The sequence below is a fragment of the Pristiophorus japonicus genome, chromosome 22, assembly GCF_044704955.1.
Source record: "Pristiophorus japonicus isolate sPriJap1 chromosome 22, sPriJap1.hap1, whole genome shotgun sequence".
NCBI classification, from domain to species: domain Eukaryota; kingdom Metazoa; phylum Chordata; class Chondrichthyes; family Pristiophoridae; genus Pristiophorus; species Pristiophorus japonicus.
The window spans coordinates 14,201,178-14,332,166 of record NC_091998.1 but is presented as its reverse complement, the minus strand read 5'-3'; the positions used below and the strand labels follow the sequence as shown (position 1 = coordinate 14,332,166).

At 42.0% G+C, this 130,989-nt stretch overlaps 1 protein-coding gene across 3 annotated transcripts; it reads right to left on the bottom strand.

The window, feature by feature from the left end:
* Positions 1-14,848: 14,848 nt before the first annotated feature.
* LOC139234868 (2-oxoglutarate dehydrogenase-like, mitochondrial) lies at positions 14,849-130,253 on the bottom strand. 3 transcript variants are annotated; one of them, XM_070865665.1, is made up of 23 exons: positions 130,074-130,253; positions 108,096-108,322; positions 94,048-94,233; positions 91,032-91,134; positions 68,689-68,804; positions 67,400-67,554; positions 63,344-63,490; positions 61,255-61,345; positions 59,131-59,310; positions 55,754-55,882; positions 55,437-55,616; positions 54,324-54,476; positions 53,539-53,641; positions 52,939-53,067; positions 46,336-46,486; positions 45,084-45,211; positions 37,865-38,043; positions 33,677-33,748; positions 29,322-29,447; positions 29,025-29,097; positions 20,735-20,898; positions 19,467-19,621; positions 14,849-17,229 (listed from the first exon to the last, which is right to left on the bottom strand). In XM_070865665.1, the coding sequence occupies exons 2-23, from the start codon at positions 108,303-108,305 to the stop codon at positions 17,106-17,108; spliced, it is 3,054 nt and encodes a 1,017-aa protein (XP_070721766.1). In that variant the 5' UTR covers positions 108,306-108,322; positions 130,074-130,253; the 3' UTR covers positions 14,849-17,105. The 3 variants fall into 3 exon arrangements, with proteins under 3 accessions (XP_070721766.1, XP_070721765.1, XP_070721764.1); XM_070865664.1 differs by lacking the exon at positions 130,074-130,253 and adding an exon at positions 111,615-111,697; XM_070865663.1 differs by lacking the exon at positions 130,074-130,253 and adding an exon at positions 111,467-111,569.
* Between the last annotated feature and the right edge of the window lie 736 nt (positions 130,254-130,989).

Sequence of the window (130,989 nt, the reverse complement as noted above, 5' to 3'; positions counted from 1 at the left end):
TGCTCCAGTCCTTGGAAAATAACGATAGAAGTTAGGGTTGCAAAGTTCTTAGCTTTCAGTGTGCTTCACCTGGGTCCCATGGCTCTCGACCATCCATCAAGCTGCTTCAAGTCATTACCCCTGTGTATATGATCTGAGGCAGAAAACATCCCTGTGCTATTCACTTCCATCGTTGCTTTGGTGATGCTTTGAAATCTTACCCTTTAAACATCATAAAAGTGCTGAGCAAAAGAAAAATATACATTTTAGTTTCAGCTTCTTTGCATCTAACCTTAGAGTATGAGAAAACCATTGGTAGCCAGATTTCAGGAGCCATCATTCAATCCATGTATATAACACTTTGATGAGATATTTACTGCTGTGGGGATGATCTGCAGGGACTTTCAACATCAGTTGAAGAACTCACATCAATATGAAATAATCTAGGCTATCTTGCTACCAATCCCTTGTTGTTTGAACTGCCCATCAGTTACACAACTAACCACGTGCTGTGGCTTGAGTACAAAACTTAGACCGACACTCCAGTGCAATACTGAGGGAGTGCTGCACTGTTGGAGGTGCCGTCTTTTGGATGAGACGTTAAACCGAGGCCCCGTCTGCCTTCAGGGTGAACGTAAACGATCCAATGGCAATATTTTGAAGAGCAGCAGGGGAGCTTTCCCTGGTGTCCTGATCAATATTTATCCTTCAATCAACATAATTAAAAACAGGATTATCTGGTCATTAACACATTGCTGTTTGTGGGAGCTTGCTGTGCGCAAATTACATGCGTACATTAATGTGAAGACTTTCCCGGCCTCAGGACATCACGGGGCACTTTACAGCCAATGAAGTGCTTTGAAATTCCTCACTCACTGCACCATTGATCCCTAAAACGAATCTGAATACAAAAAAATGGTCCTCGTAAACATCCCCAACCTCAGACACACCCTCTCCTGACACCACACCCATCACATCACCCAACTTAGGCAACTGTCAAAAAACAGCTCTGCCCTCCAGCTATTTTTCCCTCCTCACACACTGTGGAAGTTCACTAAAGAAAAATAATGAAACAAAATGGGGTGCACATTGCAGCTACAGCCTTAATTATTTTTTGAACCGTGTGGTTCTAGAATCATAGAAAGGTTACAGTACGGAAGGCAGCCATTTGGCCCGTCCTAGTTCTCTGCCTCCACCTCCCCCGCCCTTTCCCTATACTGCTGCAATTTTTTTTCCTTCAGGTACTTATCCAACTCCCTTTTGAAAGCCCTGATTGAGTCTGCCTCCACGACGTTTTCAGGCCGTGCATTCCACAGCCTAACCACTCGCTGCGTAAAAAAAGTTTTTATGTTGCCTTTGGTTCTTTTGTCCATCACCTTAAATCTGTGTCCTCTGATTTGCAACCCTTCCGCCAATGGGAACAGTTTTTCACTATCTGCTCTGTCTAGACCCCTCATGATTTTCAACACTTCTAGCAAATCTCTCAATCTTCTCTTCTCTAAGGAGAACAACCCCAGCTTCTCCAGTCTATCCACATAACTGAAGTCCCTCATCCCTGGAATCATTCTAGTAAATCTTTTCTGCAACTTCTCGAAGGCCTTTACATCCTTCCTAAAGTGCGGTTCCCAGAATTGGACACAATGGTTGAGGGAAAGAAACAGAAGGCAGAGCAGATACCAGGTGCAAATACAGGACACAAGCCATAACAGAGCAGTGGAGTGGGGATGAGGAATTATGAACTAAAATGCGAGAGAAAGACATTAAATTCACAGAAGGAGAAAAAGGGTTTTGAGGCTATGAAAACAAGGATGAGACGGTGAAGCACTGAGCAGACCCATGAGAGGGAATGGAAAAGATGGGAACTCAATCCATATAAACTAGCGAGAAAGAGAGATCAATTAGTAATGCACTGTTTTTAATGCATTCTAACAAACAGATCAACCTGGCAGTTTTTCTTCTCAAAGAATCCCTTTTCTCAAAGAAGGACTTTTAATGAAAAGAATTGTATTCACAGAATATACGAGTTGGGGTTCAGATGAAACAAAGTCTGTGGCAAAACTCTGAATTTTAAGAGTTTCTTGAGCACCCTTTATAATAGGGTGAGATCAAATTTACAAAGCAATCCACAGGGATACCTTAGTCACTGCTGTTTTGCCTTGACAACTAGTTTAACAGCAGTTTTGATTAATGTTAACAGGTGGTTTGCTTATTTTTGTCTCGAGTTCAAGGAGCATTAGACGATAAAAGTTGAGGCGTTCATATTCTTTCCGCCTCACTGTGTGTTTACAGTTTAATAAACATTTTATTTCATCTTAAATGCTCTTCAACATTGGATAATATAAACATTGAAACTTAACAATCATGTACTCAGCATGTCAATCTTCATGGCAAAAAGCAATCTTTCTCTTCCAGTTCTTAAAAGTTTTAATGGGTGTGGACTTTAAAAAAAAATTCAAACAAATATCCCATCTACATTTTAAATTGTCCTAAAGTATTAGCATTCATAGCACAGAAAACCTGGTGTACAATCTTTTTTCCTCAGTGATTGGAATATGGAACAACTTTTCCTCTGATTATATTCATTGTTTTTCTGCATTAAGGGCAAAGAGGTAACAGATTTATTCATTAAATTACCCATTCTCTTTCATGGCTCTATTCAACAAAATATGGATCTTGAATATTTAATCTTCATCCGTTTAATTGCAACATGATATATTTAATACATGGAGAATGACAGATGGTTAGGAGTTTATTACAAGGTTGCTGCATGCTTGTGGGGATATAATGGCATTAAAAGGACATCAAAACTAGCACAGTTTACAGTCACTTGAATCAGTGTTTATTGCGGATTGGGTGGACCTTCAGCCATTTTATACAAGTAAATAGGATTATCCTTCGCCCCATCACCTTAATTTTCAATGTCAGTACTTGTGCTAATATTTTCTCGCCAGGTTCATGTTACATAGCAGGGAAAGATGTACATTATTTACAAGGATTATGATGCTAGACCATGGTGGGTTGTAACTGCATTAATAGAAAGTGTTTCACTGAAATGAATATATTGCTTTACTCTCACATGCATTATACAGGTACTTGATCCACAATCTCGTTACACATTCAACAGATTGCATCATTCAGCTATATAAAAACAATATTACTGGATATTGTCGTAAACAACATAATAACAGAATCCAAGTCAACAGGGATACACAATCTACCAATAGATTAAAAAGTGCCAAAGTTTAATTTTAATATTTTTGAGGCAGCAAAATTTGACATTCTTTCTGAATGAATTTCATCTAATACCATTTTGACCACACGATCATTGTGCAAAGCATTAAACTGGGTCGATGAAAATAACTGTCTAGACAGTCCTGTCAAAACTTACAAGACACAAAAGACAACCAACAGCCTCTTTCATTCTTCTCATGGATTTTTACCACTTCTGTCATCCTCTTTCAACTAGAAAGATGCAAGTAATCGAATTTCTTCTATGTACTATGGTGCATTAAGATGGGCATTTCTGAGCCCTTCCTCTCCCACATCACATGGAACACACTATAGGTTATATTGAAAATCACTAATTTCTCCCTTCAACAGAATTTCACTCCATTTACTCCTCAAAACTAGCAAAAACAATTTTACAAATCCTCCCAGACAGTTCTTTAAAAAAAACTAGGTGGAGCAAACTTCAACTTGAAAAAAATTGCAAGAAACCTTACGTGTTCATATAGATTGGGGGCTTATGCCTATCCCAATTGCTAAAAGAGTGCCTTTTGCTCCATAATTAGGAATTCATTACTTAACTGGATAACTGAACAGCTGCAAAAAAACCTGGCTCCCCCTCTTTGCATTAAAATAAAAATGAAAAGCAGAGTGTTGAATTTTATTGCATGCAGCAGGATTTTCCGCAGACTTGCTCCAAGTTTATAATTTCTGTGGCCTGGAGGAGTCAGTGTTCCATGTATACGTTGAGTGTGACCAGCCCCTCTTCCTCTATTTGAAGGGGCTGCTCCTCAATTTTTGGCTGATCTTCAGTCCCTCGCTCCTGATCATTGGTCACCCGGTACCGGCGTAGGGGAGCAAAAGATTGGAGGACCTTCTCATAGGGTCATCCTGGGTTTGGCCAAGGTGGCCATTAACAGAACCAGGCAGGGTGCAGTCGAGGGGGTCATTCGGTCCAATTGCCTACCTCTCTTCCATGGCTACGTTCAGGTTCGAGTGTCCCTGGAGAATGCGAGGCCTTCTGTGACCGGTGGGCACCGAAAGGACTGGAGTGCTTCATCATCTCCCTGGTATACAATTTTAATTTGTGATGTTTACTTTAGAAGTTTTTTGTTTAAAAGGGGGCACCTGTTTCCTTTTAAAAAAAATTGGTAATGGCACAAGCCATCAAGCACCAAAATTAACCAACAAGAGGTTGCTCCAAGTTGATTCCATATGGTTTGCTATGATTTAGATTTCAAAGACATTTAAAAACAGGGATTTTGCTTTTGGCCAAGTGTAAATGGAAAAGGCTAACCCTCTGTACATTTCCATTGCTTGGTTTCAATCATTTTCTTGTCAATCATTTTTCTATTCATTTAATAGTTAAACAACTTGTACTTGTGTCATAATAGAAGAGCTCTAGATTAACTCTATAATTAGTCACTTTGCAAATTATTCATGTCTCTTTGGTTGCAGATCATCCATTGTTGTTAATAGTTCTGTGTGTTGTTAGTAAATTTACGCTTGGTATTTCCCATCTAGTAAGGGGCACCATTGTCTGGAGATTAGAAAAGGTGATCTCATTGAAACATAGATTCTGTGGAGGATTGACAGGGTAGATCCTGAGAAGTTGTTTCCCCTGGCTGGAGAGTCTAGAACTCGGGGGCATAGTCTCAGGATAAGGGGTTGGCCATTTAATACGGGGATGAGGAGGAGGAATTTCTTCACTCAGAGGGTTGTGAATCTTTGGAATTCTCCACCTGAAAGGGCTGCGGATGCTGAGTCGTTGTGTATATTCAAGGCTGAGATTAATAGATTTTGAGACTCTAGGGGAATCAGGGGATATGGCGATCAGGTAGGAAAGTGTAGTTGAAGTCGAAGATCAATCATGATCTTATTGAATGGCGGAGCACACGTGAATGGCCGACTCCTGCTCCTAATTCTTATGTTATGTTCTTATGTAACACTATGTTGTGAGCAACTCTGTTGCATGCTGTTAAACCTCATTTAAACTGAGCCAGTGTTACAATCCATAAATTAACAGTGCTGTCCATTTATACTGCATTTGGACAATATTAGTCATTTGAATAGATACAGAGCATGTTGGCCACAAAATGCACAATGGTAATGCAGGCGAATATGTGAGGTTGAGAAAAATGTTTCCTACACTAACCAGAGGTTGTTTGACATGTCAGCATATACTAAAGCATATCCGGATAACTGTCTGATGCAACTGGCAAATAAATTCCTTGAAAAAACTCTGAATATCTGAAAAAACAATTTTTAAAACAATATTTACTGGCCCAAGAGTACTCAATACCAGAATAACCTTGCACTTACCAAAAAATAAAATCCTTAAAGTGATATACGTTATAAAACTAAAAGGTTAACATTGTAATAAAATACTACATGCGATGAAGCTTTGCTTTAACTCCCATGAAAAAAGATAACTTGCCCAGTTACAACGGGCATTCCCTTCACACATCAAATTCAGGAATGCACCTGATGTAAATATCCTGAGATTTTGAAACAGTTCATTACCTTGCAATACATTTGCATTTCTTTTGAAATAATGTGGTGATGGTGCTGATTGACTTAAGTTTCAAAATGGTTATTTTTGCATTACTCTGTTACAACCATTAACAGATTTGACAGATTACTGGTAGCCTTTATTAAAGATGAAATAGCAGCGCATTTGCAAAGCAGTAACAGGATCGGTCCAAGTCAACATGGATTTATGAAAGGGAAATCATGCTTGATTAATCTTCTAAAAATGTTTGTGGATGTAACTAGTAGACAAGGGAGTACCAGTGGATGTGGTGTATTTGGACTTTCAAAAAGCTTTTGACAAGGTCACACACAAGAGATTGTTGTGCAAATTTAAACCACATGGTATTGGGAGTAATGTATTGACCTGGATATTGAACTGGTTGGCAGACAGGAAGTAGAGAGTCGGGATAAATGGGTCCTTTTCAGAATGGCAGGCAGTGACTAGTGGGGTGCCGCAGGGGGCTCAGTGCTGGGACCCCAGCTATTTACAATATACATTAATGATTTAGATGAAGGAATTGAGTGTGATATCTCCAAGTTTGCAGCTGACAATAAGCTGGGTGGCGGTGTGAGCTGTGAGGAGGATGCTAAGAAGCTGCAGGTGACTTGGACAGATTAGGTGAGTGGGCAAATGCATGGCAGATGCAGTATAATGTGGATAAATGTGAGTTTATCCACTTTGGTGGCAAAATCGTGAAGGCAGAGTATTATCTGAGATGAGGAAAAGGTGAGGTGCAACAAGACTTGGGTGTCTTCGTACATCAGTCATTGAAAATTGGCATGCGGGTACAGCAGGCAGCAAAAACATGAAGGCAAATGGCATGTTGGCCTTCATAGCTAGGGGATTTGAGTATAGGAGCAGGGAGGTCTTACTGCAGTTATACAGGACCTTGTGAGGCCTCACCTGGAATATTGTGTTCAGTTTTTGTCTCCTAATCTGAGGAAGGACGTTCTTGCTATTGAGGGAGTGCAGCGAAGGTTCACCAGACTGATTCCTGGGATGGTAGGACTGACATATGAGGAGAGGCTGGATCGACTGGGCCTGTATTCACTGGAGTTTAGAAGAATGAGAGGGGATCTCATAAAAACATATAAAATTCTGACGGAACTGGACAGGCTAGATGCAGGAAGAATGTTCCTGATGTTGGGGAAGTCCAGAACCAGGGGTCACAGTCTAAGGATAAGGGGTAAGCCATTTAGGACTGAGATGAGGAGAAACTTCTTCACTCAGTTGTGAACCTGTGGAATTCTCTACCACAGAGTTGTTGATGCCAGTTCATTAGATATATTCAAAAGTAAGTTAGATATGGCCCTTATGGATAAAGGGATCAAGGGGTATAGAGAGAAAGCAGGACTGAGGTGAATGATCAGCCATGATCTTATTGAATGGTGGTGCAGGCTCAAATGGCCGAATGGCCTACTCCTACACCTATTTTCTATGTTTTTATAAGGTCATGTCACACTGCTGACTGAAATGCTGTAGATGCCCTAACTGGAGTATTATTTTAAACACGTGCGATAAAGTACTGAGTTGTTAAAAGTTTTTTTCTTCTAAATTCAGTTTGTTGATTAACTTGTGCAACAGCAATATCATCATAGGCAGTCCCTCAAAATTAAGACTTGCTTCCATTCTAAAAGTGAGTTCTCAGGTGGCTGTACAGTCCAATACAGGAAGTACAGTCTCTGTCACAGGTGGGACAGTCGCTGAAGGAAAGGGTGGGTGGGAAGCCTGGTTTGCTGCACGCTCCTTCCGCTGTCTGCGCTTGGTTTCTGCATGCTCTTGGTGACGAGACTTGAAGGTCCTCACCGCCCTCCCAGATGCTCTTCCTCCACTTAGGGCGGTCTGGGGCCAGGGATTCTCAGGTGCTGGTGAGGATGTTCCACTTAATAAAAGGAGGCTTCGAGGGTGTCCGTGAAACGTTTCCTCTGTCCATCTGATGCTCGCTTGCCATGTAGGAGTTCCAAGTAGAGCGCTTGCTTTGGGAGTCTTGTGTTGGGCATGTTTATTGAGTGTAGTCAGTGCTTCGATGCTGGGATGTTGGCCTGATCGAGAACACTGTTGGTGCATCTATCCTCCCAGTGGATTTGCAGGATCTTGCGGAGGTAATAAGAGAAGCTTCGGCAGACATTATAACTTGTCATGATGCTAAAAACATATAAAAATGGTTGATTTCTGATTGGAAATAGACTTTACTCTGGCATTTTAGTATCAGCGATGAGCCTCAATTGTAGCTTACTTATGACCTTTATTTTGCTGTCCTTTTCTTCAATTCACACCCTTGACATTTAAACATATTTCAAAGGAGAGCATTTTGAAGAAGCGATTGTTAGACTATTGCATAAGTGTGCAAATAAGTTAAGCTGAATGCAGAGTCCAAACTCTAGACCTTTCCTTACTGCTACTTTGGTTCACCCACAAGGGGCAAATCTAATCAGATATCAAAATACTTGGGAACATTACTGCTAATTAGTGAGCCTCTGGAGTGCAAGCTATTGACCGCAGTGTTCGGAAATTGTACAAAAGACTGGCTTAATGGTTCACTTACCTTTCTTTTGTAAAGGTCTTCTCTGAATGGTATATGTATTATTCAGCTGCTGGCCTTAAAGCTTTGTTTTAATACAAAACACACAAGTGGACTAAAATTAAGACATTCATATTACTTAAACATCATGAACCACATACAATTTAATTATCTTGCGACTAGAAATATTTAAATGGGGTGGGGGGGGGGCGCGGTGAGTGGGGGATAGTGAATAGTTGATTAAGGTGCAAGTACAAATAGGCAGACATTATGAAGTTTTGCTCAACTATCTTTGCAGACCAGAGAAAAAATGTCCTCAGAATATCAAATTAAGTGGGGTAGAGTCCATGATTGGTCAGATTGTCTGTGGAAGGAATGGGTGTGATGAACTGAATGGCCTATCCTTATTCCATGCTTTTGAATTGTGGAATTTTGAAGGAGGTTTTGGTCAGTGTTGGCCTCTAAAAAAGCTATCCACTTAGTTGCAACACCTTTTCAAATATTTACCCTCTTTCCCTTTTAAGAAGTTTTATGATAGGACATTTCATGTTCAGTGCACAAATTCTCCTAACCACTCCTGTCATTCTTCTAGTGATGATCTTAAATTTATGCCCCATGGTTACCGACCATTGGCCATTGGAAATTGTTTCCCCTTCTTACCTTATCAAAAACCCTTGTACTTCAGAACACCTCTATCAGAGATCTAATCTTCTGCATTAGACGGAAAAGATCCCCAATTTCTATCGTTTCTCAAGGGAAACCCCTCATCCTTGGAATAAATCTCCTCTGTACCATCTACATAGGCTTGCTATATTTTCTAAAGTAGGGTGCCCAAAACATAGAAAATAAGTGCAGGAGTAGGCCATTCAGCCCTTCAAGCCTGCACCACCATTCAATAAGATCATGGCTGATCTTTCACCTCAGTACCCCTTTCCTGCTTTCTCTCTATACTCCTTGATCCTTTTAGCCATAAGGGTCACATCTAACTCCCTCTTGAATATATCCAACGAACTGGCAGCAACAACTCTCTGCGGTAGGGAATTCCACAGGTTAACAACTCTCTGAGTGAAGAAGTTTCTCCTCATCTCAGTCCTAAATGGCTTACCCCTTATCCTCAGACTGCGTCCCCTGGTTCTGGACTTCCCCAACATTGGGAACATTCTTCCTGCATCTAACCTGTCCCGTCCCGTCAAAATTTTATATGGACACAACATTCAATGTGACTTAACCACTAATCATTATCTCTTTGCTTTTGTACTCCATCCACCATTTAGTGTTTTTCCTCTCATTTTCTCTCCCACTCCATCACTACCAGCATCTACTTTTTTGCTAAAATTAGTAGAGAAAAATATATGCTAGTCACTTCATCATCGGTCACTCAAGATTTTTCTGTCCCATCTAACCCATATCCTCCTAAAGTAACTTACGACCCTTTTCAGTTAACTATGTTTCCTATTTTTGTGTCGTCTCAAAAATGTATACAGTGCCTCAAATATCCAAGTCCAGATCATTTACATATATACACTCCTGAACTTGTTTTGATACATGGCAAAATTGAAAGCTAAAGGACCTTGGGAATAATATTCCCAATTGGTTACATTGCCGTACCCATTATATGAATGTGCTAGCCTTTAATATTCAACTCTCTCAATTTGGTTGAAAGTATTTGCTGAAGTAAAAAATTATTAAAAAAAGAATTCCACCCATTATCAGGATTCCTTTTGGCTCTACTAGTTCAAAGTGTAGCCACCAGTAAGTAGCATGCTCCATTTTGCATGTGTTAGCATCTGGATCATGCAGTGACTTTGGCGAACTGCAGGATTTTACATCAGAGGAACTCCCTGCATGTTTTATTTGCGTCAGGCCTCCAAATATGAAGAGTTGGCCAGGCAGGTGGGGAATGAAAAATGTGGGAGGAGAGTGTAATTAAAATCCAGGAAGTGTACTACTTGCAGAAATGGAGAGCAGAGTTGTTATATTTCAAAGTTTCTGTGTAAGCTAATAAAAAAATTGTGCGCTGTGGTGAATTTTATTTTGGAGGGGCAGACGAAAGCATGGATGAGGAACTTTCATGGCGGTTGTACCTCATTTTGTTTGCTGGAATGTTACGCTGAGTCGGGAGTCCGTAAGTTGGCGAGAGGCCTATAAAGGCCGCGAGGTGCCTTGCTGAGTCGGGAGACCGGCGAGAGGCCTATAAAGGCTGCGAGGTCGGGAGGTGCGTCGCTGCGTTGGGAGTCCGTGAGTCGGCGAGAGGCCTATAAAGGCCGCGAGGTGCGTCGCTGAGTCGGGAGTCCGTGAGTCGGCGAGAGGCCTATAAAGGCTAGCTTGTGCAGCGACAGGGAGAAGGCAAAAAAGTAGAAAGAAAGGTGACATCACAGCCAAGGGGGTAAGTGATTGGTAAGTAGTTTTTCTTTTCTATATCAGTGAGTAACTTTTAGCACTGTTGTTGCCAATTTAAGTGTATATAAGGGTTAAGTCATAGCAGGAGAGCTCGGACACGTGTTATGCTCCTCCTGTACTATGTGGGAAATCAGGGACGCCTCCAATGTCCCTGACGACTATGTGTGCGGGAAATGTATCCGCCTCCAGCTCCTGATGAACCCCGTTGCGAAACTGGAGCTGCGGGTGGATTCACTCTGGAGCATGCACGATGCTGAGAATGATGTGAATAGCACGTTTAGTGAGTTGGTCTTACCGCAGGTAAAGGGTACACAGCCAGATAGGGAATGGAAGACCAACATGAAGAGCAGTGCAAGGAAGGTATTGCAGGGATCCCCTGCGGTCATCCCCTGCAAGAGATACACCACTTTGAGTACTGTTGAGGGGGATGACTCATCAGGGGAGAGCAGCAGCAGCCGCCAAGTTCATGACACAGTGGCTATCTCTGCTGCACAGGAGGACAGGAAAAAAAAGAGTGGGAGAATAATAGTGATAGGGGATTCAATTGTAAGGGTAATAGATAAGTGTTTCTGCGGCCACAACCGAGACTCCAGGATGGTATGTTGCCTCCCTGGTGCAAGGGTTAAGGATGTCTCGGAGTGGGTGCAGGACATTCTGAAAAGGGAGGGTGAACAGCCAATTGTTGTGGTGCATATAGGTACTAATGACATAGGTTAAAAAAAAAAAACTGGATGAGGTCCTACGAGGCAAATTTAGGGAGCTAGGAGCTAAATTAAAAAGTAGGACCTCAAAAGTAGTAATCTCAGGATTGCTACCAGTGCCCCGTGCTAGTCAGAGTAGGAATCACAGAATAGCTCAGATGAATTTGTGGCTTGAGGAGTGGTACAGAAGGGAGGGATTCAAATTCCTGGGACATTGGAACAGGTTCTGGGGGAGGTGGGACCAGTACAAACCGGACGGTCTGCACCTGGGCAGGACCGGAACCAATATCCGAAGGGGGGGGGGGGGGGGGGGAGGGAGGGAAAGTGTTTGCTAGTGCTGTTGGGGAGGAGTTAAACTAATATGGCAAGAGGATAGGGACCTATGCAGGGAGACAGAGGGAAATAAAAAGGAGGCAGAAGCAAAATATAGAAAGCAGAATAGTAAAAGTGGAGAGCAGAGAAACCAAGGCAAAAAACAAAAAGGGCCACATTACAGCAAAATTCTAGTGTGTTTAAAAAAAACAAGCCTGTAGGCTCTGTGTCTCAATGCGAGGAGTATTCGGAATAAGGTGGATGAATTAACTGCGCAGATAGCAGTTAACGGATACGATGTGATTGGCATCACGGAGACATGGCTCCAGGGGGGCCAAGCTGGGAACTCAACATCCAGGGGTATTCAGCATTTAGGAAGGATAGATAGAAAGGGAAAGGAGGCGGGATGGCATTGCTGGTTAAAGATGAAATCAATGCAATTGTAAGGAAGGACATTAGCCTGGATGATGTCGAATCGGTATGGGTGGAGCTGCGGAATTCCAAAGGGCAGATAATGCTAGTGGGTGTTGTGTATAGACTACCAAATAGTAGTAGTGAGGTTGGGGACAGCATCAAACAAGAAATAAGGGATGTGTGCAATAAAGGTACAGCAGTAATCATGGGCAACTTTAATCTTCACATTGATTGGGCTAACCCAACTGGTAGCAATGCGGTGAAGGAGGATTTTCTGGAGTGTATTAGGGATGGTTTTCAAGACCAATATGTCAAGGAACCAACCAGGGAGCTGGCCATCCTAGACTGGGTATTGTGTAATGAGAAGGGACTAATTAGCAATCTTGTTGTGCGAGGCCCCTTGGGGAAAAATGACCATAATATGGTAGAATTCCTTATTAAGATGGAGAGTGACAAAGTTAATTCGGAAACTAGGGTCCTAAACTTAAGGAAAGCTAACTTCAACGGTATGAGGCGTGAATTGGCTAGAATAGACTGGCAAACAATACTAAAATGATTGACAGTGGATAAGCAATGGCAAACATTTAAAGATCACATGGATGAACTTCAGCAAATGTACATCCCTGTCTGGAGTAAAAATAAAACTGGGAAGGTTGTTCAACCATGGCTAACAAGGGAAATTAAGAACAGTGTTAAAACGATGAGGCATATAAATTGGCTAGAAAAAGCAACAAACCTGAGGACTGGGAGAAATTTAGAACTCAACAGGAGGACTAAGGGTTTAATTACGAGGGGGAAAATAGGAGAGGAGAAGCTTGCAGGGAATATAAAAACTGACTGCAAAAGCTTCGATAAATATGTGAAGAGAAAAAGATTAGTAAAGACAAACGTAGGTCCCTTGCAGTCGGATTCAGGTGAAATTATAATGGGGAACAAAGAAATGCCAGACCAATTGAACCAATACTTCGGTTCTGTCTTCACGAAGGAAGATACAAATAACCTTCCGAAGGTACTAGGGGACAGTGGGTCTAGTGAGAAGGAGCAACTGAAGGATATCCTTATTAGGCAAGAAATTGAGATAGGGAAATTGTTGGGATTGAAGGGCGATAAATCTCCGGGGCCTGATAGTCTGCATCCCAGAGTGCTCAAGGAAGTGGCCCTAGAAATAGTGGATGCATTGGTGATCATTTTCCAACAGTCTATCGACTCTGGATCAATTTCCATGGACTGGAGGGTAGCTAATTTAACATCACTTTTTTTTTTAAAAGGGAGAGAGAAAACAGGTAATTATAGACCGGTTAGCTTGACATCAGTAGTGGGGAAAAATGTTGGAATCGATCATGAAGGACGAAATAGCAGCGCATTTGAAAAGCAGTGACAGGATTGGACCAAGTCAGCATGGATTTATTAAAGGGAAATCATGCTTGATGAATCTTCTGAAATTTTTTGAGGATGTAACTAGCAGAGACAAGGGAGAACCAGTGGATGTGGTGTATTTGGACTTCCAGAAGGCTTTTGACAAGGTCCTGCACAAGAGATTGTTGTGCAAAATCAAAGCACATAGTATTTGGGGTAATATATTGATGTGGATAGGGAACTGGTTGGCAGACAGGAAGCAGAGAGTCGGGGATAAACGGGCAGAATGGCAGGCAGTGACTAGTGGAGTGCCGCAGGGCTCAGTGCTGGGACCCCAGCTCTTTACAATACGATTTGGATGAAGGAATAGAGTGTAATATCTCCAAGTTTGCAGATGACACTAAACTGGGTGGCGGTGGGAGTTGTGAGGAGGATGCTAAGAGGCTGCAGGGTGACTTGGACAGGTTAGGTGAGTGGTCAAATGCATGGCAGATGCAGTATAATGTGGATAAATGTGAGGTTATTCATTTTGGGGGCAAAAACACGAAGGCAGAATATTATCTGAATGGCGACAGATTAGAAAATGGGTAGGTGCAACGAGACCTGGGGGTCATGGTTCATCAGTCACTGAAGGTGGCCATGCAGATACAGCAAGTGGTAAAGAAGGCAAATGGTATGCTGGCCTTTATAGCTGGAGGATTTGAATATAGAAGCTGGGAGGTCTTTCTGCAGTTGTACATGGCTTAGTGAGGCCTCACCTGGAATAGTGTGTTCAGTTTTGGTCTACTAGTCTGAGGAAGGACATTCTTGCTATTGAGGGAGTGCAGCGAAGGTTCATCAGACTGATTCCAGGGATGGCTGGGCTGTCATATGAGGAGAGACTGGATCAACTGGGCCTTTATTCACTGGAGTTTAGAAGGATGAGAGGGGATCTCATAGAAACATATAAGATTCTGACGGGACTGGACAGGTTAGATGCGGGAAGAATGTTCCCGATGTTGGGGAAGTCCAGATCAGGGGTAGGCCATTTAGGACTGAGATGAGGAGAAACTTCTTCACTCAGAGTTGTTAACCTGTGTAATTCCCTGCCACAGAGAGTTGTTGATGCCAGTTCACTGGATATATTCAAGAGGGAGTTAGATATGGCTCCTTAAGGGGATCAAGGGTTATGGAGAGAAAGCAGGAAAGGGTACTGAAGGAATGATCAACCATGATCTTCTTAAATGGCGGTGCAGGCTCGAAGGGCCGAATGGCCTACTCCTGCACCTATTTTTCTATGTTTCTATGCAGAACTTTTGTGGGGAAGCAAATATTAAGAAAGGTTTGATATAACATGACTGGTACATAATGACATTTAAAAATAATCAGAAATGTGAAAAACATACTTTAATACTTAACCAATGAGGAAGAAAATTGATTGACAGTTCGACATAGACGTGATGGCTCAATGATTACAATAAAACAGGCTCTATATACGCAACAAATCGCAAGAAACATTCAGTTTTTAACATTATCAAAGTCCCTTGATATGGGGGAATTATGTTGCAGTGTGTAGCTTCATCAATATTTTGCTGCAATAATTGCTCTTCTATTAATTCATTGTCTCCTACATATGCAGGTCTTCAGCATTTATGATTTCTACATTGATGTGCCACAATGTGATTCTTATCTATCCCTTTCCCCATACACCCAAAAGTTCCTTTTTTACTCTGTTAACTGCTTTTTACTTGCAGCAACCTTTTTGCTAAAATTAGAAAACAGGAAAATATAACCCAATGTCCTTTTATCATTTTTTATTTTGCATCAAATTCAAGAGGAACAGTATAAACTGTTATGACTTAGTGCTAATCCTCTAAAAGCACCAACTCCATTAAATCAGGGAACATTGCTCCATCTCACTAAAAGGGAGTTGCCCATTAAGGGATTGGATCGCTCTTCATAGTTATTTTCTTGACCTTCCCCATAAGATGATGCACCTCATTGTGGTAAGAGCTCCACAACAGCTTAAACAGAAAACAATTATTTTGCTGTTTGAGATCAGTCAAGGTTAGTCAAGGGTGACATTGGAAGTGGAGACCATTGAAACAAATCTTACTGCAGAGATCCAGAATTCACTGATGAATCCCATCCTTAAGTGCACAGTGGGTTGTGCAAGTGTTCCACTTATAAAATATAGTTTCATGTTGTGACAGATAAAGAAAAAGAATAGCAGCCACTCCCCTTGCAAATATCCTTCCCCTGATTCATGGTAGCCAATTAAACAAAATTTAACAGGAGTAATAAAATGACTATGCACATGCAAGATTCACAGTATTTTCTCCATGTACTTCAATTTGGTTTGGGTCTCAAAACACAAGAGTTTAAGTTTGCTCTTAACAAATTTAGAAATTGGCAGCTTGCCACATTTTACATAATAAATGATTCAACCACGTTTAAATATAAATTCAATGTGTTTTTGTTCAGTAATTAAGGATAACCAGTGCCTTACTGGTAGAACTAGCAGAAACCTTCCCCAAATATGCAGCCATTTTGTGTTATTGTTTTGATGTTTGTGGGCAGGACAGTAGCTCATTCAAACAGATACTTATGCTCATAACGTAAAATATACTTAAATAGAATGCTAAATAGTGAACAATGGAATATAGAATTTCTTCCACAAGCAAAGATGATCTTGAATATTCACTTGTGATTTTATCATTTATCAGGTTCCATCAATACATGCACTCCATTGGTAACGGTTCAATTCTGAAGGCACCTTGCTGGTCCCAGTTTATTTCTTGGGATGGAGGGGTAGTTAAGAAAAACATGCATTGCACTGAATGAATCCTTAAGTTGATGTGGTGTAAATTCTCATTCCTTACTTTTCTGCTAAACTTCCACCTCTCCCAGCAGAAACACGCTTCCTTTGATGGTAGATGTCACTAGCAATCTCAAATAGTAAGATACAAATACCTCCAGTAATAGGTAGAAACCTATATGACTGGACATCAAGTCAGCGCCTGTCAGTATATATTGATGATGACATTAAATTCCAATTCAGTATTTTCCAACCACCATTATATAGAGAAAGTATCCTCTCGTCATGGAGCTTTGAGAGATACTAATCAGTTAATATTCTTTCATCAAGAATCAGCTATATGTGAAGTGTCTATTTTATCTTCTTAACTACCATTTCATTGATAAAGGTGAAATTTTACATGTACAATGATAGGCACCTTCTCAAGAAAGCCGAGTGATGGTATTAAAATTTTTTTTTTTTTATTGTAGCTAGCCCAATATTGTGCCTTTTGAAATTACAAAGGAAAGGAAAACAAACAAAAAGAACAGTTATTTTTAAAAACCTTAACTGAACAAAAATGATTATAATGCATAAAATGACTGGATTATATCCTTCCTTTTTCCTGGTCCTCAACTTGCACGTTCACACCTTACTTAAACAAAAATATAAAAGCAATGTTTAAATTATCCAGCTTACTTGAAAAATAAAAAAAAAAACTGAAAAAAAATCTATAAGACATTATTTATGCATGGAATGAGAGCAATGGGGAAAAAGATAAGAAGTGAACAGCGCTTATTTGTGCGGTATTTCTCAGCAGTTTAAGAAGTGCATTTCCCTGAAACACCACCCAATTATATGCCCACATGAAGACTGGTTTCATTTGATCTAAAACGTCATGCCCTCAAAAGCTTGGAGGTTGAAGGATGTGTCCAAGATGTACTGCAGCTCTGTAAGGTGAGTATTCTTATTACCTGTGGCAGGTGCTGCTGCAGGTTCACGTCCAACATACCTGTAGGAAGATTAATAAATCAGTTTAAACAGAATGACATTTGATGTGAGCTCCAAATAGCTGAACATAAATATAAAAAATATTCCTTGCTTGAAAAATATTCACTATCTGCTATCCTAAAATTTAAAATCTACTCTTGTAATTATTTGCAGATCTGGATAAATTGTTTAACAGATACCACTGATAAAATACTATAATTATTATCTAGATTATAATTTAATTATCAGTAAATTGCTTTAAATTGGAGACAGTTTGGACTGTAGAAGAAAAATTGTCCACACTAAATTTCAAATTCTGACCAAATAAGATTACTAAATATTAACACCTGCAACTGCATTCCAGAGAAAGACCTGAATTCCCTCCTTAAAAAGTGATTAAGCCATGTTATATATTTGCTCTCTGACATTCCATATTTTCACATGCGAGAACTAAATTTTACATTCACACAAGAATACTTAAAACAAATATTTTTTTGAATCTTTACCAGCACATCTGATGTTTGTACATATAAATTGTTAAAATTATTTCATAGCTATTTCTGTGATTCCAGTGCAAGTTAAATAACCTACTCCCTTATTCCTTATTTAGGGAGGGATATACTTGCATTGGAGACAGTTCAGAGAAGGTTCACGAGGTTGATTCTCGAGATGAAGGGGTTGTCTTATGAATTATGGTTGAACAGGTTGGTCTATACTCATTGGAGTTTAGAAGAATGAGAGGGGATCTTATTGAAACATATGATTCTGAAGGGGCTTGACAGGGTAGATGCAGAGATGATGTTTCCCCTCTTGGGGGAATCTAGAACTAGGGGGCATAATTTCAGAATAAGGGGTCACCCATTTTAAACGGAAATGAGGAGGAATTTCTTCTGAGAGTCGTGAATCTTTCTCTTCCCCACAGGGCTGTGGAGGCTAGGTCATTGAATATATTTAAGGTGGAGATACAGATTTTTGAACGACACAGGTGTCAAGAGTTATGGTGAGTGGGCAGGGAAGTAGAGTTGAGGCCAAGATCAGATCAGCCATGATCTTATTGAATGGCGGAGCAGGCTCGAGGGGCCAAATGGCCTACTCCTGCTCCTATTTCTTATGTTCTTATGCCTTCCAGCTTTAAAAAGCCGGATAATAGCCTCTCTCAATCTTCCTGTCTCCAGTGAAAACAATGTCAATTCTGAGAGTCTCTCATTGCAACTTAAGAACTCTCAGTCCTAGAATTATCTTTCCCACTTCTCTCTGAACTCTTCCCCAAATACATCAATGCAGCAGAGTCAAGCTGCACCAAAGACAGCTGTTGCCTCTGGATCACGACAAATTATGTTAAAACTTCACAACAAATAAAGGGAAAAAGCAAGAAACAGAGAAAGTTTGTATTTACAGAACAACTGAGCACATCGTTCAGAACATCCCTTGAATCATTTATTGAAGTTAGGAGAGAAAATACAGCAGTCAAATTGAACATAGCAAGGTTCCAAAACCACTAATGAGATGAATGGCCAATCTATTTTTTGTGGAGCCTCAGTTTAATAGTTCATCCCAAGGTCAGTACACCCTCAGTACTGCACTGAAGTGTTGGCCTAGATTATGTATTGGATGCCCTAGCTGCTCATGTAAAAGACTTGCACTAGTATAAAGACAGACTTGTACTATAAAACACCTTTTACTACCTCAGGAGGTCAAATAAGCATTTTATAGCCAATGAAGTACTTTTGAAGTGTAGTCACTGTTGTAATGTAGGAAACGCAACAACCAATGGGTGGCAAGGCTCCACAAGCAGCAATGGGATGATGACCAGATAATTAAAAAAAAAATAAAAGTGATAATGGTCGAGGGATAAATATTGGCCAGAACTCCCCAGGCGATAACTACCTTGCTCTTCTTTGAAATAGTGTCATGGGATATTTTACATACACTTAAGGGGGTCTAGGTTTAACGTCTCATCAGAAAGACGGCACCTGACTTCCTCAGTACTGCACTGGAGTGTCAGCTCGGATTTTGTGCTCAGAGTAGGACTTGAACCTACAACATTCTGGTAGAGGTAGAAGGGAGAGTGCTACCAACTGAGCCATGGCAAACGTGTAGAATTATGTTTTTACTGTACAAGTTGTGGTACCAAATACGAGTGCGACCTGAACCAATGCCAAGCTCCAGTTTCAATTTCTCTTTGACAATCATTTATCTTTCTTTTCCTACACCAACACAAGTAGAAAATACAATAATAACTTGACTCTAGATACTTACCAAACAGGCTTATCATACTGTAGGAGTGTTCTGAAACGAGGCTTCACATAGTCATAGTAGCCCATGTTTTTGTGCTCTTCTTGGCACCAGATAAGTTCAGCATCAGGACATTTCTCAACTTCCGCTTTTAGAAGATCAAAGGGAAATGGAGATAACTGCAAACAGGTGACATAATAATAGATAAAAATGTGGGGAAAAAATGCAAGTCAGAACCTAAAGAAATTTTATCTTTCTATCCCCAGCGCATCTATCCCCTTCTGAAAAAGGCATAAAACATTTTGGTTATTGCAATTACACATCTGGTTAATCAATTAAATACTTTCTCAAATAATCTAATGGTGGCTCAGGATGATGCTCTTGTGCAATACACAGTTACACAAATACAACGGTACATCACCAATTGTATAAAATCGATTACTGTATGGACATCTTTTTTTACCTGCAATTTATAACTATATAATCTGACCCCAAAAAGGTTTAGCTATTGGTTAAAAAACTAAAGTCCTGTGAGGAATACACATTTCCCAAAAGTCTAAATTTTGATAGAAATGAACACTTTGAAATTGACCAATTGAATTATATTGAAAATCCTCCAGCAAGCTGAAACACACTAATTTTAAAAGGAGTTATAGAATATATTCTTTAGGGTAGAGCTCCTTTCACACAACCAAGCCAAACAACAGAAAAGCACTCAGATAGCTCTGTTGAGATATTTCCATTTCACACACCAGTCAGTCTCAAGGCTTCTGAATAAATCTTACATTGCCAAACAATAGGCTGCTTTGTACAACAGACTTGCAATGACACCAAGAACTGGGTTGACACTCCCACTAATTTCACTCAGAACCATCACAGACAAAGAAACGGTGAGACTTTTTTACTTCATCCCTTCAGACCAGGTTCTAGAAGTGAAAAGAGTGTGTAGATCCAATGTGCCACCTTGTTTTCTTGTATCACAGTATTAAACCTGCAGAGGTTGCAGCCAATGTACAGATTGTTCCTTTTTGCAATTATATTTCAGTAAAAAAACAGATCGGAGTTTTCCGCTTTTGCACTCACCAACGCACAATTGCTTTAATGCATAGAAAATGGTGGACAGGCTAGCACAGGAACCCAGCTATAATATTATAAAGATCAAAAACAATTTTCACTTTTGAATTTGATTATAACTAAGAAAATCACATCCTCCCAAAATGTCATTTTTGGTACATTGAACTCCATAGCCATTTCTGCACAAAATCTTAATTCCTTCTCTGTACTCCATTTACCTGCTCCAACCTAATAATAGCCACCTCCTGCTCCATTTTTCTGTTTATCCTTTCTTTTGCAAGCTCATAATAAACTTTGCCTGTGCAGAAAATCAGTCTTTTCACTTGATTTGGATTTTGAGCTGCAAGCCCTTTGTCAGGAATGATGCGTTGAAACGTTGTACCTATGAAACAATGAAATTGATCATTTTTCATTTGGAATTGCTAGTGTAGCAAACATTGGCTACCTTAGCTTCCTTCGAAACATGCATCACTATACAAGAACACGTGCAATGCATTGAGATTCTTTACTTTTTAAAAAATAAACACAGCATGCCCAATGGGGCTAAAATTCCGGCCTCACCCGGTCCGTACGAAGTGTGGACGGAGCCAGCGAGGACTCACAAAAGCCCGTTTTCAGGGCGCGATGTGCATGCACCGTAAATCGGATTTTCCGATCTGTCAAGATTTGTCCTGACAAATCCTGTGCATCCCCAGAAGGACATTCGCACGGGTGAGATTGCGCTATTTGCCCAATTCATGCCCAGCGTACGTCCTTCAAACTCTTACGCCTGGTGAAAGCAGGAGCATAGCCTACTTTTACCAGTGTAAGAGTTTTAAAATGTATAAAACATATAAAAATTAAATTTAAAAGCACATCGTTTAAAAATCCTGTCCATTAAGGCAAGTTTATTTTAAACCGTATTAAAACACAATAAAAAAAAAAGTCAAAATACATTTTTTCCAAAACATTTAATTAACTTTAATTTCAATTAATTTTAAATATGAGGCATTTTATTTATTATGTTGTGTTTCTTGTCTTAGGGGTTTATTCTCATGATAATAATGGGAACTGGTAAAAACGGAGTTCTCATCATCAATGAGAATAATGCAGTGATTGGTGGTTCAGGCCCATGTGACTCCAGTTTTTTCACATATACGGGGAAAGTCCTCTCCCTGTACGCTGCGCATCAAATGAAGGCCTCCGAACGCAATTGAAGGTGCCTCTGGGACCACCAAGTACTTTCGCAAAAAAATTTCGGGTTGGAGGCGCTCATCCAAAGGAAGCCTCCGACTGGAATTTTAGCCACAATATAAACTCTCCATCTGATGTTATACTTGGATACTGGCACACTGCTGGTCAATCTAAGAACTGCAACTCACATCAGTAAATGTAAACAACTGCATTTATGCATGATTCATGAAGAATTCTATGGTATTAAGTTGATTCCTCATCTTGCACTGCGAGATGACCACCAACCTTTGGAGGTCTCAGATGAAACACGATCAGAAGGACAGTGGCTCAATAGTTGAGTTTCAGGCCAAACTTACAAGTGTACAAGTACAACATTTGAAATACAAAAGGGGACAAGGATCTCTACAGATATTAGAGAGACTTTCAGCGTAATAATCTGAGTTGCATTCAACCTCTGGTCCCAAGGCTGAAAAGAAGAGTGCTGGTATTTATTACCATTTTTACACTGCATCAGTTCCTCTACCCTTCAGGATAACAAAAATGGAGACAGTCTGGCTGACACATTAAATACATGCACCTTAAAACCCGATCGCACCAGATAATGCAAGGGGCGGGACCTATGCTTCACTTGCCTCTTCATGTGACCCTAGGCAGCACGTTAAAGAATGCGTCTATTTGTATTAACTGAAATGCAGCCGTTTCTGTGTTTGGTCCCCTTGGAGGATAAGCCACACCTTGAAGTTCCTTTGGAATGTGTAACTGGAACCGCCCAGCCCAAGTTCTGAGTGAATTTCCAACTTAAAGTTAGCTAGAATCTTTTAAAGGTAAGGTGCACTCTGGCTGCTGGATGGAGTTCCTGGTCCCTGCCCAGGCAACACCTCTGTCACTGGTGGGAAGAGCTTGTAGTGGAGGTCAATTTCAGGAGTTTAGCTCCCAGGACATGGCTGCAATGCTGAAGTTCAATGACATTACCAGAGTTGTCATACTGCTCTCTTACTCTCTGCTCACACCTCCAGCCATACCACTAACAATACTATCTTTCCCCAGTTTCCTTTCACTCTCTCATAATCGCACAAGACTTCATTCCACCTCCTTGTCCTCATACTGACACACTTACTACTATTGCAACCCTCAGTTCCCTACACCTCACATCTTACACACTGCATACCAACTGTGGCACGTTCTCGCAACACCTAACAAGACCGTCACCAATACACTCCTTTCTTACAGAAGGTTGCGCACAACCTGCATGACGAGGCTGCCACTAGTGGAGGGAGAGCCCACCTACATACCCTCTGCCCATTGTTGAGATTAACGTATCTTTGGTCTTTCAAATAATCAGGACCGAGTGCAAACCAATATGGTGGGTACTTAATCAGAGTTTAAGACAGACTATAACACACTAGTTATACAGCAAAAACATGTGACCCTGACAAGCAGCTGGTACCGGTCCTGATCGGGCAGACAGCTGGTGTGCGCAGACAGCTCTTCGGCTTAAGGCCTTTCTCCCTCTCTATCTCTCTATCTCTCTTCTAGAACTGGGTTAGACTAGGGTTAGCATGGGTCCACTCTTAGTGATCACTCTTGGAAGCTCTCCATTTCACCGCTTGTGCTAAGAGCTTTTCGAGTCTTGCTTTCATTCGCTTTTTAGGGGTGGACCTGATGTAGAATATGGACAGCACCCTTTAACCTGCAACGGTTCCTCTTAACCCAAGGTGCCCAATGGTATGTCGAGTTTAGTCTTAATTTTCAGGTGAAAACCCTCCCTCATGCTTTGCTCACATGCCTTCCCGTTTATACATTCAAAATTCCCATCCATCTGATTTCCTCCTATCTCTTCCATCCTTATCCTCTCAAACATGCATTCTCAGCCTTCAGATGGTCGTAGCTGCTGGTTACAAGTTATTTATGTTCATGCTGCTCATGTAGCTTTAGCCAAGTAAAACGAACTGTTTCATTCCATTATCAGACTATTGTACCATGGAATTAATCATTAAATTCCCAAAGATATCCTTTATTCTATTCTCATATACTAGTTAACTTATGCATTTTTAAAGCAGCTTTGTTAAGCAAAGTCAAAATCCTAACTTCGCATTATAATATCGTTATTAGCAATAATGGAAGAAACAGGCATTGGGCCACAGTTGGTCAAATTAAAGATACATTAAACAATCTAGAAATCCTAACTTACAAACAGATAGCTAGCCTGAGAAGCAAGGTCATATGTCACTACCACTAGTCTGAAGAGTCATTTGTCTCAAGTTCTAACACAATTATCTAAACAGTATTATTCCTGTCATGATTTCATTTGCATAACTATACACATTTTAGATACTCCTAATTTCTAACACCGTGGAAGAAACTGTCCTCATCATCATGGCCGTAGTGAGTGGCAACGCTGGAGATGTTACCTTCACACTTTATCCTCTTTTTACTTCTATCTCCCCTTGATAGTTCTATCTCACCCTACACATGCTGCATAGCAAACTGCAGTTGCTTTCACCAGCCACTTCTTCCTCTGCTCTCCCTTCATACTAAAATCTAACCCTTATCCCTCCCTTTCATTTCAGATGCTGAAAATGTGGAGATACCTCTGTCACTTCAGGAAGAGGATGCAGCGTTACCTAATCTGACCCTAGCAAGCACCAGCTCAAAGACGGGCAGCACGCATACTTTAGAGGCGAGGCTAGGATAGAGGAGGGGTCTTTATGTGATGAATCACTAGCCAAGCATAGGACCTTTACTTAAATATTTTAATCAATGTTTAACATACTCAGCCCCAATGAATGTCTAGGCCTCGATTTTTTTCCTTAGTACCAGGTGGTTATTTCAATAATTTTAACAGTGGGGAAAAAAGAGAGTAATGTAACTTGATTCTCCCAAGATAATGGTGCCATTAATCTCAAATCCAAACAATCCGGAAGCTTTTCACACAGAAGCCACAAAACATCATTTTCGTTCAATAGTGGTGTGCCTGGTCCTTAAGACGACCAATTAGTTAGAAGTAAAAATGGATAATTACCTCTTAAGTAAACTGTTCTGGTATACCAGTTAGTTCATGTTGTAACATTAATACTTTTTGCTGACAATTCAAAGTTGGTTATATGGGGTAGAGTTTCCGCTATTCAGCCAAAATTGGCCAAAACCAGCGCAAAAGATCAAAGAATTTCAAGCACAAATTACAGCCAGTGTAAAATGAGTTTCTGTGATCTTGTGCCCCGCCCACAAAACTGGCCACACCCAGATCAAATTAATCATCACAACTTGTTTCCACTAATTGCGCCCATTTGCAGCCCTTTGAGGCGGCTCTTAAAATTAAGCTGTCTTGTTGGCGCAAGGGCACTAATGGGTATCTTTTAAAAGGCTTTTAAAAATTAAAAAATATTTATTTACTAAGAAACTGACTTCTGTATACCCATGAAACTAGTAAATGGTTCTGTAAAATTTTTTTAAAAAAAAGTCATTTTCAGTTATTTAAAATTGGGTCACTCACAGGTGGTGGACTCGACACTGGTTACAGATGCTTATTTTTTGTGATAAAGCAATTTTCAGTTGCAGTAATAAAACTGCACCAGGTTACCACTGGTTCATGGAAGATTTTACATTTGGCGATATGCAAATGAGTTTGAGTGGAAATTTGAGTAAAGAATTCATTTCTGGGGGAGGTGGGACCTGTACAAGCTGGACGAGTTGCACCTCAACAGAGCCGGGACTTCGTGGGAGGTTTTGCTAGTGCTGTTGATGAGTATTTAAACTAGCTTCGCAGGAAGATGGGAACCGCAGAATAGATTCAGTGGGGAGAGAAGCAAAGCTGGAATTGGGCAGCTAAGAAGTAAAAGTAGAAAGTGAATTTGGAAGACAGTGGAAACAGGTCTGGAAAATAGACGAGAGAGTTTGGCAATACTAAATGATATCTACTTCAATGCAAGGAGTATAGGAAATAAGACAGATGAGCTGAAAGCACATATTGACAGTTGGGAGTACGATATTATGGCTGTAAGGAGGGGAGATATGGCAGCTCAACATTCCTGGTTACAGGGCTTTCAAACAGGATAGAGAGGGGGATAAAAAGGAGGGGGGGGTGGTCGCAGTATTGATTAAAGAAACAATTACAGCTATGAGAAGGGTTATGATGTTAGAGGGGTCATCAAACGAGGCCATATGGGTTGAATTAAAGAGCAAAAAAGGGGCGACCACACTACTGGAAGTGTATTACAGACCCCTAAGCAGTCAGAGGGAGATAGGACAACAAATATGTGGGCAAATTGCTGTGAAGTGCAAAAGCTATAGAGCTGTAATAGTGGGGGCTTTCAACTACCCTAATATTAACTGGGAAAAAGGTAGTGTGAATGGTACAGAGGGTGCAGAATTCCTAAAATGCATTCAGGATAACTTCTTTAGCCAGTATGCAACAAGCCCAACAAGGGAGGGGGCAGTTCTGGACTTGGTTTTGTAGAATAAAGAGGCGCAGGTGGAAGGGGCATCAGTGGGAGAGCATTTCAGTGCTAGTGATCATAATTCAGTAAGCTTTAGGGTAGTTATGGAAAAGGACAAAGGGGGGCCAGGAATAAAAGTTCTCAATTGGGGTAAAGCCAATTTTGCTGAGCTGAGATGGGATTTGGCCAAAGTGGATTGGAAACAGCTACTTGATGTTAAATTAGTGTCAAAGCAATGGGAGGCACTAAAGGAGGATATCCTAGGGTACAGAGCAAGTATTTTCCCTTTTAAAAAAAAAGGGTGGGGCTAACAAATCTAGAGGTCCATGGATGTGATGGGACATGCAGGGTAAGATAAAGAAAACAAGGGAAGCTTATGACAGATACCGAAAACTCAACACTGCAGAAACTTTAGAGTATAAGAAGTGCAGGGGTACAATTAAAAAACATACCAGGGAAGCAGAGAGTATGAAAGAATGTTGGCAAGTAAAATCAGGGAAAATCCAAAAAGTTTTATAAATACATTAAGAGTAAGAGGATAACGAGAGAAAGAGTGGGGCCTGTGTGTGTGGAGGCAGAAGATGTGGGTAGGATTCTGAATGAGTACTTTGCATCCGTTTTCACAAAAAAGAGAGGGGTGATGCAGATTTTGCAATGAGGGAGGAGTGTCAAATATTAGACAAGATAAACATAGTGAGAGAGGAAGTATTAAGGGGCTTAGCAGCTTTGAAAGTGGATAAATCTCCAGGCCCAGATGGAGGAAATGTTAAGAGAAACAAACATGGAAATAGCAACGGCTCTGAACATCATTTTCCAATCCTCTCTGGCTACAGGTGCGGTGCCAGAGGACTGCTAATGTTGTACCTTTGTTTAAAATGGGACAAAGGGATAGACAGAGTAATTACAGGCTAGTCAGCCTAACCTCGGTAGTGGGAAAATTATAGGAAAAGATCCTGAAGGCCAGGGTAAATCTTCCCTTAGAAAGACATGGATTAATCAAGGAGTCTGCACAAATTTGTCAAGGGAAGGTTGTGTCTGACATAGAAACATAGAAAATAGGTACAGGAGTAGGCCATTCGGCTCTTCGAGCTTGCAGCGCCATTCAACAAGATCATGGCCGATCACCCACCCCAGCAATCCCCCCCCCCCCACCACACCCACCGACCCCCCCAGCCGCAAGGACCACATTCAACTCCCTCCCGAACACATCCAATGAACTGGCATTAACAACTCTCCGTGGCAAGGAACCCCACAGGCCAACAACTCCCCGAGTGAAGTCGTCTCCCCATCCCAGCCCCAAACAGCCCACCCCCCATCCCAAGACCGTGCCCCCGCCCCCCGGCTCCGAACCCACCCAACACCGGGAACACTCCCCCCGCACCGTCCCTCAGAATCCTTCCCAAATGGCGAACACCCCCGGATGTCGGGCCCCCAGCCCCGGCCACCCCGGAGCCACGTCCGCGCGACGCCAACCACACCACATCCACCAACCGCCACCTGCGCAGTCAACCCGTTCACCCCACTCTGAACACTCCCCGCACCGAGGCACAGAGCCCCCAGGCCCGCCCCTCCAACACACTTCGCCCCCCCAGACCTCCGCTGCAATATGGCCCCTCCCGTCCCCCGCCCTGCACCGCCACCACTCTCCCCTCCATCCCCAGCCCCCGTCTCCCCTCCATTTCCCTCTGCCTCCCCGCACAGGCTCCCATCTTGGGGGCGGTAACATTCTGGGGCCGGGAATTTTAGCCCCCAGCGTGGAAGTCCTGCTTCTGCCGCAGAATTGGCCTTACCACCCCTCAATGGAAGCGGAGTGCAATTTCCCACACTGACGAAGTTGATCGAATTTTGAGAGGAGGTAACCACGAGGGTCAATGAGGGCAGTGCGCATGATGTAGTGTATATGGATTTTAGCAAAGCTTTTGATAAGGTCCCACTTGGCAGACTGGTCACAAAAATAGCCCATGGCATCCAGGGCAAAATGGCAAGTTGGATCCAAAATTAGCTCAGAGGCAGGAAGAAAAGGGTAATGGTTAATGGGTGTTTTTGTGACTGGAAGGCTGTATCCAGTGGGGTATCCAGTGGTACCTTGGAGTGCAGGTCCACAGATCCCTGAAGGTAGCAGGCCAGGTAGATATGTGGTTAAGGCGGCAAATGGGTTACTTGCTTTTATAAGTTGAGGAATGGAATAAGAGCAAGGAGGTTATGCTTGAACTGTATAAAACACTGGTTAGGCCGCAGCTGGAGTACTGTGTGCAGTTCTGGTCACCACATTACAGGAAAGATGTGATTGTACTGAAAAGGGTACAGAGGAGATTTACAAGAATGTTGCCTGGACTGAAGAATTTTGGCTATGAGGAAAGATTGGAGATGCTGGGTCTATTTTCTTTAGAACAGGCTAAAGGGGGCCTGGATGGAGTAGATAGGAAGGACCTGCTTCCCTTGGCAGAGGGGGTAAACAACTAGGGGCCATAGATTTAAAGTAATTGGGGGGGAGGTTTAGAGGAGATATAAGGGGACATTTCTTCAGAGGGTGGCAGGGGTCTGGAACTCACTGCCTGAAAGTGTGGCAGAGGCAGAAACCCCTCACCACATTTAAAAGATACTTGGATGTGCACTTAAAAGTACCATAACCTACAGGGCTACAGACCAAGTGCTGGAAAATGAGATTAGGCTGGACAGCTCTTGGTCGACCGGCACGGACACGATGGGCCAAAATGGCCTCCTTCCGTGCTGTAGATTTCTATGATTCTAGTTTGTGCCTGGATTGCCAATTGCGCCCAAAGTGGAAACTCCGCCCCATAATGTCAGTTTTGAAATTTTTACAATTCTTTCCAAAGCCATTTGTAAAATTGTAGTTGCTTGATTTATACTTTTTTGCTTTTTAATAAGCAAAACTTACCAGTCACCATTTCATCAAAATGCGACCTGGCTTCCGGGTGTCTTAGCAGGGATTTTGGTGTGAAGATAATCAACTGAGAAGGCAAGAGTCAGAAGAAGTTTAAAATTAATATGAAGTGCAGAACATTAATGTTATATGTAAAAATGTATATGTCACAACACAGCAGTGATGTGCGTAGTGAATAATCTACATCTGTTTAATTTAAAATGCAATGCTTAAAGGTTTTCTGAAAAAGCAACATTCTCTGATGAAATGATAAATGACTATGAAGGTAAAATAATAAGGAAGTTTTTCTACCGGCTTCCGAAATGGTAGCAGGATCTGCCTCCTCAACACATGGAAGTAGCTCGCTGGTGTGGAGCAGTTTACTACAATCCAATTGCAGTCAAATAGTTGCTTTACTTCAAATTCTTCAGTATATCCCTGAAGAGAAATTCTTATTATTCATAAAATCAAGACAGAAATCATGTTGCAAAATATTTGAAATTGTTCTCCAGAAATATTAATAAAATCTACTTAAGGCATCCCTAGCCTTTATACACAGATAAAGCTATCACAAACAATGCCATATTGTAATGTACTTAAAAAAGTTTTAGCAGCTCACTGTAGTATTAGTTTACACATTGCTTTCAGTGAGACTGTACCTTACGTTCTTGACCAAAACCTAAACAGGACAACAGAATTTATTTTCACCGAATTGGAAAACCAGGAGACTGACCTTAACCAGTCATCGAAACATTGAATTCATGTGGCATTTTTGTTAAAAGAATTGCCTTTTGAAATTTGTTTTGTTAATTATTCATTTTTTATAATTTAGAGAAACAAATGAAATGCTGCAATCTTGCTGTGACCTTGCATTGGTGGCACAAAAATGCTACAACACAGAAGCAAATTAAACTAAATTCTTGAATCCATCTAGGAAGCGTTTGGGTCGGAACATTGGCCCGGATTTTGCTGTCAGTGGCAACGGGACAGCGCTCGCCGCTAACTTCAAAAAAAGCTGCCCACAAAGATTTAGTGGCCTCTAGAGCGTCAATTTCCTCTATTCCGACGTGATGTTGAATTTGGCGCCATCTGTGAAGCCTAGCAACAATGCAGGCAGCAGGCAGGCTGATTACCAATCAGATTGAAGAATTCTCAGATAGCAAAGTAGGAAGTCAAAAACAGTTTTATAATTCACATTTTAATCATTTTACAGAAAGAGAAATAAAGATTGGGGCATACACATGGAATTAAGGTAGAAGCTGAAATATCAAACAAGCTTAAAAAATATATAATGATTTTAAAAATAATGGAATATCTAAATGTTCCGGAGGGAATGACACTCCACATTTATAAAATTAGTTTTACAGGGCCAGAGAAGTTGTTCAGTAATTATAACTTAGAACGCCATTAAAAAAATTCAGTTAATCCACATTCAACAAGGCTCAACATTGTCAAGTTTTTGCAGTGAGAATATTGCATAAAAAGCTGAAGCTCTCATCAATTCATTGATTCTGTGCTGATTGCATCTGCGAAGACTGCAACAGTACACCCTGTGGAGGAGCAGGGTATCACTGACAACTTCCGGATTTCCACGTTTAATTGGACATGTGCGGACACCAGAAGTTGCTGTCAGTTTCATACAGCAATGAACGGGAGCGCTAACAGTTTTGCTGTCATTACAATCAAAAATTCCGGGCCACTGATTACTACCGCTAAAAATTGTGTGTAATCCAGTCCAATACCTCGTTTTGCTCTACACAAGCTCTGTAAACATATTTATATAGCGCCTTTTAACATAATAAAATGTCCCGTGGCGTTTTGTTCTACACAAGTATAGGAGTTAATTTATCTGGTTTTGAAACAAATGTGTGTGCGCTCGTTGCCACAAAACCAGACTTTGGCTTATTTAATGCAAAACAATAAATTGTAAATGGGATTTGAGATAACTACAAATAAAACCAATACAAGGGATTGCAAGGTACACTTAGGATCATGTCTGATGCAGATTCTACCCCATATAATTAAAAGCAGCCAGGTGAATATCGCTTTCATGTTTTCGTTTGATAATTTCTACTTGTGTTTTACACAGATAATGAAGGTGCATCAAAGTTGGTCAACAATCAGTAGTTCATTGATTTCGACATAAGGATTACTTTATTCTGAATGGGGCCGAAATTCAGTGCTGATGCACTTACCGCCTTTTTCCCACGAGTACCGCTGCTATGGCCTCGCCAGAGTGAACCCTCCCAGCAAGGTGCTGACCAGTCTGCACCCGGGCCCTTCCAGGCCTAAAGGAGGGCATCCTAGAAGGACATCTGCAGCTTCCATAAAGGGAACACAGCAGCCTTCACAGACCCATGAGGCAGCCACATGGGTCTGAGGCGCAGTAGTAGGGTAGGCACACGCAAGAAGGGTTATAAGGAGATGCACAAGGGTGAGAATGATGTATAGATGTTACAACAAAAAACTGTGCAGAAAAGTGTTAGTTGCTTGAAGTGATCTAATTATGTATTACATTTTTATTTTTTGTACCTATATCTGGGCAGGTGTATAATGTGATGTTGAGCAATTATGTATCAAGGCATTCATTGGGATGGCCATGGAAAGTAGAAGCTGAAGGCTCATGTGGGGATGAAGTTATCTGAATCTAGCAGCAATCACACATGTCTGCAGTTCCCTTGCAGGGTTGGGATGGCGACGATGCCTCTTGGGTGACTCACGACATGCATCCTGGTCCTCCTTCTCCTCCTCCTGCATCGACCTCCAGCTGCTGTCCCCTCATGACAGCCAGGTTATGCGGCAGACAACCACAAAGATGGAGACTCGTTCAGGCGAGTACTGCAATGCGCCACCAGAGCAGTCCAGGCAACAGAACCTTTGGTTCAGTATGCCAATGCAGTGCTCAATGATGCACCTGGTGCTAGAATGAGCGATGTTATAGGCATGCTTGGCCTAGGATTGCGAAGTGGAGTGAGGTTTTGTTCCTACGCCGAGAGCTGTCCTCAGTCTTGTGTGAGGCTCCAGATCTGGCCGCAGGACATTGCAGTGCTCGGTCAGGATGTCCTTTGTAAATTGCAGCCTTCTGAGGTTGCAAAGTGGAGTGAGCAGCCAAGTGGACAGGGGATATTACTTATTCCCAAGGAACTACCCACAATCTTGGTTTGGCCCAGTGAAGAGGGCGGGCACACTGCACTGGCGCAGGATGAAGGCATTATGGCTGTTGCCTGGATACCTGGCATCAACTGCTAGGATCCTTGGTTGGTGGTCGCACACCAGCTGCACATTGAGGGAGTGGTATCCCTTTTTGTTGATGAATATTTCTGGATGGTGCTGTGGCACCCTCAGTCAGACATGTGTGCCGTCGATGGCCACCTGGGGAAACCTGCAATCTAGACAAATCTGGCCTGGCGCTCCAACTGTTTCTCCCTGGTCATGGGGAAGGATATATATTGGAGTCTTCTCTTGTGCAGCGCATTGGTGACCTGCCGGTTGGGCGGAGAATTGCGAAATGTTAGAGATGTCTGCACTTGCAGACTGGAACAAGCCGGTAGCGTAAAAGTTCAGAGCTATTGTCAGTTTTGTCTCTACGCTGAGAGCTGTCCTTGAGAGGCTCCAGTTCTGGCCACAGGACATTGCAGAGCTCGGTCAGGATGTCCTTCAAAAATCAAGGCCTTCTCACACATTGCTCATTGCTGAGCTGTAGGAAGGAGAACTGACCCTTGGACAGTAGGGCCTCCTTGCCAGAGATATGCGCTGGTCCCCTCCCATGCCAGCTGGCTGAGCGTCTTCTCCCCCTTCCTGCTGATGTTGCGGAGCCTTTGCAGGCTGCTACTGGCAAGGCTCCTCGCACACAATCTGGGGGGGGGGGGGGGGGGGGGGGTCAGCATACCTGACCCTCCTGCTCACACCATCCCCCTCCTGGCCAGCCTCTTGACATTTAGACCATCTGCAGGCCCTTCTACATGTTGGGCAGCCATGGCTGCTGCCTCCCTTGCCCACTGCCTCAGAACCTGTTGAAGGCGACACCTCCTCCTGTGTGCCATCCTACTTCTGACAATGTACAGACCCTGTCAAAACTGATCCCATTATGGCTGCAGGCTCGACCCTTACTTGGTAGACTCTGGAGCAGAGAATGACTCCCACCGGTCACGACTAATGAGAGAGGGGAAAAGGTTTACTCACTTGGCAGAAGTTCTCAAGGCTGCTGCCGTTTTTCCAAAGTTCCACAAAAATCCATGAACATCTTGCTCAACAACAACCCGATTGCAACATATCAGCTGGTGGCCTCCAACTGTGCACCAACCCAAAAAGCTGGCTAGAGCGCGGTCACTAACCAGCCAGCCCTATTGCTGAAAATAGGTTCAGGGACAGTGCGGCAGTGGTGCACACTTTGATTGCGTCATCACTACTGCAAGTCCCATACCACCACGGAAATCAACAACGTCCCAAAAACCAGAGGTAAATTTTGGTCGTGGCGGCCAGTTTGACGGCAAAGCGGCAGCCATTGGATTCCGCCACAGGCCCGCCGCAAACTGCCGTTAACGGGCCTTATCGGAACCCTGAATTTCAGCCCCAATGTCTTTAGTTATTTTATATGGATACTAGTTCACTGTTACATGTCTTCCGTGGGTACATAATTAGCATAATAGACTGATACTTAAACTCACAGGATATGAATCTGAATCTTCATTGCTCATCTGTAGGAATCGTTCTGGTCTGGCTGAAGAGTGCTCTGGACCCTGGAAATTATAATCAGCAAATTAAGTAATTGGTATAAATGGGAAGTTGACAGAAACTGAACTGGGATGGTGGACTGAGCGGTGGCTTTGATTATGGGTGGAATGTTAGCCAGGACACTAGGAGAACTCGCTGCTCTTCTTCAAAAATTCATGGAATTCTTAAAGTCCACCTGAACTACTGAAATGGGCACACAGGGCTTTATAACTTGGCACTTGGGTTAGCATTAATTGTTGACAGCGCTCAGACTGAAGGATGTAGACTGCAGAACCTGTGACAATTGGGTTAATCTGATATAATTTATAGGTTATTGCTTATGTGAATGCTGTGCTTATATAATTTGAATATGATCAAATTACATAAACCATTTTCAACTGTATAGTTTAAGAATACTAGTTTTAGTCAAGATATTAATGCAACATGCATAATACAACCACTTTTTAAACTGTGGTGAGCTTCAAATATGTTTGTAGTAACTCTTAATGTATATTAGCTTTGTAATACTGTATTAAATGCTGTTGCCTAAACTGGTGCCTACTTTAGCTGAATCAAAGCTATATCATTACAATTTCAATTCAGCTTCTGACATTTGTAATACTAATTACAATGGTCTCATCACAAGATGTTATCGAAGCTTTGATATTAATTATTTCTAAATAAATAAGGAGCATTAATCAAATCAGCAAACCAGAGGATATAAAAAGTGCAAATCAAAGGAATTGTTTTTTCCAGTGGCCACATTAAATGATTGATGATCAGTATTTTTTTTTTTTTTTTTAAATGGGTTTAAAACTTAGTGGAAACAAATTCTCTTTGACAAATAGCTACTTACTGCACCTGACTTTTTAAAATGAGACCTGCCCTTGGTTTTTCTGCATCCCTGCGTTTGTACACAACTCAATAACTTAATCACCAATGCTCATACACAACTTATTTTAATGGCTCTTACTCATTTATATTTTATTTTAAATGAAGAGTCAAAGTTTTAACTCTAGGTTGCAGCAAGTAGCATTAGGTGCACCATGAAACTAACTACCATGATTAGGTTAAAGAACACACATCTATACTGGAATGCGTTTTAAATCCTGAGAAACGAAGATGAAGGCCCAAAGTGCAGGACACCACCACAGTTGTAAAAGAGTATAAAAGATAAGGCAAGTCTGAAAGTAATATTTAGTTGCTACCAGGCTTGGGTTGTAAATGACAGAACATGGAAGGAGTAAGGTGATAAATAGTTCAGCAGGGTCTGGGAAAAAATAGGTTTGAGTGAGAGACTTTACAATGAGTCTCGATTTCAACAGTCTGGGAACTCTAGATAGGAGGAAGATTGCGCAGGATAACATACTTGGGGGCCGAAATTCCCCTATTGTGCGCCTCCAGGGACACGAATGGGGGTGCAAAAGTGTTTTCGCCCGGGGCGGGGTTCCCGCAAAATTGTGCAGCGACCCCTTTTCATCCTGCGACTGCCCCTCTCCGGCCCACGGCGGAAATTGTAAAGCACCCCATGAGGCCACCGCGGCCAATGTCCGTGCCAGCCTCGCAAGTCACAAACCAGGTCGCACACCCATCGCAGGGCGAAAGTTAAAGGGGAGGAGCTCTGCACCGTGCGCTGCCATCTTTTCCTTCCTTGATTCACTGGTCAGGCCACAGTTGAATGATATCACGGGGTCCTGGCAGTTATCGTGCAGCCCGCCAATCCGTTTCAGTGCTGGGCTGCGGCACCCCCCATCCCTGGTGTCCCACTGGAGGCCATCAAAGGGCCTGCAGAGCTTGCAGCATCCCTCCCCATTAATGGAAGGGGCATTGAAATGCGTTAGCGCTCCGAGGAGAGGCCACGTAGCGCTCCGCAATGTGCCAGGGTAGCGGCCCCAATCCCGCCCCGAAAGGAAGTGTAACGTGCAACATTGCATTCCACTTCCTTTGAGGGGCAGTAACCCGAATTTCACTGCCGGGGCGGGTCTTATGCACAAGGCACAGAATTTCCAGCCCCAGAGAGGTTACCGCCCTCAACCGGGGAGATAGCTAATTTCACCCCCTTAGAGCTTAAAAGTCAACAGAAATTCAGGGGAGCACTAACCATAGTAATATTGAAAAGGAAAATCAAGAACGGTTGTGTTAGAGTGATTGGAGGGTAGAGGCGGGAAAGGTTTCAGCTATCAAGACAGGCATTTTCTTGTAACTGGCGCAGGCTGCGAGGAGATACAAGAATGTAAAGTATATTCAAGTCTTGGATGGAGTTGGGCTTTATAAAGAGTTACTGAAAATATATATATATATTTTTTTTTAAGCACGAGAAATGTTAAGCAATGGGGATGTGGAAGTTTGTCAGATGTTGGGGTCAGAGGAGATAGTAAGGCCAAAAATGTTGAAAGATGAAGGACGAAAGGCACAACCATCGGGTGTTAACAGTTGGTTAGAATGGAGACACACACCTGAAGAAATTCATAAAAACAAGATTAGATTGTTCAGTTTCATGTCACTTTATACCTCATCTCTTTTACACTATTCAACCTTAGTGCTGCCATTGTTCTATGGGTTTGGCCCTTCACCTTGATTAATTAAAGAAAATATGTAAAGTTCTAAGCATGAAAGAAACAGGGTAATATAACTTAATCAAATGTCCTTGAAAAGCAATCCGGCACTGGATTTGATTATCGATAGCTTTCCACTAACGAGGCAGTTTCAATAAGCACACCCAATTATTTTCTCTTCCACTTATACAGATGGACATCCATTCATTTTGTACCCATGTTTCTTATTTCCTTTTCCAATGTGCATGGTTACATTTATTTAATATCTATCTGCCTTTTCTTAACTTATCCACTTAATTCCCTGACCAATTAATTTCTTACGATCCCTTTCTCATATCAATTTACCATATGCATTTGCCTACATAATCACAATTACGATAATCGTAATTCATTGCATGTGAAACTCTCAGCCAATTTCTGATAAGTTACGAGGTGTTTCCTAAATGCATCCTTCTTTCCTTTCTGCGTGAGGGAGTTTAGATGCTTAAAATGAAAAGGTATGCCATTATTCAAAACATTTTTAATCAATATGGTGAGAACATTTTGGCTAATCTGTCCATTCAGTAATTTTGTTCATTAATTTTTCCTTTTTTGATTAATACTTAGCTAAGATTCCAATACAATTATCTTAAGTCTAATCCATCTTAAACACACTATCCTTATCCTAAACGATTAATTGAAAGAGCAATATGCTGTACACTTCCCAACACAGTATTAGTATTAATATAGAGGATAATGCAAAGTGAATTTTGAAGAATGTACAAGTGTACTTCTGAAAGTTAATGAATACCAGCAGAAGTTATGATGGACTATTGGCATAGTTTTACTGGGTTATTGAAAACAAACATTCAAATTATGAGTAAACTTGAATTTACTCTGGTTAAACAAACATTATGCCAAGTATTCTTCCAAATTAAAATATTTTACAAGGATCATGGCTATTTATCAAAAATTTCCAATTTCAATCAATATCATTTCAAGCTCCCTAGACATATTATAAAATGTTACATTGTGGTAGATCAAAGACAATGTCACTATGAAAATTAAGCATTACTTTTGCATTGTGTTCTGAGCAATTAATCAGCCTAAAAATGGGTAATATAATCAACTGAAAAAAACACAAAAGCTAAATCTTTGTTTTCTTTACGTGGAAATCTAATCTTTAGTTACAAATGATAATGAGCAAAAATGTACTAATTCTAATCTTCACATTCATACAGGAAAGTTAGTTTATAAGAAAGCAGATGATTTGTTAAAAAGCACCCTGGAACTTGCTCTGACAACATTTTAAATAGTTGATGTTCTGTTGCTTTGGTCATGGGTTAGTCTGGGTTCTGAAGCGTGCTTATGATGTTTAGCTACCAAGCTGGAGCTGTGTTTAACTTGGTCTGTCCCCTGAAGGCCACTGCTCAGGTTCTCCATGTAACAAAGTGGTCTAAACAGGCTCATTGCTGGAGATTGGCGGCTGCTATTAAATCCCTAGCTCCAGACCTCGGGGAAAGGCCAGGCCAAAGAAATAACTAGCTTTTGGCACCTCAACCATATCATTTATCCATATGCACGTAGGCATACATAAACTGACCTTACCATTCCCTCCATTCCATGGGGCAGAAGCAACACAATTCCATTGTTTCGAACCCACTTTGTTTGGCCTGAGCTTATGAACTGATCCAGAATGCACTGTGCGGTGTTGTGGAAGTCACCAAATTGAGCCTCCCAACACACCAAAGCATTGGGGTTAGCCATTGCAAATCCGAGTTCAAAGCCTAGAATCAGAAGACAAGTCTAAATCAACTAAAATAAAAGTAACCAAATTATAAAATACTTATTTTTTTTCAGTCTTATAGCTATCATAAGATTACAAATCATTACATTTGATGGCCTAAATCTTAACTATTGGCTGAGCTTGATATGAAACAATGCATTATAATTTAAATTATGGAATTTAATCAAAACAGAAAATGCACACACAAATCATCCTCCTGGACAGAGAAGTATCATAATATATTTACTGAGTTAAATTATAAATAGGAGCAATATTCTTGACTTTATTTCTAGCAACAATGAAGAGAGCTCCTTGCTGGATCAAATAGAGCTTTTTTCGGGGGTTTATTATTAAACAGGTCTTCAGAACTTGGGTGCAAAACCGGACAGATTCTGATTTCTTCAATCATACATCTTTTGAAACTGCTGGCTGTTGGCAACTTGACAATCCTTCAACTCCATCCCCCATTTCGGTAATTTACAATTTTTGTTTGCTTAAACAGAAGTGCTGATTACATCAGTCAGTTGCTTGGAGCAATTACTGAGCCGAACAGTGTGACAAAGCTGAGTAACCATCAACAGGGAGACAGTCATTAACCCACAGTATTTCAGCTTCATCTACGCATTAGTTCAGCTTCATCACTTTGCTGTGCTTGATGATGACAACAGCTGTACTTAAACATCATTAAAAAAAAAATCAACTGGAACAACAAAGATGTTGAAATTCAGGACAATTCTCGTTAAAAAAAAAAAAAATTTCTTAAAAAAAGGCAGTGAATATAAAACATACTTTAATTTTAATTAATACTTGCAATTACTTTCCAGCAGCATATTATTTTGAGCAACTTGTGTAAAGCTTTGGTGTATACGATATAAAAAGAATCAAATCCACGTTTAAATAATCCAACAAAACTACATTTTAAAAATCTGATATGGGTAGACACTTTATTTCTGGGAAAGTGTCAAATACCAATACAACACAGCAAAAACCAGGAACTAATGTGTGCGCATACGTAAGCAAAATATCTGCACCCTGCAAGTCTAAAAAGTGTTGAAGTTCAACAGTTGCCACTAATGTATCAACTTATCTCATTGTTAGAACAATGTCAGTCAATGCATCAAAGATTGTATTTAATCAGTGTGTATTTGTACAGTATAAAAGATACAGTAATGTGTAACATTTATTCTTGTGCATATATGGATACCAAAATATGCAATATACAATGATAGTTCATTGGTTAGAAGAAACAGCTTGATACGAGAGCTGACAAACAATGAAGGATTCCTTCATACATTTATGCATTGTTGATTTGGGCAATTTAGCTTTAATCTTCACAACCCACTCACTCACGCATTTTACAAAAAAGGGGAAACTGTTAGAGCAAAATTTCTGATTCCAGCTGTATTTGTGTACAACCACAGGTAGTTATCCTAAACTCTCCATTAGAGGGTGGAATTTGTAATCTCTCCTGGACACGACACCAAGTAAATTATAAAATTCTGTTATGCTGTTGTAACATGGACAACTACAAAACCATAGCTGTCATGTCCATGAATTAATCTAGATTATCGCATTATACTGTTCTGCCCCATTTCACTTCAATGCAATGTATGCATTTTTTTATAAAATTCCCACATTGAGCAATGATGTTAAACTCAAATGGGCCGTAATTTGCAGCCCCTACGAGGTGCACACAGGCCCATTGGGGCTGCACAATCTCCGGGTTTAGGCATGCGCAGTGCATGAGCTAAAACCTGGAACTTGCGATCTGTAAAGCATTCTCGACAGATCCTCTGTATCTGCGGGAAAAGGGCCTGCGCAGGCAGAGAATTGGGCTATACTTCTGCCCAGCGAATGCCCGTGAAATTCTTACGCTTGGTAAAAGAATTGTAAGTTTTTTAAAAAACATAGTATTTTTTCATTCATTTAAAAATTAAAATACATGTACAATAAGGTAAGGTTATTTTTTAGCTCCTTTAAAACATTTACGTTTATTTTTTCCCCCCAAAATTGTTTTTGTTTTAAATGTAAATTATATTGTATTTTTATTAATTTTAAATACGTAATGCTTAAAAAAATTTTTTTTTTTTTTTTTAAATGTTTAATGTATTTTTTATGTGATCCCCATTCATGCTCATGGGAACCGCATGCGCCTCTGGGATACGCAAGCCTATGCATACAGGCCCAAGAGCGCAAGTCTCCATGGATCCAGAGGCAGTGGAGGACAAAATACGGCCCACAGGCCATATCCGGCCCGCCAGGTCATTCTATCCAGCCCACTGGTTGGGACAGAAATAGAATGCGAGCTGGAGATCGAGCTGCACATTCGTAGTAATACTTAATTCAAATTAAAAATGCTCAAAAACGATTCTCCCTGGTCAGATCTTAAAATGATCCATTCCGCGATACTTGGCCCCAATGGAGGACCCAGAATGCACTGCATATTTGAATATGCCCTACATATTTTAGAGTGGAATCGTGGCTGCTCATCCCCACAACTCTTTTACCGAAGAAAGTGAACGGTGCTGCATCTTTCCTCTCCCAGTATCCACAGTGCGCTGGCAAGGGAGTTTTCATCTGGCACCAATTGGGACAGCATTAGAAATCTTTGCAGAGTGACATAAGGATGACTAAGGAGGGAAATTGATGCTGACACAGGCTCTAAAGAGGGTAGAGTTCTATTTCACAACACTGATTTACAGAGATCAGAAGATCCCACCACATTTTCAATGTTTATCTTTGATTCATTTCTAAGCAGTATTGAATACATGTTGCGCATGTAAGATCGCATCTGATTACTATCTGAATTTATGTTTATACAATATTTATGGTCAAGTAATATTCCGTCTAATTTTCTTTTCGTGCATGGTCTCTAAGTTTGCTGTGCAACCGGCCACTATGCAGCCGCTCATGCACAGTATCTCTTCCAGCTGGGGAGCAGCCTGCGCAATTAGTGGAACATTGGTGGGTGGCCCTCAACAGCTCACCAAAACTTGTTAAGTGGCCCTCCAGCCCAAATAATTGCCCACCCCTGGAATAGAGGGATTTAGATGAGGAAAGACGGGAGGAGGCTTGAGTGGAGCATAAACGACGGCATGGACTGTTTGGGCCCAATGGCCTGTTTCTGTGCCGCATATCCTATGTAATTCTCCAGAGCATAGGGCGCCAGTGCAATTTGGCAAGGACAGGGGTTACAGAAACTTGCACGGGTGAAGTTATTGGCCATGGTATTCTGAATGAGTTGGATTATCCTAAAGAAAGCTTCAGAAGACAAGTCTCAAGGCGAAAAAGGTATGGCGGATTGAAGTTTCAGTGGCGCAGAAGTAGGGGAGGCAGAAAAATGCAATAGTCATCATAGGCAGTCCTTCGGAATCGAGGAAGACTTGTTTCCATTCTTAAAATGAGTCCTTTGGTGGCTGAACAGTCCAATACGAGGACCACAATCCCCGTCACAGGTGGGACAGATAGTCGTTGAGGAAAAGTGTGGGTGGGACAGGTTTGTCGCACTCTCTTTCCACTGCCTGAGCTTGATTTCGGCATGCCCTCAGCGATGAGACTCAAGGTGCTCAGCGCCCTCCCTGGCCAGGTGATGGTGGGGATGTTGCACTTTTTCAGGGAGGCTTTGAGGGTGCCCCTGTAACGTTTCCTCTGCCCAACTTTGGTTTGTTTGCCGTGAAGGAGTTCAGAGTAGAGCGCTTGCTTTGGGAGTCTCGTGTCTGGCATGCGAACGATGTGGCCTGCCCAGCAGAGCTGATCAAGTGTGGTCAGTGCTTCAATGCTGGGGATGTTGGCCTGGTCAAGGACACTAATGTTGGTGCATCTGTCCTCCCAGGGGATTTGTAGGATCTTGCAGAGGCATCACTGGTGGTATTTCTCCAGCAACTTGGTGTCTCCTGTACATGGTCCATGTCTTTGAGCCAATCAGGAGGGCAGGTCTTACTACAGCCCTGTAGACCATGAGTTTGGTGGCAGTTTTGAGGTCCTGGTCTTCACTTTTTTCCTCAGGTGGCCGAAGGCTGCACTGGAGGCGGTGTTGAATCTCGTCGTCAATATCTGCTCTTGTTGATAAGATGCTCCCGTGGTATGTGAAATGGTCCACGTTATCTGAATGCATTATTAAACCCATGGTATAATCCCAGCTATATATTTTTAATTATGGGCTATTATTTCATAAGGTGTAGGACTATTTTCATTTATTCAAAACGCAGAAAACACTGTAAATCAGTTAAAGCCAAGCTGTTCTTCATTTAAAAGGCTCTACATTGATCAATGTTAATTAAACCAGTTGCCAGCTCAACTTTGTTCATATGTGCATTGAAGTTTGCAATTAAAATAAATTAAAAATAAACAGTACTTTATCAGAGAAACTGCAAAACTCTGGGGATAAGAGAAATCCGTGAGATCTGGAAACAGACATGTCAAATTGTTAACACAAACAAAAGGTGACTTGCTGCCTACGCACATAGCCTTACAACACATTTATTAACAAGAGGCAGCAAACCATATTAAGAAAAGTCTATACAGTAAAATGCAGAAATCAATATATGGTTGGACTCCTCTGGGTTCCTAGTAGCTTTAGCAGCTGAGCAACACATGCTTAACTAGAAAATAAGTTCCAGTTCCATGGCTGCCCCTCAATAAAGCTCACTTACCTCAGTTGGGTAAATTTTGACAGGTCTGACATGCATCATTGGATACACTATACAACTCTCATTGCTCAAGTGATGCTTGCTCCTGGCTGACATCATGAATTAATACCGGCTGTAGAGAAGTCTGTGACCCAAGGCAATCATCACCCATTCCTTTTAGGGTATAATATGTGGAGGTCATTGCCTCCAATTGTCATTACAACAGTGACAAAAGTACTTAATTGGCTGTAAAGCACTTTGTAACTTTTTACACCTGTGAACTTATCCTGCATTAAAACACATTTTTTTTTTTTACATAATCTGAAAAAGCATTCATGGATATTTGGCCACCAGTGAGTGATTACTTAATATCACTCCCAAAATATATGAAGTGGTCATGTTTGTTGCGAAAATATCCAACAAAAAGCATTGTGGGTCTTCAATCATATCGCAAAGATTACTGGTTTACTAAATACCTGTACTTAGAATTCCAACTAAGTTTGCAATTCTGTTATAGGTGAGATTTTATTTAGACTCCATATTTCACTTCACATCACTCATTTCAGAAAATTCTCCCACAGGAGCACTTTATAACCCCAGGTGCTCATTTTATGCTCAGCACTAACTTGGTAGAGAGCTTCCAAGTTCTGAACAGGTGCCAGCATTGCAGGGCAACATCTGGCAGCCCAGCTATTTGTAAGTTTGTTTGCAATGATTCTTGCCTTGTGCCTACTTGTGACTGCCATCCACACAAGAGAACTGTGGGAAATCCCAGAATGCTACTCTAATTCTGGTTCATTGGGCTATTTTACAGTGTTCACAGAATTAAATGGCAGTAACATTTTAAACCACATGGGAATTACCCATACTTCAAGCTCTATAATTAATCAGTTATTGGAAGTTGATTTATATAGCAGAACTTTTAAAATAAACTAGAGCCAGCTCTTCAGCACAAAGACTGATCAATTCACTGAAAATTTAATCACAAGCCAGCTGTAGTAAAATGCATCTGCAAGTAGTATAAAGGCCACTACTTTTATGGAATTAATAACAAAACAATCGAAAACTATATACTGTAAATGAAAACTCGAAACCCAAAATAAAATAGATAAAGCTGGAAACACACAGCAGGTCAACCAGCATTTGCAAAGGGATCAGAGCTAACAAATACAAGGGACAGACTGGCATATTAATTAGAAACGGTTAACTAATATATCTCAACAAAAGGACTAAAAAACACAGGAAATATCAGTGCAATGATTTAACGGGTCACCTCAATTAAGTTAACAGACGGAAGCATTAAAGAAATATCACAAATAAAGAATGTGTGAATAGTTAACATAGTGAGTGACCTAAAGAAAATGGCAGAGCTAGAACACATGGAAGATCTGTTAGTAAGGTATGGAATTAAAACAGGTTTACAATTGAAATAGAAGATACTGGAAATGTACAGTGCATCTGCCAGTTCCAAAATGAAAGAACTGGTCAAATTAGAGGGCATAGTTAAGTACTTAAACTCCAACATAAAATATGCAGTAAAATACTTTCAAAATTGGGTACATATCCATATTTCCCAGCCTATAATGCAGGTATCCAGGATCAGGCAGTTCTGCAATAGCTACCTAGACAATTTGAAACTCTGGACTCTATTTGCAATTGACCACTTTGGCATACTGCCTCTAATTAACATGAATGTCCTGGAAGAGACACCCAGGGTGTCCATTTCACAAAAACATTGGCATGTAAGAAATAGATTATTTTCTGAATTTTCTTCTAGAAAAAGGGCAAGTAGGAACAGGATGGTACAGTGGGTTAAACAGCAGCTGATGAGATGAGATGGATTAAAGTGTCCTTTGTGAAATGAGTCTGGCCAGTCTCAAACTAGTGGGCATGAGCCTACAGTTCAAAACTGCCCCTAATTCAACACTACTTGACAATGTAACTCAGAGAGGCAATGTTGGTGTACACATACAACAGACAGAATTAACTGCACTGAATAAATAAGTTTCACAAATCTGAAGATATATCAGGGTGACCTAGATTACGCAACTACTATTTCTTAAACTGGTTCGTTAAGGAACATTTGAGAACTTAGGAGGATCATTGTTTGCAAGGCAATTCACAGTGAATCTTAAAAGGAAATTCTATGTGCATTAACTATAGACAATTTTGCTGAAACGTGCAGTAAAGAAACTACAATGATTTATCTTCTTTGCAAAATACAAATCGATGGAGTAGATGATCCTCACATGAATGACTACAATCATGCCCAAGTAACCACTACACTGAAATCTTTGACTCTATAGTGAACTTGTACCTGTTGCCAGTTCTGGTCCAGCACTTACACTAATCAGTAGTAAGAGTAAAAATTACATTCAAAGGAAAAGGAAGATCGTAATATAGTTTAACATACCCAAGACTCCAAACTCAGAGAGTGAGCTGTTGCAGACAGTGTAAGGAGCTTGGTTTGGCCACAAATGGTTTATGGGCACACAAGTCCTCTTATCTATGACTTGATCGTGTAATACATGATGACGATGGCTGTGAAAGTAACAATGTGTGACATTAAGGTCCAAGCAAACACAATAGCAGCAAATGATGTATTACCACCAAAAGACTACACTTCTATGGTCAACATAACTCAAGATTCCAAAAGATAATTTTTTAACCTTGCACTTCAATTTTGAACAACAAAACAATCTATTTTAAGTACAATTTGCTAAAAGACAGCAGTAACAAGATTAATTTGATCAGGTTAAAAAAGCAGAGCAATTCTTAATCTGGTCAGGTAAAAAAGGCTAGGGTAGAACTTAGAATAATTTGTTTTTGAGAACGAGAACACCAAGACTGTTTGAAAAGTTTTAGTTGAGTCAATTTTTCACTATCATAGATAAGAAAAGTGAATTTTTTCCATATAGTTTGGTTCTAGATACAAATTCAATGTGAATTGATTGGTATGCATCAAATGGAGTATCTGAAATGAGAATGCTGCATTGATCTCTGTAAGCTGGAAGTGACTCAAATGGAAACTTCATCATGCGCATGCTGACAGCTCATAAAATATAATCAGATCAACTTTCAATAAAAAGCTAAAATATAGCGTCACCACAATTTAGTCACATATTAACAAAGAGCATGATGATTTACTGAAATGGTATTGTTTTATCATTGAGGTGTTAGATCTTTTAAGAAATAGCTGACTTTTGATCCAAGGATAAATTTGATGCATACCAATCAATTCAGAGAAAAATTATTTGTTTTTCTAACAATATGAAAAACGCATGCTTCAAACAAACATCAATTCACAATGGAAAGGGTTTGTTTTTACACAGTTACAACAAGAAACAGGAGTCTGAAAATGTAATACTTAATTATGTATGGTCTATTAACTTTTATAATCAGACTAATTTACTGAAGAAAAATAAATTACAAACATTGTTAAGTAATGTTCAAGCTGACACAGGCATGATGGGGCGAATGGCCTCATTCTGTGCTGTAAGATTCTATGATGCTATGATTCTAAATCTTGAAGCTGTAGAAATTATAGATCATATCAGAGAACAGTCAAAACATACTGACTGCCTTCCATGGGATTTCACACAAAGATTTAACACGGGGCAGAGTACATGCTTGGGTTATGCATTGAGTTTAGCACGCCAATTTACCTGAAAGTGCCTCGTTCAACATCTTGTCCACTAAGCCTTACATGTGTTCCTTCTTTCAGTAAAGAACCAAATGCCATGTACTCTGCCAGAGCCCAATCAACGATTTGATTCTTGATCATCTCCGCTCTTCCCCTCAGGATACGAGACAAACCTGGAAAAATTAGGAATAGCTATTCAGGTAAGTAACAAAAAACAGTAATCAGGAAATTGAAACAAGATGTCACGATCAATGATTAAATGACTATTCTTGTCTAATATTTTATGGGGCTGATTTTCAGCAAGCCCTCCCAAAGTGCCGCCGAGGTACACGATGGTACTTTGGACGGGATATTCAAGAAGGTGGTCCCTCCAAGGTCAGCGGAACGGCAAAAGAAGACGTACGCCACAAATCTGGGCGGCAGCGGGCGGGAGGTCGCATTCTTGGCGGCAGAGGCGCTTGCCGCCTAAGTGCCGCCAAGGATGGAGTCGGGCCCACGGAGGGTCGAAGACCTGAAAAATAAAACCAACAGCAAAAAATTTAAAAAGTATCCGAAGACCTTCAGGGGACCCCATCCAGATAAGTCGGTGTTGAAAAAAAAGTATTAAAATGTTCACTTACCCTTTTTTTCAGGATCTTCATACTCACCATTGGGGACAGACCAGCCTCCAGCCAGCAGTCCACCCCCGAGTCCCACCCGCAGGAATCTGGGAGCTTGGCAGTCGGGAGCTCAGTTGCGCCACTCGGCCGTCCTCTTACATCAGCGGGCGATTCCCGGTGGCTCTCCCCTCCTGCCCACCCCGAAAGTGGCAATGGGCGGATCTTCAGGAGGAATGTTGTCGGCAGTGGGCGGTGAGGTGCTGAAAATCGGCCCCTATATCTGCTAAACATCAAACCTTCCAGTTTGGAAAAGGTTCTGATTATTTCATTCCATGAGGTTTGATTTTTATTCTGAATGTAAATGGTTTGCCTTTCTCACAGTTTGTATCAGCTTGCCTGAGGCAAAAGTCTCCAAGAAAAGTTGTGTATAAGTTACACTCAAGATCTTGGGGGCATAATATATGCTGACACTTGAGTTCAGTTCTGAGGGAGTGGTGTATTGTCAGGAAAAAAAACACTTTTCAATGAGTTATTAAGCCAATGAAGGAAATATAAAAGATCTCAAGCCACTATTCGAAGAGGAGCAGGGTACGATGTCAGCAATCTGGGCAATATTCTTCCCTCAGCCAACATAAACAAAAACACATCAACTAATCATTCATTCTTTTGCTGCTTGTGGGTCCATGGTGTGCAGACTGGCTTTCAGAACAATCCTGTCTGCAATTAACTGGATGTCTTGAGGACATTTAAAAAGCCCCAGATAAATGCAAGTTGCTTTTTCTCTGCACACCACAATTTTATTTATTCAAATGGTATATGAAATAGATGCTAATCTCAAATGGGTGCGGCATGGTACAAGAGAGTACAAATCTTACTTTTTTCTGAATAACTAGTGCAATTAGTTAATATTCATGAACAGATGGAAAGAATGCTCCTGCATATCAATATCCTTAAGGATCCCAGAGTGGTGAGAATCCAATTAAGAGATTTTGAGTTAGAGTTCAAATGTTAACTTTCACAGATATATGATCAAGAAGACAGTTTCCAGCACACTCATTTTCAAGACAGAATACAGTGTTTGATAGGAATCCATGCAAAACATCTGAGGTGCAATGATAGTTATGGATATACAGCTAAACAATTCTCAACACTTCTATTTTCAAAAGCAGTCTAACAAAGTTTCACAGAACTTTAGCAAACTTATTTTTTCTAATCAACTTATTGAGGGTTGTAGTCAATGTTTACATTGTTAATGTAATACGAGGCAAATAGATAGATGACTTTCAACAATTCGTACATAGATGTCCTTCTCTTTACTCTTCCTGAAATCGAGATGTGTGTGAGGGTTCAGTCCCACAAACGGTATCAACTCTTTGGGAATTTAATAGTCATCATGTTTGAGCACATACGAGTATTTGCAGAATAGGTTATAATGGGGAACGTTATAGTGGAGCTCAATCTTGTCCTCACTCGATGTCCACATATTCTCTTCCATCACAAATCGCTGGATAGCAATCAGAACTATGCCTCATTTTTCTCCTCCCTCACCAGAAGACGCTGAGGTCAACTATAATATCCCTTCCCCCAAACACCAACCTCGCTGAGACTGACTACCGTATACACTCGCGTATCATGCGACTTTTGAAGACCTAAATTTGGGGGGTAGCATGATACGCGAGATACAAAATTTGCGGGTGTGAAGTGCTGGCCAAGATTAGGCTGTTAGGCTGTTAAGCAGACCGTATCCAAGCTAAATCTCGGCAGGTATCTCCTGGGCTGGATTGCAGCCTCTATTGTCACTTGTACTGCATCTTTGCTGTGGTCTAGAGATCGCCACCCACAACTCCCTCTGAAGTTTGCTGCATTATTAGAGGCTTTAACAATCAAATCTCCATCTATCTCAGCCCATGCTTCTTTTACCCGCAAACACAGTAGAGGCAAATCCGGAGCCTTCATATTCCCTCCCTTCGTAAATGATTTCTCTCCTTTCATCATCCAGTCATTCCATTTCTTTCTTATATTGTCTTTAAATGGCTTATTAATGGATACGTCAAGTGGCTGAACGACGCTAGTCAAGCCAGCTGGAATGATTGCTATATCGGTGTTCGATTCGCGAACAGCTTTCACAACAGAATCCAGTCGATGTGACCTAAACATATCCCACACAAGTAAACTTTTTTGGCGTCGTAAACCACCTGCTCTTGATTCCCAAACTCTCTTCAGCCAAATCTTGCAGCCATTATCGTTCATCCATCCTTTTTCGTTTCATGATTCGGTTGTTAAGGTCTGTATTCGATCGTTGTTATGTGTTAGGGTACTTGTTACGTGTTGGGTACTTGTTAAACTTGTTTGAAAGCCTAGCCTAGTGTCATCTGGTATCTCAAAAAAGTGACTCGCATGATACATGAGATATATGATAAAATCATGTTTTGGGGACGAAAATTTAGGGGTCGCATGATACGTGAGATCGTAGGATACGCGAGTATATACGGTAATTCAATTGCATCCAACTCCTTCCCGATCTGTATGGTTGAGTATCACATCAGCCAGTGCAGTTGTCCACTGAGCCATTAGGTGATCCCGCTACCAAATTATTTTCAAATGCAATTCAAATTCAGGATAAAAAAAATATTGGTTACAAAATCGACAAAAAATAATCCAAATCTGTTGAAGTTACAAGAAAGTGTGCACACGTGGTGAATCATGGAGCTGAACAGGAATCACAATTTCCCATGAGTATTTTTAAAATGTGGAGTAGGGAATTTAACGTTCAATAACCTATACATAATAGGCACATAGATGGTTATCAGCCTGCCTTCCCCCCCCCCCCCCCCCCCCAAGAAAGTCTGACGATCACCATGTCGTGCGCAAAACATGCAGTGAATAGTTTAGAATTCTGGGATTATTAGCTGGTGTTGTCGCACAACACAAACTTGAATTCAATGATAAAATTAGTCTGCAAAATCTTATTAGTAGGATATACTTAAAAAAACAAAAAGCTAACGTGGAAGTGTTCCTCCAACATCGTCATTACTTGAGGTTGGTTTTAAGAATGTGTAATTATGCACATGAAGATAAATATAACAATTAATAAACGGCCATTAGGTTGTTACACATCATGGCCAAAATCATTCATACACATATGCCACATAGATAATAAATAGCATAATAGCTTTGCTCTTTACAAGGTTTGAAGTACTCTAACTCTCTCAGACTATGTACGATAGCTGCTCACATCTATTCAGAATGTCTAATTATTCAGTCTCACTGGTTCAAAATCAACAACATTCTGAGTATTTCATCAGATAATAGGGATTGACAGGGCTGTACCCTATAATCTTTCAAAAAAATATCATTGCTCTATTTCAAGCACTCCAATACACAGTAAATTTCATTTCCATACTGTAGACCCAGAATCAACAGAAATTGAACCAAGACTTAAGTGAAATGTTACCCTGGAGAATTTCTTAAGCTATCAAGCTATAATTGTTTCCTTTAAATAAATCTGTGATTAGCATAATTAGAGAGACCATTACCACTAAGGATGGGTTGCTGTTTATGTCTCCACCTGGAAAAATGTGCGCACAATGAAATGGAAGAGTAATTTTTTATTTTCATGGAACTTGATGGACCTTGCTGTTGGATTAACCTGATAAAATCCTTTCTTGAAAAACAGAATGCTTATTGCCATTGCCTTAAATTTACTAGCTCAGTTACAAAATACTCTTTTCCAGACAAAAACTTCACAATTTGCAATTGAAATGTGTTAAAAACTAGTTGTTCTACTGTACCAGCGCTCACAAAATTTCAAATCTAGATCTGTCTTTGTGCAATTGTCTCTGTTTATCTCCCAATCCGATTATTTCTCTCTCCCATATTTTTGTTTGTCCACTATTCATTCTTTCTCCTTCTCCGCAAGGCTGTTGAACTCTTTCAATCGTTGCCTCTGCATCTATTTTCTCCAACTGTTTTCCTCATATTTCTCTCCCCCTCTCTCTAAATCTCTCCCTCTTTCTCCAAACCTCTCCCCTCTCTTCAGTCTATCTTTTACCTTTTTATTTTAAAAAAGGCAATGTGACAACCAACATATACTAACTCAAGAGATTCCTCAGTGTAAGGCAGTGAGCAGCTTGCTGTCTACTTTCTGGCAGAGCAGGCAAAACTGATAACCATGTAATTCGTCAACAATCATGTTCTTGCCACTGACAAACAACAAAAATACTTGACAGTCACATGGTTGCTACAGATCAATAATATTTCTGGCAAGTAGCACAAACAATTTATTTTAAACGTGTACATGGATTTATCAAAAGACAAAATTAAAACAGTATCTACATGCTTCAGCAATTGACAACTTAATTAAGATTGGGAAAAGAAAATGTTAGTAATGAAAATGAGAAAGTTTTTCTTGCATTTAGATTTAGCACACAGATAATCCTTGAAAAACAGACGTAACACACATGAATGCTAATCCTTTGTCCTGTTTTGTACCCAAATATGATGTACCCGAATGTTCCCCATTGTTTTTCCAGTGGCTGCACCAGAAGAGGAACAATGTAAGTTATAAGCAAATCAATGTCAGGTACCTCTGCATATATATAGTTCCTGTATTAGCACCTGGCGCAGATCAGTGCAATCTTCACTTCCACTTCAAGAGTTGCTATTTGAATGCTACCTGTCTTAAAGAGACATGCTGATCTGACAAGAAAGGTTCTTTACCATTGGCTTTTGTGTTGAAAATGGTGTTGCAGCTTCACGGCTTGTTGCAGTTGGCAATTAAACTTTCATATTTAAGGACAAATTCAGTACTGTGCCACCACTTACATCCCATTTGCGATATGCATTATTTAGAGGGACACAAGGGGAAACAACCACTAGTCCCCTTCACAGTTGCTTAAGAAATTTGCCTGGCCATCTCCTGAGCCACTAACAACTATTTCCCCATCAAAGACCAAAGGACTGATTTTAACTCGCTCGGTCGACCATAAATGAGCCAGCAGTAGCCTGAAAATGGCATTGGATCACGTGCTGTCCCATGTACACTGGTACTCTGGCTGCCATCTTGGGTAGGGTCCCGAGATGGGCAGCTAGTGCACCCACCTGCTTCAGGTAGAAGGCTACTTGCACATCAGGGTTCTGTAACATACGTGAAAGCTCAGGAATATGGAGATTAATTGCAGGTTTCTACAATCATCCCAGCTGAAATCTGAAAGCTCAGTAGACCACAGATTGAATCTGAGACCTTCTTGACTTAGCAGGCATTTGGGTTACTTATTTTATTTTATTGTGCTCCGATTCCATCTGATGTTTTTATTGACTGCTGAAAAAATCATTTATTGGTTATTTTTATATTGGGTAGGTAAAAGACCAATTACATCGATGCACAAGAAAGATTCCCAGGCTAGCAGGACATTTCAACGGTGCAAGATGAATTATATTTTATACTTCCTTCTTTTATATTAAAATAATTAAACCCACTTGCGACCACCTTTCTCCAACCCCGTCTCCATTGTTACTGTACCAAGCACAACATGGGCGGGGGGGGAAAGAAAGGGCACAAGCTGCAGATGGCCAATAACATGCATAAAAAGACCGATTGGGTAATACGAATCCTACTCTACTCAAAATGTATTTTATTTGAATATTAAACCCAAGCGCATGTATCTGGCTGGCTAGCTGTGGTAGGTTCACAATTAAAGCAATTCAACAATTCAAAATTAGGGAAACTGTTCATTTGTGCTGCTTTGAACAGCAGATGGTGTTTTGCTTTGACCCATTGCACCTTTTCAGTCCACCTCCTACTCTACAGGCAGTTTAGTCAGCCAAGAGAGAATATTGTGCAGTTTCTGATATAATGAAATGTGAAATAAAAACAGAATATTCGTGTGTAAATCTAAATTAAAAATGACATCACCACATACCTAATAATATTAATCTCCCAACTATCAGAATCATTATTGGCATAAAATAATTGCATTTATCATGTTGTTACCTAATAAAGGACATTTGCCAACATATATACATACCTGCATGAATAGTGAAATTTTCTATAGGCACTGAGCTGGCTACATTCCCAATATGCTGCAGGATTTCTACAGAAAGGCCCGTTGGGGGACAAGTCATACTCTTTGGCTCTCCACTCAAAGTAAAGAAACCTAAGACAAAATATTTTAGGGGTAATCATTAACCTGATGGTACAATGCGAAATGCTCACTAAAAAAACACAACGAACTGTTAATTTTCAGTACTTTGAGGTACCATTTAATACTTATTAGTCAAAAAATGAAACAGCAAGTCAAGATCAATGCTTAGTTTGAGACACAGATCATCATAGAATGGTTATAGTACTGGAAGCCATTCATCCAGTCGAGCCTGTGCTGGCTCTTTCTAGCAGGGAGTAATTCCAAAGACTGCAATCACCATTAAAAAAAGAGTTGAGATTACCCAAGAATGGAAGCCAATTTACTAATTTATTTTTTCTTTGCTTATATTCTATTTTTAATGTTACACCGCTATGAATCACCTTTGTGTAAAATTGTAGTTTATCACTAGGTACCTTTAGAATTAGTCTCAGAGCTAGAACCCCCCTCCCCCCCCACCCCATATAGCTATCAAGTTTTGCCCACCTGGCCAAGGGGAATCTAGCCACTCTTTAATTGCAAGAATTTTCTCATCCTTCGCTCTGGTATAGGCTTCCTCACAAATCCTGTCATAGTTTGCTACTTCCTCCTGGAAAACATAATCATCAAATGCCGTACATCAATTTACGTTAAACCAACCACAAGATCTGCAGGTTACATAGCTTGAAAAAGTTATGTATTGTTAATCAGGGAAGATTTGGTTGATCGTGTTTTAAAACCCATTAAATCAGTTCAATTAAAATCTGTATTCATAATTTTTCACTTAAACCACTATGTAAAATACAATCTCTATAAAGTCATAATCACTACCAAATACTGGCAATTTTAGTAAGTAAAATTATTAAAATATTTTCCATTTCTGGTTGTCTACTGATATAGCACATTGGGGTAAGCACGTGAGCTCATTCCTTCAATTTTCTATACAATGTTTTATACATCTTAACTGTTTGACAAAGAGGAGCCACCTGAAAGGAGGCCAAATGCTCCTCAAAGGAGGGAGGAGGTTGAAAAAAAGGAGTCACTTTCATGCATGCCCTGGCAGCATTAAGCGGTCTGGCAGCACATGTCAGACTGGTTTGACATTCTCCAGTAAAGTACATATCAAATGAACATAGGGAGCTTTAACACTGAATTGCAAACATGATTAAAACTCTGAAGTTACAAACATGAAATTCTAACAGCAATCTTTAACGCTTCAAGCAGCCCACACACAAACTATTTTATTACATGAAGACTACAAATTTGGGATATAACTGATATACAGTACAGACCTCGTACTCCTGCAGCGTTAGAACTCCTTCAGATATCAATTTATCTGAATACTTCTTCAGAACATGCACCTGCTGCTGGATCTGCTTGTACATCAGAGGCTGTGTGAACATTGGCTCATCCACTTCATTGTGTCCCCTTTTACGGTAGCAAACCTATTAGTGACAACAAAATAAAGGATATAATTGTCTGAAATCAAGAAACTATTACTGTTTTATACCAATACACACGTTCTCTGCATAATAACAAGATTACCTCAAATTGCTCTGTCAAAAATAGAGCTATGTTGATTAGCATTAATGTGCAGTTTGTTTTAGAAAGAAGCTTAATAAAAAAAAATCAAAAATCCATTTTCTCTCTCATATTGCCATGCCCTGCCTTGGTCAAAAGGTGGCACAATAAAACATTTGTACATCTTCATAAACACTCAACACCATTTACTGAGCTACAAAACTAACTGATAATACATTTGAGATAATTTTGTTTGTGTTCATTGTCTGTTCTGGGCCTTCAGAGGTGAGATGTAGCAAATCCAGATGGAAGCTGACGCTCTCTCAAATTCTATGCCTTAACCCCTTACCTCAGAACCACCAATGAGAAATTTTCCATTTCTCACACCAGATAAGCTAGTTTTCCACTTTGAAGAAGATTGGCAAAACCACAAATAGTTTTATGTTGTAGTTAATAGCTACTAGGAACTTGATCTTACAAATGACCCTTACTGCCAACAAACAGGTACGGTCTTTCTAGGTTGCCTTTAAACCCAGGCCCCAGAGATACAAGGATAGCCTGCTAAACTACAGTTCCACTTCTTTTCCCCTATCATTTCTAGAGCAATCTGGCAGCCAGAAAATAACTGCATCAGTTTCCTAAAGATACAGCCCTCCACACATTCAATAATCAACATTCTGTCGTTTTAATTATATAAAATTACTACAAATTATATATAGATCCTATGTATTTTCAGAACTAAAATGTACTGAACATGCAATTCCAGTACATTAAGAGGAAAAATAATCTAATTTTATTTAAATCAAATTGTACCACATAGTTTTTCTAAACGCATGTGAAATCACGCCTGCAACATCTCAAATACTGCAATATCTTGTAATTACCAGATCGATTACAACATCCTTATTGTATGTGCTCCTCCACTCTGCAGCCACTTTACACACATAGGCCACTGCTTCTGGGTCATCACCATTCACATGAAAGATGGGTGCATTCACAACACGTGCAACGTCAGTGGGATAAGGAGATGAGCGGGCCATACGAGGATCTGTAGTAAACCCAATCTGTAAAAGAACAATTGAATTCCAGTATTAACAACTGCACTGAAGTCGCTGATCAGAAACAATTCAGCAACTCACTGATTTCTCATGTTTTGCAGCCATATTCTATTGCGTATTAGCTCAGAAGTGCCTTTTCTTACCTGATTATTTACAACTACATGGATAGTACCATGTGTAGTATATGATGGGAGGTCACTAAGATGAAATGTCTCGTACACAATACCCTGGCCAGCAAAAGCAGCATCACCATGTAGAAGGATAGACATCACCTTTAAATTTTAAAATAAATTATTTTCTGAATTAGTCATTGCAATCTTCAGCATTTTGATAATTAAAAAAAAAAAAATTTTTTTAAAAAAGGTACTGAATTATTTGGTCCAAGTTACACTGTGAATGTTTTTACTGAGAAACCTTGGTGAAGGACTAAGGCCAATAATACAGAAATCCTGATATTTGCTGGAAATCATTCTTAAATGGACAAACCGCATACAGTCCAAGCTACGATATGCTTAAAATGAAAGCACCTTCCTATTGAATATCAATCCATAGAATTCAGTCAACTACTATCTGTCCTTCTAACTAGTACAACTTGGAAGTAAATACTATTTTGCCCTCCCCTTTCGAGTCACTAAAGGCCCAGCTGATCTGTTCTCTAGCTCAGCTTAATAGATACCGATTTCAAAAAATGCCCGACTACACTAATCATCTGAAAAATTCAAAAAACATCAGTTGTCATGTCTGATATTACTTTATCCACATCCAAGCAACCATTCATTAACACTTTAAAAGGAACATCAAGAACCAAGGCTTACTACTATGACAGAACTGACTGGAAGTCTCAAGCAGTAAACTGCTGCCTTCTACTCTATCTGCTCATCAAAATATCCAGACTTCATCTGTGTTCTGACTGAGTAGGTCACATCTCAGACTTAGATGGTTACATCTCATTTAAACAGTTAGGCACGAGTTCCCAGCCCCTTGCCAGCCACAGGTCTTGTTCTCCCACTCCTTCAGATGCCAAGTGTTTCTGCAATTGTCAAGCACTTCCAAAGACAGTTTTAAGATTAGGCTGGTGCTCGAAAGGACAATGGCACCTAGGGAAAGATGAGATCATTTTTATGATCCCAAGTCTGGTTCTAGATTTCTGTAAGAGGAGTAAGAGACAGAGAAAAAGCACTTGGCGACATACACAGTGGGAGGCAAAGAGAGCATGATAGAGACAGGTCAGTCAGCGAGAAAGACCTGTATACATAGAGAAATTGAGACAAATTGGGGGTGGGGGGGGGGGGGAAGGAGGAGGAGAGAAAGAGAGTAGGATTTTTCTCTCCCAATCTTGTTCAGAAGATCAGGTAGTGTCCTTAAAATACGCCATAGTATAAAACTAAGAAAAATAATAAATTCAATTCGATAGTTAAGAACACTATTATTTAGAATTGCTCAACTCCAATAGGTAGTGAATAAGATGCTCAATGAACAGATTTCCACTTCTGGAAAGTATGAAGTAGGCTATTAGTCTGTTTAAATGAAGAATGATAGATCACACATAGGAATCCCCATACATTAATATTGCACTTTACAGAAGATAATTCCCTGGAAAATAATGGGGTCAAATTTTGGCTTCAACTAAATATGTATAATTACTTAAGCAGCATCAAAGTGCTGACTCTAAATTAGGTTTTGCTGTTGTTTTAGCTAAAAAGTAATCAATGGCCAATGTAATAGACTGGCTTAAAAGCAGAAAATGCTGGAAATCTCAGCAGGTTAGGCAGCATCTGTGGAGAGAAAGCGGAGTTAATGTTTTGGGTCGATGACCCTTCGATACTGCCTGACCTGCTGAGATTTCCAGCATTTTCTGTTTTTATTCCAGATTCCAGCATCCGCAGTATTTTGCTTTTGTAATAGACTGGTATTTTGGCTGTGTTAATATTTTCTTCCTGGATTATAGTATTCTAGGTGCAGCCTGGAGAATGGTTTCAAGCAAGATTAATATGGTGTATGGTTATAGCGCATTAATAGTCCATGCAACAATAAGAGCTTCCTCTTTCAAATACTGTTAATGTGGTGTCAAATATTTAAATTTTATTTTCAATACTTTGCGTTGTTGGACAAATTTGTGTGCACCTTTGGAAGTCGCTTAGTGAGTTGCAGTGAATGATGAGACATAACAGTACCCCCTGCAGTGGTCATGAGCGTGAAAGGAATGGCTTGGGCATTGTAGGGATGCTTTATGGTGCTGGTGTGAGATGGTACCAACCTGGCGTATCATGTGGCAGGCAGGGTATACAGCATCAAGTAAAGTAAATCTGATCATCGTGAGGCCATTCCTGGCATCCTGGGCAGCAATGTGTTCAGATGCTGATGCCCTCTGTCCTGTGCAGCATCAGTTGACTGCAGAGAAGGTTGGTGCTGTTGTTGGTGCTGCTGGTGTGCCTGGTGTTGGGACTGATCGTGGTGGGATTTTGAGGACCAAGATGAGACAGTTTCAAGGGCACCAATGCTGATGTAATAGATGGCAGATGAGTTTGAGATGACAGAATCGATTTGTCAATGGTAAGAGGTTATTCCAATGAGGTGACACGGGAAAGAGAGTTTGTTCCAAACACTTGCAACCTGCATAAAGCTCAATCTGTCTTCCAAATGCAGTAAGCAGCAGCTTCTGAGCTTGGAGTGTGAACAGCTCGGAGATGGGAACTTTTATAGCACATTTGCAGCGGTCAAGCAATGAGATGATCCCATGCTGATTCAACCACGAGCAGCGTGGACCCTGTGGGTGACCTCTTAAATGGTACAGTGAGGTCCAAATACTGTTCAATGGACTATTAGCAAGGTCATAATGACCTAAATTGCCTACCCCGCCACTGCGTGTCGGGTCTGTTCAGCCCTGACATCTGGGAAAGTACCGTGGTGGCAGTTTGAAAGTAAACCTGCTTTTAAAAAACTTACCACGCTGTTTCAGATTTCTTTTTGTTCACTGATGTGTGCTACCAATTTTATCAGATCCAAAAGTAATGAATACTAACTACAATTTGAAAAATATCAAAGTAGTGATTATATTGCGATACACATATAAACCACTCCCTTGTAGGGGGATACTCGAGTGAAGTATAAACCAGTTCCAGAAATACCCCTAGTTATTTTCAGAATATTCTAGTCAGTACATAACTTAGTAGTGATCATACACAAGTTTTCATCTGATATTTGTGCTCCATATTATGGCAAAACAATATTCATCAATATTGACTGCCTTTTTTCTTAACCTACATCACTGTCCACAATGTTAAAATGCATGTATTCCACAGAATAATGAAGATTTAGGAAACTGGAAATCCTATGGTCAATGATTAAAGGCAGTATATAAATGCAAGTTGTTGAATGTCTGCATTTCAACTTTGAATTAACCCTTTACCTCAAGGTGGTGATGAGCCATTTTTAAGTATCTAAAGAATGAATATTAAACTCAATCAAGTAGTTTATTAGCAACAAAGGTCAGTATTAAACAGAAAGCTTCCCCCCTTACCTTTTTGCCTGTGGTGTCTCCACGGTAGAATTGCTCTGCTTTGGTTTTTCCCTGTACCACTGGATTCACTGCTTCTAGATGCGAAGGATTTGCCATAAGTGACATGGTAATTTGTTTGTTAGTTGTTCGGTTGATCCTTTCATGGTATACACCCAGGTGGTACTTAACATCTCCCGATCCCTAAATGATGCATTATGGAGATTGCATATGATTCCTCATATTGATTATAGCTGTTCTTAACTCCCTGTTGGTTCTTAAATAAACTGTGTCAGAGAACTGTAGACAATTTAGGCAGTCAGCATTACAAACACTATACCCAACAAAATCATGAATGCAGCAAAACTCCAAGATGGAAGCTGAAAAGGCAACAATTGTTGGAATTTATTTTAAATGGGTATTTTAATAACCTTTTAGTTGTCTGTGTAGACATATCCCCAATGTTATAAAAGTACTCAATACATCTTTGACAAAATAATAAATTAAACATCTTTGACGCTGCTGGTATACAATTATCTAGTACTGAATGATCAATTAAATCTTTTGTTGTATAAAATATATATATCTTGTAGGAGAACCTTAAGCTAGACTTTTGATTTTTTTTCCTCTGAAGTTTATTTTACAGCTTGTTGGTATGCCTAGGTTTTGATTCAAAACTATATTAGAACATGATTCATATTTAGATTTTTGGATAATAATTTAACAGTAAAGAAAAAAGGGGGCAAGGAAAAATATTCCTGATCTACTGAAGGCAGAACTGCCCACTCATTTGACCATTTATAACTGCTACATCAAAGTACTGGAGATATGTTGCAAAATTACGACTTCAAAAGCAACAACTTCTCAAACTGGGCAAAAACTGAGGTAGTTTACCAGAAAGCTGATCAACTATTCATATTTTGAAATATGGAGAGGAGAATCACTAAATAACAGGCCAATGCCCCACTGTCAGATTTAAATCAAAATATGAATTGCAAAAAGTATTAAATTCTAAGATATTAACAGCATATTAAAGTCACACATACCACCTGACCCTCATATCAATTGACTTCTACTTTATTGCTGGTTTTTGAAAAAAATTTTTAAAAACCAGTTTCCTGGGGACTTTCTGAATGTTCTTGTGCGATTTTTAATGTTTTTTTAAACTGGGGGAGTGTTTTATTACCTTCTCTCTCCATTGGTTTCCTGTAACCAAACTAAAAATGAGCACACAAAAATGAATACCATAGTCACTGATATGGTCCATGTCCTCATTCTCCAATGGAAACCTAGCAGATTATATTATGGAACAACAATATTGGGGAAAAATTTCCATTTAGGGCTGTCAGCAGACACCGTAACTAGAAGTTGTACACAAAGGGAATGCATATCGTGAAATTGTACACAAAGGGAATGCATATCGGAAAATTGTGTACCACACAGCCTGCAATTTCCCCCCCCACCCCCCATTAAAAGGAATGGATGAAAAATCATGACCTGGAAGAGCACAATTTCTTGATGTACATTTCCAGTATGGAGCGAAGTAGAAATCTCTCCTATTTATCCATAGCCTATCTGATGCGAATGAACCAATCTATGGAGTGTGAAAGTCTGCAGTCACAATTTTTGTGGGTTTTAAAAAAAAATTTAAATTGTGTTTGCGTAACCTCCCCCTAATTATGCATCATTTTGCTTGATATCAGCTTGATTTCGGGGAGCAGGCAAAAATAGCCTGTTAACGTTACCACCACCCAGAGCTCGCTGGAATCTGGAAACAGATCTGGACATCTTTTGCACTCTGATAGTTTACCATAAGTGAAATTAATATGTTTAAAAAAAATTAAACGTAAAATATAAAAGATTTGTTCAGTTAATATTTTAAATGAATGGTAGCTAATTATGCAAATAATCCCACAGAAAAAAATTTTGAGATACAAAAGCAAATTTACAAATCCAAATAAAATACAACATCCTTTTTAATGGATATTCTTCTCATTCTGAATATCGCAGTATGTGCAAATTTCTCAACCATGCTATCATAAAACTAAAATAAAAACAAACATCAGCTTACTTTGAGAATGGCAAAACTAGATTTCAAATGAAACCCACTGAATTACAACGATGTGTCTAAAACAGATTAATGCTCACCTCCTCAGAAGCTTCCAGTTTTGGGTCAAACTGACAGAAAATTTGCTCCAAATCCTTCCGGATTACATTGGCCAAGACATTCAACCGGCCTCTAGAAAGGTTTTCAAATTTTTAACAAGTATGGAAGTGCATTTCTTTGAACTTTCAAACTATGTTTTACCAGGGTTTTTACAGATGGCCAAAATTAGAAATAGTCATAAGTTGTAAGGAACTGTAGTAGAATTTAATACCCAGCTGCTGAGATCAGGTGGCTTCAGGTTCACCCTCCCCAAGGCCTTTCCAAAATACCAGCTCCCACTGAAGAAAATAGAATCACTCTGCAATTCACCCACAAAATCTAAATCTACATCAATGCCATAATCTAAGCAACACTGCAATTATACACCGAGCTCGTCAGACCGCATTTGGAATATGGTGTTCAGTTTTGGGCACCCTACCACAGGAAAAATATACTGGCCTTGGAGAAGTCCAGCTTTGATTTACCATGGTGAAACAAGAGATGAAGGGACTGAACCATGACGAGAGACTGGGCAAATCAGGTTGTGTTTCTTGCAGAAGGAGGTTGAGATAATATGATTGAGGTATTTAAAATAATGAAGGGAATTGACAGTACATATGGAAGGACTTTCCCCTCCAGCAGGAAATGCAAAATAAGGGAACGTAATGAGAATTTGCACTAAGTTGATTGAGAGTTTTTTTCCTGGATTTGCTTTCAAAGGGTTGAGAGAATGTGGAACACACATCCCAAAAAAGCCACAGATGCAAAGTTGAATGAGTTTAATAGGGAGCTAAAAATCTAGGTAATGAGATATGGAGAAAAGGCAGGGAATTAGAATTTGAAAGGCCATGGTTAACAAAATGAGAGAGTGGACTCCCCGGGCTGAATGGCTTACTCCTATTCTTAATAGCTTGAGCAACTGGAGGAAAGGAGACCACAAGTGCCATTGTCCATAAGGCTAGAAAATCTTTCATAAGAACATAAGAATTAGGAACAGGAGTAGGCCATCTCGCCCCTCGAGTTCATACTACTGAACAGCTTTTTTTTTAAAGTGCAAGGAGCACTTTGTATAGAAAGCAGTACCCATAAACCTTCCTTCCAGTTAAATATATATTTGCAGTGTCACCATATTTGTACATTCATAAAACACACTTACTAAAAAGTGAAGCATTCAATTTTTAAAGTGAGGCTTTCTCTGAATTTTTTTTTTTAATAGTACACTACAAAAACAGACATTCTAATATTTCAATAAATTTAACTGGGAGGAGTTGCAAAAGTAAAACTCCCAAATTGTTAAAACACACGACAAAAATCAAAACTGTTTAAATTGTATAGTTTAATTCAAAACAATGATGGAGGAATCATTTTCAAGACAAAAAGTAAATACTTCAAAAATAAAATTGCAACAAAATATTTACAAAAACAATCAAGTTCGAATGAAACAGTACAACCGATCCATAGTTATTTCTATAAACAGGAGTGTTTTATATTCCACTCCCCAAATATTCCATTGTATACAAATCATATTCCAAACCCAATTATATTTTTAGAGAATTAAAAACACTTAAGTTTTGTTTCAAGCAATGTATGGGTATTACACAAGGGAGCTTTTAGTGTGATCTCTTCAACTGACTTTGGAGTGAGAACTGTCTATTACCGCATATTGGCCAGACTACCTTAATAGGAACAGAGCAAACTGCAAAAGATGACCATTCTGTGACCGAAATCGCCCCAAACTATTATAATTTGAGTTCACACACCCATGTTAACAGCTTTTGGTGGGATTATTTCACTATTCTTCAGGAATGAAATTGACCCCCCCCCACCCCCCAATACATCTGTTGGTAAAAAAAGGGTTGCTGAGTCGTACAGACCAGCAAGATCAATTCCAAGTCTATGCTGAGTTTGTCCATCCTATCTGGGGCAGCATTTGGAGCATTACAATTGGTATAGCATCAAACAATAAGGGGGAAATCAGATAGCTTTCCTGCTCCCTGCCATGCATCTTTAATTTATGCAAATCTGTATTTTTTTAAAAAATAGATCAGCATAAGCGGCGACATCAAAAGTTCTCAAAATGAAAAGTCTTACCTGTGTGGCATTCCCATGATCACATTATCTACTCCCATGGAAATAGATACATCAATGATGGTCTTCAAGGCTGGAATTAACACTTCACACCCTTCCACACCAAATCGCTTCTCAGAAGACCATTTTCTTGCAAGAAAATCTTCAAACCTTAAAAACATAGAAAGAGCGATTTTAACTATCAAGCAGCCGGCCAGCAGAGCATGCGAGCCAGTCGTCCAATCCTTCTGGCGGGAGGCCTGGCCCATTTTAAGGGTGGGGCCTCATTGACACGTTGCCAGCGAGCTACATGGCCCAATTGGGCGACCTGCGGCACTATCATGTGACCCCAGAGGCCGACCTAGCTGGCAGGAGACCAAGTCCGTGCGCTGGTGGGGTTTGGCTTGAGAGCCTGGAGCAGCATAGAAACATAGAAAATAGGTGCAGGAGTAGGCCATTAGACCCTTCGAGCCTAAACCACCATTCAATATGATCATGCAACTTCAGTACCCCATTCCTGCTTTCTCTCCATACCTTGATCCCTTTAGCCGTAAGGGCCTCTTCTAACTCACTTTTGAATATATCTAACGAACTGGCCTCAACAACTTTCTGTGGTAGAGAACTCCACAGGTTCACAATTCTCTAAGTGAAGAAGTTTCTCCTCATCTCGGTCCTAAATGGCTTACCCCTTATCCTTAGACTCTGACCCCTGGTTCTGGACTTCCCCAACATTGGGAACATTCTTCCTGCAGCTAACCTGTCCAATCCCGTCAGAATTTTATATGTTTCTATGAGATCCTCTCCCATTCTTCTAAATTCCAGTGAATATAAGCCTAGTCGATCCAGTCTTTCTTCATGTCAGTCCTGCCATCGCGGGAATCAGTATGGTGAACCTTTGCTGCACTCCCTCAATAGTAAGAATGTCCTTTCTCAGATGAGGAGACCAAAACTGTACACAATATTCAAGGTGTGGCCTCACCAAGGCCCTGTACAACTGCAGCAAGACCTCCCTGCTCCTATACTCAAATCCTCTTGCTATGAAGGCCAACATGCCATTTGCCTTCTTCACCGCCTGCTGTACCTACATGCCGGCAGTGGCCCACATCATTCTTATGCCACACTCTGCTCATCCTGACCCCCAGAAATGTTTGTAGATGTATCTTTTTGAGGCCTCTTCCTCTTGACCTCCAGGGTGAGTTGAGCATCCATGATGCACACTCCACTCAGTAGCCCTTTAAAATTGCATCAAGGTCCTACGTATTTCAAGGATTAGAGGTGCTACCCGATACAGGCGGGTGCCTGTGCCACCGAGCAGGTCAGTTAAAATGGCAGGATGGGAAGGGGGTGTTAAGTCAACCATCTTGATTTTAACAGCACTATTGCCCTGTTTTCCCCCAGGCAGAGTTAAAAAAAATAATGCCCTACACCTTATAAGTCTGCTTCTAAATACTGTATTATTATCTGGATGCAGCGTCCAGCATCATATAAATATATCTACCCAAAAATGAAATGGTTTATATCAACTGCTTGTTAATGCAATAGTTGCCACCAACTCCAGAAAATTAGTTAAATCTCAAAATTACACAGAAGGAAGTAACATTTCACATCCCTCCCCACCAAACCGCTCATCAGAATATGGTCTGAAGACCAAGTAAGAAACTTAGATAAAGGTTCTCCAGAATAGTAGTCGCAAGAAAATAAATGAATGTAGACCAATATGGGTTGCTCTGTTTAGTGTGCAGAAAGGCGAGCTAACATGCACAAGAATCTCTTGGGAGACCATTTCTAGTGATTTCCTCCATGGGAATATCCTTCTTGCATGTACCAATGTAGGAAAGCTCAATTGGGATTACCTTCATCATCTACACCTATATTTTTCTTTAACTGAGCAACAGATTTCCTTCTTGATAACAGAAGCCCAATGAAGTCAATGAAAAAGAAAAATAGGACGAAGGCAAAACGGGTTACCAATTCGCTGTCGTCTGGTTTGTGCTACCACCCAAGACAAATTTATACCCTACAGACACCTAAAGAAAAATCTGATAGCCATACAGAGATTAAAGGTGGAACAGAAAGAGAAAGGTGAACACAGAAATACAGTGCATTACCCCGCCACAAGAGATCAGCCAGCTATTTATATAACACTGACAAAGTTAATATTAAAAAGAGTTGCTCCGTTTTCTATTAACAGTAGTGTTAATACTATATAATGCATTCGAGAGCAAGAGAACCAATTCATAATGGGACTTGCAGTTTTCACCCTGCTCCTGTGGAACTACAGGGCCCAAGTTTGCCCCTCCCGCTTAGAACGGCGCACCTCTGTGAGGTGCGGCAACTTTATAGAAGTAAAACGGCGCCTAAAACTTACCTCTGTATTCTCCCCGCTGAAAATAGTACCGGGACCTCTGCACATGCGCGCTCCTAGCCCTGCCCGAATGGGCTCCCTCATCGGCGACCCTCTGCCTTATCCAGCCACACACACATTGACCTGGGAAACCCGGCTGCTGAAGGGAGATGAGATCGGCTGGATGAAACAGGTTAAGTGTCTTTCCAGCACTGCTTGTGGGTCAGGAGGAGCAGGAGTGCTACCTCTGGCCCACCAAGCTTACCTGTAAACCACCCATGATCAGACCCCTGTAATCAGCCGACTCCCCCCCACGGTCGGATATGCCTCCCTCCACCCTTCCCGATGTCAGCTCCCCTCCAGATAGCGGACGCCAGCTATGGCCTGGAGCCGCAGGCCTACCCACCCGACAGCCAGGGAGATGCGTCGGAGGCCAAAATCAGTCAAAGAACTCAGCATGGCCAGGGACCCCTGCACCCGCCCCCCCCCCCCCCCCCCTCACAGGCCTCCCCCCTCCCCCACAACCTACACAGGCCTCCCAAGGTCTCCTAATTGACGGCATCCCCCCAGCCTTTCTAGTCGCCGACCAGGGCTGATGCTCCCTTCCCAGTACTGGGGACCAAACCCAAGGGTCCCAGACTGCAGTCTCCTGTAGCTGGAGGTCCCTCCCACCCATCAGCCAGACTGTCCATTTGATCGGCAGCCAGGCAGGAGACGGTTATAGACTCTGTGCAACAGTACCGAGCTGCTAGTGTTTTTCTGCAGTAAAGCTTTATTGAGGGTAGATCGATCGATCGATTGATTGATTTACATTCAAGTTTACTCATCTGCTTTCAAAAGGAACACTGTAAAATAGTTTGGCTGAAACTCTTATTTACAGGACTTGCTATAATGTATTTGCTAGTTTACCAATCTATGTTTAATCTAGTTGTTTAGTGCTTTTTTAAGGTCTTGGTGTTAGTGCAGGTCCTCTCAGCTTCCTTGTATTTTTTTTTTATTTGTTTTTGGTGCTTTAAATGTATTTACCTGCGCTGATTTCTTAGCTCACCACAAGGTTTTTCTGTGTGGACACAAGTGGCCACAAACGCTGGCCTAAGTTAGTTTGAAATAACTTTTAGCTGTCTAAACTTGCTTAAGTGGCCAAAACAGGCTTAAGTGGCTGGTAACGCCCCCTTTTGGAAAAAAAACTTTTAAAAAAAACCTAACTAACTCACTTACACTGGAGCAAATTAAATGGGCAGAATTGTGATTTTTAAGAGACCTCAAAAATATCTAGTTGTTCCAAAAAAAAAAGGAGCAACTCCTGGGCCCATAGTATCTGATGCATATAGTGACAGAAAATTTACTATCTTACTGCAATAGGCAAACCACGGTAATGTTCAAGCTACAAGACCACTGTAAGTATGAAAAAATGCAACATTGGTTCATCTATTGCTATAATATAGCAAATTTACCTATGAATGCCACAAGAAATCCACTGGTATAATTTAAGTAGCACAGCAATACAATCTTATATAAAGTTCGAGGTATTTGCTAATGCAAGATTGAAGAAAGACTTACTTCCAAAGAAGCAAAAATAAGTCATAAATAAGTTCAATACAGTCAACATACTTCAGCTAAAACTATCTTAAGCAAGAAGAAGTGACAGTGGAGTTAGAAACTTGTGTTAGACAGATTTATATATTTGAAATATTAAAATACTTTTATTAATGAAACAAAATATATTTAGTTCATACCTTGTGGAACGGACCAGCCGAGCCAACAGCCTTCTTTTCTCCTTGTTGGTAAATTGCAAGATTCCTGGAGTCTCAAATTTCTTTCTGATCCACTGGCACTGTTCTACATCATTTATAAACATGAACTCCAAGCCAATATGCCTACAGTAAGTGTCCTGATTCAAAGAAAATTAAACTATACATAAACATTTTCACCCACTTGCACCAAGGTGGCAATGTCATCATTAAAATGTACAGTATTCGATGGGAAAAGGTCGGTGCTGAATAGAAGACGATAATCCATATGCAAGTTAACACAAGCATGGAAACCGTAGCACAGTCATCCTAAACAGTTTTCTTACGCCAAAGACATCTAAAAAAGGGTTATTAAAACATTATCTTGCAGTCTATCTAGAGAACTAAACAGAAACTATTCTACTAGAAACTGGAGGTCTACAAAATATATTTTAAAGTACTATTTTAAATTGCCAGAAATGGTCCTTTGGAGCTCACATAGAAGACTTCTGACTGCTGAGCAAAGGTAGATGACAGAAACACAAAAGTTACTCTCATCAACTGCTAATCATAGAACAGCTCTATTCCCACTGATCTACCCATGTATATGTCTTGTTCGATATTAAGTTGCCTTGGTATGGGGAGAGTCAAAGAAGCAACTGTGTTTTTTTGCATTTTACATTTGACAAGAACATTAAATTTCAAGCATTTAGCCTTTTCAAGTTAAACATTTTGCTGGTGCGCATACTCTTAATACCCTCGGTCCCTATTTTCTCCTTTTCTCTTCTGAAGGGTGATTTTTGCTCACGTACGGGTGTATAGCAACATCGCGCCAGTGTGGAAGGTGTAGTTGAATCTCAGACTCTGAGCGGCTGATGGTCCCACCGGTGTCTCGGACTCGGAACGGCTAACTGTCCTGCTGATGCCTCGGATTCGCAGTGGCTGACGGTTCCACTTTTTGATGGTCAGGATGCTCCCAGTGCAGTTGCTTTTTTTTTGGTTGTTTCAGCACAAAAACTACCCGAAAATGGTAGGCAGATTACTCGCTTGTATCCTGGACTGTGGCAGTCACAGAAAAATACAAGGTAGAACCCAGGAACAATAAGGTAATTTGATGAACAGAATGGTCTCCGAGGAATTGCGTTGAGGGCACACATTGAAGGTCAGACATGGCTAGCTTTACAGTTAACTACCAGACTACAAAGCATGGTGACCCACTTCAACAAAAAAAATAAAGGAAAGGCCATTCTGGTTTAGAGTGTAAAACATTCTTACATTGACAATCGTGTACTGACCTCTAATCCTTTTATGATGTCACGCAATGAAATTGCATGTTCATTTCCTCCAATGAAGGTTGTCGTAGGCAGTCGAAAAACTTTATCCAGATCAGATTCATGTAGTCCATAATATTCTGCATGATTATGAATAGGAGGGAGCGATAAGAAAAGCACATTGCATAGGATCAATACATAACTGCACAAAGTGGTTAATACGCAGAACCATTCAGAAAACAGATTATGAAGAGCAGCAGTGACATCAAATTTGTGATTTGCAGTAAACGTATAATTTTGTTAATAAAAAAGTCTGATTCATAATCAGAATGTTAAATCGTTGTTACACAACGAAAGGAGAATGAGTGTTGCTTCAGTGAAAGATTTGGCAAAAGGTGCATCATTGAAAAATAAAAATAATATTTGTGGGCAGTCGTTTGAAAAAATTAAGACAAAAATGATTACGAGGTAACAGCAAGTGAAAAGTTAAGCACCAGAAGGAAAGTTAACAAATTAAAAGAAACTACAAGACCACAAAATAATTTATCGATTGTAAAATTAGAACCTAAATCAATACTGGCTGCATTTTCTTTTAATTTAAATCCTAAATTACAAAATATGTTCTTTTATTCTTATTAAGCTCATACAGCAGTTAAGTAAAATACAAAAAAAACTAATATAACTGAGAAAGTACCGTAGCAATTTTAATACAATTTCTACATCTACAAATTTTCATCTCACTTCATGTATTATGAGGCAACCAAATACTACAGTTCCATCAAAGCGCAGAATAAACACAAGAGTTTAACATGGAATAATCAGTTTAGAAGCTATAGGTGGGGGCTGGGCGGAAGAGAAGAGAAAAATAAAAGACCACCTTATGTGCTGGAGAATTCAAATTAAGAAATTTGATTTTTATGATGGTTGGGAGAAGCAATATTAGTTTATTTCCAGATAAATTAACTCAATAGTATTGCAATTTTCAAATCCATAACAAAGAAAACCTTAAAAAAAAACATGATTTGCGTCAAATGGATTTCTGTGGAATTTGTCATCATCATAGGCAGTCCCTCGGAGACTTGCTTCCACTCTTAGAATGAGTCCTTAGGTGGCTGTACAGTCCAATACGAGCGCCACAGTCCCTGCCACAGGTGGGACAGACAGTGGTTGAGGTTAAGGGAGGGTAAGGAATTTGTACTGTGCAGCTATATACAGGATTTAAACAAACATTCCAACACAGATACATTCAATTATAGTGGAGGATTTTTAGAACTACCTACTCATCCATAGTTTAAAAAAAAATCTAAACATTGCTTGTGCATTTCTCCCCTTATACCTCAAATGTCGAGGCATTTTTCTATATTAAAAAAGGTACTATATATAACTGCAGGTTGTTGCTGATGATTACAACAACTTCACATAGAGCTATATATTTACCTAGTCAGTCTTACAGTCACTCAGTCATGCACAATATAATTATTTTTTTTCCACTTTTTGTTTTAATAGGCTTGTTTGTTTTTCCTATCATCGCAATTTCCATCATTATCTTTGTTTTCTTTATTTTCTTCAGATTTAACCTTCTGGAATATCTTTGATTTCTAATCCCGATGTGCTTTCTGCTCTTCAATATACCATCCTTGGCTTAGTGGTAGTACTTTTGCCTAAGTCAGAAAAGTTGTGGGTTCAAGCCACACTCCAGACATTTCAACATGTAATCTAGACTGACAAATCTGTGCATGAATGAGGAAGTGCTGCCAAGTTGGAGGTGCTATCTTTCATGGTACGTTAAACCGAGGCCCATCTGCCTCCTAAGGTGGATGTAAAAAAATCGCATGACACTGCAAAAAAAATGGAAGTTTTCCTGGCCAACATTTATCTCTCATTTATCACCAAAATCAGACTATCTGGTCATTTATCTCATTGTTGTTTGTGGACTAAAAATTCGCCTACCTTGCACCCGTTTTTTTGGTGATATTTCGCTGTTTTTGGTGAAAAACGGCAAATTCGGAGAAGTCTTCTCTGCGCCAGTGGTTTTTAAGTACCGCTGGGGAGAGGACCACCGGTGTGCAAGACTCGAAATTGCGCTTCCGCCAAAAATTTAGCTCCATGCACACCTGTAGTTAGGAAGAAAAAAAACGCCTGGGAAAAACCTGCGTTGCAGCCCTTGGAACAGCGGTAGGTATGAAGACCTGCAAAAAAGGCAAGTTAAAGTTTTATTTTTTAATTCTTTTGCAGCGATTCAATAGTTAAGTGTCTTGTGAATGTTTGTGATTTTTTATTTTTTGGGAGTGTTTTTCCCCCCCCGACCAAGGTCCAACTCGCAGCGGTATCGACCTCGGAGAAAAGTTGCAGAAAATTTGCGGTTTGCGCCACAAATCCTCGTTCAACACCGATTTTTACCGCTGGGTGAACTGAAGCCCAAATTTTAAGGCCTCGTAGCGGGTAGCGGAGTCATAGCGGCATTTTTTGCCAAAAAATACCGCTATCACCAAAAAACGAATTTCTAGCTACTTCATTTGCAACATTACAACACTGACTCCACTTCAAAAATACTTAATTGGCTCTGGCATACCGATGTCATGAAAGTTGCTATACAACTAAGTTATTTCTTTCTTTTCAAATCAACTATCGAAAAAGTGTACCACTTCTGTTGCAACCTAGATCTGCCTACAGAAATCTGTTGGTATGAAAATTCTTTCGCTCTTTCTGCTGTGTTATTTTAACTGAAGTCTCAGTTCTTCAAATAATCTATCCATGAAATGCACACCAGCCTCCCCTTTTAAAGGTTAGTTACTTCACTCAAACACCTCCTGCCAATGGGCGACATACTGATCAGTTAAGAAGCATGTACTTGAAACAGGTCACATTTTAGCAATGTGGCAAGTACAGCAGTGGTCCATAATACAAGCAAGTAGGATTGAGATGCAGAAAAAATTAAAGCACAACCCAGAGGCAATAAAGAGACACAAGACCATAAGAATTAGGAGCAGGATTAGGCCATTCATTATCATGGCTGATCTTCTACTTCAACTCCACTTTCCTGCACTATCCCTTGATTCCCTTAATATTCAAAAATCTATCTCCGTCTTGAATATACTCGATGACTGAGCCTCTGCAGCCCTTGGGATAGAGAATTCCAAAGATTCACCACCCTCTGAATGAAGACATTTCTCCTCATCTCAGTTCTAAATGGCCGACCCCTTATTCTGAGATTGTGACCCCTGGTTCTAGACTCCCCAGCTGGGGGAACATCCTCCCTGTATCTACCCTATCAAGCCCTGTAAGAATGCTGTATCTTTCAATGAGATCACCTCTCATTCTTCTAAACACTAGAGAATATAGGCCTAGTCTACTCAATCTCTCCACATGTTTGACAAAGTTAAAGCCTTTCATAGGATCTGGTATTGTGCACTTATAATCGGATCGCGTGTGCTTTCTGCTTCACAGAGATTATGCTTAGTCATAAATCATTACTTTAACTGGACTGCTTGGTGGGTAAAACTTCACTCTGGAGAATTAATAATTCACTGCAGAAAAATTAAACACTTCCCTCAAACTGTCATAGTTGAAGCTGGTCCAAAGAGGAAAATGTTACTGAAATCAAAATGATACGGTAAACAGTAGGAAAGTTAAACATGTTTACAGACAGTCAAAGGCAGAGTCAGAGTCAATCAACTGCCATACGCCCTTCTGGGAGGTTAATAAATAATGGTTCAGCATGCAAACTGTAGCTAATATGGTATCTCTAGTTAAATTACCTAAAATAAATGAACTGTAGTGTTCATAACCTGCAAGTAACATATAAATTGGTGGTATATGCCAGGGACAGACAAAGATAGTAGAGCAAATGATGAAACTTGTACTAGAAACATACACCATTATCAGTTTTTGTGTTGTCCTAATTGTGTTCAAGAGACATCTGCACATTTTTGATTTTTTTACCCATTGCAAAGACACCATTGAGTTTACATTACATTGGCAGATTCCCCTTTAATGTATAGATTTGAAGAATTTAAATTTGCTTTTGATCAACTGGATGGCAAAGTGTTGAAACTTCAGTCGTTTACTATAGCTCAATGTAGAGTAATGCATTCTGGTGTAAAAATATCATACACGTCACCGAATGCTAACCAACAGCTTCAAAAAACTGACAGCGTTCAAAATGTGGTAATTCAAAAATAAATAATTATACTGAAATAGCAGGAGGATACAGGCTTGTATCGGAAGCTACAGATACATCAAGCATTTCTAGATTACTGAAGGTAAAAGAAAACAGGGATATGAAAGCACTGTTCTCCAGTTTCTAATCTACACTGGCACGGTGCTCGTCCCAGCACTGATCCCAGGTTTTACATTTTCTCTAATCCCCTTTGCCAGCTCCACCAGTGCCCAACTGAACGGCAACAGAAGTCTTGTTGCTGCTGCTTTAAAAGGTAAAGTGATTGAACACAGTAACATACTGTGGGTAGGAACTTGTCCCTGTCCAGTGTGCAGCTTTGTTCAAACACTTCAGCTTTTAAAGCAGCGGTTAGAGGTTTCATAGAAAATGGGCAGAATAGCCAGATCACAGATTTTGGTCCATAGATCCAGACATGCGACTGAGCCCTCAAAACGTTTGTCTGTCAAAAAGAGAGTTGGCATGTATGTTAAATACAATTCAATAATGAAGGATGAAAGCTTGAAGGTCAAATTTTAAACTTCAGAGCAATACCGTCCCAGTCATAATTTGTCACCACATGGTTAATAACTGAAACTCCAAGAAGATGTAGTGATATTTACTTTCTATATTATATTAATTAGAATTGATTAAAATACTGCAATTCTGTCCCTGTACCTCCCAAGTAAGTTCAGAACTTTAATTTTATATCACACCCTTCATGACATCAGGATATCCCAAAATGCTTCACAGACAAGGAATTACTTTTGAAGTGCAATCACGGTTATGTACGCATACACGATAGCCAATTTGTGCACATTCTGGCACGACAGAAGTGATAATGTTAAGCTGTGTGAGGTCAAAGGATTAAATGCTCCAAGCCTTGAATATCAAAATGATGTGAATGCGGTAGTGGTTTATGTGACTGTCAGCTAGCATAATGTGAGCTATTTAACTGGACTAACTGACAGGTCTTCTGCAGATTTATCTGCAGGTCATTTTATTTTTTTCAATGATTCAGGTGAGGAGTCAGACGTGTGGCAGGAGAAATGTGTGAGACTCAGATGAAGGACCAGAGTTTAAGAGCCATTTTGTACAAGATTATGAGGTTTAGGTGTAAAAGTAATAACAGGAGGCCATTTCTTGGAACAAAGCAACAGAGGGAATGTGATTTGAAGTTGATTATCCAAAGCATCTTCGAAACTGGTGGGTAAGAAATAAATAAGAAAAGTTGCAAGACTGCCTTCACTAACTAAAATACTGCAGCACACAGTGACTCCAAAGACAGGAATCTACCCTCAAAGTGCACCTTAATTTCATTTACAAAGCAGATAGACAAAGCCACTGCATTCTGCTTTAGCTTATTCTGGATCTGACAATTACACTACGGTTTACCGTCAACTTATACTTGCTTCAAAAGCTTGTTTATTACCTTAATATAACAAATAGGCCCCAAGTTTCCACATGATTTGCTCCTGATTTTTAGGAGCAACTGGTGGAGAATGGACTATCTTAGAAATCGCAATTCTCCACATTTTTTTTTCTGCAGTTCTAGTCAGTTAGAACAGTTTCACTTTGGAACAGAATTTTTTCTTCAAAATGGGGCGTGTCCGGCCACTGACACCTGATTTCAAAGTTTCCAGTGAAAACGTACTCCAAACTAACTTAGAATGGAGCAAGTGAAGATTTTTGTAGAACTGAAAAAACCTTGTCTACACTTTAAAAAATCAGGTGCAGGTTACAAATTAGGCATCCGGAACGAGGTGGAAGGGAAGTCATTAAATCCTTATTTATACTTATACAAATATTATACAAATAAATCCAACCTGAATAAACATTTATAAGCAAAGAAAAGATTAAATAAACCATCTTCCTACTTGTGTGAAAGTGCTTCAGGCAGGATCAGTCAGCTCAGCGGTGTGGTGTCGTTCCCGCGAACGGGAGGGAGGGGCAGGCAGGCAGTAAGCAGGCATTTGTGCAGCCTTCCACTTGAGGTGGAAGGCTTAAAGTCAGCTCAGCGGTGTGGCGTCGTTCCCGCAGCAGGGGGGAGGCAGGGAGGAGGAGGCAGTCGTTCCCGACGGCAGGGGGGTTGGGGGAGGAGGCAGTGAGAAGGCTGCAGGACGCCTCAGAAGTTGAGGTAGCCATTCCGACGGCGGGGGGGGGGGGGGGGGGGGGGTGGAGGCCGTGGGAAACGGCTGCCTCAACTTATGAGGCTTCCTGCAGCCTTCTCACTGCTGCAAGAAGCCTCAGTGATGATCATGGACGGGCAATGTGCTTTTATTAAAAAATGTTCAAAAATTAAACAGCTACAAAGAAAATGGCCGAATGCCAATGTTTCCTTCACACTGCGTGTGCGCGAACGCTCCAACGCGCACACGCAGCGTTGCCGGCACGAAAAAAATTAATTTAAATGGTACCCGCCCCCTCCCACTTACAAAATCGGCACGAGCTGCCATGGAGCTGCAGGGCGCTCCAGAATCGCACGTTTTTTTTCAGGCGCCGTTTTCGGCATGAAAAACGGGCGCCCAGCTCGGAGGGGCGCCCGTTTTGTAGCGTGTGGAAACTTGGGGCCATAAAATGGTGCGCATCGTTCCTTTGCTAGGTTACCAAAATCTACAATATGTAGCAATTGAACAAAACATAGAAAATAGGTGCAGGAGTACGCAATTCAGCCCCTCGAGCCTGCACCACCATTCAAGAAGATCATGGCTGATCATTCCCTCAGTACCCCTTTCCTGCTTACTCTCCATATCCCTTGATCTCTTTAGCCATAAGGGCCATATCTAACTCCCTCTTCAATATATCCAATGAACTAGCATCAACAACTCTCTGCGACAGGGAATTCCACAGGTTAACAACTCTGAGTGAAGAAGTTTCTACTCATCTCAGTCCTAAACGGCCTTTCCCTTATCCTACGACTATAGCCCCTGGTTCTGGACTTCCCCAACATCGGGAACATTCTTCCCGCATCTAACCTGTCCAGTCCAGAATCTTATACGTTTCTATGAGATCCCCTCTCATCCTTCTATACTCCAGTGAATAAAGGCCCAGTTGATCCAGTCTCTCCTCATAGGTCAGTCCAGCCATCCCTGGAATCAGTCTGGTGAACCTTCGCTGCACTCCCTCAATAGCAAGAATATCCTTCCTCAGATTAGGAGACCAAAACAGAACACAATATTCCAGGTGAGGCCCTGTACAACTGCAGTAAGACCTCCCTGCTCCTATACACAAAATCTTCTAGCTATGAAGGCCAACATACCATTTGCCTTTTTCACCGTCTGCTGTACCTGCATGCCAACTTTCAATGACTGATGAACCATGACACCCAGGTCTCGTTGCACCTCTCCTTTTCCTAATCTGCTGCCATTCAGATAATATTCTGCCTTTGTGTTTTTGTCCCCAAAATGGATAACCTCATATTTATCCACATTATACTGCATCCGCCATGCATTTGCCCACTCACCTAACCTGTCCAAGTCACCCTGCAGCCTCTTAGCGTCCTCCTCACAGCTCACACCGCCATTCAGTTTAGTGTCATCTGCAAACTTGGAGATATTACACTCAATTCCTTCATCCAAATCGTTAATGTATATTGTAAAGAGCTGGGGTCCCAGCACTGAGCTCTGCGGCACTCCACTAGTCACTGCCTGCCATTCTTAAAAAGATCCGTTTATCCAGACTCTCTGCTTCCTGTCTGCCAACCAGTTCTCTATCCACGTCAGTACATTACCCCCAATACCATGTGCTTTGATTTTGCACACCAATCTCTTGTGCGGGACCTTGTCAAAAGTCTTTTGAAAGTCCAAATACACCACATCCACCGATTCTCCCTTGTCCACTCTGCTCGTTACATCCTCAAAAAATTCCAGAAGATTCGTCAAGCATGATTTCCCTTTCATAAATCCATGCTGACTTGGACCGATCCGGTCACTGCTTTCCAAATGCACTGCTATTTCATCCTTAATGATTGATTCCAACATTTTCCCCACTACTGATGTCAGGCTAACCAGTCTATAATTACCCGTTTTCTCTCTCCCTCCTTTTTTAAAAAGTGGCATTACATTAGCTACCCTCCAGTTCATAGGAACTGATCCAGAGTCGATAGACTGTTGGAAAATGATCACCAATGCATCCACTATTTCTAGGGCCACTTCCTTAAGTACTCTGGAATGCAGACCATCAGGCCCCAGGGATTTATCGGCCTTCAATCCCATCAATTTCCCTAACACAATTTCCTGCCTAATAAGGATATCCTTCAGTTCCTCCTTCCCACTAGACCCACTGTCCCCTAGTACATCCAGAAGGTTATTTGTGTCTTCCTTCGTGAAGACAGAACCGAAGTATTTGTTCAATTGGTCTGCTATTTCTTTGTTCCCCATGATAAATTCACCTGAATCCAACTGCAAGGGACCTACATTTGTCTTAGCTGATCTTTTTCTCTTCATATATCTATAGAAGTTTTAGCAGTCAGTTTTTATGTTCCCTGCAAGCTTCCTCTCGTACTCTATTTTTCCCCTCTTAATTAAACCCTTAGTCCTCCTCTGTTGAATTCTCCCATTCCTCAGGTTTGTGGCTTTTTCTAGCCAATTTATATGCCTCTTCCTTGGTTTTAACACTATCTTTAATTTCCCTTTTTAGCCACGGTTGAGCCACCTTCCCCATTTTATTTTTACTCCAGACAGGGATGTACAATTGTTGAAGTTCATCCATGTGATCTTTAAATGTCTGCCATTGCTTATCCACCATCAACCCTTTAAGTATCCTTTGCCAGTCTATTCTAGCCAATTCACACCTCATACCGTCGAAGTTACCTTCCTTAAGTTCAGGACCCTAGTTTCCGAATTAACTGTGTCACTCTCCATCTTAAAGAATTCTACCATATTATGGTCACTCTTCCCCAAGGGACCTCGCACAAGATTGCTAATTAGTCCCTTCTCATTCCACATCACCCAGTCTAGGATGGCCAGCTCTCTAGTTGTGGTTCCTCGACATATTGGTCTAGAAAACCATCCCTAATACACTCCAGGAAATCCTCCTCCACCGCATTGCTACCACTTTGATTAGCCCAATCAATATGTAGATTAAAGTCGCCCACAATAACTGCTGTACCTTTATTGCACACATCCCTTATTTCTTGTTTGATGCTGTCCCCAACCTCACTACTACTGTTTGGTGGTCTGTACACAACTCCCACTAGCGTTTTCTGCCCTTTGCTATTCCGCAGCTACACCCATACTGATTCCACATCATCCAGACTAATGTCCCTCCTTACTATTGCATTAATTTCCTCTTGAACCAGCAACGCCACCCCACCTCCTTTTCCTCTCTGTCTATCCTTCCTAAATGTTGAATACCCCTGGATGTTGAGTTCCCAGCCTTGGTCACCCTGGAGCCATGTCTCCATGATGCCAATGACATCATATCCGTTAACTGCTATCTGTGCAATTGATTCGTCCACCTTATTCCGAATACTCCTCGCATTGAGGCAGAGAGCCTTCAGGCTTGTCTTCTTAACACACTTTGCCAGTTTAGAATTTTGCTGTAATGTGGCCCTCTTTGTTTTTTGCCTCGAGTTTCTCTGCCCTCCACTTTTACTATTCTCTTTTCTATCTTTTGCTTCTGCCTCCATTTTATTTCCCTCCATCTCCCTGCATAGGTTCCCATCCCCCTGCCATGTTAGTTTAACTCCTCCCCAACAGCACTAACAAACACTCCCCCTTGGACATTGGTTCCGGTCCTACCCAGGTGCAGACCGTCCGGTTTGTACTGGTCCCACCTCCCCCAGAACCGGTTCCAATGTCCCAGTAATTTGAATGCCTCCCTTCTGCACCAATCCTCAAGCCACATATTCATCTGAGCTATCCTGCGATTCCTACTCTGACTAGCACGTGGCACTGGTAGCAATCCTAAAATTACTACTTTTATAGTCTCATGATTTAAAGCAATTAAATCCATCTGGCAATCCAGAAACATCAGCATATTCACACAAACCTTTCCAGATAAGAAGCAACTCAGCCCTACCAGGACAGGCTTAGCAGATTCAATAACCATGGTGTGCCTTTACATTTGTATTCCATTTACAAAGTGAAAACTGCTCTTCAAAAATACTTTTTATCTCTGCGCTATTAACCTTTTCCAGAGCTTGTATTCAAAAAACATAACACTCTTAACTGCACTGTTTAGCTCAGCTGCCCATGGCTTGCCCTTTAATAATAAGCATTCTTGCAGACAAGCTGCAAATGCCTGCTGTGATCATAAATGATTTACTAAGTCTCTACAGTGCACTTTTCAAAAAAAATACTCTCTTTCACCCCAGTTATCAAAATAGCACTTACTGTATATGAACATTGAATTTTGAATTGTATGATGATACTGCTTGATAGAAGCAAAGTTCAGCTTCCAGGTTTCCCAGCTGGTAGCTATCAGCAATTGCATGAAAGGGTTAAAACAGGAATGCTGTACAGGGATTAAATCCCATTCTTGTACTCTTTTGCTTTCATCATAAAAAGGAACAATAGCAACACAATGCTGCACACAATCTGTAGAGTACCTTAATCTAGCAGTAGGTTGTAAAATGTTAATAATGCGCCTGCTAGCATTTGATAGGTGTGACAGAAGCATGAAATTGTTGCTACACTAGTTATATGGTTATCATATTCCAGTTGCACAGAGTAATTTAATAATAGGGCTGAATTCACGGCTCCCAGGGATACGTACGAGGTGCGCACATGCCCGTAGGGGCCCAGCAAGTTCCAGGTTTAGGCATGCACTGCGTATGCACCGAAACCCGGAACTTAGGATCTGTCAAGAATCCTCTTGCCAGATCACACGCATCCAAAAAAGGGCCTCTGCGGGCAGAATGTTGGGCTATTTGCCCAACTACTGCCCAGCGAATGCCCTTGAAATTCTTACGCGCAAGAGTTTTAAAAAATAGAAAAATAAAGGGCCCAATTTTCCACACGATAAAAAAAGGGCGTCCCTCGGAGCTGGGCGCCTGTTTTTCGCGCCTAAAACGGCACCGGAAAAAAAACTCACGATTCTGGAGAGCCCTGCAGCTCCTTGTCCGTTTGGCGCGGCGCCCAGGGGGGCGGAGGCTACACTCGTGCCGATTCTGTAAGTGGGAGGGGGCGGGTACTATTTAAAATAGTATTTTTCCTGCCGGCAACCCTGCGTGTGCGCATTGGAGCGTTCGCGCACGCGCAGTATGAAGGAAACATTGGCACTCGGCAATTTTTGTAGTTCTTTGTAGCTGTTTAATTTTTGAACATTTTTTAATAAAAGCACATTGCCATCAGCACTGAGGCTTCCTGCAGCCTTCTCACTGTCTCCTTCCCGCCCGCCGTCGGGAACATCTTCCCCCACCCCCGCTGCGGTCGGGCCCGCCGTCGGGAACGTCTTCCTCTCCCCCCCCGCTGCGGTCGGGCCCGCCCGCCGTCGGGAACGTCTTCCTTCCTCTCCCCCCCCCCTCCCCCCGCTGCAGTCGGGCCCGCCGTCGGGAACGTCTTCCTCTCCCCCCCCTGCCGTCGGGAACGAACTTGTGAGGCTGGCTGAAGCACTTTCACACAGGTAGGAAGATGGTTTATTTAATCTTTTCTTTGCTTATAAATGTTTATTCAGGTTGGATTTATTTGTATAAAATTTGTAGAAGTATAAATAAGGATTTATTGTAGAATTTAATGACTTCCCTTCCCTCCCCCCCCCCCCCCCATCTCGTTCTGGACGCCTAATTTGTAACCTGCGCCTGATTTTTTAATGTGTAGACAGGTTTTTTTCAGTTCTACAAAAATCTTCACTTGCTCCATTCTAAGTTAGTTTGGAGTACGTTTTCACTGTGGAAACTTTGAAATCAGGCGTCAGTGGCCGGACACGTCCCCTTTTGAAGAAAAATTCTGTTCCAAAGTAGAACTGTTCTACCTGACTAGAACTGCAGAAAAAAAAATGTGGAGTATTGCGATTTCTAAGATAGTCCGTTCTCAACCAGTTGCTCCTAAAAATCAGGCGCAAAACATGTGGAAACTTGGGCCCAAAATGTTATCACTCATTTATATATTAAAAACCCTGTCCATTATTTTTAACACATTATAACACATTAAAAAAAATCTAAAATATAAATTGTATAAAATATTTAATTAAATTGTATTTTAATAAATTTTAATGTAATGTTTTTTATTTGTGTGTGTGTGTTTTGGGGGGTATTCCCAGTCATACTTACGGCAGTTCTACAGAAACAGAACTCACCATAAGCATGAATAGGGATCCCAATACTTTCATTGGTTGGGCCGGTCCACGTAATCTTAGGGGCGCTTGTGAAGTGCCTGCGCTCCTGGGATACATGGACCTCTACTCAGACCTACGCATAGAAGGACCGCAAGTCACAGAACCTCCAGCAGGTAAGTTTGTAGATCTCATGCAGGTCGAAGGCAACCGCAGGAAGTCTCCGACAGCAAAATGCAGGACAATAAGTACATACTGTTCCTTCCTAATCATAAAAAACCTAAAACAAATTCTGGATAATTAAAGAGAAAACAATATTTACATATTGATCTCCTGTGGGATGGCACATAATAAGACAGAGGATACAATGTCTCTTTTATCACAATCACAAAGGAAGTTATACTCAGTAAGATAAAGGGACTAAAGGCAGATAAATCACCTGGACCTGATGGCTTGCATCCTAGGGTCTTAAGAGAAGTAGCAGCACGGATTGTGGATGCATTGGTTGTAATTTACCAAAATTCCCTGGATTCTGGGGCGGTCCCAGCAGATTGGAAAACTGCAAATGTAACACCCCTATTTAAAAAAAGGAGGCAGACAAAAAGCAAGAAACTATAGACCAGTTAGCCTAACATCTGTGGTTGGGAAAATGTTGGAGACCATTATTAAAAAAGCAATAGGACATTTAGAAAAGCAAAATTCGGTCAAGCAGATTCAGCATCGATTTATGAAGGGGAAGTCATGTTTGACAAATTTGCTGGAGTTCTTTAGGGATGTAATGAACAGGGTGAATAAAGGGGAACCAGTGGATGTGGTGTATTTGGACTTCCACAAGGCATTTGACAAGGTGCCACATAAAAGGTTACTGCACAAGGTAAAAGTTCACGGGGTTGGGGGTAATATATTAGCATGGATAGAGGATTGGCTAACGAACAGAGAACAGAGAGTCGGGATAAATGGTTCATTCTCTGGTTGGCAACCAGTAACTAGTGGGGTGCTGCAGGGATCAGTGCTGGGACCCCAACTATTTACAATCTATATAAACGACTTGGAAGAAAGGACTGAGTGTAACGTAGCCAAGTTTGCTGATGATACAAAGATGGGAAGAAAAGCAATGTGTGAGGAGGATACAAAAAATCTGCAAAAGAACATAGACAGGCTAAGTGAGTGGGCAAAAATTTGGCAGATGGAGTATAATGTTGGAAAATGTGAGGTCATGCACTTTGGCAGAAAAAAATCAAAGAGCAAGTTATTATTTAAATGGAGAAAGATTGCAAAGTGCCACAGTACAGCGGGATCTGGGGTTACTTGTTCATGAAACACAAAAGGATAGTATTCAGGTACAGCAAATGATCAGGAAGGCCAATGGTATCTTGACCTTTATTGCAAAGGGGATGGCGTATAAAAGCAAGCATGTCTTACTACAGCTATATAAAGTATTGGTGAGGTCACACCTGGAATACTGCGTGCAGGTTTGGTTTCCATACTTACGAAAGGATATACTTGCTTTGGAGGCAGTTCAGAGAAGGTTCAGTAGGTTGATTCCAGGGATGAAGGGGTTAACTTATGAGGAAAGGTTGAGTAAGCTTGGGCCTCTACTCATTGGAATTCAGAAGAATGTGAGGTGATCTTATCAAAACGTGTAAGATTATGAGGGGGCTTGATAAGGTGGATGCAGAGAGGATGTTTCCACTGATGGGGGAAGACTGGAACTAGGGGACACAGTCTCAGAATAAGGAACTGCCCATTTAAAACAGAGATGAGGAGGAATTTCTTATCTCAGAGGGTTGTAAATCTGTGGAATTTGCTGCCTCGGAGAGCTGTGGAAGCTGGGACATTGAATAAATTTGAGAGAAATAGCCAGTTTCTTGAGCAATAAGGGGATAAGGGGTTATGGCGAGTGGGTGGGGAAGTGGAGCTGAGTCCATGATCAGATCAGCCATGATCTTATTGAATGTCGGAGCAGGCTCAAGATGCAATATAGCCTACTCCTGCTCCTATTTCTTATGTTTTCTTATTACCTGATTATGATATTTATGTTGCTTTTTCTCATTCTCTGCTTATCCTGTTCTGTTTTTCCCTCATTTTTTCTTCGTTGTATTGAAATGGGAGGTGAGTGGGTGGGTAGCATCTTTTGTTGTTCTGACCCATTTATGATTCCTGTCCACTATCCCTCCCAATCCCCATCTCCCTCTGCCTGGACCCTCTTTATCCTCCCTCCTCTTCACCTTCCCCAGGTCCTATTCCCTGGCTATTACTCTTCTCCCCTTTCTCTCCTGCTCATTCCCACTTCCTCCCTCACCCTTTTCTCACTGTTCCCCTAAAATTCTTGCCACCTTTTGATAAGAGTAGATACAGACAGAGTGTTTCCACTTGTGGAGAAGAGCAAATCTAGAGGCCATCAATACTAGATAATCACCAAGAAATCAAATCGGGAATTCAGAAGAAACTTCTTTACCCAAAGAGTGATGAGAATGTGGAATTCGATACAGCACGGAGTAATTGAGGCAAATAGTATAGATGCATTTAAAGGGAGGCTAAGTAAGCATGAGGGAGAAAAGAAGAGGGTTATCCTGATAGAGTTAGATTAGGAAGGATGGGAGAAGACTCGAGTGAAGCTAAACGCCGGCATAGACTGGTTGAACCGAAAAGCCTGTTTCGATGCTATATATTCTATATAACTATGTAAGTAGGATGCATGGAAATGAGGGTGCTAATTAGCTGTTGTAATATTCTATTTGAAGTAAAATTTAAACAGAAATTCTGATTAAGCAATTGGAAGAGGGTATGTAACTTAAGGACAAACCCTTTAATGTCCCCATGCACTTTCATATTTTAAACCATCCTCCATAGAAACATACAGAACAAAGAAAAACTTTTTTGTTTTTGGAATTGCAGATGTACTTGAAAGGGAGAAATTTGCAGGGCTTTGGGAAAAGTGGGACTAATTGGATAGTTCTTAAGAGCCGGCACAGACACAATGGACCGAATGTCCTCCCTCTGTCCTGTATGATTCTATGGTTTCCTAGCAGCCCTCCATCTCCCATACATGCTAATAATAAACTGGCCGGGGTGGGGGAAGGGAAGAGGAAATAGGGCTCTGCACCATTTGGAGGCTGTAACATTCGCGAGGCGCGACACTTGGCGCCAGGCTCAGAAATCTCGCCTCCCACGAGAAATTGCGGTTAACGCCTGTGGAAGGAAGTGGAGCCCAAAATAAAGTGCTCCACTTCCTTTCTGGGGTGGACGATTTGGGAGCGGGGTACAGCGCTACGCACTGGGCTGTGTAGCACTGCCATGTATTGTGCACAGTTTTGGTCTCCTAATCTGAGGAAGGACATTCTTGCTATTGAGGGAGTGCAGCGAAGGTTTAGCAGACTGATTCCTGAGATGACAGGACTGACATATGAAGAAAGACTGGATCGACTAGGCTTATATTCACTGGAATTTAGATGAATGAGAGGGAATATCATAGAAACATATAAAATTCTGACAGGATTGGATATGTTAGCTGCAGGAAGAATATTCCCGATGTTGGGGAAGTCCAGAACCAGGGGTCACACAGTCTAAGGATAACAGGTAAGCCATTTAGGACCAAGATGGAGAAACTTCTTCACTCAGAATTGTGAACCTATGGAATTCTCTACCACAGAAAGTTGTTGAGGCCAGTTCGTTAGATATATTCAAAAGGGAGTTAGATGTGGCCCTTACGACTAAAGGGATCAAGGGGTATGGAGAGAAAGCAGGAATGGGGTACTGAAGTTGCATGATCAGCCATGATCATATTGAATGGTGGTGCAGGCTCGAAGGGCCGAATGGCCTACTCCTGCACCTATTTTCTATGTTTCTATGTCTCTATGTAGGAGGGGATCTTCTCTTAATTAAGGGAAGGTCACAAGCTGCATACTATGCAGCAACAAAAGGGTCCTACCTGGACCACCGGAGAGCCGGGGTGCCAACAATCGCAGCACAGACCCCACGTTCAAAGCGGCAATGGGGTGCACGACAAAATCGGACACATTTTTTTTCAATTTAAAAAAAGCAGGACACCTTCCCTTTAACTTGAGCCCACGAGCGGCCGGCCACCCTTTATGCGTCCCCGAAAGCTGTTGCTGTCATCGCCCGACACAGCTTAATGAGGCGAAACCCAATTTAGGGTCCAGGCGCTAATGGGGCTCTGCGTACGGTCATGATGTCCTCATCGCCAATACAGTGGATCAAGGCGCTACAGATTACCGCCATAGCTAAACTCCTACCAAATTTAGCGAGAGTTGTTAACGGCACCTGGACGAAAAGTAATTTGCACCTAAAGGGAGGTGCAAATGACCTGAATTTCTAGGCCACTATTTTTAGCAACAGGTTGATAAAACTCAGGAAATTGTTTTGTTTTGCAGCTTCTGGATCAGTCAACATTGTCAAGCAAAAAAGAAAAAAAGCTTCAACTTTTCTTACAAGCAAAACGAAATATCACAACCACTAGTTAAAACTGTGTGTGGAATTTCAGCCAATATTTACTATAGGTAGCAATTTAGTTTCAGCAATCATTAACCGTGATTAGAAAAACCACAGAACACTTCAGATACACACTGGTTTATAGCAGAGAATAAATTACTCAAACTTTGGAACAGCTGCATTATAAGGAAAATATGATAAATATGTATTTGAGAATCATTGCCAATTATAGGTCATGAAAACAAACACACAAGACAAAGCCTGACAGAATCATTGAACAGGCTAGTTTAGTTAAAAGGTAACCTTTATAAATAGTGTGTCAGAGAAGTCTTGTTATCATTAGGTTTTCATTTAATCCGACAGGATGAGCAGCTGGTAATTTCATTTTATTTTCTCTCTGTGATAATTATAATGACACTGCTCAAAGGGGAAGGAACAGGGTATTTATTGTGGAAGAGAGGGTCAAAGATTTATGGATTGCAATTTAAAATCTAGAGAGTAATTCTGACATCGGTGATACGTGCATTTGCATTTTACTTCATACCGTCTTGCTGTGCAGGTAATTAAATTCACTAATTCAGTTCAATCTCTTGAAACTTAAAAGACAGATCATCCCTTCGGAGAATTTTTATTTGGGACCTTAATTGCTGTATTTTCACAATATCCTCATTTGATCTCATGGAGAAGTGCAAAAAAAAAATCTAACTATACAAGAAAATATAAGACAGCTAAACTAATTTAATATGTAGACTCAATACTTTGTGTGACAAATTTGACATAAAAGTAATAGCAATCTGGACATAAACCAAAACCCAATCTAAAATGAAACCAGCATTGTGATAGGTTTCTCAAAAAACTGGGCTCTTACAAAATCTGCATGAAGTACACCCAAGATTGGCAAAAAGCCAAGTAAAAACAAATTTAAACTCAAAAAGGGAGAAAGAAAAAGGCTTTGTATTAATTGTATGAAATAAACAGATCACATCAAGTTTATGATGGTTTACGCAAGGTCAACCACTTATGACAGCTTATAATTCATAACCATTTATGAATTATGCAATTAATGCCACACAGTGGGGTAGATTTTCAACTTGCTACACAGACGTGATACTGGCATCATGATCGGTTGCTCGGTATTGAAATGCTCCAATTTTCATTTCCAAATTGAAAATCTACCTCAGTGTATTATTCTGCCTAAACACCAGACAAGATATTTATCCTCCATTTCTTTCAATGTTAATTCTCTTCAGTTTTGATTGTTGTGCAGTTCCTAGTTATTTGATTTTAGTCAAAACAGATACTGTACAAAAACTATCGTGACCGATAACAATTTCTGGATATACACTATACATGGAGATTTTCATATTAACAAAGCAAAGACTAAGGGACCAATTATCCACATTGCCGATTTTTAGCGCAGTTGTAGAGTTACATCCGATTTTTTAGTGGCCGACTGCGCCAAAAAAAAGTTGTACGTTTCGGCGGAATAAACTTTCATTTTGGAGCAGCGCACATAGACCTTAAGCACTGTGGGTGGAGCTCAAGATGCGCCGATAAACTGAGGTAATGAGGGACACACTGAAGGGCTGAGGCTGCAAAGTGAAACATAAGATGCAGGAAGACATAAGCAATTGTAGAGTCCCGGTGTTCCAGCTCTCCCGGGCCAAAAGGCACCCCCACCCCGTGCCGCTCCTATCCCGGGTCGAATGGCCCACTCCCCGCTATCCCGGGCCGTGGAACTCTATGTTCTGTGCCGATTTTAAGTTCACGTAAGGTTTTTCAAAACGGTGCATTGCGCCATTTTTGAAAAGATCCTAGTTGGTCAAACTCGCTTATATGGCCAGAAATGGCACTGCCGGCAGCCAGCATCCCCAGGGACGTCAAAAAATCGGGAACTACAAAAATCGTCCATAAGTAGTTTACGATAGCGCAAAAATGTTGCCGAAACTTGCAGATTTTAGTTTGCTCCAATAAAAACAGCGGACACAAAGAAAACAGCGCAGAATGGTGTCGGAAATTGAGCCCTTAAAGTCCTGCCTTTCTCCAAAAAAGTTACGAGATCGAGATGTAATGACTCAAATCTTGTTACTGTAAACTGCGTCAGGTGTAAACCTAATCCATCTTTATTCGCGCCCAAAGTACCTGTGTGATATTATAGGCAGTCCCTCAAAGCGAGGATGACTTGCTTCAACGCCAAAAAGGGATGAGTTCACAGATGTTTTAATGAAGGACCTAACATTCCAGATCCCGAACTACATCGTGAAGGATGGAAGATGCCTGTGCTTGGATTTTTATTTATTTATTTTTTTAAAAACGTGTGGTGGCCGTTGCACACCAGCCACAACACGGGCTTGACAAAGCTAGGTCTTGGTCCAGTGGCAAGGATTACCCAAGACTAACTGGAGACCAGCTCTATTGCACAGTCCGAGCGTGCATACACACATCGCAGTGTGGGCTGGCCCATGCTGCCCCTGGGCCCTCGCCTCTCCTCGGCCCCAGTCACTTCCCTCTACGGACTCTTGCCGCTCCTTCGCCCCTCCTGCTGTGCCTGCCCGCACTGCAATCAGCGACCTGGTTTCGTAGCCATCGCCCTCCTGAAGCAGCACGCGCTGCTCCCTGAAGTGGTATGCCGCCGCACGCTGCTCCCTCCAATCGCCCCGGCCTGCTGATGGTCTTGCAGGCCGGGACCACACCGATTTCCGGACATAGTACCCGCGCTTATATACACCCGTGACTGCACACACGCACATACAGCCCAATGACCTCCAACAGTAGCGCCCTCTGGTGACCCCAGCATCAATACATAACAAGAGACATGGGCAATTCTTAGCAAAACATCAAACAACTCCCAGCGAAGCTGCCTCTATACATCTGTGTCTATTGCTATCTTTTGCACTGGGTTGCACTCCCTGAAAGTATGGTGGAACCAGATTCAATGGTAACTTTCAAAGGGAAACTGAATATATACACTTGAAAAGGAAACAGTTTCAGGGCTATGAAAGAGCAGGGGAGTGGGACTAATTGGATAGCTCTTTCAAAGAGCCAGCACAGGCCTCCTTCCGTGCTGCAGGATTTCATGATTTGAAGTAAAAAAAAAAGATAAATTTAGTCATAACCATAACTCATGGATGTGTTTGAATCAAGTCTCACAATAATATAGGTCTCAGAAGCTTTTCATTAAGTGTCAAGCATATTTGAATGAAGTCCTTGTAAGAAACGTTTTTAAGCTAAGTCTTCAGATTGATTGAAATTGGAATAGAAAGAGTATTTTAGAAGCAGACTAGCTTGTTCAGGAAGAAGGATGTTGCAATAAGTTGACAACCATTTCAGAAAAAGTCAGAAAGAAGTCTGAGCAGTAGAAGTATGAAGGATGCTTAGATTAAAGCAGAAGGACATAAAGTAAATTACAATCCAGCAATCAATTCAGCAGAACAACTTTATATATGTATCAGAAGTATAATGTAATATCTAAGTATGTGCTAGATAGTTACCCAGAACAAATGGAAAGAAAATGATGACCGACAAACCATGAAAGATAATGACAGATCAGTTGCCGACGACATGACCTGGAGTCGACTAAGGGAGGTGATATATGACCTTATTCTAAAATCAATCAACTAGTCAAACAGGAAACATACAATTTCTGCTGCTGCACTGATAAATAAACTGGAAATGGTCAACTTGGCCAAAAATGTACCATAATGTGCAAGGCTAAACTTTTCAATTATAATATATTAAGCCAAACTCAGCTAAGACTATACGACTGCAATGCTAAATCTTAGTTACCGGTATGTTAAATAGAACTCAGCTATAGCTGTGAAACCGTAATTCTGAAACCAAATTATATTGTTTGAGATCATTATGTTGCAGTTATATTATTCTTGTCTTCATAGAAACGGTGAAATAAAACAGTTCTTTAACATAACCTCTCCTTGTAACTCATCAGTGTTTAGGAACTCTGAATGAGCCAAGAGTTAGATGGTACTTCAACCAATGATGGATGTATTTACTGCTGATGGCTGTACAATATTGAGTTGGTTTGTATAAGACTTACGAGTCAGATTAGACATCATATTTAAAGCTCTAGTTACAGAAAATGGATCTCAATCCATTTTTCTTACTATCACAATATATCTGTAAAATTAGATTGCATGCAGATAAACTGTTTGGGTTCACAGCAAGAGATATAACTGAAGATTACATACTCAATGAGAATGCATTCAAACAAAATTTGTATAAGCAGGTGTAAATGGAGCCTGCACAAAGTCAAGACTCAAAAATGGCTACTGCAAGGTTAATAAAATTCACTACACAATAAATAACTGAAAAGTGTATACTGTTGGAGCCAATTAATCATTCTACAGACAAATATGAGTCACTATACAGTGAGGGAGCAAATGAGGTGAAACAAACTGGTTAAGTCTTATGAGCCCCAAATGATTACTGAGCTAATGATTCAGCCCTCGCGACAACCGCATGCATAAAGCGTTTTAAGTTGTATTTTGCAATTTTCTGAAATCAGATTTTTTTTGAAATAATGAAACACTAAGTGAGATATTACAATGGATAAAAATATCCAATGCAGACATACTCTAGTACAGCCCTGTAGTATGGAATCCTTAAAAAAAAACACTATACAAGGCTTACAAAATTCCAAAATTTTCACAAATCTACATCACATAATCACATAGCTGTCTTTCACGATGTGGGCATGCTGGCAAGGCCAGCATTTATTTTCCATGTTTTTTTTTTAATACACAGTGGAATAGATACACCATTCTAGCAAAATATCAGCTGAAAGCATGTCAGTGCCGATAGATTATTTTATACATTTTAAACCTGATTAACTCAACCAGTACTGCCTTTATCATAGGAAAAATTGAGGATTGTGTTCAATTAGGAGTAAAATCAGTCATTTAAAATGTCTTTTCTGTCTACAGAACTCATTGCAAAAGAAAAAAAAAATCCTTAAGTCTATTGACACGTTACAAGTAAAAAAAAATGTTTTAAAAGTTATTTGTTCATGGGATGTGGCGTCGCTGGAAAGGCCAGCATTTATTGCCCATCCCTATTTGCTGTGGGTCTGGAGTCACGTGTAGGCCAGACCAGGTAAGGGCGGCAGATTTCCTTCGCTAAAGGACATTAATGAACCAGATGGGTTTTTACAACAATCCGGTAGTTTCATGGTCACCATTACTGACACTAGCTTTTTATTTAATTAACTGAATTTAAATTCGCCAGCTGCAGTGGTAGAATTTGAACTCACGTCTCTGGATCATTAGTCCAGGCCTCTGAATTACTAGGCCAGTAACATAACTATTTATGCTACCGTTCCCTCAACTCCAAGTGTAGGGAGAGGAGCAAAGAAAAGGCATTGAGTACTTAAGACACAGAAGTTCAGATATTAAACCTTCCAAATAAAATCAAAGTTGCACAGACTTTTCATCCAACAAGGAGTTGATAAACAAAGAACTTATGTAATGTGAAAATTGCGTAAGTATGGGCAGTATGGAAGAAAGCAGAAGCATCAACAAATAAACCTCACCAAGTTTATCCATGGAAGTGATTAAATCAAATGGAACACACGAGTCCAAGTCTGCATCCAGGATTCCCAATGGATCAAGCTGAGCCACATGATGTCCACGGATCTGTAAAGGAAATGGGGAGAGGGTGGGGGGAGAAAGTAACTTTTAGCAACAGTTTTACCATTTCAGCAGGTTGAAAGCCATCTGAAAACATCTATATCCAGGTTAATTCACTCTAGAATCATCTAAAGCAGGAGTGTCCAAGCTTTCTGTCTTCATAAATTACTTAGCTGTATGCCATAGAGGTTTGCATGCCATGTATATGAAGTTTAAATCCATGTTTCCATTAAATTACGTACATCACAAACAATAGATACCAATAGATCTTGCAGTTCCAATTAAGGTTTAACCATCAATGAGGCAACAACAAAAATAAGTGGCCATTTCAAACCTCCATGGCCACAAAGTTCAAATACAATCAACCACTGAATAAGAAGTCCAAGCCCAAATTTAATTGAGTCATCATGGTATGTGGCCTGGATTGTCAAGGCTCACAGAGGGCATGACTCACAAGCTATAGTTTGGACGTCCCAGTTCTATAGTGACTTAACAAATGGCAAGCAAATCAGTCATGTATTGCACTGCTCACTAACCTGAAACAATTATTTTCATTGTAAAGGCACTGATTAACTATTGAATACATTACTGTATTTGTATATTTTATGATGTACTGTAGAGACTTAAATTAAATTTTAACAAAATATACAATATTTAGAATGTCTCACAACAAACTAGATTAATAGGCAGAACTTGTTACTAAATTTTTATAGTACAATATGGACATTTTTTTTTAAACTTCGGTGTAGCATCACTGTTCTCAGCACACATGATCATGGCTGAAGCATTTCAATTACACAATTAGTTGTATATATGCTGTAGTCACAAACAAGTGCTCAAAAATGAGAACTAGTTGAAAACTAAGACAAGCACCATAAACACTCACTTTTCTCTGTTATTGAATTAATTTAAGTTTTAATTCACTGTCTAATTCATACAGATGAAGCACGAAGTAGTTGCAAGGCTGTAATCCAAGTGGCGGATTAAGACATCATGTGCAAGAACAAAGCTGGAGCAATCTACAAATATTTCTTGAACCCTTTAATTGACTACAATAGTAGGTCCACTTTTCCACTTAGGCATTCACAGAACAGTGCTAACAATATCTGTGTGGCGAGTTCTGCAAATTTAAACTCGTCACTGAGCTGAGAGAGGAAGCTAGATAGTAAGTTGCAGTAATGAAGAATTAATGAGGGTTACATTAAATTAATTAAAAGACTTGAATCATTCATGTCATAACTATTTGATTTTGAACTGGAGGCTGAACTGCTAAGTTCCATCATACTTCAAACAACTCCATCTGATTTTCAATTATACTTTATTTATTTAGCACAGAATAAAATGTCTGCTTAGCTGCACAAATTAAATGTCTGCAGGAATCTGCTCCCGACACCTCAGAAATCCGCCTCATTCATTCATAGTAGTTTCATGCACCTACAGTTAGGTGGGCAAAGCATTATGCTTACATATACAAAATTTGGTTGGACTATTAACACCTATACCCTTTTCACCAAGAAGTTTGGCAATCTGAAGCCTGGTACTATCAGAACCTCCTTCATGCCACTGAAGTTTCAGGATGGAAGCTGGAGTTATGGAAGAGCCTGATGTTTTGCATAGGTGGAGAGAAATCAATATAAAGCCAAGCCTGCCTTGGCTGGTGCTCCTGAAATAAATTGGGCTTGTGATTGAATAAGATATTCTCTGTGCAAGATGAAGGTCTCTCTGTTGAAGAATGACTGTTCTTATTTTTAGATTTGGACTGCCATGTCTTGAAAGAGTATAGGTGCCCCAGATCATGATGTTAAGCTTGTGTTGGTGAGAACACAAAGTCCAACTACACAAGATGGATTCAGATACAAGACGGTCTATAATTCAGTGCTACAATGGGAAGAGTGCTCTTCAACAGTCCAAATATATGCACACTACACTGTTGGTTGATAGCAGATGAGTTTTACCATAGATGTAGGTGTGCTATATCCAACCTGGGAATAATTGCCGCTGAAAACCTCATAATAAATTCAAGTCTTTCTTTCTTTCCAGACTTAACTATCGCAAAGCTCTCCTGGCTGGCCACCCATCCTCCATTCCTTTCTTCAACTCACCTAAACCTCTGCTGCCCCTAAACCTATCCCACACAGTCCTGCTCTCATGGATCTACATTGGCTCTCAGTAATATTTATCCACATGTCAAAATCCTTTCATGGCCATGCCCTTCCCCAAATCTAACCTCCTACCAGTGTTAGAATCCACCATCTCAAGAATTTCACATTCCTCCAATTCTAGCTTCATGTGCCATCCCTCCTCCCCTCATTGGTGGCCATACCTTCAACTATCTATGCCTTACACATTAGTATTCCCTCACTAACCTTGCCTCATCTTTCCACCTCCCTTTCCCCCTTTGACAGCCTCCTTAAAATCCAGCTCTTTGACAAAGCCTCCTAGTATCTCCTTCTTTGGCTCAGTGTCCATTTTTGTCTGATTATACCTCAAGTGCATCGGGGCATTTTTCTACGTTAAAAGCACTAAACAAATATAAGTTGTTGATGCTGAAACTATAAGCCGAAAGTGAAAAATGTTCCATTTGCCAGAAAAAAATCCCTTCCTTCACCTTTATTATACAAACATTCATGTCAAATAGTAACACACTTTTGTTTAAGAAATTGTATTTTCTAGTTAACTGTTGCTCAAAAGCATCTGCTTTATATCATAATAGCAGCTTGCGAAAAACAATCCAAATTGAGTTTATATAATTACTTCAGGTGAAAAGTGAATATACACAAAACACATGCGTGTAAGAACTGCTACCCAAGTACATCAATTTTGTTCCAGTTTGTTGAGCTTCTCAAGTCTTGTCAACTTCTGAGTCGCAGAGGAATTCATCTAGCTAGCACATGCATTCAATCCATAGAGATAGCTTACCTGATATGCTCTGATCAATGATTGTACAGCTAGATGATCTTCAATCAGTTTCTCAGCTTTAGCAGATGTTTGCGTTCTGCCTTGACTGTGAGCTAGAGCTGGAAGGCTTCCCAATAGAGATGGGCTGTCCAACAAGGAGCTTGAAGGAGCACTCACACTGGAATTCCGGAAAAACATATCCCAGGACTGCAAGGGAAAAAAAAACAAATGCCACCAATAAAACAAGAAGCTCATTTTATACCAAGAAATGTAACCACTGCAGATTGTTAAATCCTGGATCAACAATAAATTTAGCAGAGCTGAAATGGAATATATCTACTATATATTAATAATAAGCTGTGTTTAGTGATACTACCCAGTGTAATTAACAAGATTTCTAGTTGTACGGTTAGAAAGTGGCCGAACAATAATCACCAAACACTTTGCCTGGAACACTTAATTTGATGCAGCAAACACTATCAAGGGGCCCAACTCTGGAGCTCTTTCAGTACAATTCTGTGGGATGTTAACTGTAACCCAGACACTTACCAACACCTTCATGAGAAATGGTGAGAACCCCCGTGTGCTCAGTGAGACTAACAACGGCTGCATTCAGTTATACTGACGGTAAAATTAATGAAGAAATGTAATGTGTGATTTGATGCAGTCAGGCTGTAGACTGACAGTAATAAAAACAGAACGCTGGAAATCTTAGCAGGTCAGGCAGCATCTGTGGGGATAACAGAGTTAACGTTTCGAGTCAACGACTCTTCATCAGAACTGCCAAATGTTCAAAAAGAGCACATTCTTAAGCACTGAAACCAGCTGCCAATTATTGACAGAGAAAAAAAAACATAAGATGTGGGGGGGGGGGGGGGGGGGGGAAGAAGGGAGCCATAGATAGCCAGAGGTTATGCTCTGAAATTGCTGAACTCAACGTTGAGTCCAGAAAGTTGTAAAGTGCCTAAACGAAAGATGAGGTGCTGTTCCTTGAGCTTGCATTGAGCTACATTGGAATAGTGGAGGAGCCGGAGGATGGAGATATCAGAGTGGGAGTGGAGTGGAGAATTAAAGTGACAGGCGACCGGAAGTTCGGGGTCACATTTACGGACTGAATAGAGGTGTTCAGCAAAGCAGTCACCCAATCTACACTTGGTTTCCGCAATGTAGAGGAAACCACATCGTGAGCAGCAAATACAGTATATTAAATTGAAAGTAGTACAAGTAAATCACTTTCACCTGGAAGGAGTATTTGGGGCCCTGCATAGTGGGAAGGGAGGAGGTAAAAGGGCAGGTGTTGCATCTCCTGAGCTTGGACGGGAAGGTGCTGTGGGAAGGCGAGGGGTGCTGGGGGTGACTGCGGTATGCACCAGGGTGTCGCGGAGGGAGCGGTCCCTTCGGAACACCAAGAGGGGATGGGAGGGGAAGATGTGATTGGTGGTGGGATCACGCTGGAGTTGGCGGAAAATGACCCGTTGAACATGGAGGCTGGTGGGTTGAAAGGTGAGGACCACTGCTCTTGCCACATCCTGAGATCCACACTCGAACGCTATGCGCCGCCAAATGCACACTCTCGACCTCTCTTCGGCAGCACCATCTCACTCTATTTCTAAGTTGTCCTGGTCTGCAGTTCCATTGCCTCACCCGGCACTTTAACCAAAAACTTTTTTCCTTCCTTTCCGATGTCAAGGATCGTAAACTTCAACAACTCTTGGACACCAACACCCCTCAGGAACCTTCTTCCCCTACACTTCCCTCTGATCCCATCCCTTCTTCCAATCTCACCCCCTGCCATGTTTTCACTATCCCCTCTGACCTTCCTCTCTCTGACCCCGAACGATCAGTCCTCAGCAAAGGTCTGAACTTCGTCCCCTTACGCCCCCACCTCAAATGAATTTCGAGCTCGGCACGATGCCGAGCTCTTTTTCCGTCGCCTTCGCGCCCACTTCTTCGGCCAAGAGTCTCCTCCACCCCGCCCGCACAGCTGACCCTTTCAGAATTCTCGCTCTACCTAGACCCTTCCCTCTGGCCTCTTACTCTCTCTAGATCTTTTCATTGCAAACTACCGACAGGACATCAGTCGTCTCAATTTCTCTGCTCCCCTCACTCCAACCTATCTCCCGCTGAACATGCAGCACTCCGCTCGCTCAGATCTAACCCCAAACTTGACATTAAACCTGCTGACAAGGATGGCGCTGCTGCTTTTTGGCGAACCGACCTCGACCTTGCAGACTGATCGGCAACGGACACCTCCTCCGACCTTTTCCTGGACCATAACCCCACCACTGAACATCAGGCCATCATTTCCCAGACCGTCACTGACCTCATCTCCTCTTGAGATCTTCTCTCCACAGCTAGCAACCTCAGTTCCCCAACCCCGCACAGCCCGCTTCTATCTCCTTCCCAAGATCCACAAACAGGACTGCCCCGGTAGACCCATTGTTTGTCTGTTCTTGCCCCACAGAACTCATTTCTTACTATCTCAACTCTATTTTTTCTCCTCTTGTCCACTCTCTTCCCACCTACATCCGTGACTCCTCTGACGCCCTCCGTCACTTTAACAGTTTCCAGGCCCCAACCATCTCCTTTCCACCATGGATGTCCAATCCATCTACACTTCCATCCCCCACCCGGATGGCCCGAGGGCACTCCGCTTCTTCCTCTAGCAGAGGCCCAACCAGACCCCATCCACCACCCCCCTCCTCCACCTGGCCGAACTTGTTCTCACATTGAACAACTTCTCCTTTAACTCCACTCACTCTCCAAATTAAAGGGAACCCACCTGGGTCCGAGTTATGCCTGCCTTTTTGTGGGATATGTGGAACAGTGTTTGTTCCAGTCCTACTTGGGTCCTCTTCCTCACCTCTTTTTCCAGTACATTGATGACGATCAGTGCCGTTTCCTGCTCTCACCCTGAACTTGAAAATTTCATTCACTTTGCATCCAATGTCCATCCTTCCCTCACCTTCACTTGGTCCAGCTCCGACTCTTCCTTTCCTTTCCCTTCCCTTCCTCGACTTCTGTCTCCATTCCTGGGGATAGACTTTCGACCAGTATCCACGATATGCCCACTGATAGTCCCACAGCTACCTGGATTACACTCCCTCCCACCCCGCATCCTGTAAGGACTTCATTCCAATCTCCAAGTTTCTCTGTCGCATCTGCTCTGACGATGACACCTTTCACACCAGTGCCTCTGACATGTCTTCCTTTTTCCTCAACCGAGGATTCCCCTTGACTGTGTCCATCCGATTTCCCGCACCTCTACTGTCACCACCTTCCCCTCCCTCTTAGAACTACGACAGGGTTCCCCTTGTCCTCACCTTTCACCCCATCAGCCTCCACATTCAACTGATCATCCTCCGGCATTTCCAGCATGATCTCACCACCAATCAAATCTTCCCCTCCCCTCTCCGCATTCCGAAGGGACCGTTCCCTCTGCGACACCCTGACCCATTCAGATTCTTCTTTGCATATTCATAACTTTTTGGAGGCTCAGGCTAACTGAACTTGCCAAATCTGGAGTAATTATATTAGCCTTTTTGCACCAATCAAGGAGTAGCCCAGCCCAGCCTTCACTATCCCAGGTCAGGAGAGTCAAAATCTTACCATTGTTAATATCTGAGCACAGAAGCAGCAGTGGAGGAAGAGGCAAAGTGGCCAATAGCAGCAGCAAAGATCACAACAGAGAGCAAATGGCAGTGAAAAACAGCAGTTCACCAGACCAGGTCAGACTGGGAGGTGCAGAGCAAAAAGCCAAGTAAAGTACAGGCAGAGCGGGTTGAACTATTGTGTATGGGCTAGGGGGGGGTGGGGTGTGTGAAGGCGTTAAATAATTTTTGAATGGGGGTGGCTTAAATTTTAAATGCGAGTCTAAATGGGAATTGGCGACGTGTCATTTTGCAAAATCTAAAATTCTTTGATTATCATAAGTATTTTGTTTAAATATTCGAGTCAAATGCAACATTTGAAACTCATTTGTTTACATTTATCATCAATGTTAATAAAGCACAATTCAACATTCACATATGAATCACAAGTGCTGGCAATATGGAGTCAATGGTTCTGTGTTTTAAGCTATGTACAATTGTGCTGGCAAATGTTTGTGCTGCTTCCCCATCGAGACACACATTAAAAATGACAGCTAGTTGCTAAATTATATGCAGGGCACTACTCTGCTTGTGGCACAAGGATCCAGCCCTTTATTTCAAAAGGTTGGGTAATTCTGCTCTATCAGCACAAACAACAAAATTCTTAAATTGTTTTACAGAAGGAAGAACCTGCATTTGTTTAGTGCCCTTCACGTCATCAAGATGTCCCAAAGCTCTTCACAATTGATTAATTACTTTTGACTTTTATGTTGACTGTCACTGTTATGTCAGCAAGAAAGTTTTGTATAAAGTGCCAAGTAGAAGGTATACAAACTATACACTTTGGAAGTAAGTGGCAAACAGGGGCTAAACTTACTGAAACAAAGTAAAAAAAATGTCTGAAAGGTTTCACCAAGATATTGTGCTAAGATACTGTCAACAACAGGTTAAATTTGTATGACAAAAGCAATTTAGTAATATTAGTTTGTTACAACAGTTACACGCATGCAATTACACAAGCAGAACACAATTGCACCGTGACATTTCCCAAAAGTTGCAGCAATAACCCCTCTAGATAAATTGAGTTCGGAAGCAAAATGGATGAACAGGCTGGTCTCCTTTCTCTTTAAAAAAGGCTGAAGGGTTAAAATTATGAAAGGTTTTTATAAAATGGATACAAGACAATGTTTCTACTTTGGGGTAAGAGCCGAACTAGAAGCCATCAATATAAAGTCACCAAGAAATCCATTAGGGAATTCAGAAAAAAATTCTTTACCCAAAGAGTTGTGAGAATGTGGAAATCACCACAGGGAGTGGTTGAAGCGAATAGTATCGATTCATTTAAGGGGAGGCTAGATAAGCATTTGAGGGAGAAGGGATATCTGATAGATTTAGATGAAGAAAGACGGGAGGAGGCTCGAGTGGAGTATAAATGCCAGCATGGACAGGTTGGGCCAAATGGCCTGTTTCTATGCCATATATTCTATCTAATGTAATCCTACGTAAAACCAGAAAAAGTTACAGATAGTATGAAGCAGAGTACGAAGCAGAAATAAGCTGCCTGATTTAGTGCAAGTTATAGACTACATCTTTCCCAGGCAGGAAGATGATCTACTTAATTTTCCCAAAGTTAAAAATTCAAGAAAATAGTTGTAACATGTCATACTAACTGTACTGACTCCTCACCCCATGAATCCTACATCATCCATGACACAATAGTGTCTTAGCACCAATGTTATCAAATTTAAGCTTAGCTTGGTACAACAAATGATATTATTTGAGCTACTGTAATAGAAGTCTTTGTTTGGTCTGGTCCTAATCGGTGTAGTATTTGCTCTTATCTCACACTCTTATCAGCCTACTGAGCTATGTTGTGTACACAAACACTTAAAATGTTAAATGAGTCGAGGACAAATATCAGATACAGCAAGACCTAATAAAGTAGCCCACTTATCATCCAGTTGTATAATTTTTTTTAAAGTTCAAAACACATACACAACACTTCTTCCCATCAGCAGCACAATTTACAAGGTAGATAAATGACAGCAATTAAACAGCAAAGCAAACCAGTTGTGGCGAGGCGGATTGGTTGGGTTGGGTGCTCTTGGCCTTTCCGTCATTGATCATAGGTTTATATGTAACCTTTAGAGCTGCTGACCAAGGGCGGTGTGGCTCTTTATCGGCCAGCGCGGACACCATGAGCCGCAATTGCCCCCTTCTGCACTGTAAATTTCTATGTTTCTAAAACACTGAAGCTGCTGGAAATCTGAAATAAAAACAAAATACTGGAAACAACAGTCTGTGGAGATAGGAAGGTAGGGTTAACACTTCAGGTCTTTGATCTGTTTTAAAACAATAAAAAGTTAGTCTTCCCAACTTTAAGAAAAATGTGTAGACTAGAACCGACCCAAAAAGTGCATACAAGTCAAAACCACTTTATTACACAACAATATTACAGGTGCAACGGCGAGAATCCAGAGTTCCAGAATCTGGGACGATCAGTTGCAGACTCTTCCGGAATCTGGACCAGACGACCCTGCTGACCTCAGGGCCCCGCCACTGCCCTTACTTCTGGGCCTCCTCGGCAGGGCCCAGACAACCCGAACAGCTCCTCGGCCACCTGTACCTGCTTTGCAAGAACCATTCTGGAACGTTGTAATTATTTATTTATATATAATCATTAGTTTCAATATTTGTTTTTGTCAGGAATGCATGTGTACAACTTTGACATAAAACTGATTTACAATTAATTCTGCATTAACATTTTGACAATACCAAAACATTATGAAAAAAGTCATGGACCTGAAACATTAACTCTGTTTCTCTCTCCACAGATGCTGCCTTGCTGAGTATTTCCAGCATTATCTGTTTTTATTTCAGATTTCCAGTATCTGCAGTATTTTGCTTTTGTATTTGTAATACCAAAACATTATTCATCACCAGAGGTATGCTGGCACAGAACAGGCCACACTAAGTAATTCCTTCATGCTCATGTCATTCAGTTCAAGCCAGAGGCACAGTTAGATGACTCTAGGACTACTTGAGAAAATAATAAATCCGAGAATTTAAGAGTGAAATTATACTGAACTGATACTGAGTAATAATGCTAGCTTGCACCACTCAGATAAAAGAAAAAGAAAACTCTATGCATGTGCATTTAAGTACATACAAAGAGTGCTGCTAATCAGACGATGGAACTTTTGACAATATTAGAAAAGAGGCACCCATCAGCTTTTTCCTAACATTAGAAAGTTAAAAGTCAACTAGTAGACCAGAGGCACAGTTTATTAGATCTTACTGGGTTTTTTCCTTGAACCATTTAACATTTGACTCCATAAAAGGACCTAAAATTTAAAAACTTAGGGGGAGAAATTTGCTTTGTTTGCACCTCCCAGCATGCTCTCCCCTTTAATAGAAGGGGCGGGCCCCGCATAGCGCTGGCAAATTCCCACGGTTATCGTTCCAGTCCCGCCCAGGAGAGGAAGTGGAGCGTGTAACCCCAATTTCGCTGCCGGGACAGGACTTCTGCGGCGGGCACAGGAAGTTCCGTCTTGCAACAGTTAAATTACAGCCCCCTAATTCTGAAAGAGTTGTATAAATTAGAATTGGTGCGAAGCCCAAGCAGTGCATGATTTGTCTCCTTCAGCTAGTCTCACACCAAAAATGCTGAACCAATGTGGATAGGCCTAGTTACACAGTACTATACTTAATGCACCCTTTCCCAAGCAGATTCCTGGATTTATTGAATTATTATATCAGCAATGTGGGCTACATTCTAGTTGACCCAAGATGAAAGATCCCTTTGATCCAGAGGGCAGGATGCTTATAAGCAAATGAAGCATGCTGAACAAATAGCTCCAACCTGAAAGCACAAGGTATACACATTCCGAAGATACCATGGAATCAAAGACATTACCGCTATAAAGCTTATTAGACTATTTGCATTGTTAGCCTGCCGAAGACAATGTTCTACAGAAGGAAAAGCGGTCACAGCAGGAAGATAGGGCTCAAGTTTCGGACCCCCGCTAGTACGGAGCACATCGGAGAGGCCCACCTAATTTGTAGAAAAAAAAAAATTGCGCTGGATACTTACCTCGCGATTCTCCGATAGCTGTAGGCCAGTTTCCAGCTCGGCGTAGCTCAGCAGGAGCTGCTGGGGGCGGAGCTACAGCCCTGCACCAAAAACAGTGCCGGCAGCTGTGCGCATGCGCAGTAGCTCCTGGTCCTCCCAGCGCATCCCGTCTCCAGGCAACGGCCCTATCCCTAGCAGAAGGGACGTCGCCCCATTCCGGGCCGAGTGGCCTGACACCTATTACCTCGTCGGCGGCAGGGCCCGCCTGCCTGGCATCTCGCTAGGGACGGGCCCCGCCCGAAGTGTCGGAGGCCCGGCATCTTCTGCATGCGGGCCCCGCCCAAAGTCCTCCGCGGCGGCGGCGGGGCCTGCCCGCCTGAAGTGTCGGCGACGGCCCGGCTTCTTCTGGGTGCAGGATGAAGTTGTAAAGTTTTTATGGAACCAGGTTCAGAGCCTCCAGGAGTGACAGATGTCCATGACCCAGATACCGAATGTAGTATTGCACTCTGACACAAAAGAACCCACTCTCCCACAACATCCTTCTGAATGCACAACACAGTCCTTTCTCTTAAATAGCCACCTAACTCCCCCTTCCAGACAAGATACTCACTTGGAGTGTTCATTGCAAGAATTTCCTGATTCTGGCTTTCAGTCTTCAGACATCACCCACAATTATCTCAAAGATTCCCTGAATTCTTATTAAGAGTTCCTCAGAAGGGAGCACGAACACAGTTGCAGAAACCTCCCGTGAAATTGTGAAAGAGCACAATGAGTGTCTGACTAAGGAACTTGTGGAGCCAGTAGCCCTAGATTCACAGTCCTGGTCGGCGGACATCTCCTGAGGGGGGGGGTGCCCTGTCCCAGCACACTGTTGGAGGGCTCCCGGTGCTGCAGGTGGTGAGTTGAAACATAATTTTGTGTTTATTGATGTATTTATCATTTATTATTGATGGCTCTATTTGTAAAAGTGAAGTGTTTAATGTTTGTAAACTTCCCTCCCTCCTCCTAATTTATAAGTGTAGGCAAGGTTTTTCTGAGCGTACAAAAATCTACACTTACTCCATTCTGTTAGTTTGGAGTAAGGTTTCGCTTCCTCAACTTGCAAAACAGGCTGGACATGCCCGCTTTTGAAAAAAAAAATCTGTTCTAAAATGAAACTATCTAACTCACTTGAACTGGAGTAAACTAAATGCTGAGAATTGCAATTTCTAAGATGCTCCATTCTAAATTAGTTGCTCCAAAAAAATAGGAGCAACTCCAGCCGAAACCTGAGCCCATAGATTCTGTATATCCTATTAAACAGATATTGTGTTGAAACACATTAGCCATCCTTTCCCTGGAAAAGAGTACAGTGGTCCCTGGGCTGCAATATGCCCAAGGTGCAACATGCTGGTGTCAACTGCAAAGATGTCAGGGAGCAAGGTGACAAACACACTAGGCTCATTAGGTCTCTGATTCGATTTATAAATGGTGGCCAACCCATAATGCAGCCAGAGTGACTAAGCAGCATTCCAGCTGCTTGATACCATTTTGGAACAAATAACAGAAGGCCGCTATTCTTTTTTCTAAAGAAAATTCAGGCACCCTTGCTCTTTGGACCTCCATTCCAAGCTGTGAAAACGTCCAGCCCACAACAGGCAACCAGCAGTCCTTCACTGGTGGCTAGTGGCAGATAATGCAGCCCTTGGGCTCCAGGTGCAACACGAGAGACGCAACCAAAGTGAAGAAAAAACTGGGATGGTACAAGTTGCGCTTCCTCTCCATGGCAGGAAAGAACCCGGTCATCAGGAGTGAGGTGCTCTCGGGGTTGCTGCACGTGGCACAGGTCTGGCCCATCCCTCGTTTCTGTGCCGTGGCAGTCACCCGGGCCGTCTTCCACTTTGTCTGGAAGTCCAAAATGGAACGTGTCCGCAGAGACACAATGCACAAATCTCTGGACAGTGGTGGAAAGGATGTTCCGAACGTGGCCCTCATCCTGATGGCCACCTTTGTGTGCAGCTGCATCAAGCTGTGCACAGACCCCCGGTACGCAAACACCAAGTGTCACTACGTGCTGAGGTTCTACCTGTCCCCGGCGTTGCGAAGGATGGGCCTGGCCATGCTGCCTCGAAACGCCCCCACCAGTTGGACCATGCCTGTCCACCTGTCCTTCGTGGAAAAGTTTTTCACCCAAAAAAATCCTTTGACCACAAGGCCATAAAACAGTGGTCAGCACGTAACGTCCTGGACACCCTACGAAAGGAGAGGGTGGACCCTGTCGGGTGGTTCCCTGAGCGGACTGTCGAACTCATTTGGCAGAACGTCTCATCGCCAGAGCTTTCACACAAGCACCAAGATGTAGCTTGGTTGGCGGTGAGGAGGGCCTTACCCGTCAGAGCCTTCATGCACAGTCGACGTCTTAGCAACACGGCATGGTGCCCCCGAGTCGGCTGCGGGGCAGATGAGACTGTCACCCATCTCCTTCAGGATTGCGCCTTCGCAAGGCAGGTTTGGAAAGAGATGCAGTGGTTGCTGTCGAGGTTCATCCCAAGCAGCTCTGTAACACAAGACTCTGTGCTCTACGGGCTGTTCCCAGGGACACACACCGAGACAGACATCACCTGCTGCTGGAGGGCCATCAACTCGGCGGTCAAAGACGCTCTTTGGTCTTGCCGAAACTTGCTGGTCTTCCAGAGCAAGGAGATGTCCACGTCTGCGTGTTGCAGACTGGCGCAATCCAAGATCCAGGATTACGTGCTGAGGGATGCACTTAAAATTGGTGCAGCTGCCGCAAAGGCACGGTGGGGAAGGGCCAGTTTAAAGCCCTTCTGCCACGGTAAACCCGGGGGCAGGAATCAGTACAAAACTCCCCTCGGGTCGTACTTGTAACTTCTTTTTTTGTGTACATGAAGCACCATGATCTGTAAACACCTATGTAGTGCCATGTACAATGCAAGGTCTGTTTCGTAATGCACGTTGAAAAGAAAAAAATGTAAATGTACCGTCACCCATTCCGTGTACTGTATAGTGACACATGTAATGTATTTTGTCGAATGTACTAAAATGTATCCCGTATCGTACCGAATTGTACTTGAAATGAAAAGCAAGGAAATGTATCGAACGGAACTGCCGCCAGCACCCAAAAGTAGTGTATGGGATTGCTGACCGCAGCTAAACGTACTGAACTGCTTTTGAATGTACTGTACAAATTTTTATATGAATAAAGTATATTTTGAAAATAAAAAAAAAAAATCATACAACAGATAACCTTGTGTTATCTTGTGCGGTCATCCTATTTATACATAGGCACAGGTGTATATAATATTGCTTTAAGCTTATTGTGTTGCCCAATTCCTAAACCTTTGTATGTTTGGTTTAAGTGTAAATAAATAGCATTGTTTTAAATTGCTGCAGTAAAAAATGTCAGTTTGGAAGCATCAAATATATAGCATTGTATTTGTAGCCTAAGAAATATCAAAGAATGGATCTGTATATGTGCGAGCTGAAAGTCAACGCAAATGACTAACGGCAGAAGGGTTTAGAGAAGGAATTTCAGATGGTGAAGCCCAGGTAGCAATGGTGGAACAAAGGTGTTGTGCGGTTGGAGGAGGTTACAGGGATAGGAAAGGCTGGGACCATGAAAGGATTTAGACACGATGAGAATTTTAAATTGGAGGCATTGGTAGAATGGGAGCCCATGTAGGTCAGCAAAGACAGGAGTTATCATCATAGGCAGTCCCTCGGAATCGAGGAGGACTTGCTTCCACTCCCAAAGTGAGTTCTTTGATGGCTGAACAGTCCGATACGAGCGCCACAGACCGTTACAGGTGGGACAGACATTCGTCGGGGGAGGGGGTTGTTAGGGCTCGTTTGCCGCGCACTCTTTCCGCCGCCTGCGCTTGGCCTCTTCATGCTCTTTGCAATGAGACTAGAAGAGCTCAATGCCTTCCCGGATGGACTTTCTCCAGCTCAGGCAGTCTGTGGCCAGGGTCTCCCAGGTGTCAATGGTGATGTCGCACTTTACCAGCAAAGCTTTGAGGGTGTCCTTATAACGTTTCCGCTGTCCTCCTTTGGCTCGTTTACCATGAAGGAGCTCCGCATAAAGCATTTTCTTAGGGAGTCTCGTATCTCATATGCGTACTATGTGGCCTGCCCAGCGAAGTTGATCGAGTGTGGTCAGTGCTTCAATACTGGGGATGTTAGCCTCGTCGAGGACACTGATGTTAGTGCTCCTGTCCTCCCAGGAGATTTGCAGGATCTTGCGGAGACATCGTTGGTGATATATCTCCAGCAACTTGGTGTCTTCTATACATCGTCCATGTCTCAGATCCATACAGGAGGGCGGGTATTACTATAGCCCTGTAGATCATGAGTTTGATGGTCGATTTGAGAGCCTGCTCTTCAAACACTCTTTTCCTCAGACAGCCGAAGGCTGCGCTGGCACTGGAGGCAGTGCTGCACCTCCGCATCAACGTCTGCCTTTGTTGATAAGAGGCTCCAGAGATATGGGAAATGGTCTACGTTGTTCACGGCCACGCCATGGATCTTGATGACTGGAGGGCAGTGCTGTGCGGCGGCGGCAGGCTGGTGGAGGACCTTTGTATAATGGATGTTAAGCGTAAGGCCCATGCTTTCATATGCTTCAGGTGAATACATTGACTATATCCTGGAGTTCAGCCTCTGAAGGTGCACAGACGCAGGTGTCGTCCACATACTGCAGCTCAACGACAGAGGTTGGGGTGATCTTGGATCTGGCCTGGAGGCGACGTAGGTTAAAACAGCTTCCCACTGGTTCTGAAGTATAGTTCCACTCCAGCGGGGACCTTGTTGATTGTGAGGTGAAGCATGGAGACGAGGAATATTGAGAAGAGGGTTGGAGCGATAACGCAGCCCTGTTTGACCCCGTCCGGACATGGATTGGGTCTGTAATGGATCCGTTGGTAAGGATCACGGCCTGCATGTCATTAAGCAGGCGAAGGATGCTGACAAACTTTTGGGGGCATCCGAAACGGAGGAGGACGCTCCATAGACCCTCACGGTTGACAGTGTCAAATGCCTTTGTAAGATCGATAAAGGCCATGTATAAGGGCCGGCGCTGCTCCCTGCATTTTTCCTGCAACTGGCACGCTGCAAAGATCATGTCTGTTGTGCCCCGTAGGGGACGAAATCCGCATTGTGATTCCGGGAGGAGCTCCTCGGCCACAGGGAGAAGACGATTGAGGAGAACTCGAGCGACAACTTTCCCAGTGGCTGAAAGGAGTTATAGGTGAGCAGGAACTTACGTGGAATAGGATATGGGCAGTAGAGTTTGGGATATGGGAGCATTGGAACAGTCACATCTGGAGGTGATCTGTACAGGTTCGCTCTATAATATACTGTTGAGATCACACAATGCCATCTGTATTTCACTACTTATGGTATTTACATCACACTAATCTGCATTGCTTATGTTAATCTAAACCAGGTTGCAGCATTGATACCAAAGTGTCACACCAATACCCTGTCCTGCTGCAACTGTACAGGGTATTGGTGAGGCCGCACCTGGAGTACTGCGTGCAATTTTGGTCACCTTACTTAAGGAAGGATATACTAAGCTTTGGAGGGGGTACAGAGACGATTCACTAGGCTGATTCTGGAGATGAGGGGGTTACCTTATGATGATAGATTGAGTAGACTGGGTCTTTACTCGTTGGGAGTTCAGAAGGATGAGGGGTGATCTTGTAGAAACATTTAAAATAATGAAAGCGATAGACAAGATAGAGGCAGAGAGGTTGTTTCCACTGGTCGGGGAGACTAGAACTAGGGGGCACAGCCTCAAAATACGGGGGAGCCAATTTAAAACCAAGTTGAGAAGGAATTTCTTCTCCCAGAGGGTTGTGAATCTGTGGAATTCTCTGCCCAAGGAAGCAGTTGAGGCTAGCTCATTGAATGTATTCAAATCACAGATAGATAGATTTTTAACCAATAAGGGAATTAAGGGTTATGGGGAGCGGGCGGGTAAGTGGAGCAGAGTCCACGGCCAGATCAGCCATGATCTTGTTGAATGGCAGAGCAGGCTCGAGAGGCTAGATGGCCTACTCCTGTTCCTAATTCTTATGTTCTTATGTTTTAAGTTATAGGTAACGATATGATGCACCATAAAATTCAAATCAGCAACCAACACTTGATCATCACCCCTGGCTTCAGAAGCTTCACATAATAGCTCTGCAGGTGCAGCTAAATTGCCAATGGTGGATACTACAACATGCTTCTTTACATTTGATTTCCAAATATAACTAAAATCTACATATGACTATACTTTAATTAATGCAGCGTTATGTTTAACTTACAGGTTGCACCCCTCTGCTCGTGTAAACTGTAACTTTGAAATTACAAATACATTCAGTAAATCAAAATATTTCACTTGAGAACTAATCAGCAATTCTTACCTTATGAACACTTTTTGGATTTGCAAGCCAGGCATAATACATTTCCTCAAGATAATTTGAATTACTTCCATTGAGGAAAGGTTCGGAAGATCCACATGTGCTGTAAAGCCTTTTCTGTAGCAGCATCCTTGTAACACTAACATTGTGCTGAATTAACCTCTTAACAGTCTGTGGTTTAAATTTTGCAGTGAATGTCCTCAGGTGATTCATGGTTGCTATGTACAATCCTATAAAAACAAAGAAATCAGAATTTAAATATTTTATTATAAAATCAACAAATTGTAATTCTCACTCATTCATCAACAGATTTTGTTTAGCTTGCTTCATTCCACATATTGGTAGCTAGAGCGCTACAAATGACTTTAGCAGTGGCCTTAATACCAGCTGAAAGATTAGTTTTATGGCTCAATTGACAAAGGCTGAATGAGGGGATGACGTCTGCCACAAGCAAAATCAGAGTTGGATAGATCTCGCATTTAATTTTTTTTCCAGCTAAAATAGAATTCACTGTTTTAAGGCAGGTTTGGTGCACTGCTGGCTGGGCCACTTTTACTGGCAACAAGCTGAACTATGAACCACTTGAAAGATAACCAATAACCTGGACTCTAACACAGACTGAGAAGAATCATGGATTCCAACATCCAGATGACGAACAGAAGAAATGCCTTTCAGTCCATTAGTATCTACACCTAATGTACTTGAGCATAGTTCAAGATCATGCGATTCCAAATAGCTTACTTTTAATGCCTTTAATGTAATAAAACGTCCCAAGGCACTTCACAGAAGTGCTATATATAAAAAAAACTAAATATTGACACCGAGCCATACAAGGAGATGTTAGGGCAGATGACCAGAAGAGATAGGTTTTAAAGATCATAAAGAAGGAGAGGTAGAGAGGTTTAGGCAGGGAATTTCAGAGCTTAGGAACTAGGCAGCTGAAGGCACGGCCGCCAATGGTGGAGCAATTCAATTCGGGGATGTTCAAGTGGCCAGAATTGGCAGAGTGCAGAGATTGTGGGGGTTTATAGGGCTAGAGAAGATTACAGAAAAAGGGAGGGGCAAGACCATGGAGGGATTTGCAAACAAGGATGAGAATTTTAAAAGTCACATTAACTTATAAATATTTATTCACTTTGGAATATGCTACCTTTTGCAGGTTAGTGCATACATCAGTCAGATGCGCTGTATATGCAGACTTGGGTCAAATGGAGCTTAAAAATAAAGCAGGTCACTGTTGAATTTTGAAGGGCAAACATCAGCCTGCATTCCACAACCACTAATTTGATTTCAGAAATATGTTACTCCCTGATTTTCAAGGCAAACATCAGCCTGCATTCCACAACCACTGATTTAATTTCAGAAATATGTTACTCCCTGATTTTCAAGGCAAACATCAGCCTGCATTCCACAACCACTGATTTAATTTCAGAAATATGTTACTCTCTGATTTTCATTACAATAGACCACAACTGAGGCATAAACACAAACATTTACTTCACTGGGAGACAAAAATAAATGTTCATAGTCTATATTGTGCTTGTTTAATCGTTAATGCAAATTTGTATTTTTATGTTGGAGTGATTTAAAGCCAATGTTGTATGGTAACAAAATACCTCGGATATATTACTAAATATAGTATACACAAATTTACCCATTAGCTACTTCGTAAATGTCAGCATATTGTATTGTAGATAATTTAATCTCAGTAACACAGCAGTTCACAAACCGGTCCTACAACAAATGCAATGACATAAATACAATAGTGCCTTTAACGTAGTAAAACATCCCAGGGTACTTCACAGGAGCATTATTAAACAAATTTTACACCGAGCCAGAAAAGGAGAGATTAGGCCAGGTGACTAAAAGTAGGTTTTAGGGAGCATCTTAATAAAGTAAAGAGAAGTAGAGAGGCGGAGAGGTTTGGGGAGGTAATTCCAGTTTAGGGCCTTGGCAGCCGAAGGCATGATCACCAACGGCGGAACAATTAAAAATATGAATGCTCAAGAGGCCAAAAGTGGAGGAGTGCAGGAATCCCAGAGTATTGTGGGCTGAAGGAGATTAGAGAGATAGGAAAACAAGGATGAGAATTTTGAAATCAAGGCATTGCTTAACCGGGAGCCAATATAGGTCAGCGAGCACAGGGGTGATGGGTGAATGGGACTTGGTGCGAGTTAGGACATGGGCAGTAGAGTTTTGGATGACCTCAAATTTACAGAGGGTAGAATGTGAGGCCAGCCAGGAGTGCATTGGAATAGTCAAGTCTAGAAGTAACAAAGACATGGATGAAGGCTTCATCAACAGATGAGCTGAGACGGGCGGATTCAGCGATGTTCCAGAGATGGAAATAGGCCTTAGTTATTGCGTGAATATGTTGTTGGAAGCTCATCTTGTTGTGAACAGTCTGGTTCACAGACTGGGAACAGAGCTTGTGGTGGGGATCAAGACAATGACTTTGGTCTTCCCAATATTTAGTTGGAGGAAATTCCTGCTTATCCAGTCGGACAAGCAGTCTGACAGTGGAGGGGTCGAGGGAGGTGGTGGTGAGGTAGAGCTGGGAGTCGTCAGCATACATGTGGAACTTGACATTATGTTTTCAGATGATGTCGCTGAGAGGCAGCATGTAGAGGAGAAATAGGAGGGGGGGGGCAAGGAGAGATCCTTGGGGGGCCTCCAGAGGCAACGGTGCGGGAGGGGGACGAGAAGCCATTGCAGGGTGATTCTCTGGCGATTTAGGACAGTACAATGCCTAGCACTCGTTTTAGATAAAGACAGGAAATGCTGAAAACACTCCGCAGGTAACCAACATCTGTGGGATGCTCATTTAGATCAATTGCATAAATGAGCCCCGCCTTTAGAGATCACTGCAAGATCCTCAAACCAATCAAGCTTTAATCGTGCTCAGCAACGAGGGACTGCGAGAGAGATCGCAGCAATGAAGACTGCAATGAGATGCTGCATTGAAGACTGCAACAGAGATTGCAGCAATGAGGGGTGGAATGAGAGATCACAGCAATGAGGAACTGCAACCGAGATCCCCAACAGCAGGCCTGGAAATTGGGAAATAATAAATCAGCGATCCGCCAGTTAATCCAACGCTGGAAGAAAAAAAAAAGCTCAGGGCGGAACTAAGCCGCTGCCCGCCCCCGCTCGGTGGGATCGGCTCCCATGTATCACTGAAGCAATGGAAAAACAAGGCGAGGGCGGGCTGCGAGCGCGCAGTCCGGCACTGGCCATCCGGGGAGAGGTGCTGAAACCCAGGCCCGGGGACTCCGGGACCTTTGGTCCTTGTGGTTGTCTCCGCCTCCGCCTCCTGTCAGAAAGCCCGAGAGAAAACGGTCAGTCACCGACTGACCCTTTAAGGAAAAACTCACACATAATAATAATAATAGACGGTATCGCCCCGCTGCTCTGACTCCCCTGACTGACGGTGACGGTGAAGCCCCCCCGCGCTCTCTCTCTCTCCCCCCTCACTCGCCCATGGTGCGGGCGCCCAACGTGCGGCAGCGGACAACAACAAACCTCCGCTCGAGCCCGCCTGGCACGACGTCACAACCAACGCACGTCGCGTGACTGCACCCGCCCGCGCGCAGCACTCACTGCCCACGTGATCCACCCCGCGCGCGCGCGCAGCACTCACTGCCCACGTGATCCACCCCGCGCGCGCGCGCACACATACACACTGTCCCACTGGTTGCCCACGTGATGCGCACTCCTCTTCCCTCGCGCCCCCCTGCTGGTTGCTCAGGTGATGCGCTCCTGGTCCCTCCCACCTGGGCCCTAATTGGACTCAGGTGCTGTGGTCCTGGCCCCTCCCACATGCCCCAACTGGTTGCTCAGGTGATGCGCTCCTGGTCCCTCCCACCTGGGCCCTAATTGGACTCAGGTGCTGTGGTCCTGGCCCCTCCCACATGCCCCAACTGGTTGCTCAGGTGATGCGCTCCTGGCCCCTCCCACATGGGGCCCTACTGGTTGCTCAGGTGGCGTTCCCCCTTTCCTCCATCCCTTCCCTCCCTTTCATGTGGTCCCACTGGGTGCTCACGTGAGGCTCCCCCTTCCCTCCATCCCGTGTGGCCCCTACTGATTGCCCACGTGACACTCTCTCCCTCCCGCGCAGTCCATACTGGTGGGCCGCGTGAGGCGCCCCCTGCCTTCCTTCCCTCCCGCACGGCCCTGACTGGTTGTCCACGTGAAGCTCTCTCCCTCTCGCGCAGTCCATCCAAGTGGGCCTCGTGACGCACCTCCTTCCCTCCCACCCTCCACTGGTAGATAGAAGATTAAAGCATCCCCATCATGCGACTGTGGCGCTCCTGATCAGACCCTGGAGCACATCACGTGACGCACACCCCTACCCAACCCATCCCAATTCCCCACCCTTTTTCTCTGCTATTGTCACCCGCTGCTCACAGAAACACATTTTACATGCTTTAACTCCCCAGTGCACCTTGTTCGTTTGCCGTGAAGGAGTTCCGAGTAGAGCACTTGCTTTGGGAGTCTTGTGTCAGGTTGCGAACAATGTGGCCTGCCCAGCAGAGCTGATCAAGTGTGGTCAGTGCTTCAATGCTGGGGATATTGACCTGGCTGAGGACGCTGATGTTGGTGCGTCTGTCCTCCCAGGGGATTTGTAGGATCTTGCAGAGACATCGTTGGTGGTATCTCTCCAGCGACTTGAGATGTCTGCTGTACATGGTCCATGTCTCTGAGCCATACAGGAGGGCGGGTATTACTACAGCCCTGTAGATCATGAGCTTGGTGGCAGTTTTGAGAGTCTGGTTTTCAAACACTCTTCAAACGAGCCAAAGATGGGCAGAGGAAACGTTACAAGGATACCATCAAAGCCTCCCTGATAAAGTGCAATATCCCCACTGACACCTGGGAGTCCCTTGCCAAAGACTGCCCTAAATGGAGGAAGTGTATCCAGGAGGTCGCTGAGCACCTCGAGTCTTATCACCGAGAGCATGCAGAAAACAAATGCAGGCAGCAGAAAGAGCATGCGGCAAACCAGTCCCACCCAACCCTTCCCTCAACGACTATCTGCCCCACCTGTGACAGAGTCTGTGGTTCTCGTATTCGACTGTTCAGCCACCTAAGAACTCATTTTAAGAGTGGAAGCAAGTCCTCCTCGATTCTGAGGGAGTGCCTATGATGATGATGATGAGAAGAGCACTTTGTTAGCAAAGCATTCTAAACCCCCTCAACCCCTCCAATTCACTCTTGCCTCTCCCAACTTCAAACAGGAACTCCCATCTCTAATTCCACTCAGTTCAATTCTACTTTCTTTAACCTGCCCATCAGTTCAAAGAGATACCCGAGCCCTCCAACTGCTCAATTTGATAAAGGTACTCTCTATCCTCTAATTCCCTTCAGTTCGGAGGCATTCCAATCCCTCTATTGCTTTCAGTTCAGAGCAGAATTCTTGCCCTTAAGTCAAAAAGGCAGTCTGTCCCCTGAGTTCAGAGAGATATTATTCTCTCTTTATCCCTCAACACACATAAGCATTCTCCCACTTCGACCTGCCAGTTCAAAGAGGCATTCTACTGACTCCAACTCCCCATAAAGGCAATCTTATATCCCCTAGCCTACCTCAGTTTACAGAGGCATTCTTCTCTCTGCTGCCTCAAATAGGCATTCTATTCCCCCAATTCAGAGAGACACTCGTCGAATCCCCCAATTTAGTGATAGTCTACACCCTCTACCTCCTAGTTTAGAAAGACATTCTATTTCCAAACATTCTACCCCTTCTAATTCACAAAGACACTCTACTATCTGCAGCTTCCCATCCCTTCTCTTTTTATAGAATCACTCTTGTCTCCATGATGATCTCACTGCAAATCCTCTTGCTACTGTTTTGTGCCAGGAGCAAAAATTCTTAATCCACCGCGAGACCAGGAATCCTGTATGCGCCTCACTGCTACTGGAGCAAAACAAGAATGTCAGGTGCAAACTGCAGCCCGGACTGGTAGCAATTTCCCAGCCAATCCAAGTCACCAATTTCCCTGAACTTAGAAGGTTAGTAGTGTTAGCCAAATGATAAAAGGATTCAATAGAGTAGATAGAGAGAGACTAATTCCTCTGGTGGGTATTGTGTCCTTAGATGCTCTAACAATGACTCCATGAGGCAGTGTGTTGTACTTGAACTGTAGTGACCTTAGTCCTTTATTAGTTAACTCCAGAGTGAGGATCACACCTGGTGGCCTGCCTTTTATACTAGGCCAAGCACACCTGTACAGGTAACCTACGAGTCTCCCACTGCTGTGCCCTCTGGTAGCACACATTGATATGTATCTTACATGGCCACTGTTGATACTATGACAGTGGGAGACTCCAGAAGAAGGAGGCACAACCTTAAAGTTAGAGCTAGGTCATTCAGGAGTAAAATCAGAGAGAGACATTTTTCATACAAAGAGTAGTGGAAATCTGGAATTGTCTTCCCCCAGGTCAATTGAAATTTTCAAGACTGAGATTGAGATATTTTTATTAGGTAAGGGTAACAAGGGATATGAATCAAATGAGGTGCAGATCAATCATGATCTAATTTAATGGCAGAACAGGCTCAAAGGACTGAATAGCCTACTGTTCCCATGCCATTTTTTCGGGAATAAAAAGTGTATGAATTTCCATATATATAGCGTATGTCTGGCTACACGCCTGATGGGCAAGTTATAACATTGCTCCCAAATGATGATTCATGTAGATTAATGAGTTACATGCTATCCAGCTTTCTGGAAGCTCTCTTCAGTATCATAAAAACATATGGTACTGATTTAGTTTTGTTCACTACATGAGACCTCATTCAAAACTCATGTTCTAAAAATGCCCAAAAATATTTTTGGATCCTATTTAGGCGATCATACATATGCTAGAAGATTGAAGGCCAATACAGATAAGTGAAACAATGACCTTACAATGGTTATTTATGATCTTTTGTGCAGATCAATTGGCATGCAGCACTGCACTCTCAGTGAAAAATGCCTTGCAGTCGAAAAGAGGTATGATAAGAGAAAATTATTTTGAAGTTTCACCTTGCCAACTTAGATGCCACAAAAGAAGAAGGAATTTGTGCAACATGTACAAGCACAAAGGCAAGGGCTACTCAGTATCCAATGCATGAGAATGCAACCCGAAACACTTGTAGCACTGGACCTTCTGAATGAAGGCTTGCTAGATGATCCAAATCAAGCAAATGAAGACAGTATCCCGTGAATGCACCTGGAGCACCCAAAGAATGCTTCAGACATTGAGCGCCCATGTGAAATGGGTGCTGGAAGGGAAGCCAGTTCCCCTTCTGGGTGGTTGTTCCCTCTTGAAGTGGCTTCATCTTCTCTCCATTAATGACAGTCTCTGACGTGCAATCCAGCTACTTGACACAAAGGAAGTGGACATGCTCCCCTTCTTAAAGGTGTAGTCCATCAGTTACATCTGCTTGTTTTCCAAGGGATGTTTCATGCTGGGGTGCTGAGATGGGTATTATTCTGTATTTACCGGAATTGGAAGAAGAGGTGGAAGTCTAAAGATGATATACCATATACAATCGTTTGTATAGGGCCAGCTAATCATATATGGACATATTCAAAAATCCCTGCATGCAAAGACTACCGAAGACTATGCGCATTCCTGTGACCAGACAACAACAACTTGTATTTATATAGAGCCTTTAACGTAGTAAAATGTCCCAAGGCGCTTCACAGGAGTGATATAAGACAAAAGAATAAATCTGATACCAAGCCACATAAGAAGAAATTACGGCAGACTTTGGTCAAAGAGGTAAGTTTTAAGGAACATCTTGAAGGAGGAAAGAGAGATAGAAAGGCAAAAGATCTTTAGGGAGGGAGTTCCAGAGCTTAGGGCCCAGGCAGCTGAAGGCACAGCCACCAATGATTGAGCGATAATCAGGGATGCTCAAGAGGGCAGAATTAGAGGAGCGCAGACATCTCGGGGTGGGTGGGGGGCGCGGTTGAGGCTGAAGGAGATTACAGAGATAGGGAGGGGCGAAGCCATGGAGGTATTTTTAAACTAGGGTGAGAATTTTGAAATCAAGGCATTGCTTAACCAGGACAGAGCGAGCACAGGGGTGATGGTTGAGCGTGACTTGGTGCAAGTTAGGACATGGGCTGCAGAGTTTTGGATGACCTCAAGTTTGCATAGGGTAGAATGTGGAAGGGCAGCTCGGAGTGCATTGGAGTAGTCAAGTCTAGAGGTAACAAAGGCATGGATGAGGATCTCAGCAGCAGATGTGCTGAGGCAGGAGCGGAGACGGGCGATGTTACGGAGGTGGAAATAGGCGGTTATAGTTATATAGTTATATGTGGCCGGAAGCTCATTTCGGGGTCAAAAATGACACCTAGGTTGCAAACAGTCTGGTTCAGCCTCCGACAGATGCTAGGGAGAGGGATAGAGTCGGTGGCTAGGGAATGCAGTTTTTGGCAGTTTTTGGCAAAAACAATGGCTTTGGTCTTCTCAATATTTAATTCGAGAAAATTTCTGCTCATCCAGTACTGGATGTCGGACAAGCAGTCTGACAGTTTAGATACCATGGTTGGGTCGAGAAACGTGGTGGAGAGGTAGAGCTGGGTGTCGTCAGTGTACATGTGGAAACTGACGCCAAGGGGCAGCATATAGATGTTCCAGGGCAGGGACATCTCTGCCGGTAGCTGTCACGGTAACAGTTGCCTTGAACTTGGACTCCACTTGCTTCTTCTCAGGAACAGCTGCAGGTATCTGCCAAATACCCCAACCTGCAGTGCACAAGTACTTCATACAAGTGAGAGATGCGTCCGATATTGCCCTTTACAGTTCTTGATATCATTGAGAAGAACGAAGAATTAAATGGTACTTCAATCAACGATGCAATGCATGTCTGCTGATGGCCGAACTGTGGCTGGATCTTTACATTTGAGTCTATTTATGTCGAAGAACTCAGAGCCAAATAAAAAATAGCATAATAAAACGCCCAAAATAAACATAAATCCCAATCCATTTTTCCTACTCGGAGAACAAGTATACTCTTAGCGTTTTAAATCCATGGCACAATCTCTTATTAATAGATAATTGGCATCCTGTCCCCATATTTAAAAAAAAACAATTAACCTTTGGAAATATAGGTCTATTATCTTGTAATTTGGTTAGTGGTAAAAACACATATATTAGTGACAATATTAGATTTGCTTCCAACAGTTTAGACTGTAACTCACTAACTATGAGTCATATATCCTTTTCATTTATTTCTACACAGCATTTTTCTCTATCAACTTGAGTCTCTTTAGTTAGCTAAAGCATTTTAGCTTCGGACTGTGCTCGGTATGTAATTTTTTACACAGCTTTGGGACTTAATAAAAGGCTGTAATCTGTCTATTTTCAGATTAATTTCTAATTTGGGGCAAAAAATAAGGCTGCCCCTACCTTTCCTCATTGCAACTGAAATGATAACCACTTTAGTCTGAACAGTACCTTGCAGTTGTTTTGCTAATTGATCCAAACACTGAGTCTGAAGCTGTTCTTCACCAGTCTTGGCTGTCCTGTGGGAGTATATTTTGGAAGTTCCAACACAAATGGCTGCATAATTACTCAGTGAACATGATGCCAGTCGCAATAATGGAAAAACAGAACTGTCACGAAATTGGATTGGATTTAGGGAAAGTTTGAGGCTGCCATTATATTGCATCTAACAATTAGAGACTGTTATCTGCCAGCTGTAATAGAGTGAGCAGACCCTTGTTATATACCAGACCAATATCAATCTGACTGGTACTAAGCAATGATGAAGTTTCACACCTGCTTTGGTCAATGCACAGAGCTCCAATGCCATGAATTTTTAATCTTAGAAGGCAGCAAATGGCAGTGTTAATTTTGTTGCAACATGACAAACATTTAGTGCAAAGTTTTTAAAAGCCTCCAGGTGATCCTAGCCTGGACATCTTTCAACTGGGGCCGTGCACCGAGCTGGAGTTATGCTGCAGCTAGTGCAAAGTCAATGCAATGTGAGACTGCATCTTAGTAGGGGGTCTTTCGCTGCATTCCCTTTGTGCACTTGGTCATCAGATCAGGACCTGACACTTGAATTAAACTGCCAACTTTTGCACCTGAATCCGTTTGCAATGCAAAATCGCAACTCAACTTCACGCTAAAATATAAAGTGCAACATATAGTTAGCGAAAGGTTAACTGGTTCTTAAGAAATTTGTCCTGAAAGAAAATAGATTTTTAGATTTTGGTATTTATGTATGTGCAATCCGTAACTGGTATCATTTCATGTTGTGTGCAAATCGCTCAGATTTCTTAAAATATTAAATGAATGTTGAGAAAATGAAACCTTATTCAGAATATAATTTTGTCACAATAGTTCGTCTAATAGGGTTTGGACCACCAGTATTATGCACTTCAGGTTTATATTTTACCTGGCTATCGAGGATTATAGGGCTGAATTAGATTTTGTTTCATTTTTCATTATATGGAATGTGATTATTAAAGTGAGAAAAACATTTATAACAAGAAAAGTATAATATAGGGATTTGTGGGAAGCTTTATTTCGAGTTCCATTTGAAAATCCTGAACTAAACAGGAAATTTCCCTGACAAAATTAATATTTTAACTTCTGCACTCCCATCATTGAGATCGTAATTGTTAGAATTTTAGTATAAGGAATTTGTAATTGTTTTCCATAATTATGCCTGTCTTCTTGGTGTTATATATATATTATATAGAAGTATGCAGTGGGAGTTCCCCCAGGAGTCGGTATTAGAACCATTGCTTTTCTTGTTATATATAAATGACCTGGACTTGGGCATAGGAAATACAATTTCGAAGTTTGCGGATGATACAGAACTTGACGTAGTAAATAGTGAGCAAGATAGTGGCGGATTTCAGGAGGACAAAGACTGGTGAAATGGGCAGACACATGGCAGATGCAATTTAATGGAGATAAATGTGAAGTGATACACTTTAGGAGAAATATCATGGGGAGATAGTATAATCTAGGTACTATTTTGAGGGGGGAGCAAGAGTAAAGGGGCCTGAGGGTGCAAATTCACAAATCCTTGACGGTGGCAGTGCAAGTTGAGAAGGCGGTTTAGAAAGCGTTTGTGATACTTGGCTTTGTAAATAGGAACATTGAATACAAAAACAAAGAAGTCATGCAAATCTCTGGTTAGGCCTCGATTGGAGAAAATAGATTTTTAGATTTTGGTATTTATGTATGTGCACCTGGACACCACACTTTAGGAAGCATGTCAGGCTCTGGAGAGGATACAGAGGAGGTTTACCAGGATGATACCATGAATTAGGGAGTTCAGTTATGTGAAGAGATTGGAGAAGCTGGGGTTGGTCTCCTTAAAGCGGAGAAGGTTAAGGGGAGACTTAATAGAGGTATTCAAAATTATCTCGTGTTTTGGTAAACTATCTCCTTTGGCAAGTGGGTTGGTAACCAGAGATCATAGTATCAACTTGTATTTATGTAGCGCCTTTAACTTAGTAAAACATCCCAAGGGGCTTCACAGGAGTATTATGAGATAAAAAATTTGACACCGAGCCACATAAGAAGAAATTACTGCAGGTGACAAAAAGCTTAGTCAAAGGGGTAGGTTTTAAGGTGCATCTTGAAGGAGGAAAGAGACGTAGAGAGGCAGAAAGGTTTAGAGAGCGAATTCCAGAGCTTAAGGCCTAGGCAACAGAAGCACGGCCACCGATGGCGGAGCAATTATAATCAGGGATGCTCACAAGGGCAGAATTAGAGGAGCGCAGACATCTCGGGGGAGGTTGTGGGGCTGGAGGGGATTACAGAGATAGGGAGGGACGAGGCCATGGAAGGATTTGAAAACAAGGATGAGAATTTTGAAATCGAGGTGTTGCTTAATCGGCAATAATTGGCAAAAGAACTAGAGGGGAAATGAGGAGGAATTTCTTCATATAGAGGGTTATTAAGATTTGGAACACGCTATCTGAAAGTGTGGTGGCATCAATTCCATAGACATTTTCAAAAGGCAATTGGGCATGTACTTGAAGAGGACTAATGTGCAGGGTTATGGGGGAACGGCAGTCTCTTTACCATTTCAGTAAACTAACTTTCTTGTTTATGGCAAATTTACATGTATTAATAGAGTTTTCCTATTATAAATCTGTTCTCACAATTGTCCTAAATGCAAGAAAGGAATTATCCAATTTAAATATTAGCACAAGTAATAACAAAAATAACAAATCTTGCAGAGTGAGGACATTAACACAATAAATCGCTTTCTAACTTATGAAATGTGGCCCCTTGATATGCAGCAGGAATTACAAACACAGAGAGAAATGATGGGCAGCTCACTTGACTCATGGAGCGAATTAAAGGGGCTTCCACCTGCATAATAGCTCCCATTAAAAGTAATATGAAAATAAATTTTAAAAACTAGTTTGCAGATTTCAAATAGTGATACAGACAATGGATTGGATTTTAAAAAATTTGTTCAGGGATGTGTTGTCCATCCCTAATTGCCCTTGAACAAGATGAATATATTTCCACACATGAGCTGATGTAATACACTTGCAACACCAGCTTATTTGTGAAAATATTTATGCTGCTCGTTATTAAAGAACGTACATTTATATAACGCCATTAGCCTTTTTGAATAAAAATTCAACCGCGCATTACATTTGAAATGATAACATCTCTATCACAGCTTTATGCGCCGTGTAATGAATTCATCATTAGAATTAAACTTAAACAAGAACTACAGTTCATTTGTGACAAATTGCATAATTTTAAATGCCCAATTAAAAGAAGTATGTTGCATACTTGTCACCTAAATGAGATAAGTCTAATAAGATTGATAATTGACTAAATTGTTGATGGATTTTTTTGTATTTTGACATCAACAGGGAGAATGATGTTCACCAGAAGTAAATTTGATCGCTAGGTTACATCACATCTCATTGTACAAGTTATGTCTTTATATGTGTTCATTTTAATGAACAATAGATCAAATTGCAAGCCTTACAAATTGCTATTTTTTTTGCTTGGGTACATTAATTCTTTCCCTATTACTGTTTGCAGTAAATTCCCAGTGCAACCAGCAGCCTTGAGCAACTTGGGAACGGGACTTGGTTATACAAATTGGCAGCCTGTCACCTATGTCGCGGGAAAATTCCCCTGAAATTGAGGATACGGGAGATAATTTTTTTTTTAAACTGTGCCCTGAACTAGTTGTAGAGGCCACACAAATTACAGGACACATAATAAAGCATCTCATAAAAAGGGTTCAGTTAGGGTCAGTCACGGTGCTTGATGTCAGATAGGAATAACTCTTCCGGTTTCACTTGATAATTTATTTACGTCAGCTATGCTGTAAGATAATTGCTTTGGGCTGTTACACAGATTGATAACTGTCACCGACTGATTAGGCAGACCCGCATTTAGGAAAAGATGTAGCCTACATCAACTGAAGATCAATTGTTAAATCTCAGCACATCGAGCCACTTCGACAGTATTTAGTACTTTGGTGTGTTGCTGTCAAACCATTTCATTGGAAAAGATCCCTAATGTTAGTTAAATTTGCAATCAATCCTGAAAATATGTAAATGTGATCGCCAATAAGAGAGTTGTTCTTCCAGAGTGCGTCATTCAGTTTCTGTTGCCGTAATTGATGCAATTAATTCCGTCAAATCTAATCAATGCTAAATTATTGTGATGGGTTTTATAAAGAAGAAAATATGTCTTTTCTTATTATTACTCTTGTATCAGGAAGTCAAATGCAATTTCTCCTGTGATATTTTAATGGGTTGGGGAGCCCACAGAACGAAGCTGGCTTGGGCCAATAATATTTGGATTTATATTAGCTGAAACGACTGCGAATACCCATCGGTACTTAGCCCCAGCTACCAATTGATCATAAGAAAGAAAGACTTGCATTTATATAGCGCCTTTCATGACCACCAGACGTCTCAAAGCGTTTTACAGCCAATGAAGTACTTTTGGAGTGTAGTCACTGTATGGAACAACAAAAGGCCATTCAGCCTATCCAAACAGTTCCTTCCACAGACTTTGTGCAATCTCTTCCCTCGTGAACTCTTCCAAACACACTTGGTCTCCTGGAGAAAGGCAGTGGAATGAGTATTCGGTATTCTCAGTGCAGTAATCGGTGGGAGGCAATCAGACCGGAGTACTCAAAGTGGTAGATGTCCCTCTTCCAGCAAGGAAAATCACACTGTAAAGAGGAGATTCCTTCCGTCCCTCAGCTAACTCAGTTCTCCACTTATTCACGAAACAACAGTCAGCAAGCGCCAATTAGGCTTGTAATTACAAACTGCAAAACATAGGCTGAGTGAAATTATGTTCATTTAGTTATGTTAAATTAGTACTTGGGTTACATAGCAATAGGTTTCCATTATCAAGCCCTAAAAGGCTTGTTTTTTAAATTCAATAATAGGAAGACAATGTCACTCAATTTAATATACCTGTGAAGTTGATACTTTGGAGTGTGTTAGAAGCCTGCAATCTAATTGGGGAAGTCCCAAGGTTATATTACACTTTCAAAGATTTCTTGTTTATGTTTTTGTACATTACAGTGCTTTAGAGCTAGAGCTACCAGTTTAAGCGCATCTCTTAATCTATGTCTATCTGTGTGGGTATATTTTAAACAGACATGCTTCACGATATAAAATAAAACTTATACTGGAATACTATTGATGACACATGAAATTCAGGCATCAAATGAATCAGAATTGCTTTTGCTCCTTATTTGGATGTAAATAATCCATCCCACTCTTTGGCAAAAAAGATTGACGTCACCATCATTTTTGGAGAAGTAATTACTTCTCTGTAAATTACTGTGATTCCACTAGAAAGAAAGATGTGCATTTATATAGTGCAACCATCGGACCGTCTTAAAGCACTTTACAGCCAATTAAGTACATTTTGGAGTGTAGTCACTGTTGTAATGTGGGAAACGAAGCAGCCAATTTACCCACAACAAATTCCCACAAACAACAATGTGATAATGACCAGATAATCTGTTTTTGTTATGTTGATTGAGGGATAAATATTGGCCAGAACATCAGGGATAACTCGCCTACTCTTCTTCGAAATAGTGCCATGGGATCTTTTACCTGAGAGAGCAGACGGGGCCTCAGTTTAATATTTCATCTGAAAGACAGCATCTCTGATAGTGCAGCACTCCCTCAGTACTGCATTGGGAGTGTCAGCCTGGATTTATGTGCTCAAGTTCCTGGAGTGGGCCTTGAACCCTCAACCTTCTGACTCAGAGGCAAGTGTGCTACCCACTGAGCCACAGCTGACACTATAGACAGTACAGACATTGAATACACATTTAGGTTAGTATTTTTATCTAAATGTGAAGGGCAGACCAGTTTTTAAAATAACATGGAAAGACCATGGTGTCTATCTGCAATCAATATGTCCATAGCAGCAACTGTGTTGTTACATGTGTGTTCCCCTTCCCTTCTTGATTGTGCTTTGATTTCTTTGGCTGTATCCCAATTATATTTGTAACTTCCCGAATGTGCTGCCTCCTAACCGTTTCCACTTTCCTTGCAGATCGAGGAAACTCACTTGGATACTGTCCAAAATGTTTATTTTTTTCTCGTTACTTTGAGATGCAATTATCTTTTCAATTATAGCACTCGGAACCACTGCAAACACATGGGCAGCCCACCAATGAGATATTATTTAAACCCAGCCGGCAAAATTACTCGGGCATTTCGGTCACCACCCCATGGCCGCCCACCGGAAAGCCTCTCATTCTTCTGCTAATTGCTCCTAGATTTCTGACTGGAGCCACTCTCTTGCATATGACCACCTCCCCACCCTGCTTCTGACTTACTGCTTCTCCCTGCCATGTTATATGAAGGTGCCTCTCACGAATACACAACCCTGTAAAAGAACCACACACCAACTCGCTCCAACTATTTAAAGAAAGACTTGCATTTATATAGCACCTTTCAAAGCGCTTTACAGCCAATGAAGTCACTGTTGTAATGTGGGAAACGCAGCAGCCAACTTGCGCACAGCAAACTCCCACAAACAGCAATGTGATAAGGCAACGTCATCGCCCCAACCCTCTTCTCAATCTTCCTCGCTGCCATGCTCCACCTCACAGTCAACAAGCTCTCGGCTGGAGTGGAACTAAACTACAGAATCAGTGGGAACCTGTTCAACCTGCACCGTCTCCAGGCCAGGTCCAAGATCAATCCAACTTCTGTTGTCGAGCTACAGTATGCGGACGACGCCTGTGTCTGCGCTCATACAGAGGCTGAACTCCAGGACATAGTCGACGTATTTATTGAGGCTTACGAAAGCATGGTCTTTACGCTAAACATCCATAAGACAAAGGTCTTCCACCAAACTGTCCTTACCGCACAGCACTGCCCCCCAATCATCAAGATCCACGGCGCGGCCCTGGACAATGTGGACCATTTCCCATACCTCGGGAGCCTCTTATCAACAAGAGCAGTCATTGATGACGAGATTCAACACCGCCTCCAGTGCGCCAGCATAGCCTTCGGCCGCCTGAGGAAAAGAGTGTTTGAAGACCAGGCCCTCAAAACTGCCACCGAGCTCATGGTCTACAGGGCTGTAGTAATACCCGCCCTACTGTACAGCAGACACCTCAAGTCGCTGGAGAAATACCACCAACGATGCCTCCGCAAGGTCCTACAAATCCCCTGGGAGGACAGACGCACCAACATTAGTCTCCTCAACCATGCCAACATCCCCAGCATTGAAACACTGACCACACTTGATCAGATCCGCTGGGCAGGCCACATCGTTCGCATGCCAGACACAAGACTCCCAAAGCAAGCGCTCTACTCGGAACTCCTCCACGGCAAACGAGCCAAAGGTGGGCAGAGGAAAGGTTACAGGGACACCCTCAAAGCCCGCTGAAAAAGTGCAACATCCCCACTGACACCTGGGGGTCCCTGGCCAAAGACCACCCTAAGTGGAGGAAGTGCATCCGGGAGGGCACTGAGCACCTCGAGTCTCATCGCCGAGAGCATGGAGAAATCAAGCGCAGGCAGCAAACCTGTCCCACCTGTGACGGAGACTGTGGTTCTCGTATTGGATTGTTCAGCCACCTAAGGACTCATTTTAAGAGTGGAAGCAAGTCTTCCTCGATTCCGAGGGACTGCCTATGATGATGATGATGATGATGAATGACCAGATAATCTGTTTTTGTTATGTTGATTGAGGGATAAATATTGGCCAGGACACCAGGGATAACTCCCCTGCTCGTCTTCAAAATAGTGCCATGGGATCTTTTACATCCACCTGAGAGAGCAGACAGGGCCTCGGTTTGACATCTCTACTGAAAGACGGCACCTGTGACAGTGCAGCTCTCTCTCAGCACTGCACTGGGAATGTCAGCCTAGATTATGGGCTCAAATTTCTGGAGTGGGACTTAAACCCACAACCTCCTGAACAAGTTGGCTCACAACAAGGAGGAGAGGAGCAGAATTGGGGGGCTGGAGGAAGTAAGGTGAGGGGCAGCCTCCATCAGGTCCTCATGATAGCTTGAGGAGTGGCGGCGATGGCGAGGCTGGAGGCAGTGTCTGCCTATTCATTTTACCTTCCCTCCTTCCTCCAGCAATCATACGTACAGGCAACTTGGTGCTGCTTAGCGCTGCCAATCATCTTTTGCTGCTAACCTTCTAGTGCCCACTGATCCTTGGCCTGCTCCCCTTTCTCTCGGTTCTTCCCATGATTCAACCCTGCACAAGAAGACTTGGAGGTGGTCAATCCTCTGGATAAAGCATCAGTCCTCGCCTTATCCTTCCCAAGCACCGGCACAGATATCAGCACCCTGGCCGGGATACATAATGAGCTCGATGGAAATGCACAATGTAAATCTATTTGCAGGGTAACATAGAAACATAGAAAATAGGTGCAGGAGCAGGCCATTCAGCCCTTCTAGCCTGCACCGCCATTCAATGAGTTCATGGCTGAACATGAAACTTCAGTACCCCCTTCCTGCTTTCTCGCCATAACCCTTGATCCCCCGAGTAGTAAGGACTTCATCTAACTCCCTTTTGAATATATTTAGTGAATTGGCCTCAACTACTTTCTGTGGTAGAGAATTCCACAGGTTCACCACTCTCTGGGTGAAGAAGTTTCTCCTCATCTCGGTCCTAAATGGCTTACCCCTTATCCTCAGACTGTGACCCCTGGTTCTGGACTTCCCCAACATTGGGAACATTCTTTCTGCATCTAACCTGTCTAAACCCGTCAGAATTTTAAACGTTTCTATGAGGTCCCCTCTCATTCTTCTGAACTCCAGTGAATACAAGCCCAATTGATCCAATCTTTCTTGATAGGTCAGTCCTGCCATCCCGGGAATCAGTCTGGTGAACCTTCGCTGCACTCCCTCAATAGCAAGAATGTCCTTCCTCAAGTTAGGAGACCAAAACTGTACACAATACTCCAGGTGTGGCCTCACCAAGGCCCTGTACAACTGTAGCAACACCTCCCTGCCCCTGTATTCAAATCCCCTCGCTATGAAGGCCAACATGCCATTTGCTTTCTTAACCGCCTGCTGTACCTGCATGCCAACCTTCAATGACTGATGTACCATGACACCCAGGTCTCGTTGCACCTTCCCTTTTCCTAATCTGTCACCATTCAGATAATAGTCTGTCTCTCTGTTTTTACCACCAAAGTGGATAACCTCACATTTATCCACATTATACTTCATCTGCCATGCATTTGCCCACTCACCTAACCTATCCAAGTCACTCTGCAGCCTAATAGCATCCTCCTCGCAGCTCACACTGCCACCCAACTTAGTATCATCCGCAAATTTGGAGATACTGCATTTAATCCCCTCGTCTAAATCATTAATGTACAATGTAAACAGCTGAGGCCCCAGCACAGAACCTTGCGGCACTCCACTAGTCACTGCCTGCCATTCTGAAAAGTACCCGTTTACTCCTACTCTTTGCTTCCTGTCTGACAACCAGTTCTCAATCCACGTCAGCACACTACCCCCAATCCCATGTGCTTTAACTTTGCACATTAATCTCTTGTGTGGGACCTTGTCGAAAGCCTTCTGAAAGTCCAAATATACCACATCAACTGGTTCTCCTTTGTCCACTTTACTGGAAACATCCTCAAAAAATTCCAGAAGATTTGTCAAGCATGATTTCCCTTTCACAAATCCATGCTGACTTGGACCTATCATGTCACCATTTTCCAGATGCACTGCTATGACATCCTTAATAATTGATTCCATCATTTTACCCACTACTGAGGTCAGGCTGACCGGTCTATAATTCCCTGTTTTCTCTCTCCCTCCTTTTTTAAAAAGTGGGGTTACATTGGCTACCCTCCACTCCATAGGAACTGATCCAGAGTCAATGGAATGTTGGAAAATGACTGTCAATGCATCCGCTATTTCCAAGGCCACCTCCTTAAGTACTCTAGGATGCAGGCCATCAGGCCCTGGGGATTTATCTGCCTTCAATCCCATCAATTTCCCCAACACAATTTCCCGACTAATAAAGATTTCCCTCAGTTCCTCTTCCTTACTAGACCCTCTGACCCCTTTTATATCCGGAAGGTTGTTTGTATCCTCCTTAGTGAATACCGAACCAAAGTACTTGTTCAATTGATCCGCCATTTCTTTGTTCCCCGTTATGACTTCCCCTGATTCTGACTGCAGGGGACCTACGTTTGTCTTCACCAACCTTTTTCTCTTTACATACCTATAGAAACTTTTGCAATCCGCCTTAATGTTCCCTGCAAGCTTCTTCTCGTACTCCATTTTCCCTGTCCTAATCAAACCCTTTGTCCTCCTCTGCTGAGTTCTAAATTTCTCCCAGTCCCCAGGTTCGCTGCTATTTCTGGCCAATTTGTATGCCACTTCCTTGGCTTTAATACTATCCCTGATTTCCCTAGATAGCCACGGTTGAGCCACCTTCCCCTTTTTATTTTTACGCCAGACAGGAATGTACAATTGTTGTACTTCATCCATGCGGTCTCTAAATGTCTGCCATTGCCCATCCACAGTCAACCCCCTAAGTATCATTCGCCAATCTATCCTAGCCAATTCTCGCCTCATACCTTCAAAGTTACCCTTCTTTAAGTTCTGGACTATGGTCTCTGAATTTACTGTTTCATTCTCCATCCTAATGCAGAATTCCACCATATTATGGTCACTCTTCCCCAAGGGGCCTCGCACAATGAGATTGCTAATTAATCCTCTCTCATTACACAACACCCAGTCTAAGATGGCCTCCCCCCTAGTTGGTTCCTCAACATATTGGTCTAGAAAACCATCCCTTATGCACTCCAGGAAATCCTCCTCCACCGTATTGCTTCCAGTTTGGCTAGCCCAATCTATGTGCATATTAAAGTCACCCATTATAACTGCTACACCTTTATTGCATGCACCCCTAATTTCCTGTTTGATGCCCTCCCCAACATCCCTATTACTGTTTGGAGGTCTGTACACAACTCCTACTAACGTTTTTTGCCCTTTGGTGTTCTGCAGCTCTACCCATATAGATTCCACATCATCCAAGCTAATGTCTTTCCTAACTATTGCATTAATCTCCTCTTTAACCAGCAATGCTACCCCACCTCCTTTTCCTTTTATTCTATCCTTCCTGAATGTTGAATACCCCTGAATGTTGAGTTCCCAGCCCTGATCATCCTGGAGCCACGTCTCCGTAATCCCAATCACATCATATTTGTTAACATCTATTTGCACAATTAATTCATCCACCTTATTGCGGATACTCCTTGCATTAAGACACAAAGCCTTGAGGCTTGTTTTATTAACACCCTTTGTCCTTTTAGAATTTTGCTGTACAGTGGCCCTTTTTGTTCTTTGCCTTGGGTTTCTCTGCCCTACACTTTTCCTCATCTCCTTTCTGTCTTTTGCTTTTGGCTCCTTTTTGTTTCCCTCTGTCTCCCTGCATTGGTTCCCATCCCCCTGCCATATTAGTTTAAATCCTCCCCAACAGCACTAGCAAACACTCCCCCGAGGACATTGGTTCCAGTCCTGCCCAGGTGCAGACCGTCCGGTTTGTACTGGTCCCACCTCCCCCAGAACCGGTCCCAATGCCCCAGGAATTTGAATCCCTCCCTGCTGCACCACTGCTCAAGCCACGTATTCATCTGCGCTATCCTGCGATTCCTACTCTGACTATCACGTGGCACTGGTAGCAATCCCGAGATTACTACTTTTGAGGTCCTACTTTTTAATTTAGCTCCTAGCTCCTTAAATTCGTTTCGTAGGACCTCATCCCTTTTTTTGCCTATGTCGTTGGTACCAATGTGCACCACGACAACTGGCTGTTCTCCCTCCCATTTCAGAATGTCCTGCACCCGCTCCGAGACATCCTTGACCCTTGCACCAGGGAGGCAACATACCATCCTGGAGTCTCGGTTGCGGCCGCAGAAACGCCTATCTATTCCCCTCACAATTGAATCCCCTATCACTATCGCTCTCCCACTCTTTTTCTTGCCCTCCTGTGCAGCAGAGCCAGCCACGGTGCCATGAACTTGGCTGCTGCTGCCCTCCCCTGATGAGTCATTCCCCTCAACAGTACCCAAAGCGGTGTATCTGTTTTGCAGGGGGATGACCGCAGGGGACCCCTGCACTACCTTCCTTGCTCTACTCTTCCTGCTGGTCTTCCATTCCCTATCTGGCTGTGGACCCTTTCCCTGCGGTAAGACCAACTCACTACACGTGATACTCACGTCATTCTCAGCATCGTGGATGCTCCAGAGTGAATCCACCTTCAGCTCCAATTCCGTAACGCGGACCGTCAGGAGCTGGAGGCGGATACACTTCCCGCACACATAGTCGTCAGGGACACCGGAAGCGTCCCTGAGTTCCCACATGGTACAGGAGGAGCATAACACCCGACTGAGCTCTCCTGCCATGTCTTAACCCTTAGATACACTTAAACTGGTAATAACAATGTTAAAAGTTACTGACCAATATAAGAAGAAAAAGAAAAACTACTCACCAATCACCAGCCAATCACTTACCCCCTAGGCTGTGACGTCACCTTTGTTTTTTTGCCTTCTCCCTGTAGCTGCACCGGTACGCCTCTCGCCGACCCCGGACTCGCGCTGCTCCGAGCTCCCGCCTCCTCGACTGACTGCTCCGAGCTCCCGCTGGCCTTTATCGGCCTCTCGCCGACCCCGGACTCGCGCTGCTCCGAGCTCCCGCCTCCTCGACTGACTGCTCCGAGCTCCCGCTGGCCTTTATAGGCCTCTCGCCGACCCCGGACTCGCGCTGCTCCGAGCTCCCGCCTCCTCGACTGACTGCTCCGAGCTCCCGCTGGCCTTTATAGGCCTCTCGCCGACCCCGGTAGGGGTTTCTGTGAACACCACCCCTCTCCCCCCTCCCCTCAGTAGTCCAACTGAAGCTCACTGAGGATCCCTGAGCAGCTGCTACTGCTGCCACCGCTGCTGCTTCTCTTCCTCCTCCTCCTCTCCTCCACCTCCTCCAACCACAGGTGAGTGACCCGGATGACACCATGGCAAAATAATTCAGTCCCTCCTGATGGCGGAGAAGGAAATCTGGTAGAATTTAGCAGCATATAAATCGATACATAACAACATAAGAACTAGGAACAGAGTAGGCCTTATGGCCCCTCGAGCCTGCTCCGCCATTCAGTGAGATCATGGCTGATCTTCTACCTCAGCACCAGCTTCTCACAAGTTTCACAGTCCTCAAAATAGCCGGCAAAACCAATTGCAGAACGGTTCCTAACATCTGACACTTTTCAGGTGAGTGTCCCTTTAAGTCGGGCTCCCAAATGCCGTTTCCTACCTGTACCATGCAGTATGCTTGTCCGGATTCACCACTGAGTGGGACTTCTGCTTTTCGATGCAAAAATGACATTGGGGTGCGCTTGACCTCATATGACCCCAGGTTAAATATCTAACTGAGGTTTTT

Excerpts from the sequence above, each read along its gene's own strand:
- LOC139234868 (XM_070865665.1), bottom strand. The coding sequence starts at position 108,305 with ATGAATCACCTGAGGACATTCACTGCAAAATTTAAACCACAGACTGTT. Across the intron at positions 33,749-37,864 it reads CCCATGGAATGGAGGGAATG|GGTCCAGAGCACTCTTCAGC; the intron begins GTAAGGTCAGTT and ends TATAATTTCCAG. Across the intron at positions 17,230-19,466 it reads CAGTATGATAAGCCTGTTTG|GTATGTTGGACGTGAACCTG; the intron begins GTAAGTATCTAG and ends ATCTTCCTACAG.